This window comes from Sturnira hondurensis, unplaced genomic scaffold, assembly GCF_014824575.4.
Source record: "Sturnira hondurensis isolate 20B ecotype Veracruz unplaced genomic scaffold, ASM1482457v3 Scaffold0018337, whole genome shotgun sequence".
Taxonomy (NCBI): Eukaryota; Metazoa; Chordata; class Mammalia; order Chiroptera; family Phyllostomidae; genus Sturnira; species Sturnira hondurensis.
In genome coordinates, this window is record NW_028090968.1 from 4,034,261 (window position 1) to 4,178,439 (window position 144,179).

The 144,179-nt window shown below is 40.3% G+C and overlaps 1 long non-coding RNA gene across 1 annotated transcript; it reads right to left on the reverse strand.

Annotated features, from left to right (window-relative positions):
• Nucleotides 1-13,518: 13,518 nt before the first annotated feature.
• On the reverse strand, nt 13,519-112,639 carry LOC119002927 (uncharacterized). The gene is made up of 3 exons (XR_005069837.1): nt 112,529-112,639; nt 112,352-112,421; nt 13,519-13,648 (listed from the first exon to the last, which is right to left on the reverse strand). It is a non-coding gene; the product is annotated as an uncharacterized LOC119002927 (long non-coding RNA).
• Between the last annotated feature and the right edge of the window lie 31,540 nt (nt 112,640-144,179).

The following is a 144,179-nucleotide window of genomic DNA, read 5'->3' on the forward strand; positions in this document are numbered from 1 at the left end:
ACACTGCCACTCTAGACCCAGATCCAGAAAGGCATGCCGTCAAAGAGATGGACAAGTCTTTGAAGGGGAGTCTGCTTTGTTAGCATCCCAGATCTTCCTGTCAGCTTGATCTGCCTTTCTTACATCTCCCCATTGAATCCTCTCATATAAGAATATTCTGAGCTTCTCCACTCTGGCTGGCTCACCAAGTGTAATATCCATGCCAGGGCTTTGGTTCTCAGCAGCTCTACAGATTTGCCCCCTTGGGGTGAAGGAACAAAGGTTAAGGCTGTGCAGGTCTTTAATCAATAGTGCATGAGACTGAAGAACAGGCAGGAATCAATAATACATTCCACACTCAATATTTTTTTATCCTCAAAACAACAGCATCAAAATATTTATGCCAGACTACAATTGAAAAGGTCACTTTTTAAAAAATTTTATTCTTCCCTCTCTTGCTAGTTAATGAAAGACACAATAAATGCGTTTATAATATGGAAATGACAAAGAATCAATTGGAAAAACTCAGAAAACATGGTGTTCTCTGGTGGTCCCCCAACCCCCACAATTTTTGCAAAGAAAGCCAATTGCAGTTTCTAGGATGTGTCTGCAGGATGATGTGTGATCAGTAAGAAAAAGGAGGTGAAGATATGTTCAGAGCTCAGGGTTTGTGCAGAGAGAAAGTTCTCTGTTAACCCATGAAATGCAGTACGTGCCTCAAAGTACTTCATTTCAGTACGTTGATACATATGATACATAATGATATGATACATATGATATGATACATGATTCAATGATACATAATGGACCCACACTACAAGTATATGGCAACTGATTAGATGGAAACCACTACTGTTGCTGGATGATTCCAACAGACAACCAGTTTGAGAACTACTGAAGTAGATTATGTCTCCAGGTGAGACAATTCTTTAAAAAATCATATAACCCCACAAAATTGTTCCAGAAATGGATGGTAATTTCAGCATGTTTGAATGACTGAGGAAACAGAGCTACTCTACTAAATTTTTTGTATCAATGGCCTTAGAAATATTCCTTGTTTTCAGAAAATGTGTTTAAAATAGGAAAGGGTAAGAGGTATAAAATATATTGAATCACCTACACATTTCATTCCATTTACTTATGAATTCACTAACTCATTTTTGTGTGTGTCAACATTTACTATATAATAGGCATTTTGCACATATCATTGGCTAAGACCAGTCCATGACCTCAACTAAATCAGTCCACGTGGGTGACAGGAAGGAAATGAAATTAGAACAACAAAGTGTTGGATTAGAATATGGAGTGATAAATGCCGTGAAAATAATATGCACAAGGTGTCATAGGAGGCCTGCAGCCATGGAAGTAGAAAAAGCAACACACAGCTTCTTAGGAAACTGCTTGTAGGAAGATGAGGTTGAAATTGGGATGGGACGTGGTGACGTGCCAGGGGATGATGCTAGTGAAGCTGGCAGATCTAGGTCAGTGACTCTCAACCTGGCTGCACAGGGAATCATTTGGGGCATTAAAAACAACAACAACAACAACAACAAGACAAACTAATGCCTAGTTCCTGCCCCAAACCAATTAAATCAGAATCTTTTGGTGGGGGAACCAAGGTGATTCCAGTGAACTGCCAGTTTGAGAAACACTGGACTAAATTAGGAAGTGTCTTTTTATCTTTTTACTGATCTAAGGTGTTTAGATGCTAGACTTTGAATTCCTAAAAAAAGATTCTTAATACTTTGGATATAACTAGATTCAAGAACCAACAATAAACTTTCAAACAGATTTAAAGGGAACTTCAGGCTCACCAACCCTTTGAACCCTGCCAGACAGAAGGTCAACTGTTAGGAGTCAGGATAACATAATGGACAGAGCTCATGTGAAACAAGGTGGATTTAAGTCCTGACAGGTTATGCAACTTTCTCTATGTGCCTCAGCTTCTTCATCTATATTTGATTAGTAATATCCACCAATTTTGTAGGAGTGTTATAAAACATTTATTGAAGATTTACTGCAGGCTGGGCTCTTAGATAAGCTCCAGGAATATCATAGTGAGCAAAAAGTTTAGCTCATTCCTATGAAACTTCACTTCTAAAGAAAGGCTTGGGCATTAGTCAATACCATACAAGTGATTATTTAAAATTACACAATTACAATTATGTCATTACAAATGGCTATATCTATGTAGGACAAACACCAGAAACTAAGAAAATGTATATAATAGAAGAGCTTATCTGGGAAGACCAGGCTGAAATTTGAAGGACTGGAAGCTAATCCAGTGACTATGCAGGGGAAGGGGAATGTAGGGGAAGTGGGGAGGAAATGGAAGTCCAGGTAGAGCAAAGTATATAAGTGAAAGCCCCGAGAGGTGAGACAATAATGTATGTGAATGACTTAGCAGCATTTCAGGAGCGTACTCAGTAGCCGCTGTTTTTTCTGAATGTAAACTATAGACAGGTGAGAGATAGAAAAGGAAGAAGAGTTTGATTGGATCAGATATGTTCTCATTTTTAAAACACTTTAAAATATTTATGATGTTGAGTTGAACGTAAAACTGTACTCTCTGACCCCAGCAGTTGAAGACTTTGTGCTTAATGAAGATCTCAAGGAATAAAGGTTGGCTTTCACTCAAACCCAGGAAGACCTGCTCACGGAGTGCCATGTTAATCATCATGGTGCTGTCTTGGCTGGATGCTGAGGCAGACAATTTCTACAGTAAAGAACAGTGAGGTGTCCAGCCAGTCTGCATCTTGGGGTATTATCAATTGCTCTACGACATTGATGGTACTTATCCCAACTGATATTACAAAGTGCCTGAAATGTGACTACCTGGACCACCTCTTCCTCAGTCTCTCCAAGACTGGCTTGAGTGACAAAATGCAATAATATCCTTCATGGATCTCCTCGGTGTTCCCTCTAGGGGCTACTGATGAAGTGGTGAACTATAGACAGCCATTATCATTGGATATTCCAGCAGCTGATAATATGCATTTGATCAATTCTTTTAATATAAGTTGCTAAGAAGCTCTACACATCGGCATAAGCAGATTTTCCTTTTCTTAATCTTTTGTTCTTTCAATCTCCATAGGCTGAGTGTCACTTTGCTCAAAAGAGAAGGCATGGGTGGGGACCCAACACTGCACCTGACTCATAGTAAGCCCGCATCTCTGTGTTCACTCTCACTCTTTAGCTTGTGTGTCAAGAAGCTGTATAGAGTGTAGTTAGAAGCATGAGTCTTGGAGTCAGACAGAGCTAGACTCAAATTTAAACTCTATAACTAGCTGTTACATGTTGGGCATGATGTATTAACTCTCTGATTCTTGATTTCTTCAGCTGGAAAACAGAGATCATACTGTGGGATCATTAAGGACTGTGATAACTGTGAAAAAACCCTGGCACAGGCTTATTTATTTGTAATAGATAGGAGGTTTACAGAAGTTATCACTCTCATGGTTAACATCCCAGAATTATTCTCACTCTTATTGCTTTGTCTTAAGTTTCTACTTTCTTGCTCCCAGCAAATGTAGGAAAGTTCAGTTGGCTCTGACATATGCTGTTTGACCTTACATACCATATTAGCTGAAACTCTTTGTGACTCTTTTTTTTTAGTGATGAGAATATTCATCATAAATTGGTTAAGGTGGAAAAAAAATATAAGTCCAGCAGCTATTAGCTGCAGGCATAGCTGGATCCAGATGCTCAAACAATGTCAAGAATATGCTTCCCATCCTCTCTCATCTCCAATTTACTCCATGTTGGCTTCATTTTTCAGAAAGACTTTCCCCCTGTATTGAAAAAAATAGCCTTCAGCAATTCTAGATCAAGATAGTGCTAGTTTACCAAGCTAGCAAGGCTAATGAAGATAAAGTAATTATTTTCCAAATGCTTCCAGAAAACTTCCTCAGTCTCATTCTCAGATTGACTTGGACCATGTAGCTGTCTATTCTGGTGGCCAGGGGAGCAATTTTCTGATTGGCCAGGCCTGAGTCAGGAGCCATACCTGGAATGGGAGAGGAGTGGGTCCCAGAGGAACTGTGGAATGCTCTTAACTGAAGAGGTTCTGGAAATGTATACAAAAACCAATCCATGTTCACTAACTATAGGTATTCTTCAATATTTTCCTTTAATAGCAGCACTCTTCCCCATAAAACATCTGTGGACAGAAGAGGTTCACTTGGATTAGCTGCCCAGTTCCTCCCCTACTCTCAGCCTTACTGACCCCTCATCCAGCCTTCCCCTCACCCTGGGAGACACCAGGCTTCTGAAACTTTGCAGCATATGCACTTATCCGAACTTGTACTGCAAGAAAAGGTATTACCAAGAAAGAGGATTGTAGCCAGCTGTTTGCCCTCCTATCACCCACTGTCCAAACACATTAAAGCCCTCTTTGGAGCATAACCATTTAATCACTAGGAACTGCCAATTTAAAAGAAATCAACAACTTTTCTCTCTGCGGTTTCTAGCCCCCCTCAAACAAACAACTATTTCTTACCTTGACTTTACAGTGACTTCAATAACCAACAATAGCAGGAAATTGGTTTCCACTGACTATTTACTATGCACCTTAGCCTAGCATGGAGTGGAGCAGCATGAGGGGAACACTAGGTATATGCCCATGACAGACATCACTAATCAATCAGGCATTTTTTTTCCTCATGAAGCTGGGCCTGATCTCTGAATCCTTCTCCATTCAGCAACTGTTACAAAAAGAATGTAGTTGGTTTCATTTGTAGGATAGAAAACAATTTGTCCTCCTAGGTTTTGGCTATATCTGTAACCACATAGAGATTTCATTTCTTTAATATGACCTTTTCTCCTTTGTTTTCTTTCAAGCTGACCTTACCAGTACCCTGACTTACCTGCCTCCTTCTCCCTTCCACGTCCACTCTTCTAATCATTAAGTCCTCAGGACAATGAGGTTCTGAACTGTATCCAATAATCTTAGGGACAAAGCTTCAGTCTCTTGACCACAGAGAAAAAATTTGATTCATACTAAAGAAAACACCTAGATCCAGCTGAGTTTCATGTCCAGGCCCAGAAAAGTGGCAAAACCAGATGAAATGACTCCATGGCTGACATCAGGACCAGATGCAGTGATCAATCAGAAGAGACCACAACACTGACCAAGACCCTAACTCTTTTCGTCAACATGATTATTGATTTTCCTCTATATAATTCACCCCCTGGAAGCCTTTGGGGAGCCAGGTCTTTGAGCATTATTAGCTTGCTTGTGACTTCAGGTATGGGCCATTTCCTAAAACTAAACCCTTACTTTCTTTGCTGCAAGCTCTTGTTTGTGTCTTATTGGGCTTTGGTGCATGCAGGCAAATGGATCCCTTTAGTTTGGTAACATATTTATATGTCCAAACCTAACAAGTTGTAATCCTCATAACTCCCCATGTTAGGCATTATTACTCCCATCTTATAGGTGAGTAAGGTACTCACCTTGATTTTACAGCCCATGTTTCAAACCTCTCTTCTTCCTTCTTTCTCTCCTCTATATTAAAAATGGCAAATTCTTCATAACTACCTGCTCTCGCAGCAGCACAGGGAAGAGTAAAAGCTCAGAGCCTTATGTCAGCCCTGAGGAGAAGCTGGCTTCCACTTCTGCCTCCAAAGACTCCAGGTGACTCACTCACACTGCACTTGACAGCTCCTTCTCAGGAGCACTGGAGTCCCCAAGGAGCTGCTCCCAAGCACTACTGTTGTACAAATAGCACCAGAGCTGGCACTAGCCGTGCCTCCTCAATGGGAAGCAGAATGATGGTATTTTGTTTCCATGAAGCCCTAGCATCTCTAAGCTTTGGTTTTCCAGACAAGTAGGTAAGAGTGGCCAGCATGTCAGAACAAATTGCCTCCACAGCCCTAACCCACCATGGTGAAAGAGAGTGGTGAGCAACTGGAAGAGGGACCCTGATGCCAGAGGAAATTTGAGGGTGAGCCAAACCCTCTAGACAAGGGCTTGAAGGAGCAGCAGAAGAGATGGCCTAAGAAAAAGAAGGGGAAGGAAGGCCTGTTTTAGGTATAGGCAAAGCCAAAACTAGTAATAGTTCACTATAGCTGCAACCTACACTTATTTCTCAAATATTGTCCTGAATCCCCTATTCTTCCCCCTCCCTCCCTCCCACCCGTCTCCCTGAATATTACAAAGTTTGTGTAGCCACAGAGGGTAAGAGTATGAACTTTAGGTCTGAGTCCAACGTCAGCAATTACTGCCTGAATAACCTACAGAAAGTGCTTTAGCTTCTTTGTGCCTTACTTTTCTCATCAATATAATGGGGATAATAGTATTGCATACTTTATTAAATTGTTTCCCAACATTTGCACTATTGACACTTTGAGCCAGATAATTCTTTGAGATGGAAAATGCCCTGTGCCTTGTAGAATCTTCAGCAGCATCTCTGATTTCTACCCACTTGACACCAGTACCATCCATCCAACCACCCATAGTCATAATAACTAAAAAGTCTCCAGATGGTGCTAAATATACTGGGAGAGGGTGGGAGAGGGTGGATGAAAACCACTGCCTCATTAGATTCCCATAAGAATTAATCAAGTTGATGTGACATATCATAAATCACTTAGAAGAGTACCTGCCATATAAAGAGTTGCTAAATGTTAGTAATTGCCATGCCTTTGTTCATGCTGATCCTGCCGCATGGGGCACCATTCCCTCCTTTTTCACACTACCCACACCCACACTTACTACAGATATTGCTAATTAATTGTAGCACTATTCCTGAGGCCTTTGGGTATAACTTCTGAATCCTCAACACAGTTGCTATCTTTCAAAATCCAACTGCTTGTCAGTTATTCTTCAAGACCCAGGAACGATGCCTGGCACTGGAAGCTACTTCATTCTGACCTCATGGCAACACTATGAAGTCTCTATACACCCTTGGCAGTTAAAGAAACTGAGACTTAGAAACGTAAAGTAAATTGTCTAAGGTTATGTGGTTATTAAATGAAAACACTGGATATGAATCCCAGTTCTTAAATTCTTCAAGGCCCATTTTTAACATTCCCAAAACTAGATATCAGATCCACAGAGCTTGATTCCAAAGCTCATAATCTTAAACATGACCCTGTATAAATTATGCATGAATATTCTCCTGGAGTGGGGATGGGGTGGTGCTAACAAACTACCTGTCCAACAAAAATTGGAAAGCCCTAGTTTGCAGCAGTCCCCAATTCCCATGGTGTAAATACTCTCACCATGGCCAATCAGAAGTTACCAGTGATGTAAAGACTGGACTCACCCACTTCTGGCCAAGATGGAGGTACAGGTAGACACACGGTGCCTCCTCCCACAACCAAAATAAGGACAATAACAATTTAAACAAAATAACAACCAGAAATGACAAAAAATTACACCATGTGGAAGTCCAACAACCAAGGAGTTAAAATAGACACATTCATCCTGACTGGTAGGAAGGGTGGAGTCAGGTTATGGCAAAAAAAAGCGATGACACTGGGCACTCAAGGCAGCAGCTGACAAACCCCAGGCATGCAAGATGGCAGTGGGCAGGCCCTGGGTGTGCAGGTGGTGGCTGGCAGACTCTAGGTGTGGGGTGGCAACCAGCAGACCCAGCAAGGCAACAGCTGGGAAGTGGGGTACTGTGCTCAAAGTGGCTGGCTGACTGGGTGGTCCCACATTCATGCACAGATAAACCAGGCGAAACTGGGGAGCAAGATGGACTGCACAACCCAGGGCTCCAGCTCAGGGAAATAAAGCCTCAAAACACTGATTGAAAACACCTGTGGGGTTTGAGGTGCTGAGAGAGACTCCCAGCCAAACAGGAAAGTTAGTTGGAGAGATCCACAGGGTCCTAGAACGCCCACCCACATGGGAATCAGCACCAGAAAGGCCCAATTTGCTTGGGAGACATGGTGGAAGGGACTGAAATTCGACAGAGAGCAAAGCAGGAGCCGTTGCTCCCTCTCAGACCCCGCCTTCACATACAGCATCACAACCCAGTGACTTGAGACACTCCGTCCTGGTGAACACCTAAGACTCCACCCCTTACTACATAACAAGCACATCAAGACAAAAAAATGGCCCAAATGTAAGAACAGATCGTAGCTCCACAGCAGATACAACTAAACAACAAAGAGACAGCCAACCTATCAGATGCACAGTTCAAAGCACTGGTGACCAGGTTGTTCACAAAACTGGTTGAATTTGTTTGCAAATTAGATGAAAAAATGAAGGCTGCACTAAGCAAAATGAAGGGAAATACAGAAGAAATCAATAACGATGGAAATAAAACTGGGACTCAAATCAATGGAGTGGACCAGAAGGAAGAAAGAAACAACCAAACAGAAAAGAAAGAAAAAACAAGAATTCAAAAAAATGAGGAGAGGCTTTGGAACTTCCAGAACATCTTTAAATGTTCCAACATCTGAATTATAGGGGTACCAGAAGGAGAAGAGGAAGAGCAATAAGTGGAAAACTTAACTGAACAAATAATAAAGAAGAACTTTCCCAATCTTGCAAAGGTGATAGACTTCCAGGACATCCAGGAAGCTCAGAGAGTCCCCAAGATGTTGGACCAGAGGAGGAACACACCAAGGCACATCATAATTACATTAGCCAAGATTAAAATAAAGGAGAGAATCCTAGAAGCAGCAAGAGAAAAGGGGACAGTCACCTACAGAGGAGTTCCCATCAGAGTGTCAGCTGATTTCTCAAAAGAGATCTTACAGGCAAGAAGGGGCTGGAAAGAAGTATTCCAAGTCATGAAAGACAAGGACCTACATTCAAGATTGCTCTATCCAGCAAAGCTTTCATTTGGAATGGAAGGGCAGATAAAGTGCTTCTCAGATAAGGTCAAATTCAAGGAGTTCATCATCACCAAACCCTTATTATATGAAATGTTAAAGGGACTTATCTAAGAAAAAGAAGATAAAAAACATGTATAGTAAAACGACAGCAAACCCACAATTATTAACAACCACACCTAAAACGAAAACAAAAGCAAACTAAGCAAACAATAGAACAGGAACAGAACCACAGAAATGGAGATCACATGGAGGGTTAGCAACAGGGGAGCAGGAGGAGGAGAGAGGGGGAAAAGGTACAGAGAATAAGTAGCATAGATGATAGGTAGAAAATAGGCAGGGGGGAGGCAAGAATAGTATGGGAAATGTAGAAGCTAAAGAACTTATGACACATGGACAGGAATGCAGGTGGGAGGGGGTGTGCAAGGTTCAGGGGAATAAAGGTGGGGAACGGGACAACTGTAATAGCATAATCAATAAAATATATTTTAAAATAAAAGACTGTACTCACCAAATTTTTAACAATTTAACAACTAGTTCTTATGAGCTGCTGTAAGTGGTTGCCAGGACCTGCTTAGTAGCTTCCAGTCCATTTTAATTTTTTTTAATCCTTACCAGAGGACATGTTTATATTTATTGTTTTTAGAAAGAGAGGAAGGGAGAGAGAGAAACATTTACGTGAAAGAGAAACATTGATTGGCTGCCTCCCATATGCTCCTAGACTGGGGGTAGAACCTGAAACCTAGGCATGTGCCCTGACCAGGGATCAAACCCACCACCTTTTGGTGTACAGAATGATGCTCCAGCCAACTAAGCCACCCGGGCAGGGCTACGGTCCATTTTACAACAGGGCAGAACACCTGCAAATAAGTAAAACCCATGAAATTCCAAGGTATCACAGGCAGTGGAAGAACTAGCTAAGGCAGAGACTATTTCATCCCTGAAGTTTGACACCTACACACAAACCCATGCTTTAGTTTTAGTTCCACTGTTGCACTTTTATAATCTAACATGGTAAACTCCAAATACTACATCCAGAAAATAGTCCAGCCTGACATTAGCTTTGCAGGCTCACTAACTGCCTGCAAGTTCACTTTTTTAAGAAAAAAAAAACATAAACCAAAAAGCAAAAAACTTTCCCTTCTTATGCTGATTGTTTTTAGCAAACAACTCAAGAATAAATATTAGCAGCAGGACAGTGAGTCTGGGCTCATGTGTGGTTTGCAGCTGGTTTCCCCTCCAGAGAGGCACTGCAAGATATGCTTCAATTAGCACTGTTGCTCCAGGCCAGCAGAAGAAGCATCAGGGATCCATCTCGTTGGGCTATGTGCAAGACGTGCAGCCCTGCTGTAATTAGTATGGAAGCTCTATGCTTAGTTAACTTAATGAGCACTAACCGCATGCTCACTCTGCTCCTAAGCAAGCAGAGACCTCCCTCCTGTCTTCTTTGCCTCCTAGCTCCCCATCCAGAAGGCAAAGATGAGCAATTTCATCATGTCCCTGTCAGGCAGTTTCTCTTCCACCCTGGTGAGCCCTAATGTATTGTCAGATTCCAGTGAGCATGCAGTTATTTGCCATCTTTGAACACTGAGTGAATAAACATCCTCAGTGGCTTTTCAAGCATACAGGTTGCATTCTGGAAGTGGCATGGCTCTTGACACCAGACATGGCTGCTTCCCATGAAAGGTAGTAGATGTGCTTAGCCCTGCACAATGGCTAGATCTTTGTCCCTTGAGTCATCCTGACAATCCCCATTCACTTCAAAAAAAGAAAAAAACATAAGCCACAACCACCAAGAGAATTCACTGGACTTTAAAACTCAGTGCAAAAGATATATAAATCTCTTTTCCTGTAGATTCCGCCACCAGGTGAAGAGTCAGAGAATTCTCTGGAACATGGTTGATGTATAAATTACAGAGAAGCAGCCAGGAAAAGAAGGAAGTATATGAATTTGGGAGTCAGACAAACACACCTATGTTCAAAGACTGGCTCTGCCAAGTGCTGGCTGTGTGTCCCTGAGAAGTTACTTAAAACCTTTGTGCCTTGGTTTCCTGATCTGTAAAATGGGGTCAATCATATTAATGTCATAGGGCTCCTGCAACTAGATCTAAAAAAAAGTTGAGGGGGTTCCAATCCCAGCTTGAGGCACTTAGTGAGTATTCTTCATTAGTGGCTAAAAAATCACCTCAAAGGAATTTCCTTGTAGACCCAGATGTGAGCATACAGACTTTCCTTTTGTTCTATTCCAATGATTTGAGCATGCCTCTAATAATCTTCAATATTCTTTTTGCCTGCCTTTATGACCCTGATAGGAACCTAGACTGCTTCCTGGTCTATAAAAGTTTGTTGTTGTTGTTGTTTTAAATGGGATCTTCAAAAGCCAATGCCTCCCTGGCTCCAGAAAAATGGGAAAAATCAAGAGAGGTGCTGTACCCATGGAGAGCATAAGGGAGAGGTGCCTGTGCTAAGAATGACCCAAATTGTCCCCCATGCTGGCTTGTGTGGACAGGGGCTTCTGAACCTACATAAGTCCGACTGGAAATGCTCTCCCTGAAGACATCACATAGCTATCCCAAGACTTGATAAGGATACTAAATTTTCCCCAGGCTTTGAGAGCTAGCTTGGTCTTGCATAATTCCAAGAGACCCTTGAGAGATCTCTCAGGGAGGGGAAAGGTCAGGCATATCACTGACTCTGAGCTGACAAACCTCCGCCTCACAAGCCATCACACTAATTATCCTGCTCTTATCTTTTCCACTTTGTAGCCAACTAAATTCTTGGAAACTTCTCCAATAGAGCTTTGTCAAGAAATTCCTCTCGGTTGCATGTGCTGGGACACAGAAGATGGGGTAGTTGTATATCTGGTTCCAGGTGATGAGGGTGGTGGAGATCAGAAATCTCTATAGGTCCATTCACCCTGGTCCATGGGTGAAGCTTGAGGAAGACAGTGAATATGTCAAAACATAACAGCTTTGTATCCAGAGATGTAACTTTGGAAGCCCATGTGTACAAGGCCAGGAGGACGTTATTGCTAAGCCTGACCCTAATGACAGATTTCCTTTCCTGTCTCCACACTGACTAGAAATCTCATCTCAGAGAAATAAAAACATGATGAGATGTCTTATTTCAAATATCTAAAATACTGCTATGTAAAGGTAAGAAATGACCTGATTCATGTTGTTTAAAGAGTAAAAACACAAATAATGAATGAAATATACATGAGAGGAAGCTGTCCACATGACATGAAGAAGAAGAACATAACAAAGTGGTCTAAATAGGGCTTTGGGATTTATGCACCTACCAATTCATTCAAAAATATTCACCAAGCACCAACTATGTGCCAGACATAGTTTCAAATACTGGGGTAATACTGGTGAGTCAAAAATGAGCTTTTTTCCCATGGTCCCATTCTCCTTCTTTGCTTCCTTTCCTCTTCCTCTCTTTCTTTTTTCACTCATTCATCAAGAACTGTAGTACTTACTATTACCAAGAACTGTGCAGGGCATTCAGGCCCCAGAAAATAACAAACAAACAGATTTACAATTGCAAAGCAGTGTGAAAAATAGCTGGTGTGCATAGAGCACTTGCCATGGACCAAGCACCATGCATTAGCTCACTTAGTCCTCATGTAAACCCTGTTTGGTGTAGAACTATTAGCCTCATTGTAACAGGTGAGGAAAATAAGGTGCAGCAGGCTAAGAAACATGTTTACAATCACAAAGCAAAGAAAGTAGTGCAGCTCAACATTCAACCCCCAGAGTCTGATTCAAAGTTCATATTCTTAAACACAACTTTGTATAATTAGTGCATGTATAATGAGAGGGGATGCTGTTAAACCATCTGTCCAAGAAAAGAAAAAAAGCCCCACTTTGTAGCACTTGTCAATTCCCTATGGTGTATTTACTACCACTATGGCTGATCTGAAGCTACCAATGGTGTAAAAACTAATTCACAAAATTCCTGAAAATTTAATATTTGGTTCTTGTGAAAAGAACAAGTCAGGCTCCAGCATGTGACTGAGGGTATGAAATGATGGTTGATCCAGAAAAGAAGCCCACATAATCCAGATTTGGGGACTTAGTTGCAAACTCAAGAAAAATGAGCCATAAACTCTTTTACTTAGGTCCCTGGAGCAGCTGATCCCTATCATTCTTTTTTTTATTTTTGAAGCCTAATTGTTCATTTACTTGGCTTCTCTGAGATACCCCAGTATCCCTCCAACATATTTCTTCTTGCCAAAGATGATTCAGATTAGGCTTCATTACTGAAAAACAAAACAATCGTGGTAAGAAAAGCAGAGGGACCTCTCCACTGAGGTCCTTTATGACTGGAAGCAGGAAAATGTTCACCCTTAGAGCAGCAGCAGAATGTTCATGTCAATTAAATGCAGCTTCAATGACTAGGCATGCTCTTCTGATAATTCAGGGACCTGTTCTCCCAGAACAATAGGAACTGACACTCTATCAAAGGAAAACCTAGCAGCAAGATCCCTGGGTGCACTTAAGCATGTGTATATACACCATTAACTACTTGGCAGAGCGACTGAGGGAACATCGTGACCACAAATAACATAAACTAATGTTGGGGAAGCTGGTGCCAATTGAAGAGATAGCTATGCTGAACACAAATTATCTCCAAAATTATAACAGAAGCCAACAGTAAAGTGCAATGCAATTCAATTGCAAAGGGAAAAGTCCTACAAATATTGTAGAAAATAAGCTAGCGAGTAAAACAACAAATGTCTACCTGAACTTTACAGTCAGGTGGATCTGAATTTTTCTCTTCACTGTTTTCCAGTTCCGTGTGTGACCTTGGGCAAGGTACCTTGCACCTTGGAGCTTCAGGCTCCACTCATATATAAGACAGATAATTCAGGGTGGCTCTAAGAGAAAAAAAGAAGAACATGTGTATTCACTAGTGTCATGCTGGCACACAACTGATATTCAAAAGGTAGCAATGAATGCTATCAACAGTGATGACAATGATGATGATGGTGATGATGGACGTGCCGATGACACTGCCAATGATGATGATGATGGCTACAGTTCAAATTCTGCCTCATCCAGGAAGCCTTTCCTGACTACTATATTCTTGCCCAATTTTCCTAACCTTTGGGACCAGCCCTGCTGTAGTCCTTGCCTCCTCCACAGGTAAGTAAATAAACCTCTTTGTGCAGGGGAAAGACTGTGTTTGACATAGCTTCCATGTTTCATGCAATGATGAAAGCACAAGATTTCATTTCAGAGTTTAGTCACTTTTAGTCATTGCTGAAAGTCACACAGCTAATAAGTAGCCAAGTTCAGCAAGTTCAAAACCAGGTCTGCTCCCCTCCACAGCCCAAGCTCTTACCTTCTGCTTTATCTTTCCTCCTTGGTATGTTCTTATCTATTAATTAAGCTTACTTAGTGTTGGGACCCACTCGTCTTGTTGCTCTTGATTATGATGATGATGGTGTGTTTCCAAATCCCATGTTAACTCTCAAAGATGGGGACCTTTTGGTTGATTATGGCTCCAGTCAATGTCAAGTATACATGAGGATGAATCTGTGTCCTTCTTTGAATCCCAGAATTATGGATTCAGCATATCAAAAATTAAACTGAAAACTGTCAAGCAATACCTAATCTATCCAATTTGTTGTCAAGGATGGTGGACAATACTCATGGAGGGTCTGTTTTGACTAGCTGCACCTGGTAGGGAATTAGGAATCTCCTGGTGTTTGCACTCCAATTAATTTAGATTTGTTTTCCTTACCAAAACTTTCAGACATTTGACCTGCTCTCAGGATGAGTATACAAGCCCCCCAGGGTCTCCTTGCAAACAGGGCCACAGGGGCTTCTTGAAAGTGCTGCTGCCGCTCCTCCAGAGTGTGACTCTTCATGTTGGCCCCATTCCTCAGCATCACTGTGGACCTATGGCCAGGGCCCTTCACATAGGCTGCTTGAGCTACAGTCCCAGTTCCACCACTTACAAGCCACCATGTGAACTTAGATTAGTTAACACTTCTGTGCCTCAGTTTCCTTCTCTGCATAATAAGGATGATACTCCAAATGGAAAGTCCTGTTGTAAGGGATAAATGACATGTCATATATAAAAATGCCAAGAGTCTTGGTCCCCAGGCATTCAGGACCCTCCCTCCACCTGCCCTGGACCTCTCAGGTTACCAGCCACCAGGAAGGGCCAAGCACAATGTACAACTCAGGTTGGCCTCTGTAGTGGTGAGAGAATTTCAGATGCCCTCCCCCCTTTCACTCTTCCTTCTTCTCCCACCTCCATCACACATTACACACCCCTGTCCAACATCATGCCAAATCTTTCAGATTTCTCTCTCCTCATGCTCACAACTATGAGGAAAAATGCTTGATGTGGGATCAGAGCTCTGAATTCAGATACCTGCACCTCCTAAAACTGATTGTGTGTCCCACTGCAAGCTGTTTAGTGGTTTCAGCATTTCTCAAATGTGAATGATAATGTGAGCTGAACAAAAAGAAGGAAACAATGCCTATCAGTGTTTGGCATGTGATAATCACACAATTCATGCTACTGTTGTTCCCAGACATGCTCACTTTACATGAAGGGAACATGTTCTCTTCGCAAAGCCCTCTGTCTCTGTGTGTGCCTCTCTCCACCTCTCCATGTTTCCGTGTGAATGTGTCACTTATCTCAGTCTTTTTCTGCATATTTCTTTAACTTCTTCTCAGACTCTTGTCTCATCCTTTCTCTTTCTTTAAACCACTCTCTCTTTGCTTCTGTCTCTCTCTCTCTCTCTCTCTTAATTCCCTCTCTTAATCCTTCCCTCATTCTCTGCCTCCATCTGTCCCTCTATTCCTCTCTCTTTCCCTTTTCTGGACCATGGTTCACTATAGCTCCTTTTCTATATTGATTTAGCCACATCAGGCTCTTGATAGTTACAGATCTCAGGTCACCCACAGAAAGTTTTAAAGTAACCCTTGTGGTGCTGAGGGGATGTAGATGGTTTGGGAGCCCTCTCCAGGTTGCTCAGGAGACGGTTCAGGGGTCCATTGGTGCCCAAAATCCCACCTGTCGGGGGGAATGCTGACACTGCTGTCTTATGTCATGGTGACCACTGGCTGTGTCACTGCAAGACAAAAGCTGCCAGTGGCCAGGGAGACTAACCGCAAATAATGTGAAGTGCAAGGTCTCCAGGGGAATCAGAATGTTCACCAGTAATTCATCCAAACGCTCGTTTTTTTAATTTTATTTATTTATCTTTAGAGGGGAAGGGAAGGAGAGAGGGAGAGAAATACCAATGTGTGGTTGACTCTCGTGCGTCCCCTGCCGGGAACTGGCCTGCAACCCAGGCATGTGCCCTGACTGGGAATCAAACCAAAACTGTCTGGTTCGAAGGCCCGTGCTCAATCCACTGAGCTACACCAGCCAGGGCTCAAATGCTCATTTTTAACTCAAAACACAAATTCAGTTGCCAACAGAAGTCTATAAAGAATTAATTACGGAACTTCACAAACAGTCAAACTGACAAACGTATCACTGTCAAGAATAATCATTTCCCCTTTCAGACTTGAAGTATGGCTATCAGAAGATGAAAATAAAGGAAAACACGGGAGGAAACAGGCCCGTCTTGCTTTTTTTTTTTCTATAGTTAGAGGAAAGAGGATCATTAAGAATGTGAAGAATGCAGAGAGAGAGGCTGACATGGTCTTAGACCACAAATTCCGTGAGGGCAAGGTCAGCCATGTCAGCTGTGTTCACTGCTAGAGCCCCAGTGCACAGCTTGGTGCTGGGCACATAGTAGAAGCTAAAAACATTTCTTGAATTGACTAAGGAGTCAAAAGGAGTAATGAGATTGATGGCCCAGACTTCTGGCATTGGATCTGGCCTCCCTCCATTGCTCTCCACCCCTTCCTATGAGACAGGAACTGACATAGCAGCATTGTGTCCCTATTCTGTGCTTCTAACTGTTCTCACCCATTTATTACAGCAGCAACCTCAATGATAATGAAGGGCATGGCTTTGCAACTATGACAGGTGCATCTCCTTCCCAGCTTCTGTCAGCCCCAGTTTCTTCTTTATGTGCAAAAAGAAGCTAATAATTACAACTGCACCACAGGTGGTGACCAAAATGCCCAAAGGCCGAATCCAGCCCTCCACCTTGTTTTATTCAGCCCTGTACCTTGTTTCTACCCAGTGGCAGTGCCAAGCTCCTTCCCCCTAGTTAAGGAGTAGCTACATTCATACAGTCCTAAAACTACATTCAGCCCTCTGAAGGCAACTGCGAGGCTGATGTGGCCCCCAGTGAAAATGAGTTTGACACCCCTGATTTACACTACAGAGTTTTTATAGATATTAAGTGGGGAATTTAAAATTTGACCTAAATTTTTTTTAAGCCTGCTCTGTCAGCATGCAAAGGGCCAGACAGACCAGAGATCTAGGCACTGGCCACATAATAGGATATCAATCAGGTATCTTGTTCTCTCTCTGCTCCTCATTTAGGGGAAGTGGACTCTACCACATGATGCCCAAGATCCCACTGTCTATCACTATAGCTATATGATTGCTTAAGATACTAAAAAGAGCTGTAAAGGTTTGAATACATAGTATAAGTTTGTTGACAGTTGCCAGATGGGAGAGGCAATAACTGGAGGGGGTGGATACTGGGTGAAAAAGGTGAAGGAATTAAAAATTACAAATTGGTAGTTACAAAATAGTCATGAGGATATAGTACAGCATAAGGAATACAGTCAATAATATTGTAATAACCCTGTGTGGTGCCAGTTAGGTACCAGAATTATTGGAGGAATTACTCCATAAAATATAGAATTAGGTGATCACTGTGCTGTACACCTGAAACTAATATCAAATATAAAATAATATTAACAACTGCAATTGAAAAAATGTCAAAGAAAAGTATGTTTTTATACAGAATAGTTACCTTGAGGAGATAATTTCAGGAGCTCTCCATTGTACTCAGGATGTAGTATAGAACACTAAGACCATTTGAGAAAAAAAACAGTTAGGGTATCAGGGTTTTGAGTAAACCCAGGACAATCTTTACCAGTGTGATTCTTCCATCTGGCCCAGTACCAAGAAGAGGCTGCAGGTCCACATTGCCACCAGACAGAAAACAATGTTGTCCAGGCATGAAGCATGGGAGATGGTGCCAAGATTTCCTTTGCTTTTCCTTTCAGGAAATGTCTTTCTCTTCTTTAAATTTTTTTAATTACATTTATTGAGGTGACACTGGTCAATAAAATTATATAGGTTGTAAGTGTACAATTCTATACTACATAATTGCCTTGTATGTTTACCACCCAAATTCAAATCTCGCTCTATCTCCATATATTTAATACTATTTACCCTTTACTACCTCCTCACCTTCCCTCTCTCTTTCTGGTTACTACCACACTGTTACATGTGTCCATGAGTTTTTGTTTGTCTTGTTTGTTCATTGGTTGCTTTCAGTTTTATATCCCACATATGAATGAAATCACATGGTTCTTGACTTTTTCTGCCTGATTTATTCTGCTTAGCATGATATTCTCAAGCTATATCCATGTTTTCACAAATGACAGTATTTCATCTTTTCTTATGGCTGAGTAGTATGCGATTGTGTGTATGTACCACATCTTTTTTATGCAATCATCTTTCAAAAGACACTTCAGTGGTTTCCATGGCATAGCTGTCGTGATTAATGCTGCAATAAACATAAAAGGATATATATCTTTATAAACAGATGGAATTTTAGGTGCAGAAGAAGGGTAGCTGAATCATATGGTAACTCTAGTCTCAATTTTTTGAGGAAGTTCCGCACTGTTTTCTATAGTGGCTGTACCAGTTTACATTCTGACTGGCAGTGAATGAAGGTTTCTTTTTCTTCACAACCTCTGCAACATTTGTTATTGTTTGTCTTGTCTATGATAGACATTCTAACAGGTGTGAGGTGATATCTCATTATAGTTTTGATTTGCATTTCTCTAATAGCATCCCTGTTGAGCATTTTTCATATATCTATTGGCCATCTGTATGTCTTCTTGGGGGAAGTGTCTGTTTAGGTCCTCTACCCATTATTTTTATTTAATTGTTTGATGAGCTATATGAGCTTTTTATATATTTTAGATAGTAATCTATTATGGGAGGCATTGTTTGCAAATATCTTCTCACATTTGGTTGCTTGTGTTTTTGTTGTGTTGATGGTTTCTTTTGCTGCACAAAAAAACTTTTAATTTGATATAGTCCCATTCATTTATTTTTGTTTTTACTTTTTTTGCCTTTGAGGTAAAATTCATAAAATCCTACCTAAGACCAAGAATCATATGTTTAGTGCCTATGTTTTTTTCTATGTAACTTATTGTTTCAGACCTTATATTTAGGTCTTTGATCAATTTGGAGTTAATTTTTTGTGTGTGGTGATAAACAGCATTCTAATTTCATTCTTTTGCATGTTGCTCTCCAATTTTACCAACAACATTATTGAAGAGGCTTTCTTCTCTCCTTTGCATTCTATTTGCCCATATACATGTGGTTTTATTTCTTGACTCTCAGTTGTGTTCCATTGATCTGTGTGTTTTTCTGCCAATACTATCCTGTTTGGATTATTGTTACATTGTAATATAATTTGAAGTCAGGAAGTGAGATTCTGCAGCTTTTGTTCTTTTCTCTCAGGGTTGCTTGGTCTATGTGGGGTCTTTTGTGGCCACATACAGATCTGGTGATTTTTTGGTTCTATTTCTTTTTTAAAATGCCATTAGGATTTTGACAGAGATTGCATTAAATCATCTGCATATTGCTTTAGGCATTACAGACATTTTAACTGTGTTGGTTCTTCCAATCCATCAACATGGAATATCTTTCCATTCCTTTGTGCCTTCTTCAATTTTTTAAATAATGCCTTGTAATTTTTAGCATATAGGTCCTTCACTTTCTTTGTTAAGTTTATTCCTAGGTATTTTGTTTTTTGTTGTTGTATTCAGGGGCACAAGGATGATTTAAGATACGCAAATCAGACAGGCTGACAGTGATCAGAGGGGAGAGGGGAGGGAATTTCAGGGGAAATAAGGGAGGGATTTAGAGGAACATATATAAAGGATACATGGACAACAACTGAGAAGGGTGGAAATGGGTGGGAGGGGGGAGCATGGGGGTGGGATGGGATGGGAGTAATAGACAGAAAACTGTACTTGAAAAATAATTAAATAAAAAAATAGGAAAAAATAAGTAAATAAATGAATAAAATCTTTAAAATATATAAAAATAAAAATAAAAAAGATATGCAAATCAATGTAATACACCATCTTAACAAATTAAAATAAAAATTACATGATCACACCAATAGATGCAAAAAAGCATTTGACAAGATACAACACCCATTTATAATTAAAACACTCAATAAAATGGATCTAGAAGTACCTCAAGATAATAAAGCCCATATATGACAAATTGTCAGCCAATATCATACTCAATGGTAAAAAAAAACCTGAAAGTTTTTCCTCTAAGATCAGGAGCAAGACAGAGATGTCTACTCTCACTACTGTTAATCAAAATAGTACTAGAATTCCTAGCCAGAGCAATCAAGCAAGGCAAAGAAATAAATGGCATCAAAATTTGAAATAAAGGAGTAAAATTGTCACCTTTTGCAGATGATATGATTCTTTATATAGAACACTCCAAAAACTTTACCAAAAAACTATTAGAAACAACAACCAAATACTGTAAAATTTCAATATACAAAAATCTATGTAATAAATTTGTTTCACTCTATATACTAAGAGTGAAATTTCGGAAAAAGAAATTTAAAAAAAGCCTTTCAATCCAATCAGCGTCTGCCTTTGGAAACTTCTGGGAGTCTTCTCTAGCCTCTACCTTTTTCTTGCCCCCTTATCCTATACCCCTGGTCTTTACTATTCTCAGCCAGGTCTTGTTCTGCCATGAAGGAATTCCTTAAATCCCCCAGGGCTTGAACAGCCTGATTCTTTCTCTGTCATAGGAAGAGGATTCCAACCTTTCACTTTCCTCAGGTGAGAGCAGATGAGAGCTTGAATCCTCAGGCTACAGCTTGAGTCCTTGATTGTCCACTTTTTAGCTATGTGACCTTGGAAAAGTTACTAAACCTCTCTATGCCTCTGGTGAAATGATAATGACTGTTGCGTTTGCCCCTTAGGGTTGTTATGAGTGTTAAATTAGGTAATATACATAAAGTCTCAGAACAATGTCTCATGCTTAGTGAGTGCAACATATTTTAACTGTTTTGACCCAGAAGTAAGCATCCACACTAGTGGTTGAGGTTAAACAGGACAATTTATTGGAGTGTGTAAAGAAAACATTTACCTGTTCTTTTCTTTTGAATTTCTTGCTTTGTATCTGATTTATAAGATACATAATATATGAATACAGAAATACATGTTTATAATTTATACATAAACATATATATTGTAGAATGCTCCAAAATTCTAATGGGTGCACAATCAAAAGAATTTGGAAACCATTGGTCCATAAGAAAACAACTCTTTCTTTAAAAAATAACTTGTGGAGTAAGTATTTTTCATAGCATTCCTTTACCTCCTTAATACTGACTTCCTCCTTGAGCATAACATAGTTGTCACTATCCTGTTAATGAAACCTCAGTCATTCTATTATTTTTCTAAAGACAGCCTCCCCACCAAGAATGGAGGGAGAAATCTCATCCTGCTACTAATAAATTTTTACACTCACCAAAACACAACGATGGTGTCAGAGAGAGAATGAAAGAATGTCAGGGATTTTTAACACAAAATAAATTAGTACTCATGACTACTGTACAACTCATTTCCTCTTGCCATCTCCTGCATCTCAGCCCCACCTCTACCCAGTTGGGTTTTTTTTTTAATTTTATTTATTTATATATCTTTAGAGGGGAAGGAGAGAGGGAGAGAAACATCAATGTATGGTTGCCTTTTGTGCACCCCCTGCTGGTAGTTAGCCTGCGAGGAACCGGCCTGCAACCCAGGCATGTGCCCTGGCTGGGAATCGAACTGCGATCGTCTGGTTCGTAAGCCCGCGCTCAATCCACTGAGCTACACCAGCCAGGGCTCTACCCAGTTGGTTTTCAATGATATATATGTCACTTCATTTTGTATTCCTTTTATGGTGCATTCTTGGGAAAAGCTGCATTTTTGTGTCACTTTCTCATTCTAATAACCACTGCATATCAGATTTTAGATATTGGTTTCCAATTCTTGGAATCAACTGTGCTCCCAAAAACTCCGTGTTATTTGGATACCTGACTTGGAAATAGCTTTGGGTGATCCTGTTCCAAACCACTGTATCACTGGTGGGCATTTCTTAAATACCTTTGCCAATACCTAGAATTGTGTAATCTTGACTTTCTCCAAATAAGTTTTTACCAAAGCCACCTGCCTCTTATATGCCTGCCTGTCTTTTACTAATCAGAGTAACCTGAAAGTAAAGGGGACTCTCATAGTGGTGGAGATTGGTGGTGAACTCCCTCATTAAAAAAAGTTTCTCACCTTGACACCATTTACCTTTGGGGCCAGATATTTCTTTGTAGGTCATTGTCTTGTGCATTCTAGGATGGTCGATGGCATTCCAGGTTTCTACCCACTGGTTGCCTGCAGCATTCTCCCCCTAGACGTGACAACCAAAAATGTCTCCAGATGTTGCCAAATGTCCCCTAGAGGGCAAGATCTTCCCAGGCTGACAATCCTGCCTTAGAAGTAGCCAAGCAAAATGTGAATATCCATCTCAAGTTTCTCAAGTTCATGTGCTAGATGGGAACTAGATCCAGATTCTAAAGCCCTTGGATACTCTGCTTCAAAGGCCAGGGTCCATGTGAAGGGATGCAAACAGAAGCACTCCAGGAAGGCTGATACCTGGTGCATTTAAGGTTAATGCAGGAGACCTAAGATGATGGAGGAGTAAGTAGAAGCTACACTAACCTCCTTCCAGGACCAAACTATAATTACAAGTAAATTATTAAAAAATCATCCTGAATAACCACAAGCTGCACATGAGCTGGAGAGAAGCCTTATAACCGCAGACAGACAGAAGAAGCCATTTCCCCACAAAGTGGGGTGGACTGATAGGAAGTACAGAGGAGATGCAAGAGGGCGAGCTGGGTCTTCATGAGCAGCAGCTGAAGTTCCAGAGGGATATATCAATAATCAGGGGGTTCCCCAAAAGTATGGGGTCTAAATCCCAAACAGGCCTCACCAGCCTACAGCACTAGGAAAGGAACCCAAATAACACACTGCAGTGAAAAACAGTGGAGTTTCTCTCTGCCAGGGAAACACAGCTGGAGACTGAGAGAGCCTCATAAAGGACCAACACATGAAATTCTATTTGCAGCCACTATCCTAGACTCCTGCAGAGGAAGGGCAGAGTGGACTAAAGACACTTGAGGAGAGTGTGGGGCTTGTGGCTCTGGGGAGAGAAGTGAAGGAACAGATGCCAGGATTCTGGTATTGAATCACTCCCCAAACTGTAGGAGCCATCTTTCCCAGGCCAAGCAATGCCCTCCAAGTGGCATCAGCCTAACAGGAAGCAATAACACCTCCCACAGGAATTACTCCTCCCCATCCTGTGGCGCTTAAGCCCTGCTGCTGAGGCGTACAGGTGGAAGACTTGTTCTCTTTAACCCTACAGAAAGTCTATAGGCAGAAGTGGGTATCTGGGAGCTCTGAGGCTTCAGCTGACCTGCCCACAGACCCAGTGCTAGTAAAAGCCAGCCTTCATGCTCAGCCTGCTTCTTTCTGCACACACCCATACCCAACAGAGGAAACTACAAGCTGTGGATCACTGATAGCTCCAAACATGTTGCCCAGGGCCAGTAACAGGGAGGGTTTGAATTAGGCATGTATGAAAACCTTGGACATATATCTAATACATAGAAACAAATACAAAGAAGCAACCAAAATGAGAGAAAAAGAAACTGGTCCCACATAAAAGAAGAAGAGTATTCTCCAGAAGAACTAGATGTAATGGAGGCAAGCAATTTTCAGATGGAGACTTTAGAGTAATGATTATAAGGAGCATGAAATAAGACAAGCTATAAAAAAAGGAGCAGTCAGAAATAAAACATGCAAATCTGAAATAAATAATGCACTAGGAGGAATAAATAGTAGCTTTTATGAAGCAGACAACTGATTCAGTGATCTGGAAGACAGGGTAGAAAAAACATCCAGGCAGAACAGCAAAAAGAAACAAAGAATTTTAAAAATGAGGAGAGCTTAAGAAGCATGTTGGACAACATGAAGCATAACAACATCCACATCATGAAAATACCAGAAGGAAAAGAGAACAAGGGATCAAGAACCTATATGAAGAAATGATGACTGAAAAAGTCCCTAATCTGGTGAAGAAAAAGGAAACACAAGAACAGAAAGCTCAGAGTCCTAAACAAGTTGGATCCAAAGAGGCCTACACTGAGACACATCCTAATTAAAATGACAAGGCTTAAATACAAGGAACGAACCCTAAAACCTCCAAGAGAAAAGCAGGTAGTAACACACAAGAAAGAACCAATTAGACTGTCATCTGATTTCTCATCAGAAACATTTCAGTGCAAAAGGGATTGACATGAAATATTCAAGATGATGAAAAGCAAGGACCTACAACAAAGGCTACTTCACCCAGCAAGGCTATCATTTAAAATCAAAGAAGAAATATGGAGTTTCCCAGAGAAGGAAAAGCTAAAGTTAATACCAATCAGTACTGCAACAAATGTTAAAAGCTTGCTTTAAAAAGAAAAAGAAAAACATGGGAAAATAATTTAAAAATAAAATGACCATAAATATATAGCTATAAATAATCACCCTAAATGTAAATGGCTTACATGCTCCAACCAAAAGACATAGGATAGCTGAATGGATAACAAGATCCATATATGTGCTCTTTACAAGAGACCCATCTCAGATTGAAAGATAAACACAGACTAAAAGTGAAGGGATGTTAAAAGAGATTTCATGCAAATGAAAAGGAAAAAAAGCTAGGGCAGCAGTACTTATATGTGACAAACTAGACTTTCTATTTTTATTATTAATTCTTGTTCAAGTACAGTTTTCTGTCTTATATTCCCAGCCCTGTCCCCACCCCCAGTGCTCCCCACCTCCCTCCCATTTCCACCCCCCACCTTAGTTATTGTCCATGTGTCCTTTACACTTGTTCATGTGAGTCCTTCCCATTTTCCCCGTGATTCTCTCCCCTCTGGTCCCTGTCAGCCTGTCCAGTATTTCAATGTCTTTGGTCATATTTTGCTTGCTTGTTTGTTTTCTTGTTTAGATTCCTGTTAACGGTGATATCATATGGTATTTGTCTTTCACTGACTGGCTTATTTCGCTCAGCATAATGCTTTCCAGTTCCATCCATGATGTTGCAAAAGGTAGGAGCTCCTTCTTCCTTTCTGCAGCATAGAATTCCATTGTGTAAATGTACCATAGCTTTTTGATCCAATCATTTACTGATGGGCATCTAGGTTGATTCCAACTCTTGGCTATTGTAAATTGTGCTGCTATGAACATCGGGGTGCATAGGTTCTTTTGGATTGGTGTTTCAGGGTTCTTAGGATATACTCCTAAAGGTGGAATTGCTGGGTCAAAAGGCACGTTCATTTTTAGTTTTCTTAGAAAAATTCCATATTGTTTTCCATAGTGGTTGTACCAGTCTGCAATCCCACCAACAGTGACCTAGGGTCCCCTTCTCCCCACAACCTCTCCAGCGCTTGTTGTTTATTTCTTTGTTTATGATAGCCATTCTGGCTGGTGTAAAGTGGTATCTCATTGTGGTTTTAATTTGCATCTCTCTGATAGCAAGCAATATTGAGCATCTTTTCATGTGTCTCTGCAGAGGTGCATGTCCTCCTTGGCGAAATTTCTGTTCAAGTCCTTTGTCCATTTTTTAATTGGGTTGCTCGTCTTCTTTGAGTGAAGTCGAGTGAGTTCTTTGTATATTTTGGAGATTAAACCTTTGTCTGAGGTATCATTGGCAAATATGTTTTCCCAAACTGTTGCTTATCTTTTTATCTTGATACTGTTTTCCTTAGCCATGCAGAAGCTTTTTATTTTGATGAGATCCCATTTGTTTATTCTTTCCTTTATGTCCCTTCCTCTAGGGGACATATCAGTAAAAATATTGCTGCATGGAATATGTGAGATTTTCCTGTCAATGTTCTCCTCTAGGGCTTTAATGGTTTCATGCCTTATATTTAAGTCTTTTATCCACCTTGAATTTATTTTGGTGTATGGTGTAAGTTGGTGCTCGAGTTTCATTTTTTTGCATGTAGCTGTCCAGTTCTCCCAACACCATTTGTTGAAGAGGCTATTTTTACTCCATTTTATGTTACTGCCCCCTTATGACAAAATAGACTTTATAGCCAAGGCTATAGTAAGAGACAATGAAGGACACTACATAATGAAAAAGGGTCAATCCAATAAGAGGATATAACCCTAGTAAACATTTATGCACCCAATGTAGGAGCACCTAAATATGTAAAGCAAATATTGATGGACATAAAGTGAAAGATCAAAAGAAATATGTCATAATTGGGTATTATAACACCCCACTGACTTCAATCAATAGATCTTTCAGACAGAAAATCAATGAGGAGACAGTGGTGTTAAAGGACACACTAGATCAAATGGATTTAATTGATGTCTTTAGAGCATTTCAGCACAAAGATAAAGAATACGCATACTTTTCAGGTGCGCATGGAATGTTTTCTAGGGTAGACCACATGTTAGGACACATAACAACTCTCATTAAATTTAAGGAGACTGAAATAATATCAAGCATTTTCTCTGACCACCAAGCAATAAAATTAGAGATCAATCACAAGAACACTGAGAAACAAACAGAAACATGGAAGCTAAATAACATGTTATTAAACAATGAATGGGTTAACAATGAGTTCAAAGAAGAAATCAAAGACACCTTGAAACAAATAAAAATTAGAAACAAAAACCCTTAAAAGCTTTGTAGAATTCTCCTGTGAAACCATCTGGCCCAGGGCTTTTGTGTGATGGGAGTTTTTTGATTACTTCTACAGGCTGTCAGGGCCCAGAGGGGAGAGGGGAGAGAATCATAGAGGAAAAGGGAATGGACTCACATGAACAAGTATAAAAGACACATGGACAATAATTAAGGGTGGGGGGTGGAAAGGGGAGGGAGGCGGGGAGCATGGGGAGGGGGGCGGGCAGGGTTGGGAATATAAGACAGAAACCTGTACTTGAACAAGAATTAAATAAAAATTATATTTAAAAAAAAAAACAAAATCCGTGGGACACAGAAGAAGCAATCCTAAGAGAGAAATTAATAGCATTATAGGCCTACCTTGCAAAATAAGAAAAAGCTCAAATAATAATCTAACTTTACACTCTTTAAGAACTTAAAAAAGAACAACAAATAAAGCCCAAAGTGAGTAGAAGGAAAGGAAAAATAAAGATCAGAGCAGAAATTTTTAAAAAAAAAGAGTCTGACTCCCAGCCAAGTAGGAGGTGTAGGTAGATACACTTTACCACCTCACACAACCAAAAGAACAACAACAAATTTTTAAAAGAAAAGAAAAACAGAACTGCCAGAAAATGTGAACTGTATGGAAGTCCAACAACTAAGGAGTTAAAGAAGAAACATTCATCCAGACAGGTAGGAGGGGCAGAAATTGATAGCCAGGGTGGAGAGGACTCACAGCAAGGTAGTGGCTGTCAGAGCATGCAGTCCCACATTTACGTGCAGATAAACTGGGAGAAACAACTGGGGAGAGAAACAGAGATCACAACCCAGGATTCTAGCACAAAGAAATAAAGCCTCAAAACCTCTGGCTGAAAAAACCTGTGGGTGTTGAGTTGGCAATAGAAATTCCCAGTCTCACAGGAGATTTCATTGGAGAGATGGACAGGGTCCTAGAATGTACACAAAACCACCCACTCAGGAGTCAGCACCAGAAGAACTCAATTTGCTTGTGAGTAGCAGGAGAAGTGACTGAAAGCCCTCCAAGAGCTGAGCAAGCAGCATTGTTCTCTCTCTGGCCCCTCCCCCATATACAGCACCACAACACAGCAACATGGCTTGCCCTGCCCTGGCAAATACATAAAGCTCTTCCCTTTACTACATAACAGGTGCACTGAGACAAAAGTATATGGCCCAATGAAAGAGTAGATCAAAGCTCCGGAAAAAATACAACCAAGTGATGAAGAAATAGCCCACCTATCAGATGCAGAGTTTAAAACACTGGTAATCAGGATGCTCACAGAATTGGTTGAGTATGGTCACAAAATAGAGGAAAAAGTAACAGATATGAAAAGTAAAATAAAGGAAAATGTACAAGGAGATAATAGTGATGGGAAGGAAACCAGGACTCAAATCAATGGTTTGAACCAGGAGAAAGAAATAAACATTCAACAAGAATACCATGAAGAAACAAGAATTCAGTGGGCTGGGATGAGAGTAAAAGTCAGAAAACTGTACTTGAACAACAATAAAATAAAATGAAATAAAGTAAAATAAAATAAAAAACAAAATTCAAAAAAATTATAAGGAGAACCTTAGGAACCTCTGCGACAACCTTAAACATTCCAATGTCCAAATCATAGGGACACCAGAAGGAGAAGAGGAAGAGCAACAAGTGGAAAACTTATTTCAATAAATAATGAAGAAGAACTTCCCTAATCTGGCAAAGGAAATACACTTCTAGGAAGTCCAGGAAGCTCAGAGAGTCCAAAAGAAGTTGGACCTAAGGAAGCACACACCAAGACACATCATAATTACATTAGCCAAGATGAAAGATAAGGAGAGAATCTTAAAAGCAGCAAGACAAAAGGAGATGGTTACCTATTAGGGAGTTCCTATAAGACTGTCAGATAATTTCTCAAAAGAGACCTTGCAGGCAAGAAGGGGCTGGAAAGAAGTATTCCAAGTCATGAAAGGCAAGGACCTAAATCCAAGATTACTCTATGGAGCAAAGCTATCATTTAGAATGGAAGGGCAGATAAAGTGCTCCCCAGATAAGGTCAGGCTAAAGGATTTCATCATCACCAAGCCCTTATTCTATGAAATGTTAAAGGGACTTACATAAGAAAAATATCAAAAATATAAACAGTAAAATGACAGCAAACCCACAACTATCAACAACCAAACCTAATAGGAAACAAAAAACGACTAAGCAAACAACTAGAATAGGAATGAAGTCACAGAAATGGAGATCACATGGAGGGTTACCAGTGGGAAGGGAGAGGGGGACAATGGGGGGAAAAGGAACAGGGATAAGAAGCAGAATAAGTAGGCTCAAAATAGTCAGGGAGAGGCTAAGGATAATATAGGAAATGGAGAAGCAAAAAAACTTATATGTACAACCCATGGACATGAACTATGGACAGAGGGGAATGCTGGAGGGTGAGGGGACCAGTGCAGGGAGGAGAGGGATAAAAGGGAGAAAAAAATGGGACAAATGTAATAGCATAATCAATAAAATATACTTTAGCCTGGCTGGCATAGCTTAATGGATTCAGTGCAGGCTGAGAACCAAAGTGTTGCTGGTTTGATTCCCAGTCAGGGCACATGTCTGGATTGCACGCCAGGTCCCCAGTAAGGGGCATGTGAAAGGCAACCACACATTGATATTTCTCTCCCTCTCTTTCTCCTTCTCTTTCCTTCTCTCTGAAAATGAATAAATAAAATATTTACAATATATACATACTTTAAAAAAGAAAAAAGAAAAAAGGCATCCAAATTGGAATGGAAGAAGTAAACCTGTCTTTATTTGCAGATAACATGATACTGCAAATACAGAATCCAAAGATTCCACCAACAAACTACTAGGACTGATAAGCGAATTCAGCAAAGTAGCAGTACACAAAATTAATACCCAGTAATCAATCACCTTTTTATATACCAATAACAAACTAACAGAAAGGGAAATTTAAAAAAGAATCCCATTTACGATTGCTTCAAAAAAAATAATATACTTAGGAATAAATAAATAAATTTAACTAAAGATCTAAAAGATCTGTACTCAGACAATTATAAGACACTGAAGAAAGAAATAGAAGAAGATACAAATAAGTGGAAGCAAATACCATGTTCATGGACAGTAAGAATTAATATCGTTAAAATGTCCACACTGCCCAAAGCAATCTATAGAACCAATGCAATTTCTATCAAGATTCCAATAATGTATTTCACAGAACTAGAACAAATATTTCAAAAATTTTTACCGAACCACAAAAGGCCCACATAGCAACAGCGATCTTGAGAAAGAAGAACAAAGTTGGAGGAATTACACTATGTAATATCAAACTACATATAAGGCCACAGCAATCAAAACAGCATGGAACTGGAATAAAAATAGACACATAGATTAATGGAAAAGAATAGAAAGCCCAGAAATAAACCCACAACTTTATAGTCCATTAATATTCAACAGAAGATGTAAGCACATACAATGGGCTAAAGTTAGTTTATTCAATAAATGATGCTGGGAAAATTGGACAGATACATGCAGAAAAATAAAACTAGATCACCTTCTTATAGTACACACAAGAATAAATTCAGAATGGATTAAAGACTTAAGTGTTAGACCCGAAACCATAAAAATCATAGAAGGAAACATTGTCAGCAAAATCTCAGACATAGCTTGTAGCAATATTTTACCAGATATACCTCCCCAGGCAAGGAAAACAAAAGAAAAAATAAACAAATAGGACTATATCAAACTAAAAAGTTTTTGCAGGCTAAGGAAACCATCGACAAAATGAAAAGATGACCCACAGAACTGGCAGATATATTCACCTATACATATAATAAGGAGTTAATATCCAAAATGTATAAATAATTTTAAAAACTCAAGAGCAAAAAAAACCCACTTGAAAAATGGGCAAAAGAACCTGAATAGGCACATCCTCAAGAGAACATACAAATGGCCAATAGACATATGAAAAGATGCTCCACATCATCAATGTCAGTATTTATCAGAGAAATCCAAGTTAAAACCACAATGAGATATCATCTCACACATGTTAAAATGGCTAACATCAATAAATCAACAAACAAGTGCTGGCAAGGATGTGAAGAAGGGGAAGCTTTCTGCACTGTTGCTGGGAATGCAGCCTGGTGCAGCCACTGTGGAAAGCAGTATGGAGATACCTCAAAAAAGTAAAAAATGATCTGCCTTTTGACTCACAGATTCTAGTTCTGGGAATACATCCAAAGGAACTCAAAACACTATTTTGAAAGAAGATAAGCACCCCTATGTTCATTTCATCATCATTATAATCACCACAATATGAAAGCAGCTCAAGTGTCCATCAGTTGATGAGTGGATAAAACAACTATGGAACATTTACATGATAGAATACTATTCAGCTGTGAAAAAGAAGAAAATTTTGCCTGTTGCAACAGTATGAATGGACCTAAAGAACATTTTGCTAAGTGAAATAAGCCAGTCAGAGAAAGACAAATACCATATGATTTCACTTATATGTGGAATCTAGTGAACAAACTGAACTAACAAGCAAAATAGAGACAGACTTATAGATAGCAGGATGACAGCAGTGTTCAGATAAGCTTGGAGGGACTAGAAAAAAAGGAAAAAGGACTCGTGGACATGGACAACAGTGTGGAGATAGCAGGGGTGAAACGGTACAGGGAGAATAAATGGTAATGGAAAAAATACAATAAAAATAATTAAATAAAAAATAAATTCCCTGTGTACTATAAAATTCTATAATATCATAAAATACTTTTATGTCAGTGGTGTTGATGGTATGAAGTGGGAGAAATAGGAAGGAGGAAGCAATAGGAGAAGTGTAGCATCCAGACAAGTGGACTTGGAGTCTTCCAAGGCATCTTGAAATTGTACGAATTCCCTTGCTCCCACATTCATCCCAATAGGGGTTTGGTGAGATATAGGGGAAGAGGCAAGAAGCAGACTTAGAAGTTCGAGATTCATAGCACACTGGGTGGCTGAGATTTTGTCAAGTGGCCTTCAGGAACAGTGTACCCTTTTATTCTAAGGAACAGTCATCTCCAGTGCCTTACACAACTCCCCTTCCCCACACCAGCTCTGTGCTTCCACATCCCTCAGCACAAGGAATTACAGTGAAAGGTGATTTCCTTCTTCTGGAATGTCCAGGCTCTCCTTTCTGCTTCAGGAAAATCAGCTTTCTCTCTGAAGTGCTTGAGGGATCTTAGGAGATGTAGGAAAGGGAGACAGCCATAGCTTTGACCCCTCCTTGCCCTTAGAACCCCCCATAACTAGCACAATCTTCATGAATATTCACATTCCAAGGTAAGGGGTGCAGGCAGACACAACCCATAATTTTCTTATGAAAGGATGTGCATTCTAAGAAGCATGTGCTGATTGCGAAGCTATTTTAATCTTCTGGTTATTTCTCATTATTAAGTAACCATCTCACTAGAGCCTGGGTATTTGGGATTTTTAGGCCAGCCTCCAGCTCTAAAATTGACACAGCTAAGATAATACCATCTCACTTTAAGGATCTCATTTTGCCTATCTTCCCAAGAAGGTGGCTGTTTGGCTTCTTGACCTTCCCATTAAGAATAGCCCTTGCCCTGACCAGTGTGGTTCAGTTTGTTGGGCATCTTCCCACAAAGCAAAAGGTCGCTGCTGCAATTCCTGGTCAGGGCACCTGCCTGAGTTTCAGGTTCAGCCCCTGGGCAGGAAGCGTAAGGCCAGTGATCAATGTTTCTCTCTCACATGGATGTTTCTTTCCCTCTCTTTTCTCCTCCTTCCCCTCTCTCTAAAAATAAATAAAATCAATCGAAGAAGAAGGAGGAGGAGGAGGAGAAAGAAAAAGAGGTCTTGTACTTAAGTGGGCCATATTTCAACTTAATTGTCCTGACCATGACATACTCACTGTCTCACATGCTAGAAGCAGAATGAACTAGAAATTGCCTATTCTGCATCATCGAATCTTTCCCTCCCTTATGCTATGTTTAGCACTTGTGTGGGCACTTGGCTGATGCCAAATACAACATATTATTTTAATTCCTGTTTTGAAGAGACACTCCTCGCAGAAGGTGACGCTTAGGGGTGGAAGAACTTGCTGAGATATTTATTCTGTTGTCTACCTCCCCTCCTGCAGACTGGAAAAGCTTTTTCTTGTCTCAAACACAGAGGAAATCCATCCATTGGAAGTATTGCTCACAGTTACAGGAGCTCCAGTTGGCTGTCCCACAATCGTGTTTTCCATTTAAGCAACATCTACTGTGTACCTGCTGAGTATCATGCTCTGTGCAGGGCACAGATGACATAGCCATGAAGAAGTCAGAGCCCCAGGCCTCAGAGAATTAGAGTCAGATGGGAAAGCAAACTGGTAAATGCATTGTACAATAGGCCCCAAAACAATGAAAAGCAGCTCTCTTTTTTTGACCCTTACTATGTGTCAGGTACTAAACAAAAAAAAGGAATGACTACATCAGTTTGAATACCATCTTGCATACACTGACATGAACTTGAAAAAGTTACTTCCTCTCTCCTAGCTTCTAGATGTGGGATCTTGTACCAGTCGCGTAACCTCCCTGAGCCTCAGTTTCTTCATCTGCAGAATGAAAGCAGCAATATCCTCAGCCTTTAGGGCTGTGTTGAAGATCAAATAAAATAATAGATCTACTGTGATAAATGCTCGATAAAGGCCAGATGTTGACACCTCAATAACTCCATGACAGGTTTATGATTCCAATTTGATAAGGAAACTGAGGCTCAGAGAGGTTACATTACTTACCCAGCATTCCACATCTAGTAAGTGGCAATGTTTGGATTTGAACTCAGATAAGTAGAGTGCTATAGCCATGCTTTGGACTAGAGTTCAATTGAAAAGAACTAGAGGGGTTCTTAGGAGAATAAGGACAGGCATTTCAGGGGACAATGCGAGTCTATGCTAAGCCTTACAGCATGAAGACAAAGGGGAAAATGTACTAAGTGCCACAGGAAAAGATTGAAAGAACGTTAGCATCTTTACTTATTCTTCACTTATTCATCTCTCTTTCTCTCTCTCTTTCATTATTTTCCTTCCTCTATTGTTCCCTTTGTCTCTATTCATCTAACTTATCACTGTTCTGTTTCAACTTCTCCACTTGATTGTCTACTTGGAATCTCAGTATTAAGACAACCAAACCCACTCTCAGGAATTCTAGCCACCCCTCCCAATGCACTCTCCTCCCTGCTATCCCCATTGTTGGACATGGCACCCCCAGCTTCTGCAAGCCAAAAGCTTATAATCCATCTTGATTCCTCTTTTTCTCATCAGCAAAACATGGCAAGTACACTGTTTTTATTGAACTATATTTGACACATAACATTGTGTAAGTTAAGGTGTACAACATGTTCTTTGATACATTTATGTATTGTAATATGACTGCCATTGTAGCATTAGCTAACACCTCTGTTATGTCATATAATTGTCATTTCTTTTTGTGGTGGGAATAATTAAGACCTTGTCTCTTTGAAAATTTGGTGATTGTAATAGAGTACTGCTGTCTGTAATCACTGCGGTGCATAAGGTCTCCAGGACTTACTTAGCTACTCACTATACGTTCATGTCTTTAAACAATACCTCTACTATTTTCCCACCCCCAGACCCTGTTGAACACCCATCTACCCTCTGTTTTACTAGTTCAACTTTTTTAGATCCCACATATAAGTGGTATCAAATACGCTATTTGCCTTTTTCTGTGTGACTTACCTCACTTAGCATGATGTCTTCAAGGACCATCCATGTTGTCACAAGTGACAAGGTTTTCTTCTTTCTCATGGCTCAGTAATACTCCTCTGTGTGTGTGTCTTAGAAGATATAAAATGAATATTGTCTTTATCTATTCAGTTGTTGACAGACACTTAGGTTTTTTCCATGTCAACTCCACCTTCAAACCAGTGACTGACCCCTCACTCTTCTCCATCACCTCTACCACCATCCTCCCTCACCTAGACTACAGCTGCAGTCTCCCCACTGTCTTCCTGCTTCAGTGTTGCCCCTCCACTGTCTGTTCTCCACACAATCTCAAAGGGAGCTTTGGAAAAGAGATCTTGTTATTCCAAATCAGAAAGCTTCTAATAGTCTACCTTTAATTTTATAATAAAATCCTAATTCCTTCCCCTCCCAAACTCAGCCTCATCCCATCCACGCCTATGCTCATACCCTACACTGGCCACATAGTCTCCTTGCACACATGCTTGTGTCCTTTTGCATCACTGGACCTTTGCATTCACTATTCCTTTAGCAACAAATGTTCCTCTCTCTTTGATTTTAAGGTGTCTGTTTCCTTCCTGTCATGGAAGCCCAGCTTTAAAGTTACAACCTCAGTGGGCTCCCCTGACCACCCAGCTTCCTATGACCTACTCTCTATTTTTATTTTTGTGTATGCTTATCACCAACTCATAATTTGTTTCTTGATTTTGTTTTTCCCAACTAGAATTTAAGTGCATGAGAAGAGCGACCCTGACAATTTTGTTTCCTCAGTGCCTTGGACACAACCTATCACACAATAAGGTCTAGGGCATAAATGCTCAACAAATATTCCATAAATGCAGGGTCCAGCACAAATAATGTCCCTTTTATTACAAAATCTTTTATTACAAAATCATAAGCATATAATTCTGTAACATAACAGTATCATACTCAAGCATAACATATGACATTTTAGGTGAAATGTTCAAATTAAAATTATAAATTATTACACCCATGTTATTTCCCTACCAACCACACTCAAGCAGGCATTACTTCTGCCAGACCCTGTATATAAATGAGTTTCTTCCTCTCTCTTTCTTGTTCCTCTTTCTCTAGCTTCTCAGCTCTTAAATTTATTAGTCAGGATAAGAATAGAAGGCACATAATGGTACATGCTTAGTCATTTGTGACCAGTAGGTAAAATCCTAGAACTCTTAAAATATAATGAAGAATTTTAAATTCTAAAACATAATATGTGGATGGCTCTTTGAAATGTTTACCAACCTCAGGAAAATGGCTTTTTAGCTTCATGAATACAAATGAAGAAGGGTCATTCAACAATTACCTTCAAAGAAGCCACAGCGTCTGTAATCACCCTCAGATTCTCTGCTCTGCCTCTGATGCACAGCCCTAAATTCACTTCATTAGTTTTAATTATCCTCACCATGAGCAAGTGAAGATGTTAGAGCTATTTTCGAAATGGAATTAGCAAACTTGGAGACAGGATGACTTTCTCCAAGGTGTTCAGCTGTAATTGCTCTCGTATTGAATAGAAACAAAAGTAGCATCAGCTTATCCATTTGCTGAATTTATATTGCATTTTAGAGAAGACACAGTTTCATGAGTTTCTTCATTTTTTTGGATTCGTGAATGTGAATTCTACCTAGATGACTCGAGCTCTGACTGAACTATTTGTACCTTCTCCTGTGACATGATTCTGAGTCCAGCCACATCTCTCTCTCTCTCTCTCTCTCTCACACACACACACACACACACACACACCATCATTAGCTGTAGCAGCAGCAGGAAACCACTAAGACACATTCACACAAAGCAACACAAAACACATGTCCAATCTGACCAGTTCTTACCATCACCACTGAAACACTGTGGCATGATCAGTGACCACCTTTTGCCTGGACCACTGTAAGAGCCTCAATTTGGCCTCTGTGTTTCTGTGTGGTTCCCTCCATTCACTCAGCTTCCCATGGGTTGTTTGTACAGAAAGAATCCAACACATCTCCTCCCTGCCCCAAACCCTCCACTGTCTCTGCCTCACATGTGGATTAAGTACAAACCACCTCATACAAGGTTCTAACTGAGGTGGCCCCTGCCTTTCTTTCTGACATCATCCTGTGTTACTCACTTTGCTTCAGCCTCCTTTCCCTCCTGGATATTTCCGGAATCCACCAACTCCACTTCTGCCACACCACCTCTGTGCTTACTGTTCCATCAGCATGAAACATACTTGAGGCAAATATCCACATAGCTTGCTCCTTCCTTTCATGTAAGCCTTTGCCCAAATGCCAATTCACTGAGAAGCCTTCCCTGACCACTCACCCTGAAATATCACCCTCAGTCTTCTTTATCCCTTCACCTTGATTTTTGTTCCAAAACATCACCAGTTCATATTATCTAACTATTTTTTGTCATTTCTCTACATTATATATAATAATGTACCAACAAGAGGAATGCTGTGAGTAAATTAAAACCTGCTTTTAACACATATAATGTCTCTCCCTTTGAAGAAAATTCCACTAAGAGAAAATTCCACTGTAAAGAAGAATATTTTGGGAAAACCCAGCCAAAGGAAAGTTGTACAACAGACACAGAGATGATGATGATGATGATGATAGATAGATAGATAGATAGATAGATAGATAATAGATAATAGGTAGATGATAGATAGATAAATAATAATAATAATACCAATATCAACAATTAATGCCAGACCTTCTGCTAAACAAATTGCATTCATATGTCCAAATCCTTATTGCAATAATTTAAAATATGAATTATCCCCATTTTAGATGTAAGAAAATTGAGGCTCAAAAAATTAAGAAAGCTTCCACAGGAGACATCACTGGGAAGAGAAAAAGCCCAGCTCTAAATCTGGACTCACTTCATTTCAACTAACTTGTGACCAGGCACAGGTGTGACTTACCTGATCCCATTAGCTTCACTGTTTTTCTTTGAGGTCTGCCCTTCCTAAGCAGGGAAACCTAGGAGGAAAAGAAAAAGCACTAATAAAATTGTTTCACCCATCACTGACTGCTGCATATACCCTAAAAAGAAGGATTTTGTATGTGTTTGCAAATACCAATCTACCCTGGAGTCTTTTGTTTTTAGAAAAAGTGAATGNAATTAAGAAAGCTTCCACAGGAGACATCACTGGGAAGAGAAAAAGCCCAGCTCTAAATCTGGACTCACTTCATTTCAACTAACTTTTGACCAGGCACAGGTGTGACTTACCTGATCCCATTAGCTTCACTGTTTTTCTTTGAGGTCTGCCCTTCCTAAGCAGGGAAACCTAGGAGGAAAATAAAAAGCACTAATAAAATTGTTTCACCCATCACTGACTGCTGCATATACCCTAAAAAGAAGGATTTTGTATGTGTTTGCAAATACCAATCTACCCTGGAGTCTTTTGTTTTTAGAAAAAGTGAATGCTGTAGTGGATGAAACCTGAGATGTGGTTGTCATTGTCATGTTTCTGTGGTCACACTAATTATGGGTCTGTAACCTCTTTAATCTTCTGGTATTGGAAACAAAAGAGTTGAAAAACTTTCGGAAGCTGCCAAGCACCTAGATAAGCAGGATACTTTAAACTTTATCCAAAAAAAAAAAAAATCAAGAGGTTTAAAAAGGTGTATGAGTCCGTCTTTGAGGTACTCCATCAGAATATATAGCATATATAGTGCCTACTATGTGCTGGGTACTGAGGATATAGAAATGATAACACCCAGCCTCTCTTCTCAATGGGATCAGATGGGATCCCCTCTTGCAGGCCCATAGGTAGCAACATCAATGAAACACCAGGCAAAGAGATGAGGGGCAGCCCTCCACCAGTTAATCCAAAGCAGACTAAGTCAGTGAGTTGCCTCATCGGTAAGCTTGGTGGACCAGTATGGGCTTGAGACAAAAGCTGGATCCAGTTCTCTTGCTCACCTGCCAGAAGTGTATAATTCTGCATGTTGGATAATGTTCTCTAAGCTTCAGCTTCCCTGTATGTAAAAGTGAGATGGTGATGACCACCTTGTACTGTTGTGGAGAGGATTAAATGAATAGTGATGCAAAGAGCCATGCACAGTGTCTAGTCCACTGTAGGCACCCAATACATGATATTTATTGGAAGTAAATATAGAAGAAGATAAAGGAAGAAGAAAGGGAGGAAGGGAGAAGAATTTTTATGTCAAGATTCAGGCAGAAAAATGGAATGACCTCAAAAATAATCTGACATGCTCTCTTTGGCTAACACTGCTGCAGTAGAGAAAATTGATAAGAAGCCAATTTCAGGAAATCATTTACCCAGGAATGACATATAATTCTGTGAATGACCTCAGAACCCAGCTATACTTTCTATATTAAAAAAATCCAAACATCCGTCATTCACTATTCCAATTCCTATATCTCTCTTCATCACTCTTGCTCATCCAGACCCTTAAGAAATTACACCAAAATATCACAATATATTTACAACTAAGATACTGCCCACAAATATTAAAATGTGAGATTCAATTTGACAAAGGTAACAAGGACATAAACAGTATCCAGCTTTTTAATCCAAAATCCTCCTCCTAGAAAAGGTCATAAGAAAATATTCAGAGACATGGACAGATTTGCATGTAATGTTATTTACAATATAGAGAACAGGAAAATGTAAGTGTCCAGTAATGAGGCATTAGTTAAACAAATTAGGGCACATTAAAGTGATGGAATGTTATGCAGTCATTAAAGTGATATTTCTGAGCATTTTTATTTTTAAATATATTTTATTAATTATGCTATTACAATTGTCACATTTTTTCTCTCCCCCTTATTCCCCTCTGCCCTGTACCACCCTCCCCACCATCATTTCCCCATCTTAGTTCATGTCCATGGGTCAGATATATAAGTTCTTCAGCTTCTCCATTTCCCATACTATTCTTAACCTCCTCTTAACTATTTTGCACCTACCATATATGCTTCTTATTCCCTTTATCTTTCCCCCATTCTCCCACCTCCACCTCCCCACTGATAATCCTCCACATGATCTCCATTTCTGTGAATCTGTTCCTGTTCTAGTTGTTTGCTTAGTTCGTTTTTGTTTATTTTTAGGTTCAGTTGTTGATAGCTGTGAGTTTGTAATCATTTTACTACTCAGATTTTTTATCTTTTTCTTACATAAATTTCTTTGACATTTCATAGAATAAGGGCTTGGTGATGAACTCCTCTAACCTGACCTTATCTAGGGAGCACTTTATCTGCCCTTCCATTCTAAATGATAGCTTTTCTCCATAGAGTAATCTTGGATTTAGGTCCTTGCCTTTCATGACTTGGAATACTTCTTTCCAGCCCCTTCTTGCCTGCAAGGTCTCTTTTGAGAAATCATCTGACAGTCTTATAGGAACTCCCTTATAGGTAACCATCTCCTTTTGTCTTGCTGCTTTTAAGATTCTCTCCTTATCTTTCATCTTGGCTAATGTAATTATGATGTGTCTTGGTGTGTGCTTCTTTAGGTCCAACTTCTTTTGGACTCTGAGCTTCCTGGACTTCCTAGAAGTGTATTTCCTTTGCCAGATTAGGGATGTTCTTCTTCATTATTTATTGAAATAAGTTTTCCACTTGTTGCTCTTCCTCTTCTCCTTCTGGTGTCCCTATGATTTGGACATTGGAATGTTTAAGGTTGTCCCAGAGGTTCCTGTGCCTCTCATTTTTTAAAATTCTTGTTTCTTCATGCTTTTCTTGCTGAATGTTCATTTTTTCCTTCTGGTCCAAACCACTGATTTGAGTCCTGGTTTCCTTCCTTTCACTTTTGGTTGCCTATACATTTTGAATTATTTCCCTTTTCATAGACATCACTTTTCCTCCATTTTGTGACCATACTCAACTATTTCTGTGAGCATCCTGATCACCAGTATTTTGAACTGTGCATCTGATAGATGGGCTGTCTCTTCATCACTTAGTTGTATTTTTTGTGGAGCTTTGATTTGTTCTTTCAATTAGGCTATATTTTTTGTCTCAATGCAACTGTTATGTAGTAAGGCTCAGAGCCTTAGGTATTCATCAGGGCAGGGCAACCCACATCTCTGCATTGTGGCTCTGTATGTTGCAGAGGGGTCTGAGAGAGAACGATGTCTCTGGCTCAGCTATCCTCCACTTTTAGTCACTTTCTTCATTACTCAGAAGCAAATTGGGCCTTTCTGGTACTGCTTCCTGGGTGGATGGTTTTGTATACTCTCTAGGACCCTGTCTGTCTCTCTAACAAACTCTCCTGTGAGGCTAGGAGTTTCTCCTGCTGCCTCAACCCCCCCCACATTTTCTCAGTCAGAGATTTTGAGGCTTTATTTCCCTGTCCTGGAGCCCTAAGTTACACAGTTTGTCTCACTCCCCAGTTTATCTACATGCAAATGTGGCATCATCTGCTCTGCCAGCCACTCTCTTACCTGCCCTGGTCCTTCAGCTGCCACCTTGCCACAAGTCCTCTCCACCCTGGTTGTCTATCTCTGCTCCTATCTCATTCAGTCTGGATGAATGTTTCTTCTTTAACTCCTTTGTTGTCAGACTTCCATACAGTTCAATTTTCTGGAAGTTCTGCTTATTTTTTAAAATTTGTTATTGTCCTTCTTTTGGTTGTGCAAGGAGGTAAAGTATTTCTACCTATGCCTCCATCTTGACCAGAAGTTCTCTGAGCATGTTTAATATCATCGGGAAATACTTTAACAATGGCAGAAAAATAATAAAAATGCAAAATTGTATTTCCTTAGTCCAAACTATGTGGAAGAAAGAAATCATAATATCCTGGAGGGAATATATTTGATAGCCATTGCTTTGTGCTGTTTAAGAATGACTATTTTGGCCCTGGCTGGTGTAGCTCAGTGGATTGAACGTAGGCCTGTGAACCAGACGATCGCGGTTCCGTCCCCAGTCAGGGCATATGCCCGCTTTGCAGGCCAGTTCCCGGCAGAGGCCAGTTCCCAGCAGGGGATGCACGAGAAGCAACCATACATTGATGTTTCTCTTCCTCTCTCCTTCCCTTCCCCTCTAAAGATAAATAAATAAAATATTTTTTAAAAAAGAATGACTATTTTACTTTTTAATATTTTTCATATTTTCCAAACTTTATAATGGAGCATGGTGGAGAATTTTCCCAACCTCATTTTATTCCCAGTAAGTAAATTTCTGGGATCCTGGTGTTCTTCAAACTAAGGTAAGGAGGTATGCACTGGGAAAAGTGAAGAAAAGACAGAGACTCATTTAGAGTTGTATTAAACTAGAATTATGTTAAGGAATAATCAGTCATTTCCAAGAAAGAGTTCTGCCTTAAAAGTTGCTTTCCAAAACTGAACTGGTAAAATCCTCTCCTTCATCTTCTCCTCTCTAACACAGCACTTGAAGGAGCTCCAATTTCTACCCAGTTCCAAACACAGCCAGGCAAAAATTGAGTGGAATTTAAAATCAACATCTTGGTGAAAGGTTGAGTGGAAGAAGTGAGGGTCAGACCAGAGAAATTAATAAACTAGGGAGGGGAGGAGGTGAAAAAAAGATCACAAAAAATGAGTCAGAGACCCATCTACCTACAAGGGTCCAACAGATAACAAAGCTATGTACAAGAAGCAATAGGGAGTGATGGTGACTTGGCAAACTGGAGAATTTAAATCCTTTGAATGGAACAGCTAGCTCAATTCCAGGTAAATGTTACTACATGCAAATGTAAGCCCAGTTTTTGCCAGGCTTTTCCCTGGTTTCAATCCAAAATTCCATATTTTTATATTAAAAACCTGATGTTTTAAAATATTAGATAATAATTAAACATTTAAATTTCATTAATAAAAATATGATATAAGATTAAAAGATTATGAATTGGTCTTTTTTGGTTGAGCAAAGCATGGGTAATATTACTGTCATCTATTTTTTAAGTAAAAAGAAACAAAGACAAAATTAANTTTCCCTGGATTCAATCCAAAATTTCATATTTTTATATTAAAAACCTGATGTTTTAAAATATTAGATAATAATTAAACATTTAAATTTCATTAATAAAAATATGATATAAGATTAAAAGATTATGAATTGGTCTTTTTTGGTTGAGCAAAGCATGGGTAATATTACTGTCATCTATTTTTTAAGTAAAAAGAAACAAAGACAAAATTAAAAACCACTCTAAAATGTGACAAGCCATATTCAGTTTTCAGTTGTACCATAGTATAAGAATTCTTGTTTTAATCTGTATTTTGTAAACTTAGTATGAACTGATAAGCAATTAAAAGGGGAAAACACAGAAGTTTTGCTTATTTTCCATGTTCTCTGTGATTTTTCAGGAATGAACATCACAAATTTTAGGGGGTAACAAAATAATGCACACACTTCAGCAATCAGAAAATGATGAAAGACTAGGAAAATCAGGCATGGAGTAAAACTTTTGGCAAGGATTCCCTCTCCCAGCCTAGAGAATGGACATCACCCCAATCCTGCCCATCCTTGACTCTATGAGTGAGTATTGCTCTTGTGTTTAAATGGCACATTCAGATTAATTTGTTTGACAAATGAAAAGCATTGTGAGACATGTTGGATCATGGAGATGGTTACATTGCCAATGTCACTATAAATCATCCCTGCTTTTCCTGAGACTGTGCCAGATTAATCCATGGGTACCTCTGATTCAGATAGCAAAGAGGAGAACAAATCGTCCTTTCACTGAAGAGATGAGTTATACAGATTGTGGCAGTATCTACTGGGCCAAAGTCTTACAATGTTACACAAGAGCTTCAGAATCCATTTGCATGACTGCCTCATTCCAAGGGTTGGCATCTGGTAACCAAGAGGAAATGAGAACTAAGTCATCCTACAACTTGGCTTGTGATCTAGGCATCCCTGGCTATGACTAACTCAACTTCCATCAGCCCACAGCCCTGGGGTCCTACTATACCAATACATTGATGAAGGGATTCTGCTAATGAATGTACAATTGATGACAACCATTAACTGTAATGATTACCATTAACTGTAGTGTTAATGATTATTAATATCCATGTGAAGCCTATTCTATGCCTAATGATAGCCCTGCACTTCCTTTTAATGTTTGCAAATTTTGAGTGGGTTTTGGCAGTACCATTTTACAGGCAAAGAATTGGAAACTGGGTGGGTTTAATGACTTTCTTAAACCCACTAGCTTGGATTTGAATGGGAATTCCAATCTCATTATTTCAGCCCACCTCACACAGATTGTCCTGATGATAAGACCACAGATGTGGAAGTGCTTGGTAAATTACAGAGATGTTTTCAGATATTTGCTGTTTGTGTCCCAGAATATCATCTTTTGTCAATTTGATTTTTATGAGAAAAAAAGCACATTAAAATACAACTTCAAAAGAAACTCTGGGCTATTGTAGAAAAAGGAAAGTTCTAACTTCAAATAAATCAGAAATTATATCCATACCCAGACATTTCCTTACTATGAGACAACAATGAAATTCCTGAAACTCTCCAAACTTTGGGTTTCTCCTGTATGAGTGATATATATACTCAATATAGATAATAAAATTATATATATATATATTATCTTTATTTTATTATCTATATTGAGTATTTTACAATTCATTTAGTTGTTGCTTCACAAAGTCAAGGTGGCCTTCATTTTCTTGGGAAGAAGAGGATTGTGGGAAATTAGGAGTGAAATACACAAAATAAAGCAGAAGCATTTAAATCATAGCTCAATCACTTAAAAACTGGTGATCTTGAAAATTTTTTAAATCATGCTAATTCATGCTGCTTTCTTTTCTTTTTTTAATTTTTTAAAATTGTTGTTCAAAGACACTTCTCCAAGGAGGACATACAGAGGATCCAGAGACACATGAAGAGATTCTCAGTATGCTTGCTATCAGGGAGATGCAAATTAAAACCACAATGAGATACCACTTTACACCGGTGAGAATGGCTATCATGAACAAAGCAATAAACAACAAATACTGGAGAGGGTGTGGGGAAAAGGGGACTCTGGTCCACTGTTGGTGGGATTGCAGACTGGTACAACCATTATGGAAAATAGTATTGAATTTTCTCAGAAAACTAAAATTGGACTTGCCTTTTGACCCAGCAATTCCACTGCTAGGATTGTATCCCAAGAACCCTAAAACACCAATCCCAAAGAACCCATGCACCCCAATGTTCATAGCAGCACAATTTACAATAGCCAAGAGTTGGAAGCAACCTAGGTGCCCGTCAGTAAATGAATGGATCAAAAAACTATGGTACATATACACAATGGAATTTTATGCTGCAGAAAGAAAGAAGGAGCTCCTACCTTTTGCAACATCATGGATGGAACTGGAAAGCATTATGCTGAGTGAAATAAGCCAGGTGTTGAAGGACAAATACCATATGATCTCACCTTTAACAGGAAGCTAAACAACAAAACAAACAAGCAAGCAAAATATAACCAAAGACACTGAACTAGAGAACAGGCTAACAGTGACCAGAGGGGAGAGGGGTGGGAATTTCAGGGGAAATAGGGAAGGGATTTAGAGGAACATGTATAAAGGATACATGGACAACTGAGAAGGGTAGAAATGGGAGGGAGGGGGAGCATGGGGGGTGGGATGGGGTGGGAGTAATAGACAGAAAACTGTGCTTGAAAAATAATTAAATAACTTTTAAAAAAACATTAAAAAAAAAAGCATGGAAGTGTTCCAGGTCATCTGTGTCATGTTTAAATCACTTCTTTGAGGTATAGCTCCCTTTTTTTTCTTTCTTTTTTTTTTTTTGCTTTACATTTGTTGCCTTCATTTTTTTATTTAATTCTTATTCAAAAGGTATAACTCTCATATACAAAAATGCACACACTTTAAATGTACAATTTAGTAATTTGGACAAATATATGCATTTTGTCATATAAGGACAAATACCAATTTAAACAAATAGGCTGAATTTTTCATGTTAGAAATTAGAACATATTTCTCCCAGGTGCCTTTTCTTAGAGCATAAATTTACTTTAGCACACTTGTAAGTTTAAGTTCTTTCTGTGTCTCTTTAAAATATATAGAAATCTTTTTTTTAAGTTGTATCCAAATAATTTTTTAAGGTTTTATTTATTTTATTTTTTAGAGAGGGGAAGAGAAGGAGAGAGGGAGAGAAACATCAACATGTGGTTGCCTCTCAGGTGCCCCACAATGGGGGCCCAGCCCTGATTGGAAATCTAACCAGTTACCTTTTGGTTCACAGGCTGATGTTCAATCCCCTGAGCCACACCAGCCAGGGATATAGAAATTTTTTTAAAACTAAATCAGTCTCTTGACAGCTTTAGGAACCAGTTGTGTCTTTCTCAAGGACCTGGGATCTATCTCTTTGAAATGTAATCGAGAAAGACAGCACCTCTATCTCCCAGTTTTCTCTGGGAGGGGGTCCAACTGCAAGTTGCAAAACTACCTTTGTCATAAAAATATAAGCAGCTTATTTCCCCTTTGGATAAACCAATTAGCAAATACAAGTGGCCACCCTGATTACCAGGTAAGTCTTGGATGGAGTATGTGTAATAAATGGTGCCATCAGGTCCTCTTGCTTGGAAACTATTTTTTTTTCCTTAAATTAAATGTATTGGGCTAACATTGGTTAAAAATATTATATATGTTTCCGGTTTACAATTCTATGATACATCATTTTATATTGCATTGTGTGCTCGCCACCCAAAATCTAGTATTCTTCTGGTCACCATATATTTGACCCCCTTTACCCTCTTCATCCTCCTCCCAACCCATTTCCCCTTAGATAACCACCATACTATTGTCTGTATCTATTTGTTTATTTTGTTGTTTGTTTGTTGCTTTATGTTTTACACTCCACATATGCATGAAATCATACAATTCTTGTCCTTTTCTGTCTGGCTTATTTCACTTAACATGATATTCGTTGTGATCCACCCATGTTGTCAAAAATTGTAATATTGCATCTTTTTGTGGCTGAGTAGTATTCCACTGTACATATGTACCACCTCTTCTTTATCTAATCATCCATTGAAGAACACTTGGGTTGTTCCCCTATCTTGGCTGTTATGAATAATTCTGCAATTAACATAGGAGAACATGTATTTTTACAATTAAGTGCTTTCAAATTTTCACTTATCTTAAGAACATGTATGTAATAGGTATGCTTGGCTATAAAAAAGAGAGGAATTTTTTTGCAATCTCTTAGTAGATTGTATTTGATGTGTATCACATTCTGGTTTATGCTTTTTTGATAATAAAATTGTGGGGTTTTTTCTCTACCTTTGTGGAAAGATTTTCTGGATTGCAAGGATATTTTGTTTTAAATTATATTTCCCCAACAGTCACCACCACACTAATCAAGATATAAAACATTTTCATCACCCCAGAAAGTTAGCACATGACCCTTTGAAATGAATATGAAATCCTTCACCCCAGGTAACCATTGATGTTATTTATAACTATAGATTAGTTTTACATACTCAAAAACTTCTTATAAATGGAATCATAAGGTATTTGCTTTTCAATGTAAGACTTCTTTCACCCACTATGTTTTTGATATCCAATCATGTTATTATGTGTAGTTTGTTCCTTTTCACTGCAGAGTACTCTTCCAATATTTGTTTTCACATTCACCTGTTAAAAGACACTTGGGGTTTTTTGCCTATTACAAATAAAGCCTCTATGACTACTCGTGGTAGACCCAGTGCAGGGTCTACCACAGACTCTTTGGGAGCCGCAGGCCTGCCACAGAGTTCTTGGGAGAGAGCCAGGTCAACTGCTCCCTCCCTCCCTGGCCAAGAAGGATTTGAGCAGGTCAACTGCTCCCTCCCTCCCTAGCCAACCAGGAGAGACCTTGTTGCTTGAAGTTGCAGAGAGGGGAATAAGGACAAAGACACAAACACACAAAGGCCATAATCACCCTCAGAGTCTGTTGTTGCTGTCTTGGGAGAGTTGAGAGCCCCGCAGTGATGAGCACTGACCTGTATAATCACTGGTGTGGCTGGAAAATTGGGATATACTGGGCCACAGGGTTGAGTAGGAGGAATTTCTCAAAAAGTACAACCTTTTGGGGGATTCTCCTGCAACAGCCACTCGGCTTACTCCCCACCCAGTTAGGCAGCAATCCCGAGGTTGCGCAGAAGTCCCTGCATTTCCCCATAGCACTGGTAAGAGTTCCTGCCCAAGCCCACAGGACCCAGGCAGCCTGGCAAGAGCATGCGCCCACCAGCATCCCAGCCCATGGTGATGACCACTGGAGAAAGAGCACTCTAAAGAAGACCTGGATCCCCTGCTTGGGGTGCTGAGGAGAGTGCTTTCAAGACTGGCTGAAACCAATTGCCCCTCAGCCTGCTGCAGCCAGCAAGACCAGAAAAACTGGCTTGGCCAGTTTGAAACCAACAAGAGGTGTTTTGTTTTGCTTTGTTTTTTATCTTTTATTTTTTAATTTTATTATTGTTTATCTTTCAATACCTTTTTCCTCTCTTTCCTTCTTTCTTGTTTTATTCCTCCTTCCTTTCTTTCCAATTTTATCTCTTCTTTCTCACTTCTCCTGCCTTTTCTCTCTTTTTCTTAATACCCACAAGTGAGAGAAAAAACTTGGAACTGTGAAAGAACCAAAGTTGGACCCAAAGAGGGGGCATCCCAACAGTTGAGACAGTGAGACAAATTTCAATTTGCTATTGCAGAGAAACTACAAGCTACTGCATATTTGTATTTTTTTCATTCTTACATCTTTTATTTTAATAGTATTTTGTACTCCTTTCTGTATAGTTTTCTAAGCTTGGCTCATTATATTGTATCATTTGACAGGTTTCCCTGGTTCTCTCTTCCACAGTGTATTGCTAATTTACTATCCTTCATGTCACTTGGGTTCCTTTAGTACACTACTCAAAGTTCTATACCCCCTATTTATGTTATCCAGATCACATAGATTCTGTCTATCATTGTTGCTCTGATATTATTATAAATAATAGCTGTTCCATACAATTGTAAATACATCACATCACCCCTCCAGGATCTTAGCCCACTTCACGGTTTCCTGAACTTTATTACTATAGTGGTTAACTCTATTCTCTCACACACTACACCTATTTACTATCCTATACTCTTGCTTCTCCTCAGAATCTGACCTCCCACAACCTCACTGCTTTCTAAATCAAATTCACAATCCTTCCCTCCCTAACAAGAGTCTTATCTTCTATTCATCCTTTCTTAAAAGTGGCTAGTTGGGTTGAAGATCACATAGCCAAAGGACCTCCTATCTCTTCTCTACCAGCTGCTACTGTAAATATCATAGAATACTCTCCTGCTGTCATAAAGCATTTTGCCTTCCCCTCCAACTGATAATAAAAAAGAGTAAGTGAAAGTGGTGAACACCAGGATACCCACTGGAAGAAGCAACCCAACAACAAAGGAACCACCAACCGATAGCAACAGAAGAAGGTTAAGGAGGGAGTGGAAACCATACAAACCTCAATCCAGGACCTATCTGGAAATACAAATAAACAGTGCAGAAACTACCCAGTACAAACAACTGAACTAGAGCAAAAGAGAATCCTCAAGACCTTGTACACATGGAAGAACTAGCTTCAACACAACTTGCTCTCACCAACACAATAAACTACAAGAGGTGGTGGACAGAGTGACCACCAGTTAACCAACTGGTGGGAAGGACCCACAAAAGAAAAATGAATAAATGATCAAACCCCAAAGACAAACACAGAGCCAACTTAAAGGACAGCCCAAGACCAGTGAGCTTGGGAGATCAAGAAACCCAAACCACTAAATCTAACAGGTATTCTACCATAGAAGTTCACACCAGAAACCCAGGGAGCCAGAACAAATCAATTTAAGAAGCTGAAGCTAACAAAAAGAGTCTCACAGACAATGAGAAGACAAAGAAACAATTCCTAAATGAAAGAAAAGGAGAAAGCCTCAAAAAGAATGCCAGATGAAATAGAGGCAACTCAGCTATCAGATATTGAATTCAAAGCACTGGTTATCAGGAAGTTCAAAGAGCTCACAATGAGTTACCAGAAACTACAGAGGAACTACAATGAACTCACTGCAAACTATATCAACACGAAAAAGAAAATAGAAACTATCAACAAGGGCCAAGAGGAAAGGAAGAATACAGTTTCTGAACTAAAGAACACAAAGGTGAGAATCAAAAGTAGGATCAATGAAGCAGATCAGATAAGCAACCTAGAGGACAAAGTAGAAAAAAAGAAACACCCAGAAAGAGCAAGAAAATGAAAAGAGCCTCAGAAATAATGAAGAGGAATTAAGAGAACTGCAAGACAATATTAAACATAATAATATCCAAATAATAGGGATACCAGAAGGAGAAGAAGAAGAGCAAGGAACAGAAAACCTATTTGAAAGAGTAATGATGGAAAACTTCCCTAATTTGATGAGAGAAAAAGTCACACAACTCCAGAAACACAGAGAGCCCCAATCAAGAGGAACCCACAGGGGTCCACTTCAAGACACATCATAATTTAAATGGCAAAATTACAAGACAAAGAGAGAATCTTAAAGGCAGCAGGGGAGAAAAAGAAACTAACATACAAGGGAGCCCCAATAAGGTAAGTGGCTGACTCTTCAATGGAAATGCTCCAAGCCAGAAGAGAATGGCAACAAATACTCCAACTAATAAGAACCAGAGGCCTGCAACCAAGGCTACTTTACCAAGAGAAGCTTTTGATCAAGATAAAAGGCCAAATAAAGAGCTTCCAAGACAAAAGAAGTCTAAAAGAATACTCCTCCACAAAACCAGCTCTGCAAGACGTGCTAAAAGGACTGCTTTAAGGAAAGAGAGAAAAAGAGAGGGACAGAGAGGAACACAGGCACAAAAATGACAATGAATAAGTAACTCTCAATAATAACCTTAAACATAAATTGATTAAATACTCCAATCAAAAGACATAGAATAGCTGAATGGATAAGAAAGCATGACCCACACATATGCTGCCTATAAGAGACCAACCTCAGGACAAAAGACCTACACAGACTAAAAGTGAAGGGCTAAAAACAAATTTTCCAAAAAAACAGGCAGGAAAAAAAAGTGTGATATGAGTAATACTCATATCACACAAAACAGACTTCAAAGAAAGGGCCATAAAGAGAGACCCAGAAGGTCACTTCATAATACTCAAGGGAAGAATCCACCAAGAAGACATTAACATCATAAATATATAAGCACCCAACATAGGAGCACCCAAATATATAAAGAAAATCTTAGAGAAGTTCAAGAAAGATATTGACAGCAATACAATTATAATAGGAGATTTTAACACCCCACTGTCAAAATGGACAGATCTTCCAAACAAAATATCAACAAAGATATTGTGGCATTGAAAAACATCCTAGATGAAATGGACTTAACTGATATATCTAGAGCCCTTCATAAAAAAAAAGCTAAATACACATTCTTTTCAAATGCACATGGAACACTTTCAAAGGTAGACCACATAATAGGATGCAAAACAAGACTCAACAAATTCAAAAAAATTGAAATCATACCAAGCATTTTCTCCAACCACAAGGGACTGAAGCTAGAAAACAACCCCAAGGGGAAAAACCCACAACACTCAAAATCATGGAGATTAAATAGCATGCTATTAAACAATGAATGGGTCAAGAATGAAATTAGGAAAGAAATCAAAAAGTTTCTGGAAACAAATGAAATTAATTCACAACAACCCAAAATTTATGAGACACAGTGAAGGGTCCTGAGAAGCAAGTTTATAGCAATACAGGCCTACCTAAAAAAGATACAAACATTTCAAGCAAACAACCTAACCCCTGCACCTACAAGAACTGGGCAAACAACAACAAAGACAGCCCAGAGCAAGTAGAAGAAAAGAAATAACCAAGATCAGAACAGAATTAAATGACATAGAGACTAAAAGTACAATTCTAAGGATCAATGAATTTAGGGGCTGGTTCATTGAAAACATATAACAAAATCGAGAAGCCTTTAAGCAGGCTTACCAAGAAAAAAAGAGAAAGGACCCAAATAAACACAATCAGAAATGAAAGAGGAGAGATTATAACTGATACCACAGAAATATAAAGATTGTAAAAACATACTATGAAGAACTGTATGCCAAGAAATTTGAAAACCTAGGTGAAATGGACAAACTTCTAGAAAAATATAATCTTCCAAACTCAATGAAGAAAAAGCAGAAAACCAATAACAGCAGAAGAAATTGAAGCAGTAATCAAAAAACTCCTGACACACAAAAACCCTGAACCAGATGGTTTCATAGGAGAATTCTACAAAGCATTTCAGGAAGAACTAACCCCTTTCCTTCACAGACTATTCCAAAAAATCCAAAATGATGGAAAACTCCCAAACTCTTTCTATGAAGCCAGCATTATCCTAATCCCAAAATTAAATAAAGATACAACTAAGAAAGAAAACTTCAGGTCAATATCGCTGATGAACATACACACTAAAATCCTCAACAAAATAATGGCAAATACCATCCAACAATACATTGAAAAGATCATACTCCATGACCAAGTGGGATTCATCCCAGAGATGCAAGGATGTTTCAATATTCACCAATCAATAAATGTAATACATCACATAAACAAAAGCAAAGATAAAAATTACATGATCACACCAATAGATGTGGAAAAACCATTTGATAAGATACAGCACCTATTTATGATAAAAACACAGCAAAGTGGGAAGAGAGGGAGCATTCCTCAACATAACAAAGGTCATATATGAGAGACCTACAGCCAACATCATACTGAATGGGCAAAAACTAAAAGCTTTTCCACTAAGATCAGGAACAAGACAAGGTTTTCCACTTTCACCACTTCTATTCAATATAGTATTGGAAGTTTTAGCTGCAGCGATCAGACAAGGAAAGGAAATAAAAAGGCATTCAGATCAGAAAGGAAGAAACAAAACTGTCATTGTCTGCAGATGGCATGATAGTGTACACAGAAAATCCTATAGACTCCACCCCAAAACTGCTCAACCTAATAAATGAACTTGGCAAAACAGTGGATACAAAGTCAGTATCTAGAAATCAAAGACATTTTTGTATACTAACAATGAAACAGCAGAAGCAGAGATAAAAAACATTCCCATTCGATATAGCAAAAAGAAAAATAAAATATCTGGGAATAAATCTAACCAAGGAGGTAAAAGACCTATATGCAGAAAACTATACAACATTGAAGAAAGAAATCAAGGAAGACAAACAAATGGAAACATATACTGTGTTCATGGATTAGAAGAATTATCATTATCAAAATGTCCATACTACCCAAAGCAATTTACAGATTCAATGCAATACCTATTAAAGTACCAATGGCATATTTCAAAGACAGAACAAACACTTCAAAAATTTATATAGAGCCCTGGCTGGTGTAGCTCAGTGAATTGAGTGTGGGCCTGCGAACCACAGGATCGTGGTTCGATTCCCAGTCAGGGCACATGCCTGGGTTGCAGGCCAGTTCCCGGTTCCCAGTAGGGGACGCACGAGAGGCAACCATACACTTATATTTCTCTCTCTCTCTCTTCTTCCCTTCCCTTCAAAGATAAATAAATAAAATCTTTTAAAAAATGTATATGGAACCATAAATGACCCCGAATAGCAGCTGCAGTTTTGAGATAGAAGAACAAAGTAGGAGGGATCACAATACCTGATACCAAACTGTATTACAAGGCCACTGTAAACAAAACACCCTGGTACTCGGTGAGAATGGCTATCATGAACAAAGCAATAAACAACAAATACTGGAGAGGGTGTGGGGAAAAGGGGACTCTGGTCCACTGTTGGTGGGATTGCAGACTGGTACAACCATTATGGAAAACAGTATTGAATTTTCTCAGAAAACTAAAATTGGACTTGCCTTTTGACCCAGCAATTCCACTGCTAGGATTGTATCCCAAGAACCCTAAAACACCAATCCCTAAGAACATATGCACCCCAATGTTCATAGCAGCACAATTTACAATAGCCAAGAGTTGGAAGCAACCTAGGTGCCTGTCAGTAAATGAATGGATCCAAAAACTATGGTACATATACACAATGAAATTTTATGCTGCAGAAAGAAAGAAGGAGCTCCTACCTTTTGCAACAACATGGATGGAACTGGAAAGCATTATGCTGAGTGAAATAAGCCAGGTGTTGAAGGACAAATACCATATGATCTCACCTCTAACAGGNCTGCCTGGTACTGGCATAAAAACAGGCACATAGACCAATGGAACAGAACAGAGAGCCCAGAAATAAACCCAAGTCTCTACAGGCAACCAGTATTCGACAAAGGGGGCAGTAACATAAAATGGAGTAATAATAGCCTCTTCAACAAATGGTGTTGGGAGAACTAGACAGCTATGTGCAAAAAAATTAAGCTGGAGCATCAACTTACATCATACACCAAAATAAATTCAAGGCAGATAAAAGACTTAAATATAAGCCCTGACACCATTAAAATCCTAGAGGAGAACATAAGCAGGAAAATCTCAGATATTTCACACAGCAACATTTTTACTGATATGTCCCCTAGAGCAAGGGACATAAAGGAAAGAATAAACAAATCAGATCTCATCTAAACTAAAAGCTTCTACACGGCTAAAGTAAACAGTATTAAGATAAAAAGGGAACCAATTGTCTGGGAAAACATATTTGCCAATGATACCTCAGACAAAGATTTAATCTCCAAAATATACAAAGAACTCACATGAGTCCACTCTAAGAAGACAAGCAACACAATTAAAAACTGGGCAAAGGACTTGAACAGACACTTCTCCAAGGAGAACATACAAAGGATCCAGAGACACATGAAAAGACACTCAATATCGCTAGCTCTCAGAGAGATGCAAATTAAAACCACAATGAGATACCACTTTATACCAGTCAGAATGGCCATCATAAACAAAGCAACAAACAACAAATGTTGGAGAGGTTGTGGGGAAAAGGGGACCCAAGTTCACTGTTGGTGGGATTGCAGACTGGTACAACCAGTATGGAATTTTCTAAGAAAACTAAAAATGAATATGCCCTTTGACCCAGAAATTCCATTGTTAGGAGTATATTCTAAGAACCCTGAAACACCAATCCAAAAGAACCTATGCACCCCAATGTTCATAGCAGCACAATTTACAATAGTCAAGATTTGGAAGCAACCTAGGTGCCCATCAGCAAATGAATGGATCAAAAAACTATGGTACATTTACACAATGGAATTGTATAGAGCAGGAAAAAAGAAGGAGCTCCTACCCTTTGCAACAGCATGGATGGAACTGGAAAGCATTATGCTAAGTGAAATAAGCTAGGCAGTGAAAGTCAAATACTATATGATGTCACTTTTAACAGGAACCTAAATAATAAAACAAACAAGCAAGCAAAATATAACCAAAGGCACTGAAATAGAGAACAGGCTGACAGGGACCAGAGGGGAGAAGGGAGGAAATTTCAGGGGAAAAGGGGAAGAAGGGTTTACAGGAGCAAGTATAAAGCACCCATGAACAAAAACTAAGGAAGGAGAAAATGGGAGGGACATGGGGAGTACTTGGGGGGGGAGGGGGATGAGATGGGATGGGAGTAAAAGACAGAAAAACTCTACTTGAACAACAATTAAAATAAATAAGTTTTTTTTAAAAAAAAGAAAAACATAGATATGAGAGAGAAACATCTATCAGTTGCCTCTCACACACACCCCAACCTTGGACCAAACTGGCGGCCTAGGCATGTGCCCTGACAAGAAAATGACCTCACTGCTCTTTGGTTTATGGGTTCATACTCCCACCAACCAGAGCCCCTCTTTTTTATTTTTAAAGTTTTATAGTTTTCGATTTTTACATTTAGGCCTATGATACATTTTAAATGATATTTTGTGTGAGACAGAAGGTTAACATTTTGGGAAATAGATTTTCTTCCCCAAGTGAATTAAAGCTGGCGCTTTTTCCAAAACTGATTATACCTTTATATAATGTAAATTATGCATAAATATTATAGGTGTAATATGTAAATAATTCGGTATCTTGGCCTTGCATTCCATGACCTTTCTAAACCCACTTATGAATTCTACAGTTTTTGTAGGATTTTTCACACAGATGATCATGTCATCTGAAAATACAGAAAAGTTTTATTTATCCTTTCCAAATTTCTATACCTTTCTGTTTTCATTTTTTTAAGATTTTATTTGTTTATTTATCTTTAGAGGGGAAGGAGAGAGGGAGAGAAACATCAATGTATGGTTGCCTTTTTTGCATCCCCTGCTGGTAGTTAGCCTGCAAGGAACCGGCCTACAACCCAGGCATGTGCCCTGACTGGAAATTGAACCACGATCGTCTGGTTCACAGGCCTGCACTCAATCCACTGAGCTACGCCAGCCAGGGCCTTGTTTTCATTTTTGATACTTGGTTGCATTACCTAGTTTCTCCATCCAAAAAAATATTGAATGGAAGTGGTAAGACGTACTTGCTGTGTCCCTATGTAAGAAGGGGGAGGATCCACTGTCTCACCATTAACTATTAGGTTAACTGTATGGCTTTCATAGATGTCCTTTATCAAGTAGAAGATGTGTTCTTCTGTTTCAGTTTCCTGAGAGTTTTTAAATCATAAATGGATTTCCAAACTATTATCAAATTCATCTAGTAAACCTTTAATTTTAATTACTATACCCTTCAATTTGAATTTTCATTTTATTCTTTTATGTAATTTCCATTTCTCAGTTGGTATTTTTTACTTATTTACTCATGAATATTTTATTTCCTTCTAAGATCTTGAACATATTTAAAGTGATGCTTTATATTCTTTGTCACAATATTCATCATCTTGGACTATCTTGGTGTTGGTTTCTACTGACTAATTTTTTTTTTAGACTTAGTTCACATTTTTCTGATCTTCAGGACAGAGCCAGTGGCCCTAGGGGATTCAGTAGGAAGAGAAACGTATTTCCTGGCTACATTTGTCTTTTCAATATCTGGGACTGATGGTTTCAACCATGGACATATCTCAGCAGCAATAAGGAGAAGTGGAAAGAAGTATTTGGGCTTGAGTGAGCATGGAAATGGTTGGGGGCGCTACAGTGGTAGTTCCCACAGACAGGGAAATACTACTTGTGCTTGGAGTTGAGGCCTATACCACTATACTGGGTTGGTCTGAGAGGGAGAAAACACTACCCATTATATTTCACAAACTTCTTTAGAGAGCAGACAAGTTGAGTGTTGGCAATGTTGAGTGTGAGCTATTTCCATTCTTGTCTATAGTAAGAGAAACAGACATGCAGGCCTGCAGGAAAGGGAGGAGTCTAGAAATTTTGCTTAAACCCCTGTTAAAACATGGTCTGAGTGTGTCCCATCAAAGGGGATACAGTGTTAATCAAGTCCATCATAAAATGACAAAGAAAGAGGGGGGGGAGAAGGGGTTTAGGAAGGAAGGGGCCCCCAATAAACCAAAAAAGCCTAATACATATAAAACCATGGACAGGTCACTTGCCTTTAGATTCAACTGCAATGCCACCATGCTGTGCGGCCTAAGAAAGACTCTGCCACTTTTCTGAGCCTCAGTTTTCTCAGCTGTAACATGGAAAGAATAGTAATTCCTAATAGCTCAGCATCTGTCAAATCACTCAGCAGCTTTAGAGGCTGAGGGAGGATCTCTTTAAGTAATTAACACTTGAAGAAGATGTGGAGGATGGAACTAAGACTCAAAAACTAAATATCCTAGGCAGGAGGTTAAAGCAAGTGTAGAGACCCCAGGACAAGAAAGACTTTGTACATTCAAGAATTAGGACAGTGTTGCTAAAGCATAAAAAGCAGGAGAAGAAAAATAGTTTGGGGCAGGGTCAGATCATGTAGAACTTTTAACACATGGTTAGAAGTGTGGCCTTTGTTCCAGCATAACTGATAGCTTTTAGAGGCTTCTTAAGGGTTTTAAATGAGGGAATGACAGAATTCGACTTAGGCCCAAGTAGCCATGAGGGAATTGGTTCCATAATGTGTGTAGAAGGAATTAGCACAGAAGGTGAAGGTGGAAAGGCACACAGCACTCAGTAAACGGTAGGTGCTCTGTTTGCATCACACTGTCAATCCAGCCTTGTCCAGGGCACAAGTTATTGCTGAAAGGGCTCACCTACCTGAAGCCAGAGGAAAGTTCCAACCAGGCCAGACCACCAGCCCCCAGTCCTGAGATGGCTGACTCAGGAGCAGAGCAATACAACTCAGCTGAGCTCACTCAAGCTCCCCAGGTTGGCAGAAGCAGTGATGAATTTTGCAGAAGCCATTCTTTACCTGGTTTTGGAGCATTACCTGCTACTGAGCTGTGCCTGGATTCCTGCCCTCCCAAGGAGGAAGGGCTGATTGTCCCTACCTATGCTCATTCGGTTGTTTTTCCCCTAAGATAACTTCTGCTATGGCCTTTCCAGTAGCTATTAACAAGGACAGGGATCATAGGAGCAATCCGCCCACTTCAAGAGTCAGGCTGGGGAGGCCCTTCCCTCATCTATTTGTAATAACAGGAATAAATTGTATTTGTTGAGCACCTAATACACTCTAAGCATAGCATAAGGCAATTACATTGCCTCTTTCAAACCCTCAACCACTCTTCCAAAGAGACACTCTTCTCTCCATTTTACAGAGACTGAGAGAGGCAACTAAATTGACTAAGATCACACAGCAACTAACTAGTGAAACCAGCCTTTGAACTTAGTGTATTTAACTCACAACTCATGCTGTGCTGCTTCCATATCCTCCTTCCCCCATCTTATAGAGGACAGTGAAGGCAGAAGTAGCAGCAATTGTTTTATATCAGAGGCCTCTGTGTATTTTTTTAAAAGCCTTTTTCACAAAAAGCAATACCTGACATCACAGTATGTCTACAAGCTCCTCAGAGGGCAGGACAGTTGACCTGGAAGCTTCCTTCCATCTTCTAAGTTCAAAGCTTCTGTTTCTGGGGTGGTTTCTGAAGAAATCTACAAAGCAGGTGATAGGAAGCAGCCCTCAGGAGAAGCCAGGTGAAAACTTCACAATGCTCTGAGTTGCGGAGATGGGTCTGTGAGTCCACGGAATCCAAAATAACTCGAGTTTGAAAGATACATATCAAGAGAGCAGAGAGCTGCACATGGAGACAACCTGGAGTGGGTATTGAGCACCTGGATGTGAAGAAGCTACATTTGGCTGGGGAGATGACCGCCCAAATAGTATTAGAGAAAATGGTACCTGGAGTTGACATAGGGCAGGGAAGAATGCCTGTTCTCACCAGACTGAAAAACTTCCTTGATTCATGGGGTGCTAGGTAGAATCCTTCTGAAAAGTCTTGCCTTAGTATTGATCATGCTGTAAATCTTGAGTAGTAAGGGACAAAGAAAAGGCTGGAGACAAAAGAGCATCATAACATTTTTCCCTCTTCTTGCTACATGGATTGCCACAATAATTGAGGAAGCTGATAACATTACTGCTGTAAAATCTTAGCAAAAATTTCTTTTTTTAGGGCCAGACTTGACCTAGAACAAAGGTGGTTCTTCGAGAACCAAATAAACAATTTTGGAGGGTAAATTGCAAACCCAATCATGAAGTTATGTCTGGAACAACTTTTACCAGGACTTTACAGAAACTCATTTCTGTAAAGCAAGTGACAGAATAGGCTCCACATAACATTTTTAAAGAGTAAAGTTTCATTTTTCTTTATTCACCCTTTGAGGAGAGAGTTGCATAGGGATGAAAGTTCCCCACAGTTCTTCTTAATATATGCCACTCCAAACAAAACAGAATAGTCTAAACGCTAATTTTTTTCACAAAGATAATTTTTAATTTTTTATTTGATTTGACAAACATCCATTGGGCAACTAAGAGTTGTCTGTGTACTAGAGATTAAAAGGCAATAAATTTTGTTAATAATCAATATATATATTTTAAATGTATTTTATTGATTATGCCATTACAGTTGTCCCATTTTTCCCCCTTCATTTCCCTCCATCCTGCACACCCCATCCCCCCACCTTCCCCCCCCTTTAGTTCATGTCCATGTGTCACAAGTTCTTTAGCTTCTACATTTCCCATACTATTCTTGCCCTCCCCCTGTCTATTTTCTACCTACCATCTACGCTACTTATTCTCTGTACCTTCTTCCCCCTTCTTATTATTTATTTATAACATAATAATTATTAATATTAATTATATTTATAATTATTGATATTAACAAATATAATACATTTTACTAACATTTCTATTAATAAGTAATAAATAGATGGTCCCTGCATTCGAAACTAATGAGGTAAACATACCCAAATAATTTTAAAGCTTGGGAGGACATGCAAGTGCTAAATATTAGAATTCTGCCTGAAGTTACATCACCAGAATCTATAAATTCCCATAATCCATGGCAGGCATCACTAATTGATCATAGCATTATATGGATGAACCAGACTGACAATTGATTAATGAGAAACCATATGCACCCTAGCTATCAGATGGTCTCCATCTGTTGGTTTTCTTTAATATAAACTCCAGCCTTTAAATTGTTCCTACATCCAAAGTTTCTTAGTTGATTTTATGCCACTTAATTTTTGGAGAGACAGAGTAGCTGGCTTCTTGTTTACTGTATGCAGGTTTTTTCTACATGTCCTTATGCTTTTCTTCACTTCATCATCATCATAGTCATTATTGTTGACACCGTTATCACCAGCAGCAGCAGCAGCCTCACCAGCACCACCATCGTCATCACCATCCTCACTACCATTTTCTGAACACTATGAGCCATATTAAGTACTAAGGACATGGTAAGTATTTTCTATGCCTTGTTTCAAATTCTTAGGACATTTTTCATTGGTAGTTTCATCACCATTTTACAGACTTAAAAAACTGGGATTTAAAGAGGCAAGGTAATTTGACTAAGTTTGCCTAGTAAAAATTAGAATTCAAACCCATACATCATGACATCATAGAGGAACTTTTTCTACTTCAAGATGCAAAGATTTTTTTTCCATCTCAGCCCAAGTTTTCCAAATTCCCTGAATGTACACACTAGCAGAATCATTTTCTATTATTGTGACTTGAATTCAGTGCAATATTTTGCTCATTAGAATTTGGACCATAGCCTAGAAATCATTTAAGAATATTGAAAAATTTATTTGTTCCAATTCAGAAATGTCCAGCCAGTATTGAAAATATTACTGCAGCTTTGCATAGGTGTCTTTTTTTCCATGATAGATTTTTTGCCATGAGGGTTTCCTAACTAACTGGTTTTCCAATGAGTGTTCCCAGTAGGGAATTCTGCAGTTTGCAGATGGTAATAAAATAAAGCTGCCACTCCCATCCTTGCTTTTAACTTTCATCACTACACATCATAAATAGTGAAGGCCCTTCTCACAAGGGACTCTCCTGAGGTATATATAAATTGCTGTTATTTCTGTGGTTTACCACTTAGACTTGGAATGATTTATCTTTGCACAACTAGGGGCTACTGTGGCATTCATCATCCAGGTGGAGGCAGAAAGCCAACAGGCCTGTGTTCATTGAGCAGCTCAATGTGAAGTGTGCAGCCGGAAGTATTGAGCAGATAAACATGAAATGTATGGTGCACTCTTTAAAGAGGTAATTTAGGAGGTCAGGCTAAGTCTGATCAACTTGTAAATTAATGTGGCAACTGGCTACATCACTGGAAACCACAACTGCTAATGAATTACTTTAAAATGCCAGCTTCATGAAGATTGGGGCCAAATGATTGTGTTCCCTCAAAAATTCACACATTGACATCCTAAACTCCAATGTGATGACATTAGGAAGTGAAGACTTTGGGGAATGATTAGATCATGAGAGGGAGCCCTCATAAATAGGAGTAGTGCCCTGATAAAAGAGACCCCAGAGAGCTCCTTTCTCTCCTACACCAAGTGAGGGCACATTGAGAAAGTAACCATCTATGAACCAAGAAGCAGTAAATCACCAGATGCTGAATCTCCAGGTGCCTTCATCTTGCACTTCCAACCTCCAGAAGTGTGAGAAATAAATGTTTGCTGTTTAAGCTACACAGTTTGTGATATTTTTGTTATAGCATCCCAAATGGACTAAGACAAAAAATCTTGTCTGTATTTTTTGATTATTCGACTCCCACCTCCTTACTCAATGCCTGGTGCATAGTATATGCTTCATAAGTACTTTTCCAACATTTTATTATAAAAGTTCTCAAACATAAAAAGGTTGGAAAAATTTTGAACTGAAAACCCATGTACTTACCACCTAGATTCTACCATTAAAATATTATTATATTTACTTTATCACGTATCTATTCCCTATCTCACCATCTTTTCATCTAGTTTCTAAAGCATTTCAAAGTAAATGGCAAATACCAGTATACTTCTCCCTAAATACTTTAGCTTGCATATCATTAACTTCAATATTTGTTCTCTTTTTTCTTTTGATGGAAATTTATGTAGAGTAGAGTGTACAAGTCTTAAGAGTACATTTCTTAGTTGTTATGGCCTAAATTGTGCCTTCCCCCAAATTCATATGTTGAAGGGCTAGGACACAGCACTCCAGCTGTGACTGTATTTAGATATAGGGTCTTTAAAGAGGTAATTTAGCTAAAATGAGGTCAGTTAGGAATGAGCTCTAATCAAATATGACTGATGTCCTTGAAAGAAGGAACAAATTAGGACACAGACACATCCAGAGGGAAAACCATGTGAAGTCACAGTAATAAGATGGCCAAGGAAGGAGGTCTTAAAAAGAACCAACCCTGCTCACACTTTGATCTCAGACTCCTAGTCTCCCAAACTCTGAGACAACAAATCCCCTTTGTTTAAGCCACACAATCTTTGGTACTTTGTTATGGCTGCCCTAGCAAATAAAAACACCGGGTCTTGTCAAGTGCATTCATCTATGTAACTCAAAACCCTGTTGAAAGATAAAATATTATGCTCCACCAGAACATTCTTTCATGCCCTTTCCCAATCAGTCCCTACCCCAAACACTACTCTCATTAGTTTTCTACTCGTGGTTAGTTTTTTTTCATTCTATAACTTTTAAAAAATGGAATATGTATATGTACTCCTTTTATAGGGCTTCTTTCACTCAGCAGAATGTCTTTGAGGTGCACTCATGTTTTTTCATATATCAGTACTTTATCCTTTTTTTATTGCTTAGTAGCATTCCCTAGTATATACTACAGTATATACTAGTATATACTACTTTATCCTTTTTTTATTGCTTAGTACCATTCCCTATGGATATACTACAGTTTATTTGTATCTTCTCCTACTGATGGATATTTAAGCTGTTTTCAACTTTTACATATCATGACTTAAACTGTTGTCAGTAGTCTTGTATAAGCCTTTTTCTGAACAACAAGTTATCTTTCTTTTGGGTAAATATCTAGAAATAAAATGGGTAGGTCATATGGCAGATATATGTTTGGTTTTCTTTTTAAAACAACAACCTGCTGTAATTACTTCCAAAGTGGTCACATCATTTTGCATTCTCACTAATAATATATGAGTTCCAATTGTTCCGCGTCTTCACCAGCACTCGATGTTGTCTCTATAAGTATTTGATGACTGAACAAAGCTGTGGCTTATTTCCGGGTGACTTGGACTTCTCACAGAGGAGAGAACATGAAACAATGAGAAGATTATAGCCTTTGGGATCTGGGTCCAGATCCCAACTCCACTACTTAATAGCTATGTGATCTGGACAAGTCATTTAAATCTCTGAGCTTCATTTATCTCATGTGTCATGAGAAAATATCACAACTAACACTACAGGGTGGGTAAGTTTTAAATGGGTAACTGTACCTAGTGGTGCTTAACATGGAGCCTGCCCATGGTAAAGTTCAGCAGTGGACACTTCAGGACACAGATCAGTTACTATATCTCATTTTGTATCTTCTCTCAGTCTTTGGTCCTTTCTTCTATTCAGCTTGCCCCTCAAATTCCTTCTTGTACTCTCTTCCTCCTCCATAATGCCTCTATACAAAAACAGAATCATTGGTTAGAACAGGGCACACCGAGTAACCAAAGTCATCTTTTGAAAGGATCAAGGGAACCAAGTCACAGAAAAGACCTCAAATTGAATTCAGCTCCATTTAACTGTCACACCAGGGACAAAAAAAGTCTTAGTTTTTTATCTGTAAATTCTACCTTGCCCCATGGGGTTGTTGAGTGTGTCAAATCTAAGTGTCTAAAATACCTAGCTCTTGGCATAGAGTAGGTGGTCAGGAAATGGGAGCCCCTTTCCTCCAGCAGGCCTGCCTGAGGTCAGAAGGTGCTGTGCATACCTAAGGTCTACACCTCTCTGCCAGCTCTCAACTCTGCTCCTGACTCAACTGAGACTGATGGAAGCCCCCTTAGTCTTTTGTTCTCACTCTTTAGATCATGATATTCAGGCCTTTGAGCATTCAGGAGTAATGCTCAATGTGTGTAATCAGGCCCCTGGAGAGTGGCAAAGTGGGATGATAGAGAAATAGATAAGGAAAAAAAGGAAGGAAGAAGGATCCATTTAGCACCTTTTTCCATCTTTGCCTCAAAGAAAAATATTCAGAAAGTACCCTCCTTGTGCCCCTTCCCTATCATCTTGTAATTAAGACCTTAAAAGTATACACAAGGCCTTCCTTCTCTTTTCAATTAAAGATAAAAAAGCCTCTTCACATGTAACAAATGATTCTTGTGAAATAAAAATAAAAGCCTTTCATTCAGTGATCATTTCATTTTATTATTACTATTAAACACTGTTTGACGCATGCTAATTGAGCTCTCTGGATAAGTGTTAACATTTCTTAACACGGAGCAGCCACTAAACCATTTAGCTATTTTCAGAACACGCTCTCTGTGCTTTGCCTAATTAAAGGCATTGGGAAGAAGGGTTCATGCATTGTCACGGGTGATCTCAGGGGGAGAGAAGTGGCCCACCACTACTCACTAGCTCCTTATTCCATCATGTTCGTTCTAAATGAATTCTTAAACCTCCACTTCTTAAAGCTGCCCAAGCAATATACAATGATCGATGTTTGAAGTCTCCTAGACTCATAGATTTTCACTGGATAATTAAGAAATGGGGTAGATGGATCTCTTCCAAATTGTACACTTGTGTAGCCCAGATAGTTTAATTTAAATTGCTAGAGAATTTACATAAGTGGTGTTTTCAAACTACATTTGAACACCAGCTATAATATTTCTAGTCTGTGACCTCAAGAATGTAAGCTTTCAGAGCCTCAGTTTCCTCATCTGTAAAAAATATAAATAATATTACCAACTACAAAGGCTTGCTATGAAGATTGGAGGTGATACACATAAAGCATCCAACATAATAGATAATAGGTGATCTCAGTGGAGGTGTTATCTTATCATCATCATCATCATCACCATCATTGTTGTCATCATCCAGCAATGAGTTCATGGCCTTTAACTGGCAACCATATTGAATCCATGAGAGTATGTAGAAATATTTCCTGGGACATTCCTCCAAGAGTGCAACAAATGATGTTCAATGCAAGAAGGGTACAGATGTGTATTCACTAAGCATCTGTGTAAGGTTGATTTCTTTGTCCTTCTGCCTCCCCAAGGACTGAAAGGCCAATACAGCAACTTAACACAATTTATACATTATTTATGCATGGGAAAAATGATGCTATTGTAACCTGTAGCACACAGAGACATAAATAAGCCTTGTTAAGTCAGAATGCTGCAAAGGGTGCTCTCTAGCCTGGTTTTGCTTCCTTTGGCCACCAGAACTATGGCTATGATAGTCAGGGGGTTGACCTGGACCTGACAGCTAGCTTAATAATACCTGTAGGAATTCTGACATTTGGGACTTCTTAAAAGAGATTTAGGAAGAATGCCTGTGCCTTTTCACTGGCTTCTAAGGAGATCCTGATTTCTGCCTTCTTTATATACTTCAAGTCACAATGATAGGCATAGAAATCTCCCATCCTTGTAACCCAAGGAGGATCTGGTCAAGTTCAAGGTCAGGTTGAGTCAATTTGCCCACAAATATAAGATTTGAAGGGACTGATGTTCATAACACTTGTGGGAATTGTCCTCTCTTCTCTCACTCCTTACACGCCAGAGTGGTTTTAATCAAAGGCCATAAATCTCAGGTACCCACAGGTGCCAATCAGATCACATAAATGAGTGATAGCAGTATCTTTAAAAGGAAGATACTGCTCTATCTGGTGTGGTTCAGTTACTTGGACATCATTCCATAAAGCAAAAGGTCACTGGTTTGATTCCGGATCAGCGCACAGACCTGGGTTGCAGTCCAGTCCCAAGATGGAGCACATAAGAGAGGCAACTGATTAATGTTTCTCTCCCTCTCTTTCTCCCTCCCTTCACCTATCTTTAAAAATAAATAATTAAGCCCTGGCTGGTGCAGCTCAATGGATTGAACACGGGCCTGTGAACCACACAATTGCAGTTCAATTCCCAGTCAGGGCACATGCCTGGGTTGCAGGCCAGTTCCCAGCAGGAGACCCAAGAGAGGCAACCACACATTGATTTTCTGTCCTTCTCTCCTTGCCTTTCCCTCTAAAGATAAATGAGTAAAATCCTAAATAAATAAATAAACAAACAAACAAACTTTTCTTTAATAAAAGGCAGCCACTGCTTGGTGTCAGCAATTGTTGCCAGGTGGAAAAGTGCAACATTATCAGATATTTGTATTTATTAGATGAGTTAGAGAGCAGGTTTTTGTAAATATTGACCTTTTAGCTATCGGCAAAAATTTTTAACAACATTATATAAGTCAAACAAACATATCCAAATGCCATATTCAGCCCTTAGGCAGTCAGTAAAGGACTTCGTCACTGGAATTCATCAGAACCAGATTCCAACCTGGAATCCAAGCTCTACATCTTATTACCTGGTGACCTTGGAAAAATTGATTTTCTGCTCTAAGGCTCAGTCTCCCCAGGCATCAGTTGGTATTCAGATTAATTAAGATTATACTCATACAGCACTAAGTACAACGCCTGGCACATAGAGTTGGATTAACACCCGTTTAATAAATGATTGGTGCATCAAACTGTGGGAACAGATTCCAAGAATACTAGACAAAGAGAATCACCCCCCAAGCTTTACACAACGATTAATTGTGGAGTGCCAAGTTTCATTTCTTAGCAATTTTACTCATATATCTCCAAGTTGGCAGAAATTCTGAGCTAGTATTGACCCCAAGAGCTGTCCATAAAAAATGATCCCTTTCTTCCTCAGATTTAATCCAGTTCCATACCAATCAATGTGGTTTATATCTGTGCTTTTCAAGACAAGAGGAAGAAGTGGGTCAGTAGTGAGTCAGTTTGGAAGGACCCCACTGAGTCCTGGATTTCTTCTGGGAAAATTCTCCATCCTTGTTATCATTCATCTTTGTTTCTGCCTTCATTGACTTCTTTCGGGAAGCAAAGGTGCTGGAACTGGAACATGGGAACAGTCCCCTGTGTACTGTCCAAGTTCCTCTACAGACACAGAGGAGAGGCATGGCCACAGAGAGCCTGTATATGGGTCAGGCAAGGCAAGGATTATCTCTTGATCTTGGTTCCTCAACCTCAGTTCTATTGACTTCTTGGGCCAGATAATTCTTTGTTATTGGGGGCTTTCCTGTGCATGAACAATGATCAGCAGCATCCTTGACTTCCACACACCAGATAGCAATAGCACACACACACACACACACACACACACACTCACACTCACCTTAACCAGTTGTTAAAACCAAAAGTGTCTCTGGACATTACCAAATATCCCCAGGGGGGCAAACTTACCCCTGGTTGAGAACCACTGCTTTAGATTCACACTCCAACTATTCCTAGGGAAGTCACTGAACCTGAAAAACCCTGCAAGAAAACTACCAGGCCACGTGTGCTCCCTGTGAAGAATATGGGGTGGTGTTCCCTCCAAAAGGAGACAAAGCCCCTGAATAAGAGAGCACCCTGGAAAGAAATGATGCGGACCCCAGCTCCTGGGGTCCACAACATTGTGGATGAGATATGAGAAATTCACACAGACTACCAAGTCCTATGGAGGAAAAGGGATGGCATGGCTTCTCTCTCAAAAGGAGAAAAAGTCTCGATTCTTGCCTTGACTGGCTTTTATTGCTTTTCTGAGCATGTTACATGATGGTCCTCATTTACTGAGACCATCAGTAAATGGATTGGTTGGACTGGTTACACTCATCCTTGGAATGTTTAGCACAAACTTTAGGAAGTTACAGTAAGCACTTGTGCCTCAATTCAGGGGGAGGGAGTTTTAGCAAGTCTCACAGCAGCCTAGGTAGAATGCAGGCCTGATTCCCCATAGAAGAACCTATCCATGAGTGTGAGTCTTGTTTGGGCCCACACCACGCAGAATGGTCTCCTATAAGAATGACACAGGGAAAGACATAGAATGAGCCTTGGGGTCATATGGATGAGGCTCAAATTCAGGTTCACACTCAGCTGAGCGACTTCTGGCAAGTTATTTTACCTCTCTGAGCCACACATCTTTCCTCTGTAAGGTGAGGATACTGGCACTCTGCCTTCAGAAGATATTATCTATAGCAGATGTGATAATGTCACAACTGAATATTACTATATCATATAATGCTGCTAAATAAAAAGAAATTACTAAACTCCATAAGGAAGATGAAAATGCACTTTAATTTTTAAAAAGTAGCTAGTAGAGATCCAAGATGGCAGAAGAATAAGTGGAAGCTGCACAAACCTCCTCCTAGGACCAATCTGGAATTACAACTAAATTGTAGAGAAATCACCCTGAGTAATCAACTGAACACTGGCTAGAGAGAGAAGCCTTATAACCAAGGACAGACAGAAGAAACCACTTCCATACAACGTGACTTATAGGGAGTGCAGAGGAGGCGTGAGGGCTGGCTGAGCTCCCAGGGGTGGCAGCTGAAGTTCCAGAGGGATATATCAGTGGCCAGGGGGCCCCCTGAGAAATGTGGGGTCTAAACCCCAAGCTGGGCTCCCCAGCCTATAGCACTACAGCCAGGAAAGGAACAGAGATAGCATCCATCTGCAAAAAGCAGTGGGGTTTCTGTCTACTAGGGAAAGACAGCTGGAGACTCAGAGAGTCTCTTGAAGGGCCAATACACAACATTTCATTGGCGGTCACTTACCCTGGATTCTGGCAGAGGGAGGGAAGAGATGACTAGAGGTGCATGAGGAGAGTCAGGAGCTGGTGGCTCTGTAGAGAGAACGGAAGAAACAGTTGCCAGGATCCCTATGCTGAGTCATGCCCCATTTTTCAGGGGCCATATTTCTCAAGCATAGCACTCCCCACCAAGTGGCATCAGCCTGAGGGAAAGCAATAGCATCACCCACAGAAATTACTCTGCCCCACCCTATGGAGTTTAAGCAGGGCTGCTGAGAAGTACAGTTGAAGGTTGTCTCAGTAAGGTGCATCTTTGGGAACTCTGAGACTTTAGATGACCCTCCCCAGAGTCCAGTGTGGGTAAAAGCCATCCTTGGTGCACGGCTTGGTTCTTTCTACATGCAAACAGGCCCAGAAGAAGGATCCATAAGTTGTGAATCACTAATAGCTCCAAACAGGTTGCCCAGGGCCAGTCACAGGCTGTGGGAGCAACTTCCTCACGAGTCCCCCATGTGCCATGGATGAAAGTGAACATGGTGGAGATATGATGTGATCTGCTTAGGGAGGAGGGGTGGCCATTTTCCCAGCAGGGAAAAGGCCATGGGCTGGTGGCCAGTTTCTCAGGGAAAAAAGGCCAGCAGTGGCCAGTTTCTCCGAGGAGAAAAAGGCCTTGAGCCCCAACCTCCAGAACTTCTATTGGGTTCTAATACACAGGAATACAGGGTGGCAAGGATCAAACAGTAGATAACATTTCAAAGAAATCTGAGGGCTTACTATGAGTCAGAGTCTCTCAGGAACAGCATCTTAGAGTTTCTTGCTCGAACCCTTAACATATGAATGAAAGCACTCTTAGCAGAGCAGATTTCACAGGTTTATCAGGAAGTCTTTGTGATGCCAGATTTTTTCCCCAGGACATGCTCTAGCAAGGCAAGGAGCTGCACCTCTCCCCATCGGGGACTCAGGCTTAAGGGGATTAGAGCCAGGAAGCACTTCTCCCAGAGAACATGGGGACTCAGGCTATGTCAAAGCTGGGGGGAGAAAGTCCATTGCTCCCTCTTTGTTGCTGCCCCCCAAGTCCCTCCATGAAGGCCTCCCAAGTGATTAAGTCTAGCTTAGGTTGCCCCCCGCTGTGAGGGGTCTTACCCGTCATTGACTTCCAACCAAGCTTTGGGGGCAGGGAGAGGAAACTGAGGCAGCATTTGCTACCAGAGACAAGCTTTGTCTCCTGCAGCTGGCACTCCAAAGGTCGTCCCTCGCCCTTAGCCACAAAGGGTTGAGATATAATTCCTAAAACGAGGCAGAGCGGCCTACAACAACAGGCAGCATCTGTTGCAGGTTTGCCTAGAGTCTGCAGATCTACCTCACATGTGGAAGTGAGCAAAAAGATGCAGCCAAAATGGGATGACAAAGAAATGAGCCCCAACTTAAAGAACAAGGGAATCCTCCAGAAGAAGAACTAAATGAAAAGGAGGCAAACAATTGATCAGATATAGAGTTTAGAGTAATGATTATAAGGATACTCAACAGCATGAAAAAAGACATAGAAAAAATAAAAAAGGACCAGTCAGAAATAAAAAAAATGCAATATCTGAAATAAATAAGACACTGGGAGGAACAAACAGTAGGTAAGATGAAGCAGAGTCTCAAATGAATAATTAGGAAGACAAGATAGAAAAAATACCCAGGCAGAGCAAAAAAAGAGAAAAAAGAATTCAAAAGAATGAGGCAACCTTAAGAAACTTTTGAGACAACATTAAACACAATGACATTCACATCACGAGTACACCAGAAGCAAAAGAGAGTGAGCAAGGAATCAAGAAACTATTTGAAGAAATAATGACTGAAAATGTCCCTAGTCTGGTGAAAGAAAAAGATACACAAGTCCTTGAAGCTAAAGGAGCTGAGACAAGTTGGACCTAAAGAGGCCTACACCAAGACACATCATAATTAAAATGGTAAAACTTAAAGATAAGGAGAGAATCTTAAAAGCTACAAGAGAAAAGCAGGCACTTACCTATAAGGGAGCTCCAATTAGACTGTCATCTAATTTCTCAACAGAAATATTTTAGACTAGTATGGATTGGCATGAAATATTCAAGGAGATGAAAAGCAATGACCTACAACCAAGGTTACTTTACCCAGGCTACCATTTAAAATTGAAGCAGAAATAAGCAAATTCCCAGACAAGAAAAACCTAAAGGAGTTTCATAATAAAAAACCAACACTGCAAAAATGTTAAATGGCTTGCTTTAAGAAGAAGAAAAAGAAGAAGAAAAGAAAAATACTCTAACAATAAATGGCACTAAATACATATCTATCAGTAATCACCTTAAATGTAAATGGCTTAAGTGTTCCAACCAAAAAATGTAGGGTAACTGAATGGATAACAAAACAAGACCCATATATCTGCTGCCTCCAAGAGACCCACTTCAGATTTAAAAATACACACAGACTAAAAGTATAGGGATAGAAAAAGATATTTCATGCAACTTAAAAGGGAAAAAAGCTGGCATAACAATACTTACAACCAACAAAGCAGACTTTAAAATCGAAACTATAGTAAGAGACATGCGAGAACACTGCATAATGACAAAGGGAGCAATCCAACAAGAGGATATAACCCTAGTAAACATTTACACCCTAGTAAATATTTACAACACTATCTTTAGGTGCACCCAACATAGGAGCACCTAAATATGTAAAGCTAATCTTGATGGACATAAAGAGAGAGACTGACAGGAATACAGTCACAGACAGGGATTTTAACACCTCATTGACTTCAGTGAATAGAAATTCAACAAGGAGACAGCATCCTTAAATGACACACTAGGTCAAGTGGATTTAAGTTGTATATCAGAGCAATTCACCCAAAAACAGCAGAATATATATAGTTTTCAAGTGGACATGGAATGTTTTCTAGGGTAGATCACATGTTATGACACAAAATGAGTCTCAATAAATTTAAGAAGATTTACATCATAGCAAGCATTTTCTCTGACCACAATACTATGAAAGTAGAAGTTAATCACAAAAGAACACTAAGAAACACACAAAGACATAGAAGCTAAATAACATGCTATTAAACAGAGAATGGGTCAGCAATGATATCAAAGGAGAAATCAAAAGATACACTGAAACGAGTGAAAATGAGGAAAAAAATCCAAAATTGGTGGGCATGAGGGAAGAATCCAAAGAGGGAGATTCATAGCAGTACAGGCCTATCTCAAAAAAAAAAAAAAAAAAAAGAAAGAAAAAAGAAAAAATCAAGTTAATAACCTAACTTTACACTAAAGAAACTTGAAGGGGAACAAAAATAAAGTCCAAAGTGAGAAGAAGTTAGGCAAAAATAAAGATAGGAGCAGAAATAGACAAAATAGAGTCTTAAAAATTGATACAAAAGATCAATGAATCTGAGAGCTGGTTCTTTGAAAAGATAAATAAGATTGACAAACCTTTAACCAGACTCATCAAGAAAAAAATAGCAAGGACCCAAATAAATAAAACCAGAAATGAAAGAGGAGAAATAACAACAGACACCAAAGTAATACAAAGGAAGAAAATATTATGAACAACTATATGCCAACAAATTGGACAACCTGGATGAATTGGATACATTCCTAGAAACATACAGTCTTCCAAAATTAAATCAGAAATAGAAAACCTGAAAAGACAGATTACACTTAGCAAAACTGAAGCATTAATCAAAATACTCCTAGCAGACAAAAGCCCTGACCAGATGGCTTCACAAGTGAATTTCACCAAACGTTCTGCAAAGAACTAACACCTCTCCTTCTCAAACTACTTCAAAACATTCAAGAAGAAGGAAGGCTTCCAAGCTCATTTTATGAGGCCGGCATTATTCTAATTCCAAAACCAGACAAAGACACTACAAAAAATGAAAATTACAAGCCAATATCCCCGATGAATATGGATGTCAAAATCCTTAGCAAAATATTAGCAAACCAAATACAGCAATACATCAAAAAGATCATACACCATGACCAAGTGGGATTTATTTCAGGAATGTAAGGTTGGTACAACATTTGCAAATTAGTTAATGTGATTCACCACATAAATGAAATTAAGGATGAAAACCACATGGTCATATCAATAGATGCAGAGATGGCATTTGATAAAATCCAGTGCCCATTTATAATAAAAACCTCAGCAAAGTGGGAATAGAGAACATACATAAACATACTGACCTTGGACCCCACAGAGGAAGGATGGTATTAACTGGAGTCACATGAGAACAGTCTGGAGTGGGACATACTGGGGAGAATCTTGGGGGAGTGGGTGTGGGATTTTGGAGGCCTGGATATACCTGCATTCCACAGCAACTGTCTTTCTTGAGAAGAGCCACCCCTCCGAGGGATAAATCAATGACCTTAACCTATACAATACTGCTCCCTACACCCTTTGGAAATCCCCTCACCACATCCTCTGAAATTCTGTTTGCCCCACTCAACAACTTCTTTTTTTTTTCTTTAGTTGTGCTCTGTCTTGGTGTTCTGTTTTGTTTGAGGTTATTATTCTTTTTCTTCCATCCTGCATCTTAACCTTTGTTGAGGAGACAGCAACATAAATGGACTCAGGGGTCATCAGAGACTGGTGGTAGGGCACAGTCAATCCATACACTGTCTTGGGAAAGACTGGTGCATCCACTTAATGGGAAAGCTATAGAAACAGCCTTCCAGCATCCAGAAATCCCAATATCTGGGCTCTGGAAGCCTACCAGAAGCCCCACCCTGCCAAGTACAGGGAAATAATCCCAGACAGACTCAGACTAGTGGCCTAGGGGAGTGGGAACACACCCACCACCTTCCCTGAAGTCTGAAAGGCACCTTCCATGGGATTTCCAGGAATCACAGACCTCTGTTTCTACCAAGGATCCTCTCAGAAACAGTCACACCTTCGACTAGTCTAAGATTGACAGCAGGCCAGCAGGCAGAGACAGACAGAGGTGGATCCTGTGGTGACTTGGGGCTTTTGCTGACCCAGTACCGATAAAAGCCAGCTTTTCTGAGCAGCTTGGTCCACCCTCCAGGCAGCCAAGCCCCAAAGAATCAGCCATAAACTGTGGTCAACTGTAGCTTTGAGAAGACAGCTGAGGACCAGATGTAAACAGTACCTCACATTGGCTTACACCAGACTCCAACATCAGAGGGGTATCCAAAGAAGAAACTAAAATGTATAATCTAAACTGTGCTAAGACAAATCCACTTGTTTTTTTTCCCATTATCTTAGCTATTTTTTCTTTTTCATAGCTATTTTATTTATCTTTTTATCTATTTATTTTTATTTTATTTTTGGTGCTCTAATTTTCTTTAATACGCCCTATTCTACTCTGTGATTACTCCAGTCTTCTTTTCTTCTTTCCTTTTATGATTTTTGTTACCTTTTCTGTGTTCCTTTTCCCTGTTTTCCTCTTTCAATTCATTATAGATAGTAGTTCTCTTCCCCTTTCTCCTCTCATAATCACTTTTCTTTCTTTTGGTTTCTCATATTCTTTTTCTTTTTCCCCTTTTTCTACTATTACATTTCCCTTTCTGCTCCTATTATTCTTTGCTCTCTTGTGGTTGATACTGCTGTGGTGGTAAAAGGGGTTGCTTATTTTGGTGTTATTTTTGTATTGTTTTGCTTTGTTCGGCCAGTGCATATGCAACAGCATTCAACACATGGTGGGGTTGAACCTCTTAGCCAGGCAGAGGAAATTTTCCACCAACATGTCTGATTATTATTATCGGCCAATAATAATCAGACTCAAATACAATAGGAGAGTGCGCATAACCCACATTGAGGTCATTCCTAGAGCATCCAGATCAGGATTCAAGGAGTCTACACCCCTGGGTCCCACAGGACTCCTAATGTACAAGGCCACTCCACAACATATAGTGTCAAAGCAAATCAATCTAATACATAAACACAAACACAAAGTGACAACTAAACTAGGGAAACAAAGAAACAACCCCAAACAAAAAAGGAGAAATCTCCAGAAAAAGAGCTAAGTGAAATCAACAGAAGAAATTTATCAGACATAGAGTTCAAAGTAATGGTTATAAGGATACTATAGGAACATAGTGAGAACTGCAAGGAACTTAAGGGGGCCTACATCAGCGTGAAAAGGAACATAGAAAAGTTGAATAAGAAGCACTTGGAAATGAAGAATGCAATATCATTCATTAGAAGAACACACTAGAAGAAATTAAAAGCAGGCTAAATGGAGCAGAGGACTGATTCAGCAAGTTGAAACACAAGTCAGAAAAAAAAATACCCAGTCAGAGCAACAAAATAAAAAATACTAAAAAAAATGAAGACAGTTTAAAGGAGCTTAGGGACAACATGAAACATAACAATATTCACATCATACTGATACAAGAAAGGGAAGAAAAGGAGCAAGGGACAGAAAACTTGTTTGAAAAAAAATGGCAAAAAATTTGCTGAACTTGGTGAGGAAAGAGTCACGCAAGTCCAGTAAGAATACAATGTAGAGAGAGAGGAAAATGGCGGTGGAGTAGGACAGAGCAACTCCAGTTCTCTTGCCCCTGGGAGAATATCCTGGCAGATTTACTGAAGAACAGTGCAATCAATTCCCCAACCAACAATTCCCCAGCATTTATGAAAATAAGAGACCAGAGATAGTGACGAACCAGACAACTACAGGTCATCGGGGTCTCAGGGACGTGAGTAAGGACGGAGGCGGCCAGGCCCACGTCAGCCCTCGGTTGGCAAACAACAGCCCTGGAGCTGGGGCTGCCGCAGCAGTCAGAGCCCAGAGGCTTCCTTCCATCTATGCCCAGCGACAGAGGCATCTGCCATGGAGAACTCATCAGAAGCCCGGCAACCCTGAGTAAAGTCAAGGGCGGTGGTGGCGATGGCAGCGGGACGGCAGCCATTGGCCGGGGCATAAAGACCTCGGAGCCGAGGCTGCCGCAGCGGTCAGGGCCCAGAGACTTCCGCCTGTGCCCAGCGACGGGGATGTCTGCCACAGAGGACTCATTGAGAGCCAGGCAGCTGTAAGTAAAGACAAAAGTGGCAGCGGCAGGGCCAGCAGCCATTGGCCGGCGGTAAAGACTCAGAGCTGCTGCCGCCGCAGCTTACAGGGCCCAGAGGCTTCTGTCTATGGCCAGCGTCAGGGCGTCTGTCACAGAGGACTCATCCGGAGCCCAGCACCTGTGAGTAAAGACAAAAGCGGCAACGGCAGGGCCGGCTGCCCTCTGCCAGCCCAAAACGCCTCAGAGCCGCTTCTGCCGCCCCGTTAGGGGTGTAGAGGCTTCCGTCTGTGGCCAGTGCCACGGAGGATTCATAGGGAGGCCAGCACCCAGTGCATCATTGGGCCAGCTACAGGGTCCTTGGAAGAGAGCTGGCTCCCTCCCTCCCCATCTAGGCGGGGCTGGGTGGCAGAGACCTGTCTGCCTAGGTGTGCAGGGAGGGTGGCAAGGACAGGAGGCCATGTTCAGTTGCGATCTCTGTGGTCACCAGCCCACCAGCCTGCCAGCCCAGGAAATTTGAGAGGAGCATTGTCCTAACCAGTCAGGTTGGGAATTGGGCTGGGCTGAGAGGCATGCTTTCTGGAAAAGTTTTTACTGGAAAGGGGACTGAGGTGTTCTCCTGTGAGGGCAGCTTGACTTGCTTTTCACCCAACCACAGGACTGGGAAGGACCAGTACCAGATCCTGTGGGACCCAGGCAGCCTGTTGGGGGGGCAGGCACCGATACCCCAGTCTGGTAGCATGGCTGGCGGGCGGGTGTGCGCCTGGGCCTACAACCCAGCCCACAGAGGGGTCCTGCCGAAACCAGAAAAAACGGATTGGACAGTTTGAAACCAACAAGGGAGGAGTTTTTTTGTTTTTGTTTTTGTTTTTTAACATTTTTTAAACCTTTTTTCAGAAATTGTATATATTTTTTTAATTTTATTGTTGCTGTATCTTTCAGTACTCTGTTCCTCTCCTTTCTTTTTTCCTGTTTCCATCTTCCTTTCACCCCAAACTTATGGCTTTTTCCTCACTTCTCTTGCCCATTTTGTGTGTGTGTGTGTTTGTTTGTTTGTTTGTTGCTTTCTATACCACTGTAAATACTTCACAACACATCTCTTGGGTCTTAGCCAACTTTACAGGTTCCTGAATTCTATTACTGTAGTGATTAACTCTACTTGCTCACACACTACAGCTATTTACTATTCTTTACTCTCACCTTACCTCAAAATCTGACCACCCGCAACTTCACTGCTTTCAAGATACAACTCACAACACTTCCCTCCCCAAGAAGAGACTTATCCTTGGTCTATCCTTTCCTAAAAGTGGCAAATTGAGTTGAAGAGTACAGTTAACACTATATAGAGGTTAAAGATCTTCTATCTTTTCTCTACCGGCTGTGATTGTAAATATCATAAAGTACTCTGATGCTGTCATAAACCATTTTGCCTCCCCCTCCAACTGATCACACACACACAAAGAAAGCAGTAGGTGAAAATGGAGAATATCAAGATACCTGCAGGAGACTGCACCACTGAATTTCACAGGTATTCTACCATAGAAGTTCACACCATAAACCCAGGGAGTCAGAACAAATCAATTTAAGAAGCTGAGGCTAACAAGAAGAGTCTCATAAGCAATGGGAAGACAAAGAAACAATACTCAAATGAAAGAAAAGGTAGAAGTCTCAGAAATAATGTCAGATGAAAGAGAGGCAAGTCAGCTATCAGATATTGAATTCAAAGCACTAGTTATCAGGAAATTCAAAGAGCTCACAATGAGCTACCAGAAAATAGAGGGGAGCTACCAGAAACTACAGGGGAGCTACAATGAGCTTTCCGCAAACTATATCAACATGAAAAAGGAAATAGAAACAATCAGCAAAGGCCAAGAGGAAATGAAGAATATGATTTCGGAACTGAAGAACACAGTAGAAGGAATGAAAAGCAGGATCGATGAGGAGAAGATCAGATCAGTGAGTTGGAGGACACAGTAGAAAGAATCTCCCAGAAAGAGCAAGAAAGGGAAAAGATGCTAAAAAGAATGAAGACAGACTAAGAGAAATGCAAGACGATATGAAATGAAATAATATCCAATTAATAGGAATACCAGAAGGATAAGAAAAAGAACAAGGGATAGAAAACCTATTTGAAAGAGTAATGATGGGAAATTTTCCTAATTTGATGAGAGAAAAAGTTACACAAATCCAGGATTCACAGAGAGTCCCATTCAAGAGGAAACCCAAGAGGCCCACTTCAAAACACATCATCATTAAAATGGCAAAATCGCAAGACAAAGAGAGAATCTTAAAGGCAGCAAGGGAGAGAAAGCAAGTAACATACAAGGGAGTCCCAATAAGGTTAGCTACTGACTTCTCAATGGAAACACTCCAAGCAAGAAGAGAATGGCAAGAAATATTTCAAGTAATGAGAACCAGAGGCCTACAACCAAGGCTACTTTACCCAGCAAGGCTCTCAATCAAGATAGAAGGCCAAATAAAGAGCTTCCAAGACAAAAGAAGTCTAACAGAATACACCTCCAGCAAACCAGCTCTACAAGAAATACTAAAAGGACTGCTTTAAGGAAAGGAACGAAAAGAGAGAGACGGAGAGGAACTGTGGTACAAAAATGGCAATGAATGAGTACCTATCAATAATAACCTTAAATGTAAATGGATTAAATGCTCCAGTCAAAAGACATAGAATAGCTGAATGGATAAAAAAAAGCATGACCCACACATATGCTGCCTACAGGAGACCCACCTCAGGAAAAAAGACCATCACAGAATAAAAGTGAAAGGATGGAAACAAATTTTCCAAGCAAATGGTCAAGAAAAAAAAAGCCTGGGTAGCAATTCTCATATCAGACAAAATACACATCAAAAAAAGGGCCATAAAGAGAGACCCAGAAGGTCACTTCATAATACTCAAGGGAAGAATCCACCAAGAAGACATTAACATCATAAATATATATGCACCCAACATAGGAGCACCCAAATATATAAGAAAAATCCTAGAAGACTTCAAGAAAGATATTGACAGCAACACAATTATAGTAGGGGATTTTAACACCCCACTGTCAAAAATGGACAGATCTTCCAAACAAAATATCAACAAAGATATAGCTGCACTAAACAACACCCTAGATGAAATGGACTTGACTGATATATATAGAGCCCTTCATCCCAAAGAAGCTAAATACACATTCTTTTCAAATGCACATGGAACATTTTCAAAGATAGACCACATGATAGGACACAAAATGAGCCTCAACAAATTCAAGAAAATTGAAATCATACCAAGCATTTTCTCTGACCACAAGGGACTGAAATTAGAAACCAACCCCAAAGGAAAAAACCCAAAACACCCAAAATCATGGAGACTGAATGGTATGCTATTAAACAACGAATGGGTCAAGATTGAAATTAGGGAAGAAATCAAAAAGTTTCTGGAAACAAATGAAAATGAACTCACAACAACCCAAAACTTATGGGACACGGCCAAGGCAGTCCTGAGAGGGAAGTTCATAGCAATACAGGCTTACCTAAAGAAAATAGAAACATTTCAAACAAACAACCTAACCCGACGCCTGCAAGAACTCGAAGAACAACAACAAAGACAGCCCAGAGCAAGTACAAGGAAGGAAATAACCAAGATCAGAGCAGAATTAAATGACATAGAGACCAAAAGCACAATTATAAGGATCAATGAATCCAAGAGTTGGTTTTTTGAAAAGATAAACAAAATAGACAAGCCTTTAAGTAGGCTCATTAAGAAAAGAAGAGAGAGGACACAAATAAACACAATCAGAAATGAAAGAGGAGAGATTACAACTGATACCACAGAAATAGAAGGGATTGTAAGGAATTACTATGAAGAACTGTATGCCAAGAAATTTGAAAACCTAGGTGAAATGGACAAATTTCTAGAAAAATATAATCTTCCAAAACTCAATGAAGAAGAAGTAGAAAGCCTGAACAGACCAATAACAGCAAATGAAATTGAAGCAGTAATCAAAAAACTCCCATCACACAAAAGCCCCGGACCAGATGGTTTCACAGGAGAATTCTACAAAGCGTTTAAGGAAGAGCTAACCCCTATTCTTCACAGACTATTCCAAAAAATCCAAAATGATGGGAAACTCCCAAACTCTTTTTATGAAGCGAGCATTATCCTAATTCCAAAACCAGATAGAGACACAACAAAGAAAGAAAACTTTAGGCCAATATCACTGATGAACATAGATGCTAAAATCCTCAACAAAATATTGGCAAATCGCATCCAACAATACATCAAAAAGATCATACACCATGACCAAGTGGGATTCATCCCAGGGATGCAAGGATGGTTCAATATCCGCAAATCAGTAAATGTAATACACCACATAAACAAAAGCAAGGACAAAAACCACATGGTCATATCAATAGACGCGGAAAAAGCTTTTGATAAGGTACAACACCCATTTATGATAAAGGTACTCAGCAAAGTGGGAATAGAGGGAGCATTCCTCAATATAATAAAGGCCATATATGAAAGACCTACAGCCAACATCATACTGAATGGGCAAAAACTGAAAGCTTTTCCACTAAGATCAGGAACAAGACAAGGTTGTCCACTTTCACCACTTCTATTTAATATAGTATTGGAAGTTCTAGCCACAGCAATCAGACAAGAAAAGGAAATAAAAGGCATCCAAATCGGAAAGGAGGAAACAAAACTGTCACTGTTTGCAGATGACATGATAGTGTACATGGAAAATCCTATAGACTCTACCAAAAAACTGCTGGAACTAATAAATGAATTTGGCAAAACAGCGGGATACAAAGTCAATATCCAGAAATCAAAGGCATTTCTGTATACTAACAATGAATCAGCAGAAGCAGAAATCAAGAAAAAAATCCCATTCGATATAGCAAAAAGAAAAATAAAATATCTGGGAATAAATCTAACCAAGGAGGTTAAAGACCTGTATGCAGAAAATTACACAACACTGAAGACAGAAATCAAGGAAGACACAAACAAATGGAGACGTATACCGTGTTCATGGATTGGAAGAATTAACATCATCAAAATGTCCATACTACCCAAAGCAATTTACAGATTCAATGCAATACCTATTAAAGTACCAATGGCATATTTCACAGACATAGAACAAACACTTCAAAAATTTATATGGAACCATAAAAGACCCCGAATAGCAGCTGCAATGTTAAGAAAGAAGAACAAAGTAGGAGGGATCACAATACCTGATATCAAACTGTATTACAAGGCCACTGTAATCAAAACAGCCTGGTACTGGCATAAAAACAGGCACATAGACCAATGGAACAGAATAGAGAACCCAGAAATAAACCCAAATCTCTACAGTCAATTAATATTCGACAAAGGGGGCAGTATCATAAAATGGGGTAAAGATAGCCTCTTCAACAAATGGTGTTGGGAGAACTGGACAGCTACATGCAAAAAAATGAAACTCGAGCACCAACTTACATCATACACCAAAATAAATTCAAGGTGGATAAAAGACTTAAATATAAGCCATGACACCATTAAAGTCCTAGAGGAGAACATTGGCAGGAAAATCTCAGATATTTCACGCAGCAACATTTTTACTGATATGTCCCCTAGAGCAAGGACTATAAAGGAAAGAATAAACAAATGGGATCTCATCAAAATAAAAAGCTTCTGCGCAGCTAAAGAAAACAGCATTAAAATAAAAAGACAACCAACTGTATGGGAAAACATATTTGCCAATGATACCTCAGACAAAGGTTTAATCTCCAAAATATACAAAGAACTCACACGACTTCACTCTAAGAAGACAACTAACCCAATTAAAAAATGGGGAAAGGACTTGAACAGACACTTCTGCAAGGAGGACATACAGAGGATCCAGAGACACATGAAAAGATGCTCAATATCACTAGCTATCAGAGAGATGCAAATTAAAACTACAATGAGATACCACTTTACACCGGTGAGAATGGCTATCATAAACAAAGCAATAAACAACAAATGTTGGAGAGGGTGTGGAGGAAAGGGGACTCTGGTCCACTGTTGGTGGGATTGCAGACTGGTACAACCATTATGGAAAACAGTATGGAATTTTCTCAGAAAACTAAAATTGGACTTGCCTTTTGACCCAGCAATTCCACTGCTGGGATTGTATCCTAAGAACCCTAAAACACCAATCCCAAAGAACCTATGCACCCCAATGTTCATAGCAGCACAATTTACAATAGCCAAGAGTTGGAAGCAACCTAGGTGCCCGTCAGTAAATGAATGGATCAAAAAACTATGGTACATATACACAATGGAATTTTATGCTGCAGAAAGAAAGAAGGAGCTCCTACCTTTTGCAACAACATGGATGGAACTGGAAAGCATTATGCTGAGTGAAATAAGCCAGGTGTTGAAGGACAAATACCATATGATCTCACCTTTAACAGGAAGCTAAACAACAAAACAATGAAGCAAGCAAAATATAACCAAAGCCACTGAAATAGAGAACAAGCTGACAGTGTCCAGATGGGAGAGGGGAGGGAATTTCAGGGGAAATAGGGAGGGATTTAGAGGAACATATATAAAGGATACATGGACACCAACTGAGAAGGGTGGAAATGGGAGGGAGGGGGGAGCATGGGGGGTGGGATGGGATGGGAGTAATAGACAGAAAACTGTACTTGAAAAATAATAAAATAAAAAAAATTGGAAGAAAAAAAAAGAATACAGTGTTAATCAAGTTGGAACCAAAAAGGACCATACCACAATATTACAATAAAAAACTCAACATTTAAAGATAAAGAAATAATCTTAAAGGCAGCCAAACAGAAACAGCTAGTAACATACAAGGGAGCATGATAAGGCTATCCACTGATCTTTCAACACACTACAAGACAGAGAGGTTGGCATAAAATATTCCAAGTAATGAAAAACAAGAAACTGCAACTAAGACTACTCTACACAGCAAGACTCTAATTTGAAATAAAAGCAAAATAAAGAGCTTCCCAGACAAAAGGAGGCTAAAAGAGTACATCTCCACCAAGATAGCACTAGAAGAGATGCTAAAAGAATTGCTCTAAAAAGAAGAAAAGAGAGAGAGAGAAAGTAAGACAAAATGAACACAAGTACAAAAGAAAAAATGGCAATGAATAAGTACCTATCAATAATAACCTTAAATGTAAATGAAGTGAATGCTCCAGTAAAAAGATGTAGGGTAGCTTAATGGATTAGAAAAACACAACCTTTGTATATGCTCTCTACAAGAGACACAACGCAGAACACAGGCTGAAAGCAAAGGAATGGAAAAATTATTCCACATAAATGGACATGAAAAAAACCTAGGGTATCAATACTTATGTCAGACAAAATAGACTTCAAAACAAAGGCCACAGCAAGAGACAAAAAAGGTCACTACATAATACTTAAGGGAGTAGTCCAACAAGAAGATATACCTCTTGTAAACATATATGGAACAAATATAGATGCATCTAAGTATATAAAGAAAATATTGGAGGACTTTAAGAAAGATAGACAGCAATAATGTCATTGTTGAGGATTTTAACATCCCACTGTCAACAATGGATAGGTCTTACAATTAAAAAATCAACAAAAATATCGCAGAATTGAAAGACACTCTAGATCAAATGGACTTAATTGATATTTATAGAACATATCACCCCAAAGAAGCAAAATATACATTCTTCTCAAACACATGGATCATTCTCAAAAATAGACCACTAGGTGGAGCACAAAAAAAGCCTTAATAAATTTAAGAAAAATGAAATCATATTAAGCATCTTCTCAGATCACAATAGTTTGAAACTAGAGAGCAATCTCAAGAAATAACTCAAAACATTAAAATACATGGAGGTTGAATAACATGTTATAAATAATGAATAGGTTAATAATAAGATCAAGGAAGAAATCAAAAATATCTGGAAACAAATGAAAATGAACCCACAACTACCCAAAACCTCTGGACACAGCTAAGGCAGTCCACAGAGGGAAATTCATAACAATACAGGCCTACCTTAAGAAGATAAAAAAGTCCCAAATAAACAGCCTAACCCTACATCTAAAAGAACTACAGGAACAACAAACAAGGTGCAGAGCAAGAAGAATAAAGGAAATAATCTAAATCACAGCAGAATTAAATAGCATAGACTAAAAAAAAATTTAAAGAATCAATGAATTCAAGAGCTGGTTCTTTGAAAAGATAAAGTGGACAAACTGTCAACCATACTCATCAAGAAAAAAAAAAGAGAGAACCCAATTTTTTAAAAAAATAGAAATTAAAGAGGAGAATTACAAACTGATACCACAGAAATACAAAGGGTTGTAAGATATTACTATGAACAATTATATCCTCAAAAATTGGACAACATGAGCAAAGTGGATAAATTTCTAGAAACATACAAACTTCCAAAACTGAATCAGAAGGGAACAGAAAATCTGAATACACCAACAACTAGCAAAATTGAAACAATAATCAAAAAACTCCCAGCACACAAAAGCCCTGAACCAGATGACTTCACACATGAATTTTACCAAACATTCAAAGAACTAACCTTTATTTTTCTCAATCTATTCCAAAAATTTCAATAAAACGGTTTCAAACTCTTTTTACGAGGACTGTTTTATCATAGTCCCAAAAGCAGGTAAAGACACAAAGGACAAAAGTTATAGGCCAATATCTCTGATGAACATAGATACTAAAATCCTCAACAAAATACTAGGAAACTGGATCCAAAAATATGTTAAAAAGATTATACACCATGATCAACTTGTATTTATTTCAGGGATGCAAAGATGGTACAATATATGCAAATCAATAAATGTGATACATCATATGAACAAAATGAAAGGCAAAAATCATATAATTGTGTCAATCGATGCAGAAAAAGCATTTGATAAAATCTAGCACTTATTTATGATAAAAAATTCAGCAAAGTGGGAATAGAGTATACCTCAACATAAAAAAGGCCATATATGAAAAATCTACTGCCAACATCATATTCAATGGGCAAAATCTAAAAGCCTTTCCCTTAGGGTTTCCTAAGGGTGTCCTTAGGAGCAAGACAACGGTGTCCATTTTCATTACTCTTATTCAACATAGAACTGGAAGTCCTAGCCACAGCGAACAAACAAGAAGAAATAAAGGAATCCAAATTGAAAAGGAGGAAGTAAAACTGTAATTATTTGCAGATGACATGATACTGTACATAGAAAACCCTAAAAGCCCCACAAAAAAACTACTCAACCTAATAACTGAATTGGACAAAGTATCAGGATACAAAGTCAATGTTCAGAAATTGATGCCATTTTTGTACAACAACAATGAACTAGCAGAAAGAAAAATTAAGAAATATGTCCCATTTACTATAGCAAACAACAAAAAAAGTACCTTGGAATATATTTAACCGTGGAGGTAAAATATTTGTACTCAGAAAACTATAGAACATTGAAGAAAGAAATTGAGGAAGATATAACTAAATGAAAGCACATAACAAAGTTCATGGATTGGGAGAATTAACATCATTAAAATATCTATACTACCAAAAGCAATCTATAGATTCAACAAAATTTCTATTGAAATATTAATGGCATATTGAACAGATCTAGAACAAATACTTCAAAATTTTATATGGAACCAAAAAAGACCCCAAATAGCCTCAGCAATCCTAAGAAAGAACAAAGTTGGAGGGATCGCTGTGCCTGATATCAAACTATACTACAAGGACACTATAATGAAAAGGGCCAGTCTGGTACTGGCATAAGAACAGACACATAGATCAATAAAACAGTCAAAAGAGAGCCTAGAAATAAACCCATGTCTCTATAGTTAATCAATATTTGACAAAGGGAGCATGAATATTCAATGGAGTAAAGATAGACTCTTCAATAAATGATGTTGGTAGAACTGGACAGGTACATGCCAAAAATGAAACTAGACCACCAACATACACCATACACCAGAATAAACTCAAAACAGTTAAAAGATATGAATATAAGTCATGACACCATAAACATCCTAGCAGAAAACATAGACAGTGAAATTTCAGATATCTCATCTAGCAATAGTTTTGCCAAAATATCTCCTAAGGTAGGGAAATAAAGAAAAAATAAACAAATACATCAAATTAAAATGCTTCTGCTTCACTAAAGAAACCATCATCAAAATGAAAAGGGAGCCAATTGTGTGGTAGAACATATTTGCCAACAATACATCAGACAAGGGTTTAATCTCCAAAATACATAAAGAACTCTTGTGACTCAACAACAAGAACACAAATGATCCAATTAAAAAATGGGCAAAAAATCTGAATAGATACTTTTCCAAGGAGGCCATACAGATGAAAAAAATGTTCAATAGCACTAGCCATCAGACAGATGCAAATTAAAACCACAATGAGGATTTAGAGAAAAGGGAACTTTAGTGCACTGTTGGTGGGATTGCAGACTGGTGCAGCCACTGTGGAAAACAGTATGAAATTTCCTCAAAAAATTAAAAGTTAATCTGCCTTTTTAGGCAGTGATTTCACTGCTGGAAATATACCCTAAGAATTCTGAAACACTAATTAGGAAGAATTTATGCATCCCTACATTCATGGCAGTGCTATTTGCAATAGCCAAAGTGTTGGAAACAGCCTAATTGCCTATTAGTGGATAAATGGATTAGAAAACTGTGGTACATTTATACAGTGGAATACTATGCTGCACAAAAAAAATGAGAAGGAATTTCTACCCTTTGAAACAACATAGATGGAACTGAAGACTATTATGCTAAGTGAAATAAGCCAATTGTTGAAAGACAGATACCATATTATCTCACTTATAAGAGGAATCTAATGAATACAATAAACTAATGAGCATAACAGAGCCAGACACAGAAACAGGAAACAGACTGACAGCTGCCAGAGGAAAGAGGGGACAGAGGAATGTTGGAAAGAAGGGGAAAAGGATTAGTCAAAGAACATATGTGAATGACCCATGGACATGGACAGTAGTGTAGGTTGGACCATGAGAGTGGGAGGTGGGCTGGATGGAGGAGAGCGAAGTTGAAAAAACTGGGACAACTGTAATAGAATAAACAAAAGTTTTAAAACGATAAAAAGAAAACAACCCCATCATAACTGCTCAAAAAGAATAAAATACCTAGGAATACATCTAGCCAAAGAAGTAAAAGACTTGTACTCAGAAAATTATAACACACTGAAGGAAAAAATTGAAGAAAATACAGTAGTAAGTGGAAACATGTACCATGTTAATGGATGGGAAGAATTAACATCATTAAAATGTCTATGCTACCCAAAGTATCTATAGATTCAGTGCCATTTCTACCAAGCCTTCAAAGTCATATTTCACAGAACTAGAACAAGTTTTTCTTCCTTTTTTTCCTTTTTTATTGATATTCAAATACAGTTGTCTCCGCTTTCCCACCACCACTTTCCCCACCTTACACACACCCACCTCCCACCTTCAATTCCACTCCCCCCTGGCTCCGTCCATGGGTCCCTCAATCATGTTCATTTACATCCCTTTCCCTTCTTTAGAACAAGTATTTCATGGAACCACAACTTTATATGGGACCACAAAAGACTTTGCATAACTACAGCAATCCTGAGAAAGAAGAACAAAGTTAGAGGAACCACACTACGTATGGTCCTATACTATAAGACCATAATCATCAAAACAGCATGGTACTGGCACAAAAACAGACACACAGGTCAGTGGAACATAATAGAAAGTCCAGAAATAAACCTGCACCTTTATAGTCACTTAATATTCTACAGAGGAAGCAAGCACATACAATGGGCTAAAGATAGTTTATTCAATAAATGGTGTTGGGAAAATTGTACAGATACATGTAGAAAAATGAACCTAGACCACCTTCTTACACAACACACAAGAATAAAATAAAAATGGATTAAAAACTTAAATATTAGACCCAAACCCATAAAATTCCTAGAAGAAAACAGGCAGTAAAATCTCAGACATTGCTCATAGCAATACTTTATCTGATATATCTCCCCAGGCAAGGGAAACAAAAGAAAAATATAAACAAATGTCTATTTGTTTATTTGTCAAACCAAAAAGTTTTTGAACAGCAAGGGAGACCATCATCAAAGTAAAAAGATGACCCACAAAATGGGAAACTACATTCATCAATACATCTGATAAGGGATTAATATCCAAAGTGTATAAAGAACTTACAAAATATAACACCGAAAACATGTACAATCCAATTAAAAAATGGGCAAAGGACCTGAACAGACACTTCTTCAAAAAGGACCTACAGAGAGTCAATAGACATACGAAAATATGCTCAGCATCACTAATCGTAAGAGCAATTCAAATTAAAACTGAGGTGAGATATCGGCCTCACACCTATCAGAATGTCTATCATCAATAACTCAACAAACAACAAATGCTGACTAAGATTTGGAGAAAGGGGAAACCTTTTGCACTGTTAGTAGAAATGCATGTTGGTGTAACCACTGTGGAAAGCAGTATGGAGTACCTCAAAAAATTAAAAATGGATCTGCCTTTTGACCCAATATTCCCACTTCTGGGGATATATCTGATGGAACCCAAAACACTAATTTGAAAGAATGTAAACACCCCTATGTTCATTTCAGCATTATTTACAATCACCAAGATATGGAAGCAGCCCAAGTATCCATCAGTGGATGAATGGATAAAACAACTATGGGACATTTACACAGTGGAATACTATTCAGCTTTAGAAAAGAAGAAAGTTTCACCCTTTGCAACAGTATGGATGGACCTGGAGAACATTATGCTAAGTGCAATAAGCTACTCTCAGAGATGACAGATACCATATGATTTCACTTATATGTGGTACCTAATGAACAAACTAAACTGAAAAGAAACAGAGACAGACTCATAGATAGAGAGCAGGATGACAGCTAGTGGAGGTGGGGAAAGTTAGGGAGTGGAGGGATTGAGCAAAAAGGAAAAAGGACTCATGGACATGGAAAATTGTGTGGTGATTGCAGGGGAAATGGAGGTATAAGGGGTCTAAATGGTAATGAAAAAATACAACAAAATTTTTTAAAGAAATAAAAAGAAGTTAGTGGATTCTATTTCACATATTTGGGGGAATTTAGACCTGGCCTCACAACTTCAGTAAATGTCCTAGTCACAGCTAACTTTTAAGGCTGTCTCTTAAATGTGATGTTTTCCTTCTCATGGTCATACTCTTTCTTCTTTCTCCAGCCCTTCTGGTCCAGAAATCATCCATGATCTTTTTAGCATAAAAATATACAAAAATATTTGACTTTTTATATTTTTTTAGATCAGATGTAAAAAGTTCCGCCCTGGCTGGTGTAGCTCAGTGGATTGAGCTCGGGCCTGCAAACCACACGATCGCGGTTTGATTCCCAGTCAGGGCACATGCCTGGGTTGCAGGTCAGTTTCCAGAAGGGGACTCATGAGAAGCAACCATACAATGATATTTCTCTCCTTCTCTCCTTCCCTTCCTCTCTAAAGATAAATAAATAAAATCTAAAAAAATAAATTAAAAGTTCCAAAAGTCCCAGACTCACTCTCCCCACTCACTCAAGAAAAAGTTTTTGAGAACTTGCCAGGTATGTGCCATCTTCCCTCATAAACTTATAAACCAGTGGAGAAAACAGATAGGTAGGTCACCACTTATTCTGTGGTCACTACAAAATCCTCTGCTTAAAAAAATAATTGGAGTCAGTATAAGATTACAACTTTATACTAGTAAGAAAATTGATGGAAGGGAAAAATAAGTGTAAACAAGATAAGAGGAAGTCAGAAGTAACATTAATGTTCATAGCATGCATATTTCACAAGTTATTGATAGCCTACAAATTGAGTGCTGAGCTTCTTAGTGGCCAGTACAAAGAGAAAAGTAAAAAGTTGTCAGACAATTTGTTGTGATTAGCAAAGGAAAGGTACATAATTCTTCAGGGGAGTCAGGGAAGACATCTGCAGGAGGTTATGTCTGAGAAGAATCCTAAAGCACAAGCAGGAATTATGCAAATAGATGAAGCAGGGGAGGTGATAGAGACATACATCATAGTGCATGCAAAGGTCTCAAGGCAAAGCTCAGGATACCATTACTCTTGCCATTTTGGTTTGTTTGGTTGCATGGAATTAGTACCAAATTGCCTGAAGAGTCCTGCCAGGGGTCTGCCCTCTCTGTTCCCACAGCAAGTCATTTAAAGATATGAAATTCAGCAAGAGCTACATTGGTTGCAAAAAAAATGGCATTCTGAAATTTCGGGTTTTCTTTTTGTTCCTGGCTTGGCAGAGTAAGGATATGCAAAACCCAATTCAGAAGTAATTGTTCTGCTGATAAAGCATTAACACTAAGACAAAGCCAGTGGCAGGCCCCTCCCATTCTCCTTTGTGCTACCTGGATTGCAAGTTCCCATCATTACTGACAGAAACAGCTCCGTGGGGTGTGCATTGCCTATTAACTACCTTGGGTGTCCTCTGACCATGCCCATGAGAGCCCCTGAACAAATGCCCAGTGCTGATTTCACGAAAGAGACTTCTTCAACCAGCCAGTGAGCCAATCTACCCACGGTACTCATTGAGTGTCTACCTTATGTTGGGCATTGTGCTGGAGCCGGATTATGAAAGCCTTATGTTGTGGATCAGGTTTCCCCAGAAATGAACTCTGAGTTGAGATCTGCATGCGGGACATTTTTGCGGGGAGTACTTTCAGGTACAACACATAAAGGAAAGAGAGGGAAGCCAGATTGGGCAGAGGGGACAAGTGAGCAGCAAACCAGTTACAACAGAGACTTCAGCAGATCTTACAATTGCGCTAGAGCTGTCCCAGATTGAAGCAAGGGAGGTAGACCTTTGTATCTACCTCCAAACTGTCCAGTCATTGGATAGGGTCTTCCTCTACTGAGGGCTACAACCTTGGATGAGGTGGCATTCCTTCTAGGGAGGAACTAGGCTGTGAGCTATCAGCAGTCAACCCTCTCATCAGCAGGGAGAATGAAGGTCTTGATCTTGCAGGCGGGGACAGGATGTCACACCACAGCATCCACTATGCCATATTAAGGAATTGGTACTTTATTCTCATAGTAAGGAGAGGTTATTGACATTTATCAGGCAGGGGAAGTGGCATGATCTGATGTTTGTTATTAAAAGATCTCTCCAGCTGGGTGATGAAGTGGAGGTGAACAAGAAAGGCTGTAGGGAACCAATTAGGAAGTGATTGGAGACATCTGGGCCAGAAAGGATGGCAATGCAATAGGAATGGATGGTCTGAAACAGCAGGACATAATGAATGACTGGCTGGAGAAGTGGGGAGGGCTCTGGCTTGAGCACCTAAATGGATCACAAGATTGTAGACCCTGGAGAAAGATCAGATTCCAGGAGAAGGCTGTGCACTCCTTCCGGGGTGGATTGAGTCTGAAGTCCCTGGGAGATATCCAGAAGATGTCATATAGTTTGAGTGTAGAGCTCAAGAGAAAAATCTAAGCTGGAGACATAAAAGAAGGGAAACTCTCAGCATAAAAATGATACCTGAGGCTATGGTAGTAGAGGGGGCTTCGTAGGAAGAATGGAAAGTGAGCCTAGAAAAGAACCCTGGAGAAGCCCAGTTTTTAAAGAAAGAGTGAAGGCCAGAAAAGCATGCTAAGAAACAAGCCAGAAACATCAGTCAAACACCAGGAGAATGTGGTAATAATATAGCTAACTTTTCTTGAATGCTCTCTATGCTAGTCAGGTGCTGTGAGCTTTATGATTTTTAAAATATTCTTTGAATTTGGTACAGTTCCAGTCTTTTTTTTTTACCACAATGAGATACAATTCCAGTCTTCACCTGGGAGTGGAAGAAACTGAAGCTTAAACAGATGAAGTAACTTGTTCAGGATTGTACATCCAATAGGAGTTGGGTAGGATTTGCTCTCAGTCTATCTGCCTTCATATCCAATGGCCTGATTTGCTACTATAAAGCTGATAAGACCATGGAGAGATTCCCAGGAAGGAGGGACTGGTCAAACCTGGAAAGTACTGGGAATAGTAGAAGCAAGAGGAAGTGTGGCAGTACCCAGGCTCTTTTCAGCAGGGAGAACATTGGTGGCTTGTTGAGGGCACTTCTCCTAGGGTAATAGTTGGAGTGGACTGGGCCAAGGAAGAATGATGAATTACTCAAATACATTGGGCATAAGGTTCTGATGTGAGTTCATCCATCTTACTATGTTTTTCAGTCAACCTTTTACTTTTGTTTTAATTTTCTCTGTATGTGGCTATTTTGCTGACCAAAAGGTCCACATGAACCCTACTGTCCATTCAACAATCTTGAGTATCTACTCAGAGGACAAGGATGGACACGATTAGCTTAGAAGAGAGGAAATAATTAAGGAATAATAGTATAACTACATATAACCCAGCCACCCTTAGGATATGGTCAGAAACTGGAAATATTTTTAGAACTCCAGTTATATGTTGTGCGGGGAATATAGGTTCAGTCAGACAGACTCGGTCCTAGGGGGGCTCACACTCCTGTTGGAGGAGGAAGGAACATAGCAAATAAATGAGATACAAACTGATAAAAAACAGTGAGGTGAATTTGGGTTTGATGGGGAGTTCACAGAAGTGGATGGGAACAGCTTGATGGGAACAGGAAGTAGCTTGGACAGAAAAACTTATTGGGCAAACTAAACTGGAGATAAGGCGACCACCAGATGGAAAGTGGGGAAAGTGATGCATTTGGAGCCTAGGTGGTTTCATGTGGCTGATACCCAGATCCTGGTAAGGAAATCGCAGGAGATAAGGGGAGAGAGAGGGGTACCTCCCTACAGTATACAGCACAGTCTGAGAAGGTCCTTCACCTCCATTACATAAATGATTCTCTAAGGAGGAAGGAAACTTCCACAGATGGAATGACCTAATAATATACGCCTAGCATTAGGCTTGGAGTTTTTCAGTTGCCCTACATAAATCCCACCACATGCCAACAAGGGAGGTACTAGTGTTTCTGTTGAAAAATTAAAGACATTGAGACCCAGAGAAGATCATGAGTTTCCAAAGTCTTTATGTTGAGATTTTTACCTAGGACTACCTGACTCTCAAGTGTGTTCACTTATTACATGACCCTGTCTTTTTTTATGCCTAAATATTCTTAAGTACAGGAGAAAAGCATAATATTACGTAACTAAAGAACATAGTGAATCATTTATGGAGCTATAGCTGACCCATCCTTCGCACAGCATAATTGCCAAGCTATTTTCTTTAAACAGATGGTAGAGGAAAAAAATGTTATTTTCACATTGATTTTTAATACTTCTGAATATGAACATTTAGGCAGGGAATGGTGGAGGCAGGGGGTGAGGAAAAATTAGATTTAAATTACTTTTTAAGCTTTGAATCTGAACATACAAACTTGTGGTATGGATTTTTAATGACAGGGACACAGACAGAACTCCAAAATCTTTTCATTTTAATAGTCTGGTTTTTAAAAATATTTCTGCACAGGTCTGTGGCATTTAGTTTGCAGACAGAGAAAGATTGGTCGGTGGACAGGAACCCAATAAAAAGATTAAGTTTCCTGATATTTTAACAAAGTCAGTGAAGAAGATTCACCATTCATTTATTCATTTACTCAATCATTCATTTATTCATTCATCCATTGTATGTGAGTCCTGTGTACCAGGCACCACACAAAGCACTGAGGATCAGTCTGGACAAAACTCACAAAAGCTATGCCCTCCAGAAACTATATCCCAGTGGGAAACACTGGAATTTCTGAAATGTTATACCACGAATGTAAACAATAGAAATGAGGTTTAATGAGAACTTGAGATTCTTTATCTCATGGCTAACTGATTGCTCTTTCATGATAAGACTACCTACCATTTCAATTTCTCAATTTCCTCATCTGTAAAGCAGAAACAATGCAACTCATCCTTTGTGTTGCACTGACTTGTCATACAACTCAATCTACTCGAAAAAAACATAGACTGCTTCAGTCCTGAATATACCAAACGATTGGGAGGAGAGAAAGAAGAAATGGCGGTCATAGTACTTGTGACAGCAGCAGCAGCCACCGTGGAGACAGAAATGGTGACAGCAGTAGCAGCAACAGCGGCAGAAGTGGTAGTAATAACAGTAAGTGTTCATCTTAAGTGCCACTTCCTTAAACTCCCAACACAGACTTGACTCCCTTTCATGCCATGTCAGAGCTCTAGGAAGTTTCCTCATGATTACATTAAGTAGTAAAATAATTTACTGAATGACTGTGTCCCCTGCTAGGTGTTGAAGGTCAGGATGTGTCTGTATTCCTAGTACCAAAATATAGGAACTGACACCGGTTTCAGTTTTCCAATAACAGGTCTCCAATAACATGTTTCAAGTGAATAAAAAACGTAACTAATCACCATTATGATGGATGCAGAGTCATTTGCCCTCTAAGGGGTCTCAGATCCCTAATATTAGTACCCCATTCTGTGAGGTTTTGTTCTGATTTTTTTAATATTTTATTTATTTATCTTTAGAGGGGAAGGGAAGGAGAGAGGAAGAGAAACATCAATGTATGGTTGCTTCTCATGCATCCCCTGCTGGGAAATGGCCCCTGCAACCCAGGCATGTGCCCTGACTGGGAATCAAACCGCTATCGTCTGGTTCGCAGGCCCGCGCTCAATCCACTGAGCTACACCAGCCAGGTGTTCTGTTTGTTAAAATTACTGCTCTACTGTCCTGAACCCAGATCACTGAAATCTGGCTTTCCTCTCACTGTCCACAAGTTGGTGTGGGACAGATCTTAATGAATGCATTGGCATTCATTATAAGCTCAGTTCCAAGGTAATCAAGATCCCTGCTGTATCAGGGTGGCCCTGTTATGAAAGGGGAGAAATCACTGTGCAGCAACAATTATTAGCGCTCTAATTAACATTTCAGGGAGAAGACACCTAAGCAATTTCAGGAAACAAGTCAGATAAAAAAATCTAGAGTGTGTCTGAGTCTTTTTTATTTTTAATCTTGCTCCAGAGCCTCCTATACCTGATCGCCCTGAGATAGTAGAAGGGCTCTTGTGAAATATTGTCAGCTCTGATGCCCCATGACTGACAGCTTTTGTAGATAAGGACCAGCAGCCATCTGCCAAGTGGTCTCTCAGGGGCCCCGCCAAGAGGAAAAAGGCTCTGAGGGAAAAGGAATTGAAAACAACTGAGTTTACACACACAGAGTCTAACTGATACCTTTAGCACTATTTAGATGTTAAACTGTGAAAAACAAATCCTCAAGGGTATTTCAGAAATAATTGCACTGGAGCAACTCTATTGGGTCCATGCCCCTCAAAGACAAAATAAACTTTGCCCCATCGCACATCCTTACCCACGAACAATTGACAGGGAGCTCAAAAAAACCCAGTCTATGTTTATACCTTGCTTTTCCTGACAGGATTCCATTCCCTGGTAGGATTTTTCTTTCCATTCACATTGACTCCTGGGCCTGGAATGCCTAGGAAACAGCAGGAAGATGGCAGAGCTTCCTCCAACCAGGCCCCCCTACTGAGCACTCAGACCCATAATCCTGCTTCCAGTTCCTGTGGACCCGACTGAGGTGCCTACTGCAAGTGGGTCATGCTCTGTGATTCACAGTTGTGGTCCATATTGCTGCCACCAGGACACTGTACTGCCCAGGTCTCTTGGGCTCCTCAGACAATGTTACCTTCATATTTTCTGCAGATTTACTGACTTTTGTTCAGTATTTCCTAAAACCATGGAGACAGATCATGCCTATTCTCCAGCAAGACCAAGAGAATCAGGAAAATAATATTAATTATGCATTTAATGCTTCTAGGGCTCAAGTAATTTTCTAAGCACTTAATAAGCTTTGCCTTTCATCTAATTCATAGGAGCCCTGAAACTTATATATTTATTGTTGTTGTTATTGTTGTCATTTTACCAGCAGGGAGGCTGAGGTTCAAAGCAATCAAGTAACTTGTCCTTCCATCGCCAGGCAAATGATGAAGCTTTAGGAGTCATATACCTCGACTCCTAAACTTCAACCCTTAAAATTATCAAAAATAATAATAGATTGCTAAGCTAAACATTTAACATGACTTTCTCACTTCTTACTTGCAATTATGCCAGGGGTTATGTATCATCATACATTACAGAGATGAGGCCACTGAGACCCAGAGCAACTAAGCATGTGGCCCAAGGATTCATGGCTGGTGAGTGGAGAAGCAGGTCTTCAGATCCTAGAGTCTAAGGTCTTAACCACAGTATGGAAACTTCTAGAAATCTTCCATCAAGAAACTCTGTCCCAGATTAAAGTATTATCTCAAAATGCCTGTTTCCACAGTCCAATTCTTGTTATCAAGAAGCTTACATCCAGTTTTTTAAAAAATCAAGGCATTAGCAAGAAAGGTAGAAAGAAATTGATACTAGTACCCTCAAGGGTACAGTTTAAGTCCTTGTCTTAGTCCTAAAACATCTGACAATATACAATACCCTCCAATGGAGCTGTCTAAGCCCCCAACAGCCTCAGCTACTCCCATACGTTTGAGTCTCAAGGATATAGTACTTCTATTTTCCTCCAGCACCCTACATCAGAAAGTCAAGCTACCCAGGACTTACATAACATTAAGAAAAGCAGTGAATCTCTCCCCTTTTCTTTACTGTTCACCCAATCACCAGTTCTAGAACTGGTTCCCATTTGAAAGAGGACACCACATATCTCCAGCCCTTATATTGGGTGAGTAGAGGTCACCCAGGAAGAGAGGAGGTAAGGAGGCTCAGCATGTGCAAAGGCCTAATCCCAGGAACTTCCAGAGTATCAGCATGAGAGAAGTGTGGTTAAGTTGGTAAGAATGGCTGGAAGTACATTGCCATTCCTCTGTGAAAGAGCAGCTGAAATGGGGTTGCCCCCAGTGTCATTACTATTGACTAGAAATGGGTTTTGCTTTACTCAGACCATCCATGCCTGGGCAGCTCTCCTAAATAACACCCAATATGAAGGACCGTCCAGTGTAGTTCAAGACTACTTCCAGGGAGCCTGACTCAGCTCAGACTCAGAGGTAATTATCTATATATCTGTATAATATTACTTACCACAAGCCATTGTTCTAGGACAACTAGAACCACTGCCCCAATGCCTCTTCAGCTGGCCACTAGTGGATTCTTTTTAGCTCAAACAACCATTACTATCTAGGCTGGAGTGTCAGAAACACACCACAGAATCAGGAATCATATACATCTGGGTTCAAGTCACGCTGCTTACACTTGCAAGCTATGTGACCTGGACAAGTCACCTTTCCTCCATAAAATCCACTCTTCTACAGTTAATTGGGGACTATAGTATGCTCTTTGCATGGGGTTGTGAAGATTAAACGAGCTAGCCCAAATACTTTGTGTACGTGGGCAGAGGTAGTGAGATAGTGACTGGACTTTTTTTTTTTTTTTTTTTAGCCAGGGCCCCAATTTCTTTTATTTTATTTTTTTAATCTTTTTTATTTAATTCTTGTTCAAGTACAGCTTTCTGTCTTATATTCCCAGCCCTGACCCCTCCAGTGCTCCCCACCTCCCTCCCATTTCCACCCCCCACACTTAGATATTGTCCATGTGTCCTTTATACTTGTTCATGTGAGTCCTTCCCCTTTTCCCCTATGATTCTCTCCGCTCTCCCCTCGGGGCCCTGTCAGCACATTCTGTATTTCAATGTCTTTGGTCATATTTTGCTTGCTTGTTTGTTTTGTTGTTTAGATTCCTGTTAACAGTGAGATCATATGGTATTTGTCTTTCACCGCCTGGCTTATTTTGCTCAGCATAATGCTTTCCAGTTCCATCCATGATGTGGCAAAGGGTAGGAGTTCCTTCTTCCCTTCTGCAGCATAGAATTCCATTGTGTAAATGTACCAGAGTTTTTGATCCATTCATTTCCTGATGGGCATCTAGGTTGCTTCCAACTCTTGGCTATCGTAAATTGTGCTGCTATGAACATCGGGGTGCATAGGTTCTTTTGGATTGGTGTTTCAGGGTTCTTAGGATATACTCCTAATAGTGGAATTGCTGTGTCAAAAGGCACGTTCATTTTTAGTTTTCTTAGAAAAATTCCATACTGTTTTCCATAGTGGTTGTACCAGTCTGCAATCCCACCAACAGTGAACTAGGGTCCCTTTCTCCCCACAACCTCTCCAGTATTTGTTGTTTATTGCTTTGTTTATGATAGCCATTCTGGCTGGTGTAAAGTGGTATCTCATTGTGGTTTTAATTTGCATCTCTCTGATAGCAAGCGATATTGAGCATCTTTTCATGTGTCTCTGGATCCTCTGCATGTCCTCCTTGGCAAAATTTCTGTTCAAGTCCTTTCCCCATTTTTTAATTGGGTTGCTCGTCTTCTTTGAGTGAAGTCGAGTGAGTTCTTTGTATATTTTGGAGATTAAACCTTTGTCTGAGGTATCATTGGCAAATATGTTTTCCCAAACTGTTGCTTCTCTTTTTATCTTGATACTGTTTTCCTTAGCCATGCAGAAGCTTTTTATTTTGATGAATCCCATTTGTTTATTCTTTCCTTTATGTCCCTTCCTCTAGGGGACATATCAGTAAAAATTTTGCTGTGTGGAATATCTGAGATTTTCCTGCCAATGTTCTCCTCTAGGGCTTTAATGGTTTCATGCCTTATATTTAAGTTTTTTATCCACCTTGAATTAATTTTGGTGTATGGTGTAAGTTGGTGCTTGAGTTTCATTTTTTTGCATGTAGTTGTCTAGTTCTCCCAACATCATGTGTTGAAAAGGCTGTCTTTACTCCATTTTATGTTACTACCCCCTTTGAATGACTAGACTTTTCGAGCAAGGCTCAGAGCAGTCTCCTCTTGGAACTGCACACAGGCTTCAAATTCCTTTTTAGACTTTCTGATGCAGGGACATTTCCTGCATAAATTTCTGAACTAAAATGGGGAAACAACCTCATCTCTTTTCACATATGTTTTTCAAACATGAATCCAAAAAAGACTGTTACCATAAACCTCTTGTACCTTATCAGCATGGTTCTCAGTCATTATAAATATCAGTATGTAATAGCTGTCAGAAAGAATCAAAACAAAGGGTTTGATTTAGGGGACTCCAAACGGTGCTGTCGGAATTCTCTGAATGGATCTACTAACATAGAGATTGTTGAGGAAAAAGCCCATAAAACCATGACCTTAACACTTTCCTGTTCTGTTCTTCATATGAGGTTGTCAGGAAGATCATGGTAATCAATAAGGCCACAGAACGACCTGAAACAATATACAGAGAAAGGTGATAGCAAGGCCAGGTGTGTGGAGGGAGAGGTCTAGGTGAGTACAGTAAGCCCTCACTTAACATCATTCATAGTTTCTGTGACTAGAGGTGAATACACATAGCAAAACCATTTTTACCACAGGCTAATTGATATAAACAAAAGTTAATCTTCTCCAGCATCTCATTCACGTTATAACAAACCGACATTGAACAAAACAGTATTATTTGAGGACCTGCTGTGATTGGGCAGATGGTCAATGAAGGAAGACAAGTCTTGGGCTAACCCACCAAGAACCACCTTGTCTCCCAAATTCCAAATGAAGACTGAAAGTCAGATACTTCCTTCACATGCTGTTCTCCTAAGAGTTCGTAAGAACCCTTCAAAGGTCAAGAAATTTTAGAAGTCTTCATAAACTCTAAGAGAGAAGAAAGCATTTAAAATATTACATACCTGGCCATTTCTCAAAGCCACTAAAGTCCTCTCTGGGGGGGGTGACTTTTCCCACAAGTCCCCCCATCTGCCACAGATAGAAAGTAAACAAGACATGATCTGCTTGGAGAGGAGAGGTGGCCAATCCCTCAAAGGGGAAGGGCCTTGAGCAGTGGCCAGTTTCTCAGGGGAAAAAGGCCTTGAGCCCTCTCCTCCAGAGGCTTTTATTGGGTTGTAATACACAGGAACACAGGGTGGCAAGGATCAAACAGTAGATAATTTTCAAAGAAATATGAGGGCTTAGTCTGAGTCAGAGTTTGTCAGAAAGGGAGTTTTGCAGAAACTTTTAGGGTTTCTTGCCTGGACTTTTAACATATGAATGAAAACACTCTTGGCAGAGCAGATTTCACAGATTTTTGAGGAACTCTTTGTGATGCCATATTTTTCCCCTGGATCTGTTCTGGGAAGGCAGGGAGCTGCACCACTCCCCATCAGGTTTTCAGGCTTAAGTGAATTAGAGCCAGGAAGCACTTCTCCCAGGGGACATGGGGACTTGGGCTATGACACATAGCCGGGGGGCATGAGTCCATTGCTCGCTCTTTGTTGCAGCCCCCCAAGTCCTTCCATGATGGCATCCCAAGTGATTATGTCTGGATTAGGTTGCTCCCCACTGTGAGGGGTCTTACTTGTCATTGAATTCTAACCAAGCTTTGGGGGCAGGGAGAGGAAACTGAGGCAGCATTTGCTACCAGAAACAAACTTTGTCTCCTGTGGCTCATATTCCAGAGGTCGCTCACTCATCCTTAGCCACAGGGGATAGAGTTTCAATCCCTGAAACCAGGTAGAGCAGTCCACAACACCTCCCCACTGTGAAACAAGAGAAGCCCCAGTGGCTGCCTTTGCCTGGGTTGACCTGCATGCAGCCCTTCTGGTCTCCCTCTTCCTCCCCTTCCTCCTAATCCAGTTGTGAAAATTCCTCTGCTTGCTAAGGAGCAGGACCAAGGTCTCCACAGTCAGACAGACCTGGCATCAAACTAAGACTCCACTACTTCCTAGTTGTGAAGCCTTGGGTTAGTTACTGCATTTTCTCTGAGCCTGTGGTCCTCATTGTAAAAACACAGAGCCTAATCATAGCATCTCCTTCGTGGGTTGCTGTAAGGATTAGATAAAATATGAGTGAAAAGTTAGTCCTTGATAAATTCTACCTTAACTATACCCCCCAGCACAGTGTTAGGTATCCATATTAGTGATAATAATAGTAGTGGTAAGTAACCACTGTGCACTAGGCTCCACGCTATACATTTTACAGTTATTGTCTTACTAGTCTTCACAACAGCCTTATTATACAGGTAATATTTGTGCACTTTTAGAGTTGGCAAAATGAAGTCCCAGAAAAGTGTGCCATGTACCCCAAGAACACAGATGGCAAATGTCTCAGTAGGGATTCAGGCCAACTGTCCAACTCCAGATCCCCTTCTCTTAACCACCACATCATGGTTCATAAGAAAACAGGGTCCTCTTCTTCCCCCCTCCCTTTATTTCCTTTCTTGTGATTTCCTGTAATCATCCTTCTTTTCCTGTGTTAGCTATGGACCAGCAGTTCTTTATACCTAGAAAGCACTTTGGGATTTTGGGGGTTTTAGATCATATAAAGTTACCTTATTCATTCAACATACTTTAATTAGACCTCTTCTGACTGTTGAATGCTGTCCAAGGTTCATAGTGCCATCCAAGACCTTACAAGTCACCTGTCAAGCAAGAAGAACCAAATTCAATGTCCCCAGTGAACAGAATTTAAATAACTTAAACACGGAGAACTTGGGTGTCTTACTCAAAGCCACAAAGCTAGAATTTGCAAACTTTGTAACTGAAGCCTGTTTGCCTTGCTTTCCTCTCAGCATTTTTGTAATCATGCTCTCAAAAATTAACAATAATGACATAAACAAAAATTCAGCTAAGCTCTCCTAAGCATTTTCAATGTGAAAGAATTGTTTTAACAATTTTAAATACACGATTCTCCTTAAAAGGACTCCACAAATTAATACTCTTTTTATTCCCATTTCGCAGGAAAGGAAACGAGCTCACAGTGGTTAAAGAGCTAGTAGGTCACATAGCTAATAAGAGATGAAGCATAGGGAATATAGTCAATAATATTGTAACAACTATGTATGGTGCCAGATCGGTACTAGATGTATTGGGGTGATCACTCTGTGAGGTATACACATACAAATGTCTAATCACTATGTTGTACACCCAAAACTAATCTAATATTGGATCTCAACTATAGTTTAAAAATAAAAATTTAATAATAAAATATACATATTAATATTTGAGATGAGAGCAAGAGGTGTTTTGCATTGTTGATAAATAAAATAAAAAATTACTTTAAATACTTTTTAAAAAGGAGCCAAAATTCAAACCCACATCTCTCTGATTTGAAAGCTTATCCTTTTAACATCTAAACTCTGCTGCCTTTCCAAAGGTGAGACCACACCTTAGTAAGTGCCAAACGAGGAAAGAGCCAATTTATATTCTGAGAGTTCCAAGAAAGGAGACATGAGTGAAAGATGAAGAGGGCTGAAGACTTGCTCTGTTACCTAGGAAATTTTTTTGCACCTCAATGATCCTTGACATCCTCAATAGAGAAGTGGAAATAATAGTGTCCATCTCAGAGGCTTAGTGTGGGGAGTTAGGAGCAAAAGACATGAAAGCTCAGAAGGGCTCAGTGCATGATTTTTACAGAGAAGATTTGCATTGTTGGACCCTAGCTCTGGTATGAGGAGCAACTTTTTGTCCCACCTTTCCCTTCCTGTATTTGCCAGTTTCAGTTAGGGTTGAACGGAGCCCTAAAACATGTTTGAATATGAAGATGGGTCAACTGACCTTCTCAGCTTGCCTTTGGGAACAATCTGAAGGCCTCAAGTAATTGTCTCGAAAGAACCAATTCAGAGAAAGTACATTACAGGAAGCAAGAAAATTGCCTAATCCCAGTGCTGCTGAGTCCTCAATTTGCACAAGCTCTGAATAAAAGTAATGAGGAAGTAAACATTGGGGCCCTTCCAGGTCAGCTCCCCTGTGAATGCCTGACTGTCAGTCACTCACCTGGAGGCTCCACCTTTCAGGGTAGAAAAGTCCTCAAGGCCACCTGGGCGTAGCTATGATGTCAGAAAATGTAGAAATGGAGATAGGAGCACACTCAGGGACAGAAGAAGGTTTAGGAGTCTGAGGGGCCTAAAAGCCATAACACAGCCACTCACCAGCTATGTCATCTCCAGTCAGTGCTCTCCACTTTTCTGGGCCTCTCCTAGAGAGGGTTACAGTACTGTACTAAAATGTAAGGGGAGTCCCAGCACAGAGGGCAGCATGGTGGATGCTCAGTAATTATCAATACAACACTGATTTAAGAGTTGGGAATCATGGGTCCACATTCTATTCTACCCCTAATTAACTATCAACCGTAAGCAAATCATCAAACCCCCTGTACCTCAGTTTCCTCATCCTTACAAGCAGGTAATGATTGTATCTACCTATTGGTTCTTGAGAGTATTAAAGTATCACAATGCCTAGCACATTGCATGTAATCAACAGACAGCTTACTACTGTTGCTCTTGTTGTTTTTACAAACCATTGAATCTAAATTGCAAGTGCTTTTGATTAGTGGATAAGCACACTGATTTTGAGATCAGATCAACCCAGGTTTGATTCTAGGCATCATTACTTCCTAGGTCGGTGGGTAACTTGGGAGAATTAACTGCTTGGGACTTCAGTTTCCTCATCTACAGAGGTGAGAATGATAATACTATTACTACCTTGTGGAGTTGCTAATAGACTTCCGTGGGACAATCTATGGAAAACTCAGGGTCTAGGACATAGTTAATATTCAATAAAGGGTGGTGTTAATGAGAGAGGGACTGCCCCAGGCAATTCAGATCTTCTAAGCAAGGTTCTGTAATGAAGGGAGATAATATGAATGGTATTGGGATGGGACTCAGAAGGAATAACAGCAGGGACAGAACTATAGACCCTGTGCTTTAAGAAGTGGCCACATCTGCTGCTGCATTTGCAGTTCAGTTCAGCAAACATTTATTGGGCACTGACTATGTGTCAGAGCACTCTCAAGGAGTTCCCAGAAGCTTATAGCAGAAATAAGACCAATATGGACTACAAGGCAGAAGAGGAACCAGCATACATCAGGTGTCCACCAAGGGCCCATACCACACAAGGCACTTTATGTACTTTATGTACACTGAATTCCCATAACAACATTTTGAGATGATGCATTTGTCTTCTAGTGCTACCATAACAAAATATCACACCCTGGGCTTAAACAACAGATATATATATATATATCTTCTCATAGTTCTGGAGGTTGGATGTTCAAGATCAAGGTGCTGGCAGTGTTGGTATCTCCTGAGGCCTCTTTCCATGGCTTGCGGATGTCTATTTCACACTGCAGCCTTACATGATCTTTTCTTCTATGGCCAAGTCCCCTCTTTTTATCAGGAAAATTGGTTTAGCCCCCCTCCCATCTGCCCCAGATGAGAATAAGTCTACCAAGACATGATCTGCTTGGGGAGGAAAGGTAGGCATTCTCTCAAAGGAGAAGGGCCTTGAGCCTGTTCCTCAATGGGCTTTTATTGGGTTTAATTTGCATAGGAATACAGGGCACATACTTAAAACTCAATTATTGTTAGGCAGTAATGATCAAACAATAGATAACATTCAAAGAACTATGAGGGCTTATTCTGAGTCAGGGTCAGACAGATAAAGGGTCATAAAAATTTGGGAAATGAACTCATTTTATGCTTGGACTCTTATCATTTAAATTGAGAGTATTCTTATCAAAGCAGGTTTCATAGAATTTTATGCATTCTTTTCTTAGGCCTGATTACCCAGGAAACCTGAAATCAGGCAGGGTGATTCCCAACACCATATGGCCTTGTATAACTTTAATTACCTCTTTAAAGGCCCTTTCTCCAAATACAGTCACAATCTAAAGCACTGAGGGTTAGGACTTCAATATATGAATCTAGGGAAAACACATAATACATATATGCATTATAGGATATGGTAAAGTCTGTTAGTTCACCATTTTACAGATTGAAAACTGATTCTGGTAGATGCACAGGAACTTGCCTACAGTTGCTGAAATCACAGGCAGGTCTTTTTTGAACCATTTCAACTCTAAGGAGTGTTTTTTAGCTTCCTAACTGCCCAAGTATGAAGATGAATGAAATAAATGTTCTGAGAAACATGCAAAGGGCTCTGCTCTGGAAGGACCTGGAGAGCACTTTCTTCCCCATGGCTGGACATGGAGCCTAAGACACTTCCACTAGTGTATTTATAGGAACTTCTAAGATCAGTTGGAGGCATCCCAAAGGAGTTACTAGGGGCCACTGACATGGAGCTCATTTCCTCACAAGATACAAGGTCTTTTATCTCAGAGACCCCTGAGAAATAACAGCATCTAAGTAGACACTTGACAATATATTAGTAGGTTCTCACTCATCAACCCCCTACATCTCATTAAGCAGTGGTACATTGCCATCTATTAGGAAAGTATCACCCCAACAAGATTTTACAAAACTGACCATCCAACTCTCCTTACATGAGAAAGAACAAACGCTCAGAAGCTAGAACCACTTGGGATTGAATCCTGGCTTTGACACTTAGCATGGCCTTGCAAAAATCCCTTGGCCTTTCTAAGTCTGTTTTCTTACCTGTAGAATAGAGTCTATATCTCCTGGAGTGAGAGGATAAATTAAATGAACCATTGGAGTTAAAGGACTTGGCAGAAAGTGGGTAATTTTGCCTCCCCCACCACGCACATCTCTCTCCCTTCCCTCCTCATCCCAGACTCCCTGTGCCCTAGCTTCTCTGCTCACTCCACACATGCATATTTTCCCAATAACCCTATCATTTTTCCACCTCTTACTCTCCAATGCTATCTGAACACTGCTGCTTGGCTTCCTGAAAACCATTTTAATCTCTTTATCACCAGTACCTGGGCTGAGATTTGAATTACAGAAAATAAGGGCCAGCCATGGGGATCAAACCACAGGAGTTTGAAGGAGGGTTTTGTTTTTTATCATATAACAATGACAGACATTTAAATTCCATCAATGGAGATATAAAAATTGATTTAGGGTCCAATTAAAATCCCATATGATCAAAGTCCTACTATTTATAGGGAAGTTTTACAGATACATATTTAATGCATAATTCATTGAATAGTGTTATGATTTGTTTATGTTTATCTGTGACAATGAGCTGAGCAGGAGCTACTTTAAAAGAATAGTTTTATGGCCTTGAAAAATAAAAGTGGCTCAGTTTATACATTCATAATTAAAGGGTGACCAACAGTTGAGCATAATGTAGGCATGATTCAGCCCATTCATGGGGTTTGTGAGGAATGAATCTTCAGGACTCCTAAGAGTTCTGAGACTGGTCCTAGAAGGTTGCAGGTGACAAATGACTGACACTGCCAGAGCCTCTTTACCAAACGCACTGGGAGCTAAGTTCAGAATCTGAGGCAGGCGAGTGTTATTGTTAGAATTGGGTCTGCAATAAAAGCAGTGCCTGGACCTCATGGGTAGGGATAAATACGAGGACCTCCATGATGTGCCAGTATGTAGCAAGCACTCAGTAAATGTAACATAGGACTTGGAAAGCTGGCGTCCACCTGGAAGTTCCAGCAGGACCGCCCCTCCCCTCCCCCACCATGATAGCATCATGATCAAGGGCAGTGAATATGTACCTGGACGTGAACAAGCTCTGGACCCCAGTCGTTGAACCTCCCTATGTGTCAGTTTACTCATCTGTTTAATAGGGTAATAATAACACTTGTCTTGTGAGATTATTGAAAAAATTAAAATAGTAACATATGTTTTAATTTGGATCACCCCACAGCATTATTAGTATCTCACTTAGCAGATGAGTAAGGGGCCCCCCACATCCCAGCTCATGTCCATGTTTTTGGCATAATTATTAATATTGTTCTCTTTCTGCCCCTTGTGCCCTGTCATCAGATGATAAATCATATGATTGTCCTCCAGAGGAGAAAATCAAAGTGAGAGACATAACTTGTCCAAAATAATATGTGGGAGCCAGAACTTACACTGTGACATTTAACTCCATTCTCTCCCCTACCCACTACATTTGCCTGCCTCTGATTCTGACATTACCTCCCAACATTCTTGCTAAAGAGGCTCCAGCAGGGGCCAGTCCCCTGTGGGCCTGGAAGCCAGACAAGGCCATTCTCAGAACCACTGGGGATCTAGAAGGTTCATTCCTCACAAACCACATGGATGGGCTGGGTCATGCCTACCCTACACTCAGCCATTTCTCGCCATTTAACTATGGACATACAAACTGGACCTAGGGCAGGTGTTGGGTGTGAGTCCTTTATTTGGGAGATGCTCTCAGGAAGCTCCGGAGGGAAGTGAGGAAGACATGGGGAAAAGAGAAAGCCAACACAGGGTGAGTCAATTTGTGTGTTATAATAGACAACTGGGACTCATCCCACTATGAACTTTCTAAAAAACACAGAATGATCCCAATAGGCAGTAGGGAATTGGGCTATTTATCCAACAAACTCCCATCCTTCACCCACCAAGAATTGTTTTTTTAACAACCTGCATTGTACAAAGGTCGACTGTATTTCTAATGCAGTATTTCAAGTAGAGGCAAATTTGCCTAACCACTTGGGGACATTTAACAATGTCTGGAGATATTTCTGGTCCTCACAGATATGAGAGGGAGTACTAGTGGCATCTAGTGGGTAGAGACCAGGGGTGCTGCTAAACATCTTAGTGCACAGAACAACCCTGCACAGCAAAGAGTTATGTGCCCAAAATGTCAATAGTACCTGAGGTTGAGAAGTTCTGCCCTAAGGAATTCTATAGGAGGGAGAGATCTGTGTGGTATAGAATCCACAGTGGGATGTGGCTTCCTGGTCACAGAGAGTTTGACAGAACTAAAAGAGAAGGTGCCATACACAGTCCCACAGAAAGAGAAGGAAGGACGTGAAAATGTGATGGAAGTGGTCAGGGGTCCCAGAGTCATGCATACAACAGCAGCCAATGGTGATGAGAAAGGGGGACAGAATGCTGGGTGGGTAACAGCATAGGGTAGGACTTGATATACCCTGAGAAGCAACATGGTCTTCTTAGTCCAGCAAAAGGCAAATCACTTTTATCTCCATTTGATTAGTAGTGACTGCCCAGGCAAGGGGTTGAGCTTACCAGGCTAGTGCCGTGATCAATTAGCGATGCCTATCACAGGAGCTGTACCACATCCTGGCTATGAATTCTTTTAAAAAGCTCATTTTTCTCTCTTCAGCCAAAGGGCAGAGGTGAGAGAGGGGACAATAGTGAGACCTCACTGATTTGGGGGAGGACCCAATGAGAACATTCATGGGGAAAAATACATTGTAAGCTGGGCTGTGGAAATGTTATCTCTAATGTGAACATTCTAGAATCTCCCAACTCTCAGATTTCAGAGCAAATAACAGAAACGGAGAGCAGTCATGGTTCAAGAGCAGTCAGGATGAAATAAGCATGTCTGCATCTCTGTGTCTATACCCTCAGAATTATGCAGTAGCAGTAAATGCCCCCCCCCCTTACCCCAGATTTAGGAGAAACTATACAAATCCTGTGCAACTCACTGAACCTCTTCCTCTCCTCCACTTTCTTGGTGTCATCTTTCTCTCTGCCCAACCATCCCCCTCCAGGAGCAAACTCTGTTTATCATAATCTNGAGCAGTCATGGTTCAAGAGCAGTCAGGATGAAATAAGCATGTCTGCATCTCTGTGTCTATGCCCTCAGAATTATGCAGTAGCAGTAAATGCCCCCCCCCCTTACCCCAGATTTAGGAGAAACTATACGAATCCTGTGCAACTCACTGAACCTCTTCCTCTCCTCCACTTTCTTGGTGTCATCTTTCTCTCTGCCCAACCATCCCCCTCCAGGAGCAAACTCTGTTTATCATAATCTCCCTCAGCTCTCCTGGGGAAGAATCATCTTTGCCTCTTGCTGTGTAGAATAAGATGTAACACATTGGGGAAGATAGTCTGTTTGATCCTACATAAGTAACACTTTCCACTCACTCTTCAACTTCAGAGTGTATGAGCGAGGGAGAAGGACTTTTTTTTAATTGCTTGCAATACTGATGCTGAGTTCCTAAAAACATGACCCATGGACCACCTGCCCCCATGGCCCCAGACTCTCTGGGGTGGTAGTCGAAATGATTTGTCTCTGACCTCTCTGGGAATGTCCATGCCACCTGCCTTGCCAAGACACTTCCCAGGTTGAGGATTTCCTGAGACCATTCTAATTTCATTCATCATTTCTTCCTTCCAAAAAAAATTATGGAGTCCCCGCTCCATTCCAGTGCCCTGTAGGTGCAGGCCTCAGAAATCAATCCCAGTCTGTCCCTTCTCAAAGAGCCCACAGATGGATAGTGTTTCAGAAATTAACACACCACCCACACGTGAAACCTGCTATTGCAGAGACAGGCCCAGAGGCTGTGGGAGAACACGGGAGCTGATGAGGTCTCCCTTGAAGAGGCAATTCTGCACTGAGCCCCCAGGGATGACCAGTACCTCACTGAGTCTATGACTCAGACCGGGGATGATCTGAGTGAGGAGGAGCGACAGGAAGGAAGGTGACCAGGCAGAGGGAGTGGCCTAGGTAAAGGATTTGGTACATGAAAGCACATGGCATGCTCTGCCTCTCCATCACCATGGAACACTCTTACAAGGGAGACAATATAATATACACAACCCCCAAGTGTTCAAGAGACAGTCACATCTCTGTGCTTGACAACTCCCTGGCCTTCCTGGGACCCAAAAATCAGGAGGGTGAGTTTGGGCCTTCCAGTATCTTCCAGGGAAGAATTCATTCATTCAATCATTTATTCATTCATTTGTTCATTCATTTGTTTATCCAATAAGTAAATATACACTGAGCTTCTCCTATGCCCCAAGCCCTGTGATAATTCTGGGGATACAGTGTCAAACTAAACCTGCAAGCTGTCTTCAAGGAGCTCACAGTAAGCCTTCCTATCCCATCCATGACAAGCACATACTCTACACCAGGCCCTTCAGAGCTCCCAGGAGAGGGAGAAAAGCCACAACTTTGGGAGCAAACTCCTAAATGTTCTAATAGGCTTTGTGCCTCCTGAGGTTCCAGTGGCATGTCCTGCTAGCTCAGCACTTTTTCCAGGGAGAAATCAAAGGCTGCCTCTAATGGGCCAAGAGTGAGGGACAAAGCTTGCCAAGCCTGCCACTTGGGGGGCCTAAAGATGTCCTGTGTAAAATTCAAAGCTCTCAGCATAATGCCCATGCTCCTGAATTCAAGCTGGAAATAAAGTCCCAGGCAGCATCTGGCATGGTGAGAATGTGGAATAAAACTGCCACCAGGATAACAAAAGCACACATTCTGGCTGGTTCCAGAAGTGTTCTTAGCTCCAGAGAACTCTAAACCTGGGATGGTTCAAATGCAAAACAACTTTGTTAAAACCTCTGCTTCTTTCTGCCTTTCCCCTTCAAAAGCAGGCCGGTTCCTCTGCAGATTTGGCAGCTTTTTCAGGATGCAAATCTACTGTCAGCATCTCCACCACGACACTAAGGCTTTGCAGAGGCCACTGAACTCTTTGAGGATTATTATTTCCTTGGAATTTCCCAGACCTTAAGGCTTCTTGGAAGTCACTCATTGCCTCCTTTGATCCATTAGCTTCTTCACAAATATTCTGGAAATCAGAATAATCATAATAATTATCACAATCATAACAATATCATCTCGGACCATTTATTAAGAGGCTAGTATATGCCATGCCTTATGCCAATTACTTGGTGCACTTTATGGCATTTAATCTTCCTAATAACCCAGAAGGTTGTGGATTCTACAGTGTGTGCCCAGATCTCTCCTTCAGAGATGAGACACTCATTCCTCCAGCTCCTGGGAATACTGCTGGTTGACGACTCCCAGCCAAGTTCATCCCCTGGAATTATACCCACCAGGTGGAAGAGAACTGCCTTGCACAAGATCACATGTTTCTTCCCTGAGGGCAGCCTGCATCCAGTGTCTGGCCCAGGCCTCTTGTCTCCACATGGGACAACTCTGCAGAGTCATCATGCCAGCTGCAGCTAGGTGATGTTGTTGGGATTGGCTGAGGTCTCTGGCACAACAGTTCAATTCCGCCCTCCACCTGATCCTGCTTACCTTGTCCCCCAGCAAGGGCTGAACCCTGGAACTCTCCCCAGTAAACCTGCATGCAAATATCCAGCTCTAAGTCTGTTTCCCCTCCGGAAACTGACCCATCACAGTGTTATTATATCTAATTAGCACAGAAGAAAACAGAGGCTCAGAGAGGTGGTATGACTTGCCTGAGGACACAGAGCCAGGAAGTTTAGGGGTGGGGTACTAGATTCAAACTTCAGAGCCCCTTTAAAAGTTTCCATCCTCTACTGGAACACCTGCAGAAATAATAATTATTTCTACAGGTATTATTATTATAATAATTATTATACAGAAAGAATAATGTTTTGTATATACTAAGCTACATAAAATGCATTATTTCAATTTATTGCATGTTTCTTTTCACTTTTTTCAAGTAACTAAGAAAAATTTATTACCTAAAATTCTATAATTATATAAAATTACATTTTCGGCTTACTTTACATTTCTGTTGGGCAGTACTAGTCTGATCAGTTAGTTTCTACAGAGGCTTTCTTCATTCATAGGCCTTGAGGAATGTTGGCTGTTTTACCCCCCTATAACCCTATGGCAAGAACAGTCCCTGGCGCATAACAGACATGTTAGTCGATGTTTGCTGACTGAATGAGAGTAAATAGCCACCACCTGATAGAGGTGGGAATGGTTGTATGCTGCTGCAGCTCCTGCCCTCCATCATCTGAGCCCTTTGTCCTTAACTCGTGTCCTCTCTGCAAAATCAACATCCTGCACCCTGGGGTGATGGACAGATATTTTGTCATCTTCCTCAAAATCCATCTTGGAAACATGTCCCCCACTGCTAAGCCCAAGGAATTTCCTGTGGAAAATGCAGACACACACTCCAACTTCTAGCAAAGCAACTCCCCAAATCATCATGTAGACCCCACTACTCAGTATTCCATCTTTGGTCTTTTTCATTCTCCTTACATTTTTGAATGGTAATTGCATGGAATTCATACCTCTACTTACAGGTAAAAAGCCTAGGAATATAAATGTCAGGGAGCTTACTGAATGATTCCAGAGGATTTTGACTTCCCAGACCCCCTCCCCAGCTAAAAGTGCAAGCAGTCAAACATCTTTGCGCAACCAGAGAGAAGAAAGTAGAGTGTAGTAAAATAAGACTCATTTTGCCTTATTATACTTTGTTTTATTTTGTTTTTCAGATCATAAAAGCAATACATCATCATTATAGAAAATTTGAAAGGCAAAGAAAAATATAAGGAAGCAAGAAAAAATATGCCTTCAAACCCATCATCCAGACACAGTCAAATAATAGCATATTTCCTTCCAGTCTTTGCACTTAGGGCTTGTTACATAATTCACAAATTATTTTTCACTATTTCCCTGCTCTACTTTTTTATTCAGTAATGTAGCATAAATATTTAGAATATCATTTCACCTTCTGTATGGGACAAGTTAAATGTCATATGTGGAAGAATAATAATTAATTTAATTTTGTCCAGATTGTGTCCCTGGGTTGTTTCTAGCTGACCCTGGCTCTGCACCTTTACAGATAAATCTTTGTTCCACCTTGTACTGTTTTCAGAATAGAGACCAAGAATTAGAGTTACTGGGTCAAAGGACAGGAATATGTGTGAGGCCCAGTAAATCCTGTAAGAAAAAACACGGCCTTACGAAAATCTGACCAACTGTCATCCATCTCCATACCAGAGAGGAGCCAGAGACACTCAGAAAGTGAGTAAGAAACCACTAATTCTGCCTTGTCACAGGTTGTACAAGATCTTCTGAATCACTGGGCTCAAGAGAAGATCATGCCCAGAGGACAGTGTCCAGTCACGCTCAAGATGGACACAGAAATTTGTCAGAGAAGTCAACTTCTTTTTGTTGCAAGAAATGGGACAGACACTAAATTCAAACCATGACTAAGAAAAATTTTATTAAAATTATACTTGTGGTTTACTTTATATTTGTATTGTGCAGTGCTAGTCTGATCAGTTAGTTTCTACAAAGGGTTTTTTCACTAGTGGTCCCTGCAGAATGTTGGATGTTTCACTCACCTGGAACCCAGATTAAGAACTAATTTTCTTACCTGGAAAAGCTGCTTCTTCATTCTTGTTTCCTGGATTCTCCTCTTCTCCAGACCTCTAAACAGTGGGCGGCTAAGGGGAAGAGCATTTATTGTTTCACATAGTTTGGAAAGGGTTCTTGGGAGAGAATTGAGAGTCAATCTCTGTCTCTCCTTCTTCCCCCATCAATTTCTTACCACCTTTTTCTTTCTATAGCTTCATTTCACCATCTTCAACCACAGAAGTCTTCTCTACATAGTGGGAAAAAAGAAAACTGCCAGCACTTACAGCTTACATCTTACTTTATATTTACAGCCCAAAACAAAAGTGTTTCCTCCAGCATATACATCAGTTTCCAGGGAAGAACACTAAGTGGCTCTGCTAAGGTCACATGACCACCATTCAGCCAGTTACTGAGGCCTGGAAAATAGAGTTTAACGATTCACCAAACCTGAGTCACAAGTGAATCTCATTGGCTAGATCTGTTATCAGTCAAAGGGAGATGCAAAATCTTGCTGAATAGTCTTTTGGCTTTTGTTTGTTTATTTTATTTGGTTGTTTTCTTTTTAAAAGCTATTTCAGTTAAACATGCTCCCACAGGCTCCAAGAACACCAATTTATAAAAGCAAGGGCATGAACATTTGATAAGAGCTGTCAAAGCTCAAAGCCATTCTTCTAGGTAAATTTGAATTTCACTTTGAAAATGAGAAGATGATGGAGAGATAACTGATAAACATCAGGCCACCCACCTTCAATCGATTCCAAACAGATATACATAATTATGCTACTTACCTGAAGATCTCATATGCCAAATGACAAATGTTTCTCTACAATTATCTGATTTTGTGTTGCCTGATTTAGATGTTCAAGTCAGAAAAGAGCACTTATTCATAAATATAGAAGTATGTACATGTATCATCCAGTTATAAGACAATCAATAAACAGGGTATATAAGAAAAGTGTTCAGTAATTACTAACGCATGCTATTTGGGGCACATTACCTAACCACAGAATGAAATAGCTGAACACTAGTCTCTATTTAAATGTTGTTCATCGGCAGATAGGGAGATATTCTTCAGCCTTTAATTAAGTGGTACATAGAGATCTCCACTCTACACTTTAGTGTAGAAGGTAGCTTTAATTCTTTCTCTTTTACAATGAGATGAACTAAGTTTTACTCCTCTGGCACAGGACCTATAAATAAGGGTTATGAAATCTTCAATAGAATCTTCCATGTCCCTTTTACATCTCCCTTACATGTAAAATAAAATAACTTTTATAAATGCAAAAATTCACTTATAGTTGGCCTCAGACCTGAGAAAGAAACTAATGTTTGTTGAGGGCCTACTCTCTGCTAGGTATTGGGCAAAGCACTACCCATATTTTATTTCATTATATCCACCCCCTCCTTTTGCAGATGATAAAACCAAAGCTCAGAAGGCTGGCTTTGTATGTCCAAGGTCACGCAGCTTGTGGGTGGCAGAGCTAGAATTAGAAAACAAGCCCATCAGACTCCGAAGTCCATGTTCTAGCTGCCACAGCATGGGCTCAAAGGCTGTCAGCTGAAAGGGAGGTATGCCAAAGTTCCCTTCTAACTGTCGGGTTCTGTGATGCCAATTTTTGTGGCTCTACTCATAAGTGGTACAAAAATAGCATCTGGTGAATCAGCACTCAAGGGGGCTAAATTCTTCTGGATAGTTCTGTCATCTGTTGTATTTCGCAAGGCAAAACCTGTAGGAGCTATTTTATTTGCTCCTTCCCTTGAGGTTGGCAGGCAATCCAAGGTGAGTGTATGAACCAGAGTCCATAGAGCACAGATTTCAAAATCAAGCCACCTGGATTCAAATACAGACTCCAATACTTCTCAGCTGTAGCTGTAGCTAGGCATACTGGCAAGTAATGTATCCCCTCTAAGCCATAGAACTCTGACCTATAAATTTAGGTCAAATATATTACCTCATATTACTACTCTGAAATTAATACCTGAATTTTATTTAAATATGTTGTATATGTCTACAGAGCACATAAATTAGATGTTGTTGCCTTCTTCATACTTACTTAGTTTGAAATGACTGGAATGAGATATTCATCCATTTAACCAGTATTTATAGACTACTGACTATGTGCTAACACTGTGATAAGCTTTGCCTATGTATTAGTAAACAAACAGAGGCAGTTCTGCCTTCATGAAGGTTACAATCTACCTAGTAAAAGAAATGTGTTAGTTAGAAATGTTTTGGCTTTTTTATAAGTCTTACAATGGCTTAAACCATACATGCATTTGTGGCTTGCAAAATTAAAAATCCATAATGAACCTAGGTTTGTTTCAGCTAATCAGTGATATCGTGAGGGTCCCTTGATCTTCTTGTCTTCTGTTACTCTCAGCACGATAATGATGCCTGGCCTCATGGTCACAAAATGGCTGCCACAACTCCAAACATCAGATCTCCGTGGCAGTTTTCAAAAAAGGGAGGTGGGGAACCTTCTTTTTTATGAGGAAAAAATCTTTTTTCAGAAATTCCTAGTAGAATTCTTCTTAGCTGTCACTGACCATAACCAAGTCACATGCCCATCCCTAAACCAATCCCAGACAAAATAAAATAGAATTTCCACAAATAACTTGGAACAATTATGATTCATTTCCTAAACATTATTTTTTTTAGCAGAAAGAAAAAAATAGATGAGGGAATGTTTGTTTGGCAATAAAACCCAGCAGTGCCTGCCACATCAGACTGATGAGAGGTGTCAAAGGCAGCCTGGGTTGGGTGTGAAGAGTTCACCTGGAGATTCTAAGAAACAGACTGGTTAAGGTGCCAAACGTCCAGTGAGGAAAAGTGGCAAAATATGTACCTGGAAAAAAAATGAGGTAACCAGATATAGCAGCAAAAATAGCACATGGAATGTCAAACCCAAATGCCTACAGGAGCTATGTTAGTAATAAACATTGGTGAAAACACATGAACAGAGGGCAAGCCCATTCTTGCCAGTGGAAATTCTGGCCCAGTAAAGTCCCCAGAGAAGTCAGAAGTCTACATGTCTAAAGGAAATCTCCCAATTTTTAAATGTTGGTGATGAATTTAAAATATTAATAAAATGGTGGCCTTGCCCTGGCTGGTGTAGCTCAGTGGATTGAGCATGGGCCTGCGAACCACATGATCGCAGTTCAATTCCCAGTCAGGGCACATGCCTGGGTTGCAGGCCAGTTCCCAGCAGGGGACTCACGAGAGGCAACCGTACATTGATATTTCTCTCCTTCTCTCCTGACCTTCCCCTCTAAAGATAAATAAATAAAGTCTTTTTTTAAAATGGTGGCCTGAACAAAATATCTACTGGCCAGCTTCTCTGTGTGGAGCTCTGGTTTGCAGCCTCTGGGGCAAGTTTGTCCTATCCAGAGGACCTGCTCACAGCAAAGCTAAGTGTCTGTGTATGGATCCCCACCTCATCGTGATTTAAATGCACCATCCTGATCCTGCCTCCTAGAGATGGCCCTGCGGTGGTGATGTGTTTCCACTCTTTCTAGCACCTTCCAGCCATAGAGCTACATATTTCATTTCTGGATCATCCTTATCCAGATAGCCAGAAGGATCAAGAAGGAAAGCCCTAGAGGCCAATCATGACAAACTCTTGAAAAAAAATAGTTATTTTAAGTACTTTCACCTTTTATTTACCAAATATTTGTGCAATACCCACTGTGTACCAGGTGCTGTCCCAGGAGATGAAGAGACAATGAAGCTAAGACAGATAGCCTCTTCCCCAGCAGTTTCCTTTTCTTTGTTTTTGGGGTCCCCCACCTGAACTCGCCTTTTTTCCCATGTGGTATGGTGCCCATCCCAAAACCATGGGATCCTTTTTCTGACTCTTTCCTTGCTATCTTAACATGGCTTCCTGGAGAATTCCTTATCTTCTGTTCCACCATTCTATGCTCCTTTTCCTAACTTGCAAAAGCATAAAGTGAATGTTTGAGCAAGAAGAAAATATTCTTCTATCCATGAAGCCTCACTCTCAAGCCATAGGAGCCATTGTTATTCTTAAAGGCCTCCCAGTAGGGTTCTGAGAAGAGACACACAAATAAATTCACTCCATGCTACAGCTCAGTGCAGGGTGTAAAACCTACTTCCCATTCTCAGTTTAGTAGAGAGCTGCTGACAGAATACTTGCATTTACATCTCTCTGGGGGCTTCTCCAAGTCAGCAAAGACTTAACCCAATGAATTTCAACCCTGACTGCACATTAGAATCCATAACTGCTACCCCCATCTACACAGATTAAATAAAAATCCCTGAGGGTGGGGCCCAGCATCCACACCATATAAAATCTCCCCAGGACAAGAAGCAGGTTGCAAATCCATGAGAATGAACCTGGAAGGAAGCAGAAGCTCCTGCATGCAGGAGAGTTTTACAGACTGTGGGTTGGGGAGTCCCCTTCATCAAGTGCAACCATGGAATCTCAGTTCAGGCACAGCCTAGACCAACCAACCAATTAACCTCCCTGGACTCATCCTTACCATCTGTGAAATGGGAACAGAAATAAACTACTTTGCCAGATTAAATGAGAGAATGAATGGATAGGTTCTGAGTCATCATGAAAGCTATTAATTGTTAACTAATTATCTTCTTATTCATTTCATGAGGAATTATCAGTCCTGACTCGCACCTGCGTTAAGAGTGAATTCCAGATTCTGAGAGGGGGGGGGGGTGTCTCTTATTCCTATCTCTCTCCCTGACACTCCTCAACCAGAATTTCATTAAGTCCTACCACAGGAAAAAGTTCTGACAACTTGGAAGATATTCATGACTCAATGTGGCTGCTGAGGTACACAGCAGAATTAAGAATGCCTTTTTCCTTTCATTGGAAACTCTAGAATACAATTGTGTTGTCTTTAAAGTGAATGTGAAGAAAATGGCAGCTCAGTTATTTTTAGTCACACTGACTGTCTAGAGAGACTGAATTGCTTTGTTACCTCCAAGCAGAACTAAGGAAAACTGGTCCTCTTCCAGACTGTCCTGTGGTGCCTGGAGCTGACAGTTCTTAGCCAACAAGGTCTCTGAAATTATGTTTGGAGGGACATGGGGAGAATGCCATTATTAGAGGCCTGGCGAGTAAGAGGGCAAAAGCCCCCTTTCTCAGGCCCTTTTTCCCAGAGCTAGCTGCACCCCATAAAGCATGACTGACCCAAATTGTTATATGAGCCCTTATCCTCAGGGCTAGAAAATTACTGGAAGCACCTCGAAGGCACAGAGGTTCCAGGAACTCACAAAACAGGACATACCAGACCCCAGCACTGGACCCTGCACCCAAAGATAACACTGAAACAAGTTGCAGTCCAACTGAAACATCCTGCTCTTCAGCCTCCCCATTACCCAATAAAAGCCCAAAGCCCTAATCCCACCTGGCCAGTGCATATCTCTGCACCTAGCCCTTACCCTCCTTTGGGAAAGTAAAACAAAAACTTTTACTCTCTGCACTTTCTCTCTTTGAGTTTTTTCACAGCCTGTGTCACTGACCACCCTAATAGCGAGGGTACTTACAAAAAGCACTGTGAAAGAAAAACAGGAAAAGCAAAACTAATAGATAAATTTTCTGGACTTCCCAGTGTCTCTTAATCACCTCTCTGAAAACTCATTCCATTTGTTGGAAAATCATAATTTGAAGCTAGCATTCCAGAATTCCAGCAGTTTAAAGGCACAAGGTCCACACCCCAGAAGACCACCCAAGGTTGTGAAGGGCAAAGCGCACAGAGGCCTTGGACAAAGACAGGATTGAGTTCAAATCTCAGTTTGGCCATGACTAGGCCAACCAATTGCTCTCTCCAAACTCACTCTTCCCACCTATAAAAGGGGGTTAGTAATAAATCATACCTACTTTCTTGGATTAAATGAGATGATGAGTGTAAAGGCCTTGACTATTATTAATTGTTCATTTGTTCATTTATTCAACAGAGAATTGTTGAGAACTAACTCTACATTCAGCACTCCTCCAGAAGCTGGGGCTTGCAGCCATGAACACAAACAGTTGGGGGCAGAGTATTTCACCAGCTTGGCCAGAAAGGCTTCACTGAGGAAGTGGGAAAGGAGGAGTGCAGGTGTCTGGGGAAGAGCCTGTGAGGTAAGGGGATCAGCAAAGATGCTGAGAGGGAAGGGGTCAGGAGAGTGTGAGGAACAGCAGATCAGAGTGAATAAGGGAGGAGACAGAGTCAGACAAAAAACAGGGGTGAGCTGAAATGTAAAATTTGAGTTTTACTCCAAGTTGGGAGCCACTGGACGAATTTGAGCATAGGGACAGACTGATCTGCTCACAGTTTCACGTGGCCCCTCTGGCAGCTTGTGGAGAATGCAAAAAAGGGGGGCAAAGGATGCAATAATCTAGATGGGAGACAGTGGTGGGCTTGACCAGGGTGGTAGCCAAAGAGTGGTGAGAAGTAGCCAAATTCTGAATATATTTTAAAATTAGAGCTAACAGCCTTAATCAGCGTAGCTCAAGTGGTTAGGCGTACTTCCTCAGAACAAGAAATCACTGGTTTGATTACTAGTCAGGGTACATGCCTGGGTTGCCAGTTCAGTCCCCATTCCGGGTGTGTTCAAGAGGCAATCCCCATTCCGGGTGTGTTCAAGAGGCAATCAATCAATGCTTCTCTCTCAAAGCAGTGTTTCTCTCCCTTCTCCCTCCCTTCCCTTCTCTCCAAAAATAAATAAAATATTTTAATTAAAATAAAATTAGAGGTGATAGACAAAATATGGAATATGAATAAAAGAGATGAGTCAAGAATGACCCTAGGGTCTGGGACCTGGTTGGGTTTTTTTTTTTTAATATTATTCAGGAGCAGCATAATGTCAAAATAAAGGACAACCGTTCCCAAAGAAAGTTGGTAGTCTTATGCTAGCATCTGTCTACCTACATATCTATCTAATCACCTTTTTAGCTATCTTCTATCTACTTATCTCTATCTGTCCATCCACTCATCTATTTATTCATCCACCCATCCATTCATCTACCTATATCTATCTACATCTATTTATAAATATAATTTTTCTAGTCTAATCACAAACTTTCTGAAAACCAACACTGATAAACTAGACTTTAATAAACTGAAATTAATCAATAGATTAGCTACTCTCTAAACCTAACAATACGTTTTTACCTGAGCAATAGTTTCTGGGTGGAAGAATTCAATGGTCTCCTGGGTTTAGTTTCTGCTCTGAGTATAAATTTCCCTAGAACTCCCTGCAGGGAATTCAGAGTTCTCTGCTATTCTAGTAACACCTTTAAAAACCCTAATGAAATGGTTTTGAATGGAAGAAAGAGCTGCTGAGGCAGCAGGGTACCAAATACTGCCCACATCTCATTGCATGACCCTTGGGTGAGTTATTCAACCTCACACCTCAGTCTCCTCATTGCTAAAAAGAGACCAATGAGGTAATCCCTCATCTTACTGGAAAGGTAGTCAGCCTCCAAAATGGCCCCAGTGGTTCTCATCTCCTGATAGTCATGCTCTTGTGTAGACCCCTCCCACACCAGACAGGCCGACCAGAAGAATATCACAGAAACGACATGAGTAACTTCTAGTGTTAGGGTACAAAAACATCGCAGCTTCTACTTTGCTCTTTCTTGGATCACCTGCTCTGGGGAATGGCACGAAGACACCCAAGCAGCCCTCATGGGAAGGTCCATGTGATGAGGAACTGTGCCCTCCAGCCCCCAGCTGGCACCAACATGCCAGCCACATGAGGGTGCTATCTTGGAAGTGGATCCCGCAGCCCAGTCAAGCTTTCAGATGACTGCAGCCCTAGCTAACCTCTTCACTGCAGTAGCCGCATGAGAGACCCTGAGCCTGAACCACCCACTGAGGCACTTCCAAATTCCTGGCCCTCAGCAACTGTGAGATAATAAAGGTTTATTGATATTTTAAGCTACTAAGTTTTGGGGTAATTTGTTATGCATTAATAGAACTAATGTTGTCCTCCACCAATGAGAGATGATGCAGTATCTCACTCTGACTCATAGTACTCGCCTTGTTCTCTGGCCTCATCTCCCAACCATCTCCATATGTATCCCCTGTTACTGAGCCACTAGACCTCCCAAAATTTTCTGAATGCAAAGAGAATGCTCTTTCTCCCCTCTCTCTGTGCATTCTCAAAAGCTAGTTCACCTCTCTTTGCAATGCCCTTCCCCAAGTCTTCCTAGCAAACTCCAAATCTTCACTCAGCATTCAGACCAAATAATACCTCCCATACAGCCTTTCCCAGGAGAAACGAGCATTTCTGTGGTCTCATAGAACTCTGTAAACACTTCTGTGCCCCGATCACTGAGTACTGGGACTGACTATGCATTTCTGCACACAACAAGGACTGTGTCTTACCCATCTTGGTATTACTCTTCATGCCTGGTACATTGTAGGTTTTCAGAAAATGCATAGAGGCTAAATATATTCAGTTACCACTAGCTTAGCACCCTACTGGATGCCAACCCTTTGAGGTAAGAATTTTACAGATAAGGAAACTGGGGCTCAGAGAGGCTAGCACACTGCCCAAGAACTCACCGCTGTGAATCAATGCATCCAGAATTGAAATTGAGGGAAAAGAATGAATTTTTTCCAAACATTTTCAGCTTTCAGAGTTTTTCTTTGATTTTGTTCTCACTACTACCCTATAGGTAGCTGGCAATCAGATGAGAGAAACATATGCACAAAACATTTGCAACAACAAATTCTGTGCAAATGCAAGGGGTGATAATTGACCTTGACAATCCCAGGCTTCTTGGTATAGACCTAGAGGCTGGGATTCAAATTCCCCTGGCGCTTGTGTTTCCAAAAATCTTCAAGCCCCACCTGATTCTACACTACAGTGACCCTTGTAACAAGGCACTCCAACAGTTTAATGGCCAGCCCTCATATGAGTCCTCTGCCCCCGTGCCATCTCCAAACAGGCAAAGGGAGCCAGAGGGAGGCTTCCTATTGCGGTAAGCACTGTTTCTATAACACTTCAATTTACTATCCTGCCACTGCTGCTTCATTTGGTATTCACTGCGACTGCATCCATCCTAATGAATTTATCTGGTAATAATGTGGATGTCATGTGCACTTACGCTCCGAGTTGCTGCAGCATTTCTGCCAGCACGGCATTGATATGCTCGACCAGGAATGTGTCCAACTTCAAAAGAGATTTTGGGATTTTTTCCCACCTTTTTCAGATGACACAGGCATTTCCGCTGAGCAACTACTTTTCTTGCCTCCCTGACCCATAACTATTTTTATTTTTGTCTTTGAAGAAAGCTCCAATACCCACCTGTTGGTCCACAAAGAACGTACTTTTGGCACCTTCTGAAAGAGTGGCCCAATAGAACTTCCCGTGTCTGCTGTGCAAGGTGGCAGCCACTGGCCACGTGTGGTTTGGGTGTAGTTAAAATCCATATTTTAACTTAAAATATGGATTGCGTGATGGAGAAGCTGACTTTTACAATTTATTTTATTTTAACCAATTTTAATTTATAGCTACATGTGGTTTATAGCTACATGTGGTTCATAGCTACCATCTTGGACAGCACAGTGCTAAGAGGAGAGTAGATCAGAGCTTCTCAGCTTAATGTTAACACAAATCACCTGCAGACCTTATTATCCGGTTCAGTCAGTCGAGGGTGAAGCCTGAAATTCTGCATTTCTAACCAGCTCCCAAGTGGTGTCCATGCTGCTGGTCCACAGACTACACTTTGAACAGAAAGTCATCTGGGTGGTAGTTACACAGGTGTTTATAAGTCAGGATTCATGCAGCTGTACATGTGAGATTCATGCAGTTTCCTATTTTTATGTTGTATCTCAGTCTCTCTGAGGTCACATCATGTTCATATACTAAACTCAATGGTTCTAAGCATTGATTGCATATAGGCTTGAAAAGCTTGAAAATTTTATTACTCATATGTTCCAAATATTCCATGAAATATACTAAAATATTATTCATTGTTTATCTGAAATTCAAAAATAATTAGAGGTGTTTTGCGATTGTTGTCATTGCTGATCTGCTGAATTGAACAACTCTCCTCACACATTGAAATCACCTGAGGACGTTTCTTTTAAAGTCAGTGCCCAGGCCCCACCCCATCTCAGAGATCCCAGTTGGTCTGAGCATAAGAATGCTTTCAAAGCTCCCTTGGTGATTGTGATTTGTAGCCATGGTGTGAAGTACTAGGGCAGGAGTCCTCAAACTTTAGAAAACTTTAGTACTCCCCAGGGGGATGAGAGAGTTTGTTAAAATACAGATGGCAGGCCCCTGTTCCAGATTTTCTGAGTCAGTAAGTCTTGGGTGGTTCTCACTGCACAGCTAACAAACCCCCAGATCTACTGATGCTGGTGGCCCAGGAACCATGCTGACCTAGGGATTCAATTCACCCAAATCAGGAGCAACCTACTTTCCAACCACTGATTGAGTTGCAGCTATAGAAGCAAACATCCAATACAACCTGAGCTGCCCTGAACTCAAGGGTTCGATTCTTTCAGGGAGCTCCCCCTGCTTTCTCCTCTAAGGTGGTGAGAGGTGACTAGAAGCTAAGTAGCTTTAGGGTCAGATGGAACCCATCTCACCCCATCATAAACTCTGGACCTTAAGAAGTGTACACCCACTCTTGGAGCCTCCCCTTTAAAATAAGCACCTGCTGCTTGCATTTCTTGAGAAGGTAAAATAAGCTAAGGCAAAGGTGTCAAACACATTTTCACCAGGGGCCACATCAGCCTCACGGTCACCTTCAAAGTGCCAAATGTAATTTCAACTCCTTAACAGTTAAGTAGTTACATTTCTACACTCCTAAAATTATTTTGGCCCTTTGAAGGCAACCACGAGGATGATATGGCCCCGGGGGGAAATAAGTTTGACAGCCCTCATATGGTGTGCAACGTGATCTTGCATGTGGCTGTCACTTAGAGAAAAACTCAGCTCTTAGGCAGCTCCAGCCAGAATGCTGTAAACCAGCATCATTCATTCTCATAAATCTTCAGCAGAAAGGTGAGCTTGGCTAGGCCTGAACTTTAATCCAGGCCTATGATGTCCAATTCTGGCTGCTATTAGAATCACCTGGTAAGATTTTTCCGCATAATGACCCTAAGCCTCACACCCAAGTTTCTGTGTTAAGTGTTCTGGGATATGGTCTATGCTTTGGTATCTTTGAAGCTCCCCAGGTGTTTCTGAAGGGCATAAAGGGCAGAGAACCACTCATCTAGGGCTGGCTGGAATTCCTGTCTTCTGGCAAATCGTGTGACCACTCTTCACCTCTGTTTCTTCATCTGCTTTCTTGGCATATAAACAAAACTTCTTTTTTTCACTGGATAGTGGGAAAAACAGTGTTGAGCTGAGATCCAAAGAAGTCTTGGAGATAACCCTATACAGCCTTCTCATGTCACAGGTGATGAAGCTGAGGCTCAGAGAGAACGAGCAATTGGTCCAAGGCCACTTAACTGGGTATTTAGCTCACTCCCTATAACATGATCCAGCTGTGGTTCAAAATCTGTTCATTTTTTTTGAACACTTCTAAACTTATTATGTTTGCGACACTACTCTAAATGCTTTACAAGTATTAACTCACTTGATCCTCGTAACACCTCTAAGAGCTAGGTGGTGGTGGTAGTGGTGCCATTTCACAGAGTAGACATATGAGGCCTGGAGAAGCTAGGTGACTTGCCTGAGGCCACACTGTATGTGGTAAGCAGTCTGTTAATCCATTCAGTAGAACACTGAGATTGGGGATTATTTTGTAGCCCACATTTACCAGGATATATTACTGGCACCTTTGTTGACAATGGACAGAGATCCTAGAGGACAAAAATATTGATCACTCGTCCCTCTTCATCAAGAAAACCAACTATGAAGTGACTGGAATGAAGGTCCTTAACTTTTACAAGGACAGGAATGTCACATCTCAGTACTCCGGCCTTCTCTACTCAGGGCCTCTAAATGCCCTTCTAATAAAAGAAATCACCAGCACTTTTTTTTTGTACCAAGAAAGTTTTGCCAGCTAAGGAAAAGACAATTTAGTGTTCCTGACTGCTTGGTCAGGCAGTGTGATTAGACCAATCTTAGCCTCCTGTCAAGTTCTTCCTGGACATTCATCAGCGCAGAATTCTAGAAACCTGAAGTTCTTGGCAAGTCTTTGCTCCCCGAACCATGGCTGTCTCCTGGGGAGAGGAAAGGAAATCTTGATCAGAAGCTCTGGAGGCTTTTCTGAGACTAGCAACTGCTACTTGTAACAGCAACCCTTGATCCAAGGCACCATTATCATCTTTGTAATACTCAAACCAATTCATATTACACCTGCACTTTAAATTCTTCAGTAGCTCCCCGTTGCCCTCATGATAAAGGCAAGCTCTCCAGCAGGATCTGATCACATTCATGGCTTGCTCCAATTTCCCCCAGCTTAATTTACCAGACTTCTCCCATCCTATATCCTCCAGCAAACCTGATCTACTTGTGATCCAAACTCACACTGTGCTGGCTCACATCTTTGCTTAGGCTGTTTCCTCTGCTTGAAGAGCTGTTCCCTCCCTTATCTGCCCACTCACTGATTCCTAGTTGTGATGGTTAATTTTATGTGTCAACTTGACCAGCCACAGCATGCCTAGATGATAGTTTGGGGGTGTGTCTGTGAAGGTTTTCCTGGATGAAACTAGCATTCAGTTGATGGTGACTCAAGACACTATTCTAAATATTGTACAAATCAAGTACAGTAGATTGTCCTCCCCACTGCGGGTGGGCCTCATCTAATCCATGGAGGGCCTGAACAGACACAAGGCAAAGAAAGTAGGAATTTGCCCCTTTCTTCCCGCATCACTGTTTGAGCTGGGACATCTCATCTCATCTTCTCCTGCCTTCAGACTGGGACTGATACCGCCAGCACACCTGATTCTTAGGCCCCTTTGAACTTATACTGAATTATACCACCAGTTGCCCTGGGTCTCCAGCTTGCACTAGGCAGATCATGGGACTTCTCAGTCCCCATAATCACACAAATTATATATATATATAGTTTATATGTTATAATATGTTTATGTAATATATTATAATTATATATCCTACATCCTACTAATTATATGTGTGTGTGTGTGTGTATGTATCCTCCTAGATCTGTTTCTCTAGAAAACCCTTATACACTAGTTAGCCTCTAAAATCCAAATTCCAAATTAGCTCCTTTCTTGATTCTGTCCCCCTTTTCCCTTTGTCCAGGGTGTTACTTCTCCACCCACCCACTGGGCTCACCTTTTTTCTTTGCATGAACATAGAAAGTAGTTGTTCCAGGGAAAGCTTTTGCATTTAACAGCTGGCTCTAGCCCTTTCTCACCATTTGATCTTGTGCTAATGTCTGCAAGTCAAGTTTATAGGCCAAATGTCAACTTTCACACATCGTTTGACAAGTTACCACTTTAGGCAGCTCTGCTTACCAACCAACAGCTCTGCACCACCCCTATCTTTGTTGAGATGATTATTAGCTATTTCATTACATTTTACTCTGATTGTTTTATAAAAAGTGAGTGAGAACAGAGAAGTAAAAGCATTGATATTAATGATATAAGGGATCAAATCTCAACCAAGACTGAAATGAGTAGGCGTGCCACAAATGGAAAGTCTTTACCTTCATGAGACTTATGCCCATTAATTTTGTCTTTAACTGAAGGAAAGGACAAAATTAAATTATATATTGATGCTGAAAATATTGCTTCAGAGTGTACCCAATGAACGAATTCAAAGCCATTATGTGAAGTGAAAGAAACCAGACACAAAAGGCTACATAGAGTATTGTATGATTTCATTATATGAAATGTCCAGAGAAGAAAAAGTTATAGAGAGAAAAATAGATTAGTGGTTGCCTCAGTCTGAGGGAGGAATGGGGGGTGATGACAAAGGGGCCTAAGTTTCTTTTCTGGGGTGGTGAAAACTATTTAAAATAAGATGGAAAATAAGATGGTTGCACAATTCTGTAAATATACTAATAGTTACCAAATGATACACTTAAATGGATACATTCTACGGTATGTGAATGACACCTCAATAAAGCTTAAAGAAAAAAGTGAGGAGCAATTAAGACTGTTGTTATATTTATCAATTCTTTAGGTAGTGCCTTCTACACACACAAACATACATATACACATGCACACATACAAATACATAGTCTTATAACATGTAAGTCTATTGGCTGATTTCTACACACTTGGTATGTGCAAGTGTTTTGTAGGGAAATATCTACACTGTCATGGCCTACAAATTTCTGGAGAGCAAGAAAATCTTAAACTCTGCACCCCTACCCCACTGCCAGCACTCAGGAAGTGGTGGGGAACAGATGTAAAGGGAAACAAACTCCCTCCTGCCAAGAACTGCTGGCAGACCATTTTAAGGCAAACAATACTATCCGTCTGAAGGCTGTGGTCCACCCAAATGTGGCTCCCACCTCCGATTTCAAGTGATTTGTTCTTTAATACAAGCTGGCCACTAGCAAACAAATGCATTTTCCACAGTTCAGTTTGATCTGCCCTTTGCAGCTTCCTAGGTTGTTTAATGTCCTGCCAAATGTAATCGCCTAGCAACAAAGACACGGGTCTTGAGGTCTCCCCATAAATGATGGATTTTCAAGCACTGACTCCTGCAGCCACCATTTGGGTTCCACATACTTATTCTCAGTGGTTCTTAAAATTGCCTTTTAAGACCCCCCTAATGGGCTTTGGGGGTCTTAAAAGTACTGTTTCCATCTTTTAGGAGTACCCACCCCCCTCCTCAGGCCAGCACCACAGACCCGCATTACCCTAACAAGCCCACCCACAGCCATGGGGCCCCCGTTAAGTGGTGACTGGTTATGAAGGGAGTCGGATTAATTCTCTTAATTCCCAAAATTCACACACAGGCATGCCCACGGGAGCTCCGTGCCTCATTCTGTGGGAATTGCTCTAACAGAACATTCTCGTTAAAAGGCTGGCATGCAGGCTAGTTAGGAGCAAGCAGGATTTATACAAAGAATTTACAAACTTTAACTCAATGTAAGGCAAAACCTCAAAACAAACCCATTTGTCCAAAAAAACTCAGGAATGCAGTGTGAGAACCAGGACCCCAAGATGTGTGGGAAAGTGATGGTTCGCCCTCCTTGGCAAGGTGACGTGGGGCAAGTTGGTTCACACGGCTGAGTTTATTCTCCTCCTTCTTTCTTTTTTTGAACATATCAACTATTTATTCAAATGATTCCTCCTTCAAACATGTATCTAGGAGGCTATCACATCTGTGATGCATACTTTTTCCAATAAGCCAGAATCCAGGAGAAAAAGTGTGTGTTTGTGTGTGTATATATAGTGCATATTGGGCCTATGCGATAAAAGGAAACCTTTCCTGATACCTTGCCTACTTCCCTTACTTCCTTCTCTTTATCTATACCGTGTAGCCTCCCATTTTATCCAAAACTTTTAATTCCTTAACCTTTTCTCTGGCACACCTGGGATTGTTACAGTCCCTGGGATTGTTACAGTCCCTGGGATTGTCATTGTGGCAAATAACACAAACACACCCTCTGACATTCTATGCCCATCTCCTGACAAGTTTCAAACCCAATTTAAAACTACTGAAAACCGTTATCTCCTAGATCTCACCTACAACTCTCACTCCATGATCCAAATAAAAAGTACCATGGTAGACACTTTGAGACACTCACAGAGCAGGCTCCCACAATCTTAGTGAGAAGAAAAGGTAGAAATGCAAAGAAAGGTAGCCAGCAGGAAAAGAGAGCCAATGAGAGAGGGCAGATTATAACTTCTCTGGGGCCTCAGAGCATGGATAAAGGATTTTACAGATTAGCAAGGTGCCATTACAGCCTCTGGGTGATGCCTGGACGTCTCTTCATTCCTTTGTTCAAAGTGGGGAAATGTGTTTAGCAACAAGCTGTTTCTCCTCTCTGAGGATCAGCAGGAGATGAAGAGCCCAGAGATTTGTAAATGTCATGGCTCTAAGCCCAGCAGGAAAGAACCTAGGCCAGCAATGTGATCTACAGACACAGTGGGAGCCTATTCCACACGCATGTGCCAGCAAGGACTCCCTGGGGAAAATATCCGACTCAAACTCGGAGTCGCATCAGACAATTTGACAATTAAGTACTTTACTTGAAATAAATCATGATTTTAAAAAAAGCAAATATGAAGTATCCCCTCATACATGCCAGGCCCTGAACACTTAAACATCATATCTTTTACCGGATGCATTTGACAAGTATTCATGGAGGGCCTGCTATGTGCGAGCATCCAACTGTCATGCAGCCATGTTCAAAATAAATAAATATTCTTGCATTCCTAAAGTTTGCATTCTCCTGGTGTATTGCAAGAAGGATAGGGAGAAGGAAAAAGAGGGAGCAGATAATAAAGGAATTATACAACCAAGATACAAAGCATGTCAGATTGTTACAAATACTAGAAAAAATAGCAAGAGAGGAACGAGCAGTGAGGAGTGCAAGTTTTGATGCGGTGGTCCAGGAAAGCTCACCATATTTAAACAAAGACCTGAGGTGAGGGCAGATGACCGGGAGTAGAAGACTCCAGACAGAGAAACTGTATATTCATGGAATTATGCAACCATCATCACAATCAATTTTAGAGCATTTGTATCTTCCTAAAAAGAAACCTCATACTTATTAGCAGTCACTCCTTATTTTCTCACTCCTGCCCAGACCCTGAAACCACTAATTTGCTTTCTGTCTTTGTAGATGATTTCTGCAATGAAATACTAACTCTGGCTGATGTGTAGAGAAGAGATTGTAGAAGGTGCAGGGTGAAAACAAGGGCACCATTTACAAGGCTGTTGTAATAAATTGAGCAGTCTTGACTGAAATCCTGTGGGATGGAAACTGTTATTATGCCCATTTTACAGATGAGCAAACTGAGGCTCAGAGAGAGGTTGACTTACACAGTCTCATGGCTAGGAAGCGGAAGAAAAGTGACGTGAATTGGGACCCTGTCTCTCAACTTGGGACATTCAGTCATCACTAGTATTTCCTCAAGGGTTGTAGTAGTAATTAGATCGATGTTTCCACTTCCTTCCACCCTCCTTTGGTCATGCGACTTTGCCATACCTCCACCAGATGAAGGATGTGGAGTATGTTCTCCTGTCCATTAAAGTTGGGTTTGGATGTGTGACTAGCTATGATTAATGGACTGTTAAGCTTTACAATTGTTTGTGTAGTTGGCTTGTCCACTTACACTCTGCCTGCACAATGAGATTGAAATTGCATGAAGCCACTGATTAAGAAGAAGACTTAGATGTAGCCCCCAGTCTGGAGGCAGGCCCAGCTGAATTCAGCCTCAAGTCACTGAACCCCAACCAATCTACCGACTCAGGAGTGAGAAAAATGTTCAAGATGCTAAACCACCAAGATTTGGGGCATGTTTGTTACACATTGTTATTGCAGTAGACACTGACTAACAAAAGAACCAGACTTGAATCTTTGCAGCCTCATCTGAATAATAGAACTACCAGCTTACTACTGGTGTTTGATTTCCAGAGAGCTTTTGGGCCCATTTTCTCATTTAGGCTTCACAGCAAACATATGAAGTAAATGCTTTTATTCCATTTTATAGATTAGGATGTTCAGATCAAGGGGAGAAAAACAGCTGTCTCTACTTGTATTACAGAACTCCAGCCGATGCTGTTCTGCAACAGGTATAGGATCTGATTGCCCACCGCCAAGAAGCATAACTCCCAATGCTGGAGTTTGTTGAAAGGAAAGAAATTGTTTATTTAAAAGTTATACAGGTTTAGAACAATGGTGGAATTCTGCTGTTGAGTCCTACTCCCTTTAAAATACCCACAAACACACAGTCCTGCCTCCCTTTGCCAAGCCAGGCCAGTTTCAGAACACTCCAGCCAGAGGTACCATCTTTCAGAAAAGTAGAAGTCCATAGTTCAACATTCCTGGTCACAGTTCAGCATCCCAAGTGTCTCCCATTAATCTGTGCTTGGCCAAGCAGGTCCCGGTAATTCCATCAGCTGTGCTGCTCTGTTCTCCTACACAGGTTTACCAGCAAGTCTCCTCTTTCTTCCTCCAGCTCTTAATCCAAAACCATGTGACACCTCCTTACTCCAAGCCACATGGCACCTCCTTACACACCAAACCTCATGGTGGGCCACCCTTTCAAACCATGTGGCTCATATCTCACTACCAGCAATTTGCCTCTTCCCCTGATGACTGCCTGCCCTTCGTTTAAATCCTGACCTGGAGCTTCCTGTGTGACCTCGTCTCTGACTCCTCACACATTGAGCTACATTTGCCAGTTTCCCCATTTTGTTCTACCTTCTCTCGACTGCCATCCCTAGTTAGGGCAAGTGTGACTCAGTGACCCAGGGGAAACTGCCTCCCTTCCTCTCATACAAGCACTGTACAAACCCCAGCTACGTCACAAGTCACCAAACATTCTGAAAGTCACTTACATACCTTTTGCCCTGAGGCAGTAGCACAGCTATTAGCACAGCTACCAGACAGCTATGCACAAAGAATCTTAATCCCATCGTCTGCTTCTCCCATCCCCCAAACCATGGTTTGGGGGGAATATTCTCTGACCCCTAGTCTATGCCCCATTTTACAGATCAGATGAGTGACCCAGGTCTCTAAGTGCAAATTTTCCGACCTCAATTCTAGCTCTCTTCTACTTCTCAACTTCCCTCCCCTGAAGCATTCACTGTAATTATTTTATAATTAGTGAACAAATACACCAGAAGGAATCCAGCAGAAATGTCTAATGGCTCAGAATTTAACAGCTCCCACTAAACTTCATCATCGAGCATGAGATCCCCCCTCTGAGCTTCCTCAGCCCCCTGAGGATTTTTAGCACGCCCTTAATGGGCTGCATTTTAATTGCTCAATTTCTACATCCACCTCCTCCGTCAGACTGGGAGCTTTTGAAAACAAGGGCCAAGCACTCTTCTTCTCCAATAACCCATAATTTTTGTAGAATCTGACCCAAAGACCAACTATGATTTTTTAATAAATTCACACAAAGGCAGCAACTGCTTTTCCAGTATTCAATTCACCTCAATATGCATTTAATTAAGTACCAGTTGTAGGATAGTGAGGGAGAGCTGCACACACCACTCTGAGATATACCACTTTAGCACATGGGTTATTTGAACTGAAGGCAATTAAGATACAGCAGACTCAGAAAAAGCTTTCTGTTTCTCCCTTAACTGCCTAAAAGAATACATATAGTGGGTGTATACCAGGAAGTAGAATTATATCTATTACCAGATATAACTTTTCATGTCAGAAAGACTTATCTAAAGGATGTGACAAACATTTCTTTATGAAACATTTGCTCTTCCCAATTTCTTGTGAGTTGTCTTCCTCTCCTTTAAAACCCCAAGCCTCTACCCCTTCTCCTTAGCTAAGGATGGCATATAAACCTCAATCACTTGACTACTTGGAAATCTCATATTTTTATTGGGCTCCTGTATATATGTATAATATTTGTTTTTCTCCTGTTACACTTTTGTATGTCGATTTAATTGTTAGACCAGACAAAGAACCTACAAGAAAAGAAGGGAAAAGTTTTTCACTACACATGGAGACACTGACACCCCAAAGAGGAGTATGTTAAGCATAACATTTTGACCCTGCAATTTTTATCCCATCATTCTTACACCAGAGGCATTTCATGCCCCCTGCATTAAAGAGTTTATCAGTCAATGTGCCAGAAGACTAGGTGTATGAATATGTGTGTATATGTTTGTGAGTGTCTCTGTATATATATGTGTGTGTGTGTGTGTGTGTGTGTGTGTGTTTGTATATATGTGTGTACATGTGCATATGTATGTTATCTGTACATATATTTTTACCTGTGTGTAATGTGTTTATACACATAAACATGCACATATTCATGTCTTCATGCATATACATGTTTGTGTGTGCCTGAATATATGTGGCCTATGTAAAAGTATGTATTTGCACATGTGTCTGTGTGCATATGCATTTCTGTGTGCACACATATGTGTGGGCTTTGCCTACATATATGTTACTGTGTGTATGTGAGTTATGTGAGTTTCTACTCTCTCCCTCCACTTTCAAACCTACCTCCATCTACCTCTTTTCCTTAAAATTGCTTACAAACTACTTTTTTTTATTGAAGAATTTTATTAGTTAGAAAATATATTTGCATGTGTATGGGGTTTCTTTTTTATTCAGGTTATATATTTTTTTATTTTAATACTTGTTTAAGTACAGTTTTCTGCCTTTAACCCCCATCCCAGCCCTCCCCACCTCCCTCTCATTTCCACCCCTGCTTCGTTATTGTCCGTATGTCCTTTACACTTGTTCCTGCAAAACCTTCCCCCTTTCACCTGAAATTCCCTCCCTTCTCCCCCTGGTCACTGTCAGCCAGTTCTCAATTTCAGTGTCTTTGGTTATATTTTGCTTATTTGTTTCTTTTGTTGATTAGGTTCCTGTTAATGGTGAAATTATATAGTATTTGTCCCTCACCACCTGGCTTATTTCATTTAGCATAGTGCTTTCTAGTTCCACCCATGCTGTCACAAATGGTAGGAGCTCCTTTCTGCTGCATAAAATTTCATTGTATAAATGTACCATAGTTTTGGGATCCATTCATTTACTGATGGGCACCTAGGTTGCTTCCAGCACTTGACTATTGTGAATTGTGCTGCTATGAACATTGGGGTGAACAGATTCTTTTGGGAGTTTTGGGGGGGTTATTTAATTCTTGTTCAAGTACAGTTTTCTGTCTTATATTCCCAGCCCTGCCCCACACCCAGTGCTCCCCACCTCCCTCCCATTTCCACTGAGGGGAGAGAATCACAAGGGAAAAGGGGATGGGCTCACATGAACAAGTATAAAGGACACATGGACAATAATTAAGGTGCATGGGTTCTTTTGGATTGGTGTTTCAGGGTTCTTAGGATATAATCCTAGCAGTGGAATTGCTGTGTCAAAAGGCAGATCCATTTTCAGTTTTCTGAGAAAATTCCATACTGTTTTCCATAGTGGTTGTACCAGTCTGCAATCCCGCCAACAGTGCACTAGGGTTCCCTTTTCTCCACAACTTCTCCAACACTTGTTGTTTGTTGATTTGTTTATGATGGCCAATTCTGACCAGTGTGAAGTGGTATTTCACTGTGGTTTAAATTTGCATCTCTCTGATAGCTAGCAATACTGAGCACCTTTTCATGTGTCTCTGGATCCTCTGTATGTCCTCCTTGGAGAAGTGTCTGTTCAAGTCCTTGGTGCATTTTTTAATTGGGTTGCTTGTCTTCTTAGAGTGGAGTCGTGTAAGTTCTTTGTATATTTTGGAAATTAAACCTTTGTCTGAGGTATCATTGGCAAATAGTTTTCCCATATGGGTGGTTCTTTTTTTATTTTAATACTGTTTTCTTTGGACGTGTAGAAGCTTTTTATTTTGATGAGATCTGATTTGTTTATTCTTCCCTTTATGTCCCCTGCTCTGGGGGACATATCAGTGAAAATATTGCTGCATGAAATAACTGAGATTTTCCTGCTTATGTTCTCCTCTAGGACTTTAATGGCTTATATTTAAGTCTTTTACCCACCTTGAATTTATTTTTGTGTATGGTGCAAATTGGTGTTTGAGTTTCATTTTTTTGCATGTACCTGTCTAGTTCTCCCAATACCATTTGCTCAAGAGAATATTTTTACTTCATTTTATGTTGCTGCTACCTTTGTTGAATATTAACTGACCATAAAGACTTGGGTTTATTTCTGGGCTCTCTGTTCTGTTCCATTGGTCTATGTACCTGTTTTTATGCCGTTACAAGGCTGTTTTGATTACAGTGTCCTTGTAATACAGTTTGGTTTCAGGTATTGTGATCCCTCCTACTTTGTCCTTCTTTCTCAAAATTGCTGCAGCTATTCAGGGTCATTTATGGTTCCATATAAATTTTTGAAGTGTTTGTTCTATGTCTGTGAAATATGCCATTGGTACTTTAATAGGTATTGCATTGAATCTGTAAATTGCTTTGGGTAGTATGGACATTTTGATGATGTTAATTCTTCCAATCCATGAACACAGTATATGTTTCCAATTGTTTCTGTCTTCCTAGATTTCTTTCTTCAGTGTCATGCAATTTTCTGAGTATAGGTCTTTTACCTCCTTGGTTAGGTTTATTCCTAGGTATTTTACTTTTCTTGTTCCTATAGCAAATGGGTTTTTTTTTTCATTTCTGTTTCTGCTGCTTCATTGTTGGTATAGAAAAATGCCTTTTATTTCTGGATATTGATTTTGTATCTCACTGTTTTTGTTAAATTCATTTATTAGGTCAAGCAGTGTTTGGCAGAATCTATAGAACTTTCCATGTACACTATCATGTCATCTGCAAACAATGGCAGTTTTGTTTCTTCCTTTCTGATTTGAATGCCTTTTATTTCCTTTCCTTTTCTGATCGTTCTGGCTAAAACTTCCAATACCACGTTGAACAGAAGTGGTGAAAGTGTGCAACTTTGTCTTGTTCCTGATCTTGGTGGAAAAGCTTTTAGTTTTTTCCCATTGAGTATGATGTTGGCTCTAGGTCTCTCATATATGGACTTTATTATGTTAGGAAATGCTCCCTCTATTCCCACTTTGCTCTGTGTTTTTATCATAAATGGGTGCCATACCTTATCAAATGCTTTTTCCACATCTATTGATATGATCATGTGATTTTTGTACTTGCTTTTGTTTATGTGGTGTATTACACTTACTGATTTGCAAATATTGAACCATCCTTGCATCCTTAGGATGAATCCCACTTGGTCGTGGTATATGATATTTTTAATGTATTGTTGGACGTGGTGTGCCAATATTTTGTTGAGGATTTTAGCGTCTATGTTCATCAGCGATATTGACCTGAAGTTTTCTTTCTGTGTTGTGTCTTTATCTGGTTTTGAGATTAGGATGATGCTGGCTTCATTAAGAAAGTTTGGAGGTCTTCCATCATTTTGGATTTTTTGGAATAGTCTGCGAAGTATAGGGGTTAGGTCGTTCTTAAATGCTTTGTAGAATTCTCCTGTGAAACCATCTGGTTCAGGGATTTTGTGTGTCAGGAGTTTTTTTAAATTACTGCTTCAATATCTTCGGCTGTTATTGGTTTTCTGCTTTTTATTCATTCAATTTTGGAAGATTATATTTTTCTAGAAATTTTTCCATTTCACCTAGGCTTTCAAATTTCTTGGCATACAGTTCTTCATAGTAATTTCTTACATTCCATTGTATTTCTGTGGTGTCAGTAGTAATCTCTCCTCTTTCATTTCTGATTATGTTTATTTGGGTCCTCTCTCCTTTTTTCTTGATGACCCTGCTTAAAGGCTTGTTTATTTTCTTTGTCTTTTCAAAGAACCAGCTCCTGGATTTATTGATCCTCAGAATTGTACCTTTGGTCTCTGTCATTTAATTCTGCTCTGATCTTGGTTATTTCCTTCCTTCTACTTACTCTGGGCTGTCTTTGTTGTTGTTCCTCGAGTTCTTGCAGGCACAGGGTTAGGTTGTTTGTTTGAAATGTTTCTAGGCTGACAGTGACCAGAGGGGAGAGCGGAGGGAATTTCAGGGGAAATACGGGAGGGATTTAAAGGAACATATATAAAGGATACATGGACAACAACTGAGAAGGGTGGAAATGGGAGGGAACAGGGAGCACGGGGTGGGAGGGGATGGGAGTAATAGACAGAAAACTGTACTTGAAAAATAATTAAATAAAAAATTGGGGAAAAAAGAAATACTAAAAAAAAAGAGAAATGTCTCTATGTTTTTTAGATAAGCCTGTATTGCTATGAACTTCCCTCTCAGGACTGCCTTCACTGTGTCCCATTAATTTGGGGTTGTTGTGAGTTCATTTTCATTTGTTTCCAGAAACTTTTTGATTTCTTCCCTAATTTCATTCTTGACCCATTCATTGTTTAATAGCATGTTATTCAATCTCCATGATTTTGAGTGTTTGGGTTTTTTTCCTTGTGGTTGGTTTCTAGTTTCAGTCCCTTATAGTCAGGGAAAATGCTCAATACAATTTCAGTCTTCTTGAATTTGTTGAGGCTTGTTTTGCATCCTATCATGTGGTCTATCTTTGAAAATGTTCCATGTGCATTTGAAAAGAATGTGTATTTAGCTTCTTTGGAATGAAAGGCTCTCTATATATATATCAGTTAAGTCCATTTCACCTAGGGCATTGTTCAACGTCACAATCTCTTTGTTGATATTTTGTCTGGAAGATCTGTCCATTTTTGACAGTGGGGTGTTAAAATCCCCTACTATAATTGTGTTGCTGTCAATATCTTTCCTGAAGTCCTCTAAGATTTTCTTTGTGTATTGGGTGCTCCTATGATAGGTGCATATATATTTACAATGTTTATGTCTTCCTGGTGGATTCTTCCCTTGAGTATTGTGAAGCGACCTTCTGGGCTTCTCTTTATGGACCTTTTTTTGAAGTCTATTTTGTCTGATATGAGTATTGCTACCCCACCTTTTTTTCCTGTTCGTTTGCTTGGAAAGTTTCCAGCCCTTCAATTTTAGTCTGTGTAGGTCTTTTATCCTGAGGTGGGTCTCTTGTAGGCAGCATATGTGTGGGTCATGCTTTCTTATTCATTCTGCTATTCTATGTCTTTTGATTGGAGCATTTAATCCATTTATGTTTAATGTTATTATTGATAGGTACTTATTCATTGCCATTTTTGTACCGGTGTTCCTCTCTGTCTCTCTCTTTTCCTTCCTTTCCTTAAAGCAGTCCCTTTAGCATCTCTTGCAGATCTGGTTTGGTGGAGGTGTATTCATTTAGAATTCTTTTTTCTGAGAAGCTCCTTATTTGGCCTTCTATCTTGATTGAGAAACTTGCTGAGTAAAATAGTCTTGGTTGCAGGCCCCTGGTTCTCATTAGTTGGAGTATTTGTTGCCATTCTCTTCTGGCTTGGAGCATTTCCATCGAGAAGTCAGCTGCTAGCTAACCTTACTAGGGCTCCCTTGTATGTTACTTCCTGTTTCTCCCCTGCTGCCTTTGAAATTTTCTCTTTGTTTTGAAATTTTGCCATTTAAATTATGGTGTGTCTTGAAGTGGGCCTCTGTGGGTTCCTCTTGATTGGGACTCTTTGTGTTTCCTGGATTTGTGTGACTTCTTCTATCATTAAATTAGGGAAGTTTTCCATCATTATTTTTTCAAACAGGTTTTCTATCCCTTGCTCTTCTTCATCTCATTCTGGTACCCCTATTATACTGATATTATTATGTTTCATATTGTCCTGCATTTTCCTTAATTCATCTTTATTCCTTCTCAGCCTCTTTTCCTTTTCTTGGTCTTTCTGGGTGTTTTTTCCACCTTGTCACCCAGCTCACTGATCCAATCTTCTGCTTCATCAATCCTGCTTTTGATTTCTTCCACTGGGTTCTTCAGTTCAGAAATTATATTCTTCATTTCCTCTTTGCCCTTGTTGATAGTTTCTATTTCCTTTCTCATGTTGATACAGTTTTCAGTAAGTTCATTGTAGCTGCCCCTATAGTTTCTGGTCATTCTCTGTCTGCTCATTGAGCTTCCTGATAATCATTGCTTTGAACTCAATATCTGATTGTTGAGTTGCCTCTGTTTCATCTAGCATTCTTTCTGAGGCTTCCTCCTTTCTTTTCATTTAGGAATTGCTTCTTTGTTTTCCCATTGTCTGTGAGACTCTTCTTGTCATCCTCAGCTTCTTAAATTTATCTATTCTGACTATTCTATGGTAGAACACCTGTGAGATTCAATGGTGCCATGTCCTTGATCTCCCAAGTTCGCTGGTCTTGGGCTGTCATTTATGTTAGCTCTCTGTTTGTCTTTGGGTTTTTATTGTTGTTGGGTCTTTCTTTGGTGGATCCTTCCCACCAGCTAGTTAACTGAGGGTCACTCTGCCCACCACTTCTTGTATTTTGTTGTGCTGGTGTGAACAGGTTGTGCTGAAGCTGGTTCTTTCATGTGTACAAGGTTTTGAGGATTCTCTCTTGTTCTTTTTCATTTGTTTGTTCTGGGTAATTTCTCCACTATTTAGTTATATTTCCAGATAGGTCCTTGATTGAGGTTAGTGTGGCTTTCACTCCCTCCTTCACCTTTTTCTGTTGTTATCTGTTGGTGGGTTTCCCCTGCCAGCAGGTATCCTGGTGTTCACAGCTTCGACCTACTCTTTTTTTGTGATCAGTTGGAGGGGGAAAGCAAAATGGTTTAAGACAGCAAGAGTGTATTTTATTGTATTTACAATGGCAGTTGGTATAGAAGAGATAGGAGATCCTTTGGCTATATATAGTGTTAATTGAGATATTCCACCCAACTAGACACTTTTTAGAAAGGGTGGAAAGAAGATAAGACTCTTCTTGGGAAGGGAAGGATTGTGAGTTGAATCTAGAAAGCAGCGAGGTTGTGAGAGTTCAGATTCTGAGGTAAGGTGAGAGTAAAGGATAGAAAACAAGTGTAGTGTGTGAGAGAATACAGTTAACCACTACAGTAATAGAGTTCAGAAAACCATGCAGTGGGCTAAAATCTGGGAGGGGTGCTGTGTAGTATTTACAGTTGTATGGAACAGCTATTATTTACAATAATAATGGCACAACAATCATATGACCATCTATGTGATCTGGATAAGAAGAATAGGATATATAGGACCTTGAGTAGTGTGCTAATGGAACACAAGTGAAGTGAAGGACAGTAAATTAACAATACACTAATGAAAGAGACCAAGGAAAACCTTCCAAACAATACAGTTTAACCAGCCAAGCAAAGAAGATTAAACAGAAAGAAGAGGAATACAAAAATACTAATAAAATAAAAGATGTAAGAATAATGAAAAATAACAATACAAATATGCAATAACTTGCAGGTACTTTATAGTGGCAAAGTGAAATTTGTCTCACTGTCTCAGCTGTTGGGATGACCCCTCTTTGGGCCCAACTCTGGTCTTTTCACAGTTCCAGGTTTTTTTGTTTCACTTGTGGGAATCTAAATAAAAAGAAGAAGAAGAAGAAGAAGAAGAAGAAGAAGAAGAAGAAGAAGAAGAAGAAGAAGGAGGAGGAGGAGGAGGAGGAGGAGGAGGAGGAGGAGGAGGAGAAGAAGAAGAAGAAGAAGAAGAAGAGGGAGGAGGAGGAGGAGGAGGAGAAGGAGGAGGAGGAGGGAAGGAAGGAAGGAAGGAAGGAAGGAAGGAAGGAAGGAAGGAAGGAAGGAAGGAAGGAAGGAAGTAGAGATAAAATGGGAAAGAAAGGAAGAATTAATAAAACACAAAACAGGGAAAGAGGGGGGAGAGGAGTTGAAAGGTAAAAAATAATAATAATTAAAAAAATAAATAACCACTTTATTTTAGCCCCAAACTGGCCAGAGGAGTTTTGCTGGTCTCCTTGGCTGCAACAGACTGAGGGGCAATTGGTTTCATTTTTCTCCCTTCCTGATCTGCACTCAGTCAGCCTCCAGCCCACTTCCCCAGCAGCTTCTGGTCCCTCAGGTGCCACAGGTTCAGGTGTGCACTCTCTCTGGGCTACGAGTGTGAGTGCAGGGTGCCTCTCCCCAGGGCTTTGGGTGTGGGCTCAGGACCTTCCTCAGAGCTCAGTCTCCCCAGGTTGCTGGCATGAGTGCTGGTCCAGGCTGCCTCCAGTCCCACAGATTTGGGTGCACCCTTTTCCCAGGGCTGTGTGGATGCACAGCATTGCTGGGCTGGGTGGGGAGGAGGCCCTGTGGCTGCTGCAGGAGAATTTCCCAAACAGTGTCTCTTTTTTCACTTTTCCTTTTTGAGAAATTCCTCCTACTCAAGCCTGCCACTCTCCATACAATGGCCTGGACTCTCAAACAGCCCAATGTCCAGCCAGACTGGGGACTATTGAGGTCAGGACCCATCACAGCATGACTCTCAACTCTCCCCAACTGGCATCCATAGACTGTGGGTGCTCACAGCCCCTATGTGTTTGCCACTTAGTCCTTATTCTCCTCTCTGCAACTTCAAGCAACCAGGTCTCTCCTGGTGCTTCTCAAACCTTGTTTGGCAGAGGAGGAAGCTGTTCACCCAGCTGTCTCCCAAGAACCCTGTGGCAGACCCAGCAGGCACCAGACCTGGGGCTCCAGTCGCCCTGGTCCCCATGCTGGTCCCTGGGACTCTATTGTCCTGAAGCACTCTCCTTACCATTTAGTTTTTCAATGTCTGCTATAATTTTTGGTCTCCTATCTTCATATATGCTGGGATACTGTTGGCTACTTGCCCTGTTCCTCCATAGATTGGTTAAGTTTTTCTCTCATGTGTAGGGATCTGCTCTTTCCTACCTCACTACCATCTTCAGCCTCGTGACAACAAGACAAACCATTAGTCTTGTATTCAATTGTTAGTGAATATTATTCATTCTGCCTACAGAGACTTATGGAACATCTACTATGTTCCAGTTCCTGAAGACAAGGCAGCCAAAACAAAAAAAGAAAGAAAGAAAGAAAAAGAGACAACCCCTCCTCACTTGCCTTCTAGGAATTATTTGTACCTTAGATTACTGGCAGAAATAATCAGCAGTGAGAAAAATTAACAGAGCAACAGTGACCCACACTAAAACTTGTAGCGGGCTGCAAATTGACAGACAAATAGTATTGTTGACAAAATTTAGATCTGCAAACCTTGACCTGAGAGATTTAAACTTGATAGAAAGAAGGGTCAAAAAGATATGAACAAGAAAGCCAACAGAAACCTCAAAGTAGCTGAAGTTATAATCAGCATAAAGTTGTATAAGGAAAAATACTGATGGATCAAGAGTTCATTGTAAAATTTAATCAATCCCATGAAAATAATTCTGCTATGAGTAAACATTTTAATGGAAACATTGAGCTGTATAGAAAATTAAACACTGGATTGAAATGACTTAATGGAATTTGCTTCATGAGACACTTGGTTGCAGAAAATTAATGTTATGAGAATTCTCACATCGTTGTGTGCATTAAAATGTACATGAGTTTGAAACAATGGGGTAAAGATGGGGGGGACACAATACTTTTATCTGTGCCCCAAAATTCACGGGCAGACTCAGTCCTAGGCTATTCAGAAAGGTACAAGAGATCCTTGGAACACAGCATGAGACTGAAGCACAGTCAGGGGCTACAAGCTCAGTCTATCTGCTCAACCATTCTCAAACATTATTATTCATTCAAGTCATTCAAGGGCCTGGTTAAAATGCATATTCTGGAGCAGCAAGTTTAGGCTCAATAGGAGATCCTGCATTTCTAACAAGTTCTCGGTAATGCAGATGCTGGTCTGCAGACGACACTCTGAATGAATATAGAGGTCTCTGGACACCAGCACTCCTCACCTTCCCCAGGGTTCAGACCAGGTGTTTGCATTGCATGGTCCCTTCCAGAGTGCTCCTCACTCCTCCCAGGCCTCAGATAAGCTATCTGCATTGCATAGTCCCTTCCTTGAAAGGTGGTGCTGTGTGGTCTTACCTGCTTCAAAATGTTGCAATGCAACTTGGTCAGGGGGACCTAGGCACCCATGAAGCCTTACTGAGCCTGTCCCCATATGATTATTGATCCAGCCATTTGCTTTGGCTTGGGGACCCCCACCCCCCAATAAGAGGAATTTTAGGGAATCACTAAGGAAATCCTCTTCAAAATTCCCCAGGAAGAGAATAGGCTTAATCCAAATGAAGGAATCACTGAGAATAGAAGGTGCCTGGTGAGATGGAGTAAGGCTCTGGAAGCTGAAGTTCTAGGTTCAAATGCTGACTCCTCCACTTACTGGTTTCAGACAAGCCAAGTGTCCCCTCTGGGCCACAGTGTGCTCATCTGTTTAATAAAACTATGAAGCTAAAATGAGAAATTTCATGTAAAACACACAGCACCTAGCCAGAATAATGTTCTGTGCATGGTGGTTTCTAGTTCCAAAGAAGATGGAATTCCCATCCATGCAGTGCACAAGGGTGAGCTGTTTGGGAAGCTGGAGGTTTCCGGGCATCCTTTCAACTGCATTTGTAGGCTGATGCCAGTGACTGAATCCTAGAGCCCTGGAAGGCAACACTGCAGAAGAATAGGGCACAGAAAGGCTTTTTAAAACAAGACTCACTTAGTCTTTGCAAAGGTCAAGCAAAGCCAGACTCAGCAAACATCAGCAGCCCTGTCCCCAGACTGGTCCAGGGGCCTCAGGCTTACCCCAAAATGCCTCTGGAGTCTGTTTAAGAAAAATAAAATGGGAGAGCAAGTCAAGCACATTTTCCTCTTTATCAGCTGCTGAGGAATCTCAAGTAAGTTTCAAAGTGCTTAGAATTCAGAAGGGTGGGAGACTCAGGGTCCTTGTCTGTGGTCTTGAATCCTTGTCTGTGACCAGTGCAGGCCATAGGTGTAGGACAGAGATAGTGCTCACCTGTGACACCCTTGCCAAGAAGATCCTCGATTGCTCAGAGAAGGACACACCCACAGCACAAACTGGAACCCACTTGGCTGCACTGGGGACACATGATTCCAGGCAGGAGAACAGACTCAAAATGCTGCTCATGGTGTTAGACTGACCTGGGCTAAAACCCAACCCCAACACATCCCAACAGTGTGACCTTGGCCAAGTCATTTCAACCCTTAGCCTCTGCTTCCACATCTGTAAAATGAAGATAATAGCTACTAATTCATTGGGTGTTATGAAGATTGAATGGGCTGTTGCAGTAGACTAGAATGTCTGTGTTCCCCCCAAATTCATACACTGAAACGTAATCCTCAATGGATGGTAATAGGAGGTAGGGCCTTTGGTGAGTAATTAGGACATGAGGCTGGAGCCTCATGAATGGAATTAGTGCTTTTATAAAAGAGGCTCCAGACAGCTCTCTCTGCCCTTCTGCCATGTGAGGACAGTCAGATGACTGTGAACCAGGGAACAAGCTCTCACCACATGCCAACTCTGCCAGACCTTGATCTTGGACTTCTCAGCCCCCAGAACTGTGAGAAATAAATCTTTGTTGTGTAGAAGTCGCCCAGCCTATGGAATTTTTGTGATAGCAGCCTAAATGGAGTAAAACAGTTATGTACAAAATGCTGCATATAGGACCTGGTCCACAGAAGAAAGATGCCTTACCAATGGTTCCAGCTTAATCCAGGGTAGTAAACACTGAGACAAGAGCTTTGGGATAGGTAGTTTGTTTGGGGAAGTTACCCCAGGTGACAGAAATGTAGACAGAGGATGGTGAAACAGGGAAGGAGAAAGGTCATGAAGGGTGTGTCCCAGGTTCATCACCACCATGATCAGATGGGGCTCAATGTCTCCAGGCTAGCCCACTGTACCACCAGCAACCAATTAACATTGGATACACTAGCCCAGTGTTCAGTCAGCACTTAGACCCTACTGTCACACTCACACCTTTGATCTCACTAACTGCTCACCTTTAGAATCTGCCTGACTTTCAACAAAGATGACAAAGAGATTAAAGAAAAAGAATTAATATGTATTGAGCTCATGACAATGTGCTAAGTGCTGTATGTGTTTAGCAAAATGATGTTTGTGTGTATTAGCAGATATGTTTCTATTCCCCTCACCAAATTCTAGCTGATCCTTCCTCCAGCCCAAGGTGCTAGGGTTTTCTGTGTTCACTGCTTAGCTGTGGATGGAGGAGGAGTTGTAGAAGAAACTGAGCAAGCAGAGAAAACTCAATTCTCTGCTTGCTGAGTTTCAAGACAAACTTTTGAACCTTGTGGCAGAAACGAAAGTTTGAGAGAATCGTTTTCTGAGTTTCAAAATCCTAGGTTTTGAGCATCAGAAGTCAGGGCTCTAAAAGACTCTGGGCGTAGAAATGATGCCATAAATAATAGATTTGGGAGAATTTATAATCAATCAGGCTGAGTTTGCCTACCTTTAAAAAGTTAAAGATTGCTAAGATTGAGGGGAGCAAGAAAGACTTTGTGTTGCTGTATCTCTATC